This window comes from Ambystoma mexicanum, chromosome 2p (assembly GCF_040938575.1).
Source record: "Ambystoma mexicanum isolate Mex_15411 chromosome 2p, UKY_AmexF1_1, whole genome shotgun sequence".
In the NCBI taxonomy this organism is placed as follows: domain Eukaryota; kingdom Metazoa; phylum Chordata; class Amphibia; order Caudata; family Ambystomatidae; genus Ambystoma; species Ambystoma mexicanum.
This window is the reverse complement of record NC_090923.1, coordinates 901,348,882-901,493,060: the sequence shown is the minus strand read 5'-3', so window position 1 is coordinate 901,493,060 and position 144,179 is coordinate 901,348,882. Positions and strand designations below refer to the sequence as shown.

The 144,179-nt window shown below is 47.0% G+C and overlaps 1 protein-coding gene across 2 annotated transcripts; it reads left to right on the top strand.

The window, feature by feature from the left end:
• The first annotated feature begins 36,498 nt into the window (after nt 1–36,498).
• On the top strand, nt 36,499–105,547 carry LOC138566885 (B-cell lymphoma/leukemia 11A-like). 2 transcript variants are annotated; one of them, XM_069644607.1, is made up of 3 exons: nt 36,499–36,983; nt 55,405–55,710; nt 103,423–105,547. In XM_069644607.1, exons 1-3 carry the CDS (start codon nt 36,932–36,934, stop codon nt 105,252–105,254), a joined length of 2,190 nt encoding a protein of 729 aa, XP_069500708.1. In that variant the 5' UTR covers nt 36,499–36,931; the 3' UTR covers nt 105,255–105,547. The 2 variants fall into 2 exon arrangements, with proteins under 2 accessions (XP_069500708.1, XP_069500709.1); XM_069644608.1 differs by lacking the exon at nt 36,499–36,983 and adding an exon at nt 37,008–37,070.
• The last annotated feature ends 38,632 nt before the right edge of the window (nt 105,548–144,179 follow it).

Sequence of the window (144,179 nt, the reverse complement as noted above, 5' to 3'; positions counted from 1 at the left end):
ACAGCCACTACACTAATGATCGACCACATCTTCTCTCACTTTTGGCCTCCCGCAAAGGATTGAGTCAGATCGGGGAATTCATTTTACCAGTGAGGTGATGGCGAAGATGTTGGAGATTCTAGAGGTAAAAGGAAAACTCCATATTGCCTACCGCCCATCCTCCAGCAGAGGCTAAAGAGATACAACAAGACAATTTTCAGCATCTTTAAGAAGTTTGTGGCAGAATCTGGACCAAGTTGGGACATCCGATTACCGCTTGTCCTGATGGCCATTAGGTCTACACTGTCTTCTGCAACAAAAATGCCTCAATTTCAGTTTATGACCGGACGGGAAATGGCGTTACCTTACCATCTGCTCTATAGAACTCAGGAGCAGCACTGATAAATGCATCCACTACTAATGAGTACATTGAAAATTTAAGGAAGCACCTTCAGCATGCTTTTGCTTAAATTGCACCACAATTTAGAAAAGTCGACTGAAGGGATGAAACCATATTATGATCTAAAGGCCACCAAGAAGTAGTATGAGGTAAGTGACAATTTTCAAAGGAGTCAGGCCAAGGAGTGGACCTTTTTTCCATCTTAGTGTAGTACCTTTGAAGTTGTACCCAAACTATCACCTGTTGCCTACAAGGACAGCATCCCAAAAGGGGAACAGACAGAAAAAAATGGGTCCACTTCCAATCAGTTGAAAATCTGTCATCCAAGACAAGCATAATGACTGATTGAGGAGCCAAATGAAAGCCGGGCAGAGGAATCATCCGAGGAGTGATAGGAAAGGGTGAAAATCATGAATGGAGATTTATAACAGGTGAGTAGTTTAATTAATATTCCTTGTTACCATTAAGAAAAAAGGTATTATGTTTATGTTCTGAAATGTTATATCTATTTCTCTGTCTAAGGTTTGTTTTCCTGAATGCTATGTCCTATCTTCTAGGGAAATACGGTGTGTAAAAAAGTACTGAATGTTTCTTTTGTTTCTTTTGCTATTTTACTAAGTTCCCAAGTGAAGGGAGTCTGCAGAGGATCCCAGGGACCCAGGAAAAAAGGAAGCAAGGCGATTCCATTCCACCCACCCCCAACCAACATGTAGAAGTGGAGGCCATAGTGCCCGCTCCCTATGCAAGGAAAAGGAGCCAGATGGGCCTCCAACAAAGGAACAAAAATGACAAAAGAAAAGGAAAGGAAAATGAAAAGAAAAGGACTATGGAAGAAAACCCCACTCTCCACTGCTCTTTCCCACAACTGAATCATGAAAGAAATGAGGGGGGGGCATGTGTGGTTTAATCAGAGCACGCCCACTGGAAGAATGACCTGGCAGCTTTCAAAAAATGTCCACACTGAAAATGGGTCTATAAATGCAGATTGTGTGTGTTTCGGCAAGTAACATGAGGAAGAGTTGTGAAAAAATGGAAATGCTATGTGAATGGCCAAGCATTAGGAATCGAAATGCCTATCTTTCATTAAAAAGGAAAAGGGTAGAACTGAAGAGCAGCCTTTAATTTGCATTTACAAGAGAAAATCAAAGGCCCCTTCTACATGAAATGCAGGGTTTTCAAATCGTGAGACTGAAATGGCCGTGCATGTGTGTTTTGCAGTTTTAAATCAAGACATGAGAAATATGTTCCCCAACTAATAAAGATATCAGGGAAAAGAATGGATGTGTGGGGGAAAGATGCAATGTATTAAAATATATAATATGCTTCACATGCAAAATACCAACAACTATTAAAAAGGCTACTTTGTTTCCATGGGTCATATGTAAATCTCATTTAGGCCAGAGACAGACCTGGTTGCTTGTTGTTGGGCAGATTTTTAAGGCCTGCCTGGCTCCTAATCTGGAAGGGAAATCATCTCTGTGAAGTTAATGTACACTCCAAGTATGTACCACAGGGCCAGATGAACACAGACCCAGCCCTGGTTGGGGAAAACTACTTAGAAATATAAGGTTTTGAGATCAAAATTGTGGTAATCTTCAGATACTTGGATAAAGTGCCAGATGTCCGCATGGCCTCAGGGTACCACAGGTGAACTGTCTGCTGCATGGTAAGTATCTCCTCAGCCCACCAAAGAACAAAGAGGATAATGGCTTTTACCCTGGCCTTAAACAAACATTCAGCCAAAAGGCTCTGGTCACATGCTTGCAAAGAAATGAAACTTACATGGAAAAATTAGAGTTAAGATTTGCATACATGTTGAAGAGTGCCCATTAGGTTAAATGGACTATCATATCTAGTGATTGATTTTCTCAGCAACGATAAGCCACACTGTGTCCATCCACATTTCATGTGAAAGCTAGTAACAAGCTGGATATTCTGATGTAAATTTGATCCACATGTGATTTTTGGAAATTACGTTATGACCTGAATTCTGGTTCTGGCTTCCCCAAAGAAGTCCTGAATTTAATAATTGGCAGGCTGATGGGTCATAAAATTTGGTATCTGGAGATTAGATTGCATGTTAATAACTATTATACTTTTTGTGAAAAGGGCAAATAATCATAGCACTCCTGTGCAATAAGGTGCCAAAATGAAAGTAAGCTTCACTGATCAGTCATGAAGAGAGGAATATTTATATATCATGGCATTCATTGGTAAATTACTACATTTTGCCATGTAGGTACTTTTTGGCTAAAATTGGACATGGGAAAAAAAATTTGAATCTCAAAGGGAATTTGCAATATATCTGTTTGACGCTCCTGTGCTAGGACATAAAGACTGCATATGGAAACTAAGGCGCAATAACCATATACTAAAATGACACATCAGACGCGAGGTTCGTTTTCCAAACAAGTCTGGTTTATTTCAAAGTGTTCTCAGTCGGCCGACAGGGTCTTACCACCTCACTACGTGTGTTCCCAAACACCGTGAAATGCGAGAGAGAGCAAACAGGACTCAAGCAGCAATATATATACATTATAAGAGAGCAAAAACATCTAAAAGTTGGTAGGCCTGTAACTTTAAAAAAAAGGCCTTAAAATAAAAATACATGAGCCCATGTGGGCAAAAACACATAACGATATGTTAAACTAAAGATTGTCATGATGGTTAACAGCAATAATATTTGTGCAGATTTCTGTACTACTTAATGATAGTAGTACGCCATTATTGTCAATAAACACGAGTAGCTTCTGACTCCTTTTGCTCTCTTATATGACACATCCTCTCGAGTCAGGTCCCCCTTAAACAAAAAAGAGGGTCCCCCATTGCCCCATCTATCTCATATATATATATATATATATATATATATATATATATATATATATATATATATATATATATATATATATATCTATCTATATATATATATATATATATATATATAGATATATATATATCTATATATATATATATACATTAGACATATCCTTTGCTAAGGCAATTCGACCCACCCTCATACATGTCATACAGGCTAGGTTTGAGTGATTGACAATTATGACACATTATGACAAGTCTTCATTCAGCCTAAACATAGTTATTTTAGAAAAGGCAGCAGAGACAGCTTTCTGTTATGAGGATCATGGAGCTCTGGCTCAGAAAGGATATTGTGTTCTTAGCACGGAAACATTCCTTACTACGTTATCGGTGTGTTTCGGCTCATGAGCTAAGGGTCAGATAGTTCTGAAGCAGAAAATACCACTCTCCGTGAAGGAGAACCGCTAGGAGAATATAATCCATTTTTAACTGGACCTTTTACAACAGCGCTTGCAAGACAACCCGGCACCTGGACTACTGATTAGATTCGGCTTCTGCGCGACTTCAAGGACTTAGTGAGAAAGAAAAACAATGTATTTCTGCACAGTTTGACATTCCTGTCTGTGTTAGTATTTCAGCGTTCAAGCTGTGGCCTCACACGGTGTGTGAGTTTAAAACATAGAATACATTTGCAAAGCGTTTTGACAGAAAAGAAAAAAGCAAATGGCTGACATTTCACAAAATGGACACCCTTTGGTTACATTGACGATTCTAGGATTGCGATGTTTGTCACATGATGCGATTGGCTTCTGGCCAACATATTGTAGCTTGGCCGCTCACTCTGTGTGTTGTGGAATCAGAAGGACTGCTGTTTTCACTAGTGTGCTTCCAAGGTCCCATATTATACTGCGTTGACTTCATTAACCAGCAGGCTTTGAGCTTTCTACAGACACGCCTCTCCGAAGGCGTGTATAAATCAACGAGGCTGTGCGCAGCAAGTACCCTCAAGTACCGCTTGGCCGCTTAGCTGCGTAGGTGCGGTGCTGCGGTCCACGGTACATAACCCTAATGAGCACAATCATTCATTCCACAGTTGTTATTTCACACAAGGTTTGAAGACTCTATTCGTAGGTGAAAACAAAATGCTTTTCTACACTCTCTAAGGTTGTTTGACTAAACATATGAATCCATTAATATTAGATTTTGTATAACTGAAGTGTTTGTTTGTGTGTTTTTCTTTTTAATTTCTTTGTATGTGCATTGGTTCTAATTGTTCTGTTAGGATTTTATTTGTTAAACGTTCACTCTTCTTTCTGATTTGAAACTGCGTGTTGCGTGCAAAACAAAACAAAAAACCTACGTAAAGAGGTTCTTAGGCAAACCCCTTATGCAAGTGTATAAACTCAAATCAAATATGCCAGAGCTAACAGCACTTGCATTGACCCCGGTAGCTAACCAAGCTAAATTATCAGCGAAAACTAAACAGGCGTCTTCACGTAAATCAATAACATTGACGCCTGTTTTACGCCCGCTGACCTCTACTATGGACATTAGGTCGTTTTGTGCCAAGCCGAATGCTAATGAAAATCTAGTCAAGGAATCTCAAAACATGGTTGACCCCGATCCGAACCCGACAAAGTGTAATGCAGAAATAAGCTCTCGAACAACAGAACTGTCGTCGAATTCTGTGGAAAATACATTAGACGTAGAAAAACGTGTCAGTGAGTTACAACCTTTGTCCCAATCAGTGGCTGAAATAAACCCGCAAAATCTAAACCAAGCCATATTGGACATCACCTTATTGCAATCAGTAAAATCAATGACAAAAATGCAACAGGCGCAGCTACCATGTTTGGAAGAAATTACAGAAAATGACGAAGTGTTCTCAAACGTTTCAATTCATGCCAGCACTAGAAACATTACGACTTCCTCTGTTACTATTTCTCCGGATTATAAAGCACGATGGTCTATGGATTCTAGTATTTCTATTGCCTCCTCTTATTTACAACCTACTCCAAGGCGAGGACGAGCTCCTATTGAGAATACCCCAGTACAATCCAGTGCTGGACTAATGGAAGTCACTCTCAATATGGTGAGCACAACAATCAAAAACCTATATAAGCTTTTCGAATCGCTTGAGGCAAAACTCAATGCGCAATCAACTCAAATTCAAAGACTAATTGATCGGATGGACAAAAACTCCGGTTCACCCAATTCTACTAACTCAGCTCCTCAACAAAGTGCTCCGCTAATCAAGAATACTCAGCTTCCACAAAACGCGGTACAGGGTGCACCGCAATCAGCTTTGCCAACCTTTGCACATATAATCCATCCAGGAGAATGTGGAGATGCTGCAGTTACCGTACTAGACTCTTCATGGATTAGTCTAGAGAAAGAACCAATTGTTATATCCTCACCATCGACCAAAGAAAATTATGACATTTTTCACCAACAGCCTCATACCAAGAGTCATCCAAGACATTTAATGTCAAAACCATATCAGAATATCCCAAAGGCAAAGAGAAATGTGAAGGGTAAAACACGAACATCAGCAATAGATCCTACACAACCAGCTCCAGCACTTAATCATTCTAATGCAACCCGAAATGTGACTGCGCCAGAAAATAACACCTTGCCAAGTTGCAAGAATAAACTTGTGCTCAAAAACCAATCTTCTAAATATATTGCCACCAGCACATCTATCATTGGATCAACTTGTGGAAATGGTAGAGAATGTAGCAGATGAATCACCTAATGCTCCAAAGATCAATGTTCTACCGCCACAGGCAACAAGTCTACAACTGACAATACCTGCCACTAATTCCCCAGCAGTACCACAAGCTCCAAAGATCAATGTTCTACCGCCCCAGGCAATAAGTCTACAACTGGAAATTCCTTCCACTAATGCCCCGGCAGTAGCACAAGCTCTACCAACAGTAGTGGTCATTTTAAAGCAGCAGTTGATGCCTATTTGCGACAATGATTAATGGAGGTACCACTGTCAATTAACTCCCATTGTACTTTTGCTGGAGAATTGCAATCAAGTGGCAGAGTGGATCACAGAAACCTTCCAACAAAGACTACACAAGAACAGAACCAATTAATCCACTCCACAAACCTTCAACAGTCACAGCAACAATCAAACTTGCTGGCGACTTGTACTTGTGGTCATATAAACAAAGTTGGTGATTCAAATAGATTGAACATAATGGTGCAACATATGCAGGACAATTCAAGATCAAATGACACTGCAAAGACTTCCAAGAATGAACACAAAGTAAGACATTTTGCAAATCATCACACGTTGATACTCAAATGTCATGAAGCTCCACATGCAAAGTATGATTTGTGCAGAAGCAGCATTCTGAATATTTTCAATGAAATACATCAATTAGAAGATATTTCTTCTGCTGACATCGATCAGGTTGAATTTCTCTGTGATGATAACCTATCAGTGGTACGTTTGTGGATCAAGTCAGGCTTAGTCATGAATACTATTTGGAAGTCCAAGATAATTTTGATCGAGATGGGTTTTTTATTAGCCCAAGATGTGGAACGATTAGTCCAACAGCCCAAGAATCCAACATCCAAGGGAAACCAAGTCCAACCAATACAGAAGCTCCAACAAAATTGCCATTGTGCCTTCTGTGATCACCCACAACAAACATAACCATTACCAGACGCACACAAGACAACTGTCTCCCTACTTAGTTGGAATTCTAGAGGGAGCTGTCACCTGCAATCAACTGTAAATAAATACCTTAATGAATTTGATATCATAGCCCTCCAGGAAACATGGATGACAAACTCTCCAATCTGGGATGACCATGCAATTTCCCTGGTACCAGCAATACCTGCAGTTAAGGTCCGACCCATGGCAGGATTGTTGGTTGCAGTTAAATCCAATGCGGGACTTGTGCTACAGCCTTGGATGTCACCAAATAAGTTTCTACAACTGATTAAAATCTCAAATGGCGATCAAGATCTGGCATTGATCCACCTATACTGAAATCCAGTGGCCGTTGCCAACAATGTCTTCTATAAAGACCTGTCTATTTTACTGGAAACCATAGCTAAAATAAACAACATCATGGCAACCATAGTAGTTGGTGATTTCTGCACACAAAAAAATGACTTTCAAGGTATCAAAAGATTGAAAGATTTCATGGAAGATGGATGTTTCTGAATGGGTAATGGCTCACTTCCAGGAGATATTCCAGCTCAACCAACCTTGGAGAGAGGAAATTCGAAAAGCATCATCGATTATATATTCCTCTCGGAAGATCTTTTCATGAAAGCAACAAAATTTGAAATCCTAAAACAGGTCACTAGTGACCTCCATATGCTAACTTTAACCTGGCCCTGGGGTGATGATTCCCTCACACATCGACATAAACGGATGCCAAGGAACCTAATTATCAAAAAAGAAAAAACTTGTTTTAGGTGGACATTTGACAAACTGGAATTGCTGAATACAGCCATACAAAATCACCAGGCTGAGATCAATTGTGAGTCTTATGTAGGCACTTTGGATCCATTCAGAACCAAGAAACCCATCCATTCACAAGATCTTCGTGCAAGGTGTCATTGTCACATTTATGATTCTTATCTTCAACATATGAAAGCAAACCATAGGAAGGCATTGAGAGCTGTCATCAAATTGCCGACTGAGGGAAGAAAAAAAGCCAGACAATCTATCAAATGCAAATATAGGAACTGGATTTGTGCGTACAATGGCAACTATGTTTCAAAAGGACAGCGAGACGTTTATGTCTTCAATTGCGGGAAAAAGTAGCTCACAAATATGGATGCTGCTAAATGAAGGAAAAGGCCAAAAACAAGGGGACTCGCAGCTGAATGGCGTTTCCGAAACTACCTGGGTAACGCATTTCTCCACACTATATCTGGATGAAAACTTTCAAACCTATAATTATACCATGCAATCCAACTCACCATGGAGGTTGGTCTGCTCGGAAGATATTATTGAAGATCTTATTAGCAAATCCTCAAGTTCACGGGCAGCAGGACAGGATGGCCTCACAAATTTCATGTTAAAATAACATCCAAAGCAATGGGCTATAATATTGAATAACATCTTTCAGCATATCCTGCAAACTCGAAAGATCCCAGATTCATGGCGAACATCCCGGATCATCCCCATCTTTAAAAAGGGCGATCGAGGATTGCCTATTAACTACCGCCTTATAGCCCTCCTCGATACGCCGAGTAAAATCTTTGCATGCCTTGTTTTGCGTGACTTCAATCAATGGCTGGACGAGTTCAAGCAACGAGACCCTAACCAAACAGGTTTCGTCGCAGGTATGGTGACGGCAATAAACCTTTTCACTCTAAATGCATTGAAAAAACAAGCACATAACTCAAAAGTTCCAAATTATTTTGCTTTCATCAACCTAAAAGCTGCTTTCAACTCTGTTTTGAGGGTTAAATTAATGAACAAACTCATTGGAGCTCATTGTCCATCAAGCTTGGTCGATATTATTTATCAACTGCATTCCTGCACATCGGTACAGATTAGACTTTCAATGGCTGGTCTCCTATCATCAGAAATATGCACTGGAAGAGGGCTGAAGCAAGGCTGCACACTTGCTTCGGACCTCTTCAACTTTTTCATCCACAATGTAAGATTCTCTTTTATGAATATTACCACTGATTCTCCTAAAATGATAATGTGTCAATACAAGCTCTTTGGTACGCTGACAATCTCGTCTTAATATCTAAGACTCCATTTGGGCTCCATAGACTAATTACTGCTCTTGCACAATATTTTGACAAAAATGAGCTTGTCATTAATATAGAGAAATCTCAGGTTTTTATGTATGCACCTAAATAGAATGGAATGGAAAGTTAAAAATATTAATCTTGCAACTGTGCCGAATTACATCCATTTGGGTCTGGCTTTTGATGGTCATGCTGGTGCTCAATCACAAATGACAATCCTTAAGAACAAGCTCACTTCTGCCATATCTCACACTAAACTAATTTTGTATAAGTTTGGGAAATTTTCCATTTGGCTAGCAGTTATCTTCTGGCATCAGAAAATTACTCCTACATTGCTACATGGGCTAGAAGCAACTGCCATTATGAAATGCAACATTCTGAACAAACTTGAAGCCAAATATTGGCGCTACATTTTAAATGTCCCTCAGTCTACTGCGGGACCATGGATGAGATACGAGTTAGGACTCACTTCTCTACAAGCTAAATATCAGTGGCAACTTTATGCCCTATTTCGCACATGTCAGACATTTCTCAAGTCTGACTCTTTACTAACAATACCTGCTAAGTACATGTTCACATCCAAGCATCACTTTGTGCAGGAGTGGTATAGAAATGATGCGGAAATAATGGCAACTGCTGATGTTACCTTGGAAATCTTGATCAATGACCCAGATAGAGCCAAAAAAAAATGTTCTTCAAGATTGGATTAATACACGAACCGCTTGTTTAACTTATAAACACTTTGATCTGCAACTTTTTGGTGAAAAGAAAATGGGGACCGTAGAACCATATTTGTGCAAGGCTCCTAATCCTCAGATATGTACTGCCATCCTAAGGTTACGCTTGAATTTATGGCATACCCGTGATGCTATGGCCCAACGGACACTGATTTTTGCTAATTCTCTGTTAATGTATTACACAAAGAAACACTGGAACATCTGGTCACAGATTGTATAGCGCTCTCTGATGTGAGAGATCAATACTTTGCTAAACATATGGGCACAATTGCAAGCACTCCCCCAGAATACAGGTGGGCTACGATAGTTGCAACAACTAATATGAGTATACGCATAGCAACAATTAATTTCCTCAATACTCTCGAGCTATCCGATGTGTACAAAATGCTGCCGATTTGTGAATAATCTTGAGCAATTAATGTCTGTAGTTTGTTTACTTTGTCATACATCTATGCAAGTTCTCAAAGTGTTTTGCTTCGTTTTACTTTTTTGTTGTTTTGTTGTTGCTTCTTAATCATGTTCTTAATTATGTTCTTAATTATGTTCGTAACTCTGTTCTAAATTATACTTGTAATAATGATTCTAATCATGAAATATGTTTTATATAAATTGTAAAGTTGAGAAATCAGCTAAATCAATAAAAGAAATAAAAGAATTATACGTATCATTCGACTATAGGGTTGCTTTTCTGGTCTAACAAACCCTCCTTTTGGCCTTAAGCCAATAGCATCATCCATACATCGGGTCTTCATCGGACCACGTGTCCAATTCCGAACTACCCATGTCGCTATAATCGTCATCAGAAATATGAATTGCCATAAATGATTTAATTATTTCATTTTTGTGTTGTAGCAGTTCCCAAAACCATGAACTTATATTCAGATTCCAACCACCTGTGGGAACATGAATTTCCGAACTTAGGACATGCAATTTCTTAATTGCATCAAATATCGTGGGGGAGGAGTCACTTAAGAATACACAGCACGCTGACCCCACCAATTTGCATACTCCTCCACAATCAGCCAAAATTATATCAAGCACCATTCTATTCTGAAGTGCAATTAATCTGATTGTTTTTTGTTCCAGTGTCATATTATAGAGTATATCTGTTGTCCCATTTATCATTTTTTCTAACACCTTGGACAGTTTTCTTATATTCCATGAGTTTATTGCTTGTCCCCAAAATGGTATAAATGATTTTGTTATATTGCCAACAATTTGTCCTACAGTATCATCTCGTCGTAGCCGAGATCTAGATAATTTTGCTTTTTCAGAGGTTTTGGAAAGAAATACACCAGGTAAAAGTATACCTAAATAACAGGTCCCTTCCCAAGATCTAGGTAAGCATGGATAGGCCTGCTCTCCACATATAAAATAGACAGAACCTCCTACATATAATGGTTTTTCTTCTTGGTCAAGCACAGCAATATACATGCATCTAGTGAATGTTCCGACTGGGTAGGAACCCTTTTTCCACAAGCAAAATGGAACAGAACATGGACTATGATTAATAGTATAGGAGGGAGGCACAACATCGTAGTTTCCTTACTGAGCCATTTTAAAAGTGATTAGGGACGGGTAGGCCTGGAGAGCCTATCTACTGGACTTGTTGTTACCGGTTTTATTTTGCTTCTGCTTGTAAATACGGAACAACCCAATGGTTCCAGTACCAATCTTTCAAATTCATTTATGTTTGTTCCATCAAACTGCCCAGTGACACTATCATTCCATTTTCCAAAAAATAGCGCTCTTAATGATGCATAACAGGCGGTATTAAGTGGCAAAGGATGTACATACAAACCCATTCCTCTTTCCCTGTGCTGGGGTAAATGGGAACAGACCCAATAATTGGACCTATTCAAGATAGCATGGGTCATATTCATAATCAGTACTAATGTATTATTATCATGCCCTTTTCTATGTTTAACTTATTGTGAAGGGAGAGTATAAGAGAGCACGTACTGGGCTGATCATGGTAGGAGCATTGGTAGCAGTCAGGAGAGAGTTTAAGGGATGCACAGTTTCTAGATACCAAAATATTGGGACCAGTGTAATCAAAATGCAAAGCGGTATCATAATCATTAGCATATTATTCTTTCCGAATCAAGTCTTTATTAGAGTAGGCTTAATCTCTATCTCTATATCATCAACAGCATCGGTGCAGGAGGGAGCAGGAGCGAATATAGGCATTGTCTGTAATGTTTATTTCAGGAAAAGTTTTTCCGTGTCCGTCGGGTAAAGTTCACCACAGCAACACATGATAGCAACAAAACGTTCAGGCCAGTCCAGGCTTGCCTGCTTATAGATGATAGCAAGCTGATGTTAATTTGCACAGAGCTCCAAAAAGGCAGGAGCAAGTATCAATTTTATAGTGTCGGTACCATTTGACCCACTTGTCCGTGCTAGGTTGCAACGGTCCTTAACTTTCAATGGTAGCACTGGGAAACTGCGTGTCAGAGCTTTCAACTTGATACAGCTCATACGCTCCTTTTCACTAGGCCTCCGTTCCCAGCTTCATCCATGAGCTAGGAACAAAGGCAAAACAAAAGCTGATCACTTCCGATTTTTTGAACGTAGATTGTACCTTACAGCTCCAGGTACAGTATGATCGATGAACAGTGCACTCTCATTCCCAGAAGCAGGATCAGTGCCAACTTGTGATGCACTGCGTGATGATGATGAGGCAGCAGTCAGACAAAGTTGAGGCAACTTTGGCCTTTCGATCTTCGTTGCAATCTCCCAAGGCCCTTTCTCGGGCTTAGGAAGTACTTCTGACAGGGAACTGGTGATGATATCTTTGTGATCAAGTGCGGCAGTCTTTCTTTCGACATCAGGATCATCAATCACTTTCTCATGTGGCAAGGAAAACGGAACTCTTTTCATGTGTGTTGCATGGATGCAGTGCTTGCGGCCATTCACTCAGACTGCAGTCTGCGTAGCAGCCAGTAGCACCTGGAAGGGTCCCGCCAGCGCGGTGCAAGTGAAGATTTTTTTCAACATTTTTCACCAAAGTCCAGTCTCCAGGCTACAGACAATGTCCTGGGCTGGTATATCTGACAGGAAGAGCCTCCTGCCCCTGCTGATGAATCAAACGCAAGTTTTGAGTCAACTGTTGGCAATAATCAATAAGTAATGGGTATTCAATATCCCTCAACCGTTTTGGTCGAGGCACATTCCAGACATTTGCTGTTCTCCCCATCATGATCTCGTAAGGGGAGATACCAGTCCTTGCCTGTACAGCTGTTCGCATGCAAAGTAAAGCTAGGGGTAGTGCATTGGGCCATTTCAAATTGCTCCCTGCGCAGAGTTTACTCAGCTTGTTTTTCAAGATACCGTTTTGGCGTTCTACCAAACCGGCACTCATCAGGTGCCTGGCCGAATGGAATTGTTTATCAATTTGGAGACCTGCGCAAATTTGCAATATCATGGCCGCAATAAAGTGCAGGCCATTGTCTGACCATATGACACGGGGTAGCCCGAATCGGGAAAATATTCTTTTAGCATGGTTTTAGCTGTGGGCATAGCTGTACAATCTTTCAGATGATAGGCCTCTACCCATTTGCTGAATGCGCAGACCACCACGAGGACATACTTATAGTTTTGGCACCTCTCCATTTCTATGAAATCAAAATGGATGACTTCAAATGGCATAGATGGTGGGCCAAAACTACCTACTGGTGTCACTGTTCCCTTTCCAATGTTATGTTGTAAACAAGTCATGCAATTCTGAACCAATCTTTCAGCAGTTTTTCTAATGTGTGGATTCTGCCATACAGAATCCAGGTGTTGAATCATTTTTTTAGCACATATGTGTGTCGGACTGTGGGCCATAGTGACCATGGCCATCACATAGGCATTTGGCAACATCCATCTGTTATGTTGCTTGTCCACCCAACAACCCTCAGAATTTAATTCTGCTGGACCCTCAGACCAGTTTTTTATTTCATCTACAGTAGCTTCTGCTTGCATTTCCTTAACAGTTGCAATTCCATTTTCTATCATGCAGGGTACTTCTATTTTTTCTACATACATTTTTTTGTGTAAATCAGTGGCAGTTTGTTTTGCAATTTTGTCTGCAAATGCGTTTCCCTTTCCAACATTACATGTTTCTTTTTTATGTGCTTCACATTTCATTATCGCTAATCGCTTAGGAAGCGCACGTGCTGACAACAGTCTCACTATCAAAGTGCCATGTTAGATTTTGGTTCTGTGTGATGTCAGGAAACCCCTTTCAGCCCATAATCGACTAAGGCATACTGACTGTCTGTATATATGTTTACATTGAGGTTTGCAGAAATTTCACATGCTCTTGTTAACGTTATTATTTCTGCAGTTTGTGCTGAGTTATATGGGATTTGTTTGCTTTCCATAATAGTTTTCAGTGTGGTGATGGCATACGCAACAGTTGATGTGCCATCTGGTAATTTAAAACAAGAACCGTCACAAAACAATTCTCCATCTGGCTCTTTCTGTGGGGTGTCAGTTAGGTCAATTCTTCCTTTTGTCTCTTGTCCAGTAACCATTAAGCAATCATGGGGGAATTGTTTTTCACCCCCTTTCTCATTTGGAGGAGGCATTAACTCGGCCGGATTTAAAGCACAACATCTCTTAATTTGGATATGCGGTGCAAATAGAACAATTTCATACCTTGTTTATCTGGCTGATGTGAGATGTTGCGTCTGCGTTCTATTTAAAAGAACGTCCACTGAATGAGGTACCATTATGGTTAAAGCGTGACATAAAACCATTCCCTCGGTTTGTTTTACCGACGCAGCAGCTACAGCAACAGCTCACAAACAACGCGGCAAAGCACATGCAACAGGATCCAATGTGGAACAGAAGTAGCCGCATGGTCTATTTCTCCCTCCATGTTCCTGAGTCAAAACAGCCAAATCACATCCATTGTTTTCATGCACAAATAACTTAAAACTCTTGTCGTAATGTGGCATACCCAAAACTGGAGTTGAACACAATGCAGCTTTGAGCAGGTCAAATGCTTCTTGACATTCTATGTTCAGTGGCAAAGGTAAGGTAACATCCTTACTTGTCAGTGCCACTATCGGTTTCACGATCATTGAAAAGTTAGCGATCCACTGCCTACAATATGAAGCCATGCCAATTAAAGCCCTGACTTATTTCTGCGTATTTGGAATAGGCATATCAGAGATACTTTCTATTCCTTCTGGTGTCAATCTTCTTCCCTCCTTCGAAAGGAGGTAGCCCAAGTAGACCACTTCCTTTCGTCAATGCTGGAATTTTTTTAGCGAAGCATTATGTCCATGCGCTGCTAAATGTGTCAATACTGCAACTGTGCTTTCTTTACATATTTCTTCTGTATCTGCTGCTATTAACAAATCATCTATGTATTGTAGTAATATGCAACCTGTTGGTAGTTCAAGCATATCTAGTTGTTCCTTGAAAGCTCTACTGTAAATACTTGGACTCTCAGTGTAGCCCGGTGGAATTCGTGTGAATGTAAATGAACGTCCTCCTAGTGTAAACGCAAACAAATATCTACTATCTGGATGCACTGGGATACTAAAAAATGCATTTTTCAAATCAATTACACAAAAATATGATTCAGAGGCTGGAATCATAGTCAGAATTGTAGTCACATCCATGACTAATGGAAATTGCGGATCAACCACTTTATTCACTCCGCGTAAATCAATTTTAAAACGGTACGGTATATCATTACCTTCTTTCTTGTAAACCGGACGAATCTGACTATTGCAAATACTACCAGAAGTTTCTTCAATTACGTTTCTTTTAATTAAATCTGATACAATGCATTTCAACACTTTTTCTCCCTTGGCCGAAATTTTATATTGCAGAATACTCTGCAATATATTTCCTTCTTTTAGAACAATTTTTACTGGCTCTACTTTCAAACAACCAACATCATTGTCGTTCACTGCCCATTTACAAGCATTTACTTTAGTCAATTCAGTCGGTAGTGGCTTAGATACAAATTGTGATACAGGAGTCTTTTGTGGCGAAATTGTCAAATACACTACATTAGGAGGAGAACAATAAATGACCGCATTCAATTTCTTCAACAAATTTAATCCCAACAAATTTTCACCGCAATTTTTTGTCAAAAGAAATGGTCAAGACTCTGTGAATGGACCTAGTGTTATAGGTACTGGTTGTGACACTGGACTAATTACTGGCGTACCTGAGAACCCTACTGAGACATTTTTATGCCCTGACAGTGGTATTTCTGGCACCCGCTGATGGTCAATTGAACATTTTTGTGCATCTGTGTCCACTAAAAAGATGTGCTCCCTATTCCCAACCTTCATTTATACGTAGGGCCCTTTCTGGTCTACGGGAATAGATACTGGTTCCAAACTCTGTCTCGGGCTGTCCTGGTAGAACAGTAGATAGTCAGATGTCAAGTCGCCAGAGTAATTGCATTGGACTGATTGTCAAAAACATTCCCATCATTTGTATTGTTTCGTTGTTGATTCTGATTACCCTGATTTTCCTGAAATTGTGGCGCCTTTTGGTTTCTATTCTGTCCTTGTACTCCCGGACGACCTCTATTCTGTCTTCTCAGAAAAGTCCCATTTCTATTCTGAATATGCGGGCACTGTGCTCGCCAATGGCCTTCTTGTCTACAATAGGCACATTGATTAATCCCTATTTGACCCCCTTGCATATTGGACGTTAAAGTTAACGTTAATGCAAATTGGTCTCTGGACGGTGCATTCCCACCACCTCTATTATTGTTTGCCACTTGCTGTAACAATACTCTTGTTTTCAAATTCCCTTTGTCCCTTAGTTCCTTATCCTTTTCTGAATTCACTCTGTTCTCATAATATTGAGCCATATGTAATACTTCACTTTGTGTTTTTGCTTGCCATGCACTTTCAGATGTCATTATTAAACTTTGGATTTTCGGTAACAACCCTTGCACACACTTATCAACAAACAATCTCTTCCCCGGTTCAGTACTCAGATCTTCACCACTAAAATCTGCAAATACTTATTCAAACCGATTAAAATAATCAGTGCTCCTTCCTCTTTGCCCTGTAAACGAGCAGTCAATTTATCCCAAACTATTCTCTTTTCGGGCACTAAAGTTTTCAATTTCACTACTATCCGCGATGGTAGAGCCAACATTACTTATGGTGGCTTTTCTCCAGCCTTTCTCTCACTATCTATTCTAATCAAATTCTCCCATGTTTCACCTAATATCGGCATGTTATTTATATTTCTAACCTGTTTCCATATGTCTACAGGAAGAATCACGGGAAACAGTAAATCAATGTCACTCAATGTAAACACAGATGAATTCAAAACAGATTCAATTTCCTTATAGAACCCTGCCGGATTTTTCCTAATATCAGGGATCGTCTGCTTTATAGTATTTACCTCTTGCCTAGAAAAAGGGATATGTACAAACTGTGCGATTTATTTATTTTAATTTTTGTAATGCGCTAACATGCCCATGGGCCTCAGGGCTCACACACAGACGAGACAAGGACAAACAGGCACATAAGGCAGAAGAGAAGGGCAACGTTAATGAGTTATTCCAGGTTGAAAAGGTGAGTTTTTTATTGCGCGTTTGAACACAGTATAGCTCTGGATTTGCCGTGTCCGGGCTTGTAGTGTATTCCAAAGAAGGGGACCCTGTGCATCGAGAGTAGTACCTCCAAATTTGGCTGTCTTGAATTTGGGTTTTTTAAGGACAACCGCAGTGGATGAGCGAAGATTCCTCTCATTAGGCTTGGTACTAATGCGGGCTGACATGTATGTAGGACTGCTGGGACCAAGGCATTTGTGGGTCGTAGGAAGCACCTTGTGTGTTATACGATGTTTGACCGGAAGCCAGTGACTTTTTTCCTAAAGGTGGAGATGTGTGTTTGGCGAGATTGGTTGAAGATATTACGCACAGCATTATTCTGAGCCACTTGTAGAGATTGAATGTTGGAGGCTGTGGTGCCAGCTAGGAGACTATTACAGTAGTCTAATCTAGAATTAATCAGTGCCGTGGATAAGAGGGCACAGTTCTCTTCCGAGATGAAAGGGCGAATGTATCCTATTCACTTGTTTATGAGACCGCAGCTAGACTTAATGCCGGAAACGTGGGCCTTCATGGATAGTTCTTCGTCCAGAACAACTCTTAGGCTCTTGACTTTCTTTTGGACGGTGATAATATTATCTGCAATAGGGAAGCTGGCATAGTTGGAGTCAAGTTTGGTCCGAATATTTTTAGATGACACAATAAGGAGTTTGTTTTGTTTGTCATTCAGAGCAAGGGAGTTGCAGGCCATCCAGTCCTGTATGGCTTTGTATATTTTGTTGATGGTTTCAATGTCACTGCTATAAGAGCCACTCAGCTGTATGACTACCTGTGTATCATCAGTGTAGTTTGTGTATTGCACTCCTAATTTTCTTAGGAGGTCGAGAAGGGGACGGATGTATAGATTAAAAAGCAAAGGCTACAGACAGGAGCCCTGTCGAACTCTGCATGTCTGAGAGATGGGGGAGGATTGATTGTAGCCTATGCAAACCATAACCATTCTGGGACCCAGAAAGGAAGCTATCCATCTAGATGCTGCTACGGAGCAGTTGGCGACCTCTCCAAGCCTTGACACCAGTAAGCTGTGATCAACTAGGTCAAAGGCTGCAGAGAGGTCCAATAGCATGAGCAATGCAGCTTGGTTTTTGTCAGCTATGCTAGCTAGGGTGGATTTAAGATCTAGCATAGCTGTCTCAGTCCCATGACGAGCTCTATAACCTGACTGACGGGTTCCCAGAATGTTATGTTTTTCAACATGGGCCTGTAACTGCAGGTAGGCAAGTTTATCTAGTATCTTGGGGATAAAGGGCACGTTTTTTACGGGCCTGTAGTTTTCATTGTTGGTTGGATCAAGATTTTCTTTTTTAATAAAGGTGTAATCCAGGCCGATTTTAACAGGTCCGGCACCAGACCCTCATCTAAGGAAAGATTTACCAGTTTGGTAATCCATGGAACCAAGGTTTCTGAGGACTCCTTAAGAATGCTTGTGGGACAGTCATCTGCAGGACAAGAAGTGGCTTTGAGGTCTTGTATGACTTTGGAGACTTCGTCTTCGGTGTAGTGCATAAATGAGAATTGAGGGATGGTGTTTTCAATTGTATTGGAAAGAATGGAGTCTGTGGAAGTTTGCTTCGGGGCTACATTGCCAAGGGCTTTCTTGATTTTATCTTTGTGAGAGTCGATATTGGATAGGAAGGCATCATGGATGCCCTGACACCACTTATCATCCTTAATGATGTTATTAGTGGGTGGAGGCTGATTTTGAAACTCTGCTAGGATTTTAAATAGCTCACCAGTGTTGGATTGTGCGTTCACTGTTCATTGTGCAATATAATGAGCTTCTATCATTCGAGCTGGAGCTCCTCCAATGGCAGCAAACTCTACTTTCGGAACAAACGTGGGAGGCACCTCCCTCAGGGGTAATTGCAAACTATGTGATTCTACACTCGTTCATCTATTAAGCAACAAAGCTAAATCAAGTGAAAAAGCAGTTATTCCAGTTTCAGGCGAAAAGGCTCTTTTATAAATTATCGTTAGATCAGCGGGACAACATATCTTATTCTTCATACATTCATCCTGTAGGTACTCTACCATAACCTGTAATACCTTTCTCTGCATTTCTGGTGTATACTGACTAAACGTATCATGTACTTCAATTGGGGAAATGGCGGCATCTGTAATCCATCTAAGCGCATCTCGCGTACAAATTCTCATCTCTTCACTAACAGGTTTCAATGGTGGTAAAAACTGTTGCTGAACAAACGACATATGCAGTTTATCTTTTTTCAATAATTCTTTATGCAATCAATCAAGTTCTCGCTTAAACACAAATATTCGGCCTACGTGTTCTCGTACTTTCTTCGCATTATCTCGCAAATTTAAAAGAACAACCAAATCATGCAACTCTTGCGGTACCACTGTATCAGTCAAATCACTCCATATTTTTACAAGATAATTCCCAATGCATTCTAACAATATCTGCTGTTCCCCAAGGCCTCTATGATCAGATATGGAACTTCGCACAGCCACTTCATTGTCATCATCAATATATGTTTCAGCCCATTCTTTCAGTTCTTCTTTCCTTCTTTTGCTAATCATGCTACGAGTCTGTCTAATGCTTCCTTAGGCAAGCCCCATCTCTGTAGAACTGCCTGCTAAAATGGCTAACTCATGCTGTGGAGGCGGTGGAGGAAATGATATCACAGGCACAGGGCGTAGACAAACTGCTTACTGCATGTGCAGATGGAATAACGGGAATGGGAGGTACATAAGGAGGAGGTGTAACTGGGTCAGTGTTTCGATCTTCATTTCTTCGCTCATTTAATATTTTGTTTATTAGTTTATCTGATGTAGGCAAATCTTGCTGGGGATATATTTTCTGTACATCTAATTAGAAAGCCCTGTCCATGTTTCTAATGGCTTCTGTCTGCTGATGCTGATCGTGCTCTAGCGCTTTCTCTACATTCATTTTATATATGCGCGCGTGTTTCTCCCTACTTCTCAAACAGAGATTAGCTTCCTTCCTCCAGTCTCTTACAACATCGAACGCTGCAGGTCGGGCCTTTTTGCGTAGCAATACTGATTCTAGGTGTTCTTTACGTGCTAATTCAAAACTCCCATTATTAGGCCACTGAAGGTCTGATACACGTCTGGTCTGCCTATGCCAAATCGCATTAAACACTATTGCCCCTATACCATACTTGATATACATTTCATGTGCCGGCGACCCTTTGGGTGGCGCGACCTGGCCAATTTCCAAAGATTGTCTATCGCAGTGAAAAAAACTCACTAAACAGGAAGACAATTTCCCAGGCATGGTTAATTTATTTATTTATTTTTACATTTATAAAGCGCTCACACAGCCCGCAGGCATCGAGGCGCTGTTACAGGAATTGTTTTTTTTTTTTTCTTAGTTGCGTAATTGTGTGTTTTTTTTTTCTTAGTTACGTATTTATAACGCGCTTAAACACCCAGAGGTTTCTAAGTGCGGACCCGGGGATCAAACCTGTTGTTGCTTCGTGTCGTCTTGCTTCCAAGACGCGCACGCTGCCGCTGATCTATCCTCCCTTACCCCTTTCTTACCCCGGGCATTTGAACTTGCAAGTGCCACTCTCTACCAATATCAGGACGTTTAAGAATCGGGGCACGACTCACCTGATCAACCAATTCGCCACTCAGGACGCAATTCGCCCGTATACAGACGCAACCAAGATTCGTTGTGACTGCGTTTCTGGCTCAATCTGCCTTGTTCCAGGACCCTCGCCTTGATGCTCTCTGGGTGCTGCTCGTCGATCAGGGATCGGTTGTATACGGATCTACTGAGGAGTCTCTCATCACTTCTACAGGGGTGCCCTGAACACCTTCCGATCCTGGTTCAACGGCTTCGTCCTTGATTCGTTTTTGCCTTCCTTCAACTTCAACGTATACAATGGAGCATTAGTGGGAGGGTCCCTATTTGGGCGCCATATTTGCTAGGGCATAAAGACTGCATATGGAAACTGAGGCACTATAACCATATACTAAAATGACACGTCAGACACAAGGTTCATTTTCCAAACAAGTCTGGTTTATTTCAAAGTATTCTCAGTCGGCCGACTGGGTCTCACCACCTCACGACGTGTGTTCCCAAACACTGTGAGATGCGAGAGAGAGCGAGCAGCGCTCAAGCAGTAATATATATACATTAGACATATCCTTTGCTAAGGCAATTCGACCCTCACTCATACATGTCATACAGGCTAGGGTTCAGTGATTGACAATTATGACAAGTCTTCATTCAGCCTAAACATAGTTATTTTTGCAAAAACAGCAGAGACAGCTTTCTGTTATGAGGAACATGGAGCTCTGGCTCGGCAAGGATATTGTGTTCCTAGCAGGGAAACATTCCTTACTACGTTATCTGTGTGTTTTGGCTCATGAGCTAAGGGTGAGATAGTTCTGAAGCAGAAAATACCACTCTCCGCGAAGGAGAACCGCTAGTAGAAAATAATTCATGTTTAACTGCCTTTCACAACAGCGCTTGCAAGACAACCCGGCACCTGAACTACTGATAAAATGAGGCTTCTGCTCGACTTCAAGGACTTAGTGAGAGAGAAAAACAATGTATTTCTGCACAGTTTGACATTCCTGTCTGTGTTAGTATTTCAGCATTCAAGCTGTGGCATCGCACGGTGTGCGAGTTTAAAACATAGAATACATTTGCAAAGCTTGTCACATGATGCGATTGGCTTCTGGCCAACATATTATACGTATCATTCGACTAAAGGGTTGCTTTTCTGGTCTAACACCTGAACCATTCCTTAGCGAGGCGCTGGACTTGGGGGTTGGAGAAAAACGTAAATGTCCAATCTGGTTGTAAGATCATAAGTTAGCACCGCCTAATGTTAACTTTCCTTGTGAGGGGCTTAGAGAGTAAAAAGGTCTTGCACTATGGAAGTGGGTACAGCTGCAAAATGTCATCAAGGGAGATCTGCTGAAATTGCATTTGGTTGGAAATATTGGAAGAGGGCTGTAGATTTCTGTTGCTGGGGAGACTAGAAACCAGACGGTGTGAAACTTCCCTGGAGCCATAGAGGGAGGATTGCTGTGGAATCCCATTGACTGAAGTGCTGGCCAGAATCCTGTTTTTCCCTACAAGTGAAGCCCTGCTCAGTCTCCATGAGTGCCTAGCCCGGAGATTTACAAAGGTAAGTAGATTGTGCAACAAAATGTCAACATGGCGATCTATTTAATTAACTAATTCCCTTTCATTAGTGTTGTTCCCTTCCATTAGTGGGTTGGGGGGATTAACTAAAGGTGAGTCTGAAAAACAAAATTCATAATCATACCCATTTTACTGTCCAACTTCCCCAACATGGGCCTTCAAATAAAGACTGGTCTGAAAAATGAAAGCCCTGAACTGTCCCCACTCCCTTGACCTGGCCTTTGAACAGAAGGGTGCTGCATGTAATTGATGCTTGGGTTTTTGGGGTTTGGGGGAGAAGTGCTTTGCAAAAGCAAGACCTTGTGTATCTAACAATGAACGTGTGACATATGTCTTGTTTTGAAATCAACCCTGTGTTTATTTATAAATATTATTAAGTAATATTTGCCACAGGCATTTTTACAAATCTGTCATTTCAACTGCTAGCATTTTGAGTGTGCAGGGAACTTCATGTATCAACTCTTGAAGGTGAACAAGTTTCCACAAAATGAAAATTGTGCCTATGTTTTAACACCAAAACTCTCAGCCAGTAACTTTGAAGATTATGTTCTAGTATTGTGCCATATTATTATTATTGACATTTAACAAACAACATGGTTCACGGGAAAAGAGTTTTGACCATTTAGTTAGCCTGTGTTTCATGTGTGTGAGACAAAAGTCAATGCAGAAAAAGTGTGTTTAAAGGTAACATCCTACAGAAAAGTGTGTCTGGTAATTGAAACTGTGTGTTTTCTGGCACAAAGAAGGTGGTGTGTGTGATTAAATCAACCTGTTATTCATTGAGCTTAGAATTCAAATAACTATGTATTCTTTGTACATCACGGCCTTGTTCTTGGCTCACTGTGGGCGCAGGGGGTAGGGTGGAAATTTACATGTCTCTATATGAGTCTTCAATGGGGTCAGCGCTGAAAAACATAGGCAAAGAGTTGTGGGGCTTCTTATTGGGGGGGTCTCCCCAGGCTAAAGGTGGTCCCCAATATAATTCTACACTTTGGACTTCAAGATAAGAAATATTCAAGTAGAACTCTGTTAGGGATACAGTCTGCTTGAAAGTCCTCTGTCATAAAGGTGAAGACAGAAGGGTCCATGGAAGATGAAAGCTCTTCTCCCTACCCATGCCAAGGGCACATTTGTGGTCAATCTGCTTTGTGGACAATGCATCCTGAAACGGAGGCACAGGTACTTACGACACTGTCACTGTAGAGGACAGAGCTCCTGCAACGGCCTCTACAGACCTTCCTGATTGGGAAAGGGGGATGAAGGACTCATCTTGCTCCGACACCCTGGGCTGGATCTCTTAGCAACTAGAGAACCTGTGAAGCGTCCCTTGGCTCTGCCTGCATCTCCGAACTCCCTTGATGCTGGTTTGTGTACCATCGACATTGCCCAAGCTTCTCCAAGAGAAACAGTGGATTCATCTCCAACTTCGACTGCCTCCACATATCCGAGTTTCGCTCAACACGAATGATCTGTTGTCTCTGCATCTGAGACCTGCAGAGTCTTCTACCATCCCCAGTCATGCTCATAGTTTTTTTTAACCTACTATATTCGTTTTTAAAAGCAATCTGCATTAATCAAATGAAAAATAATTAAGGCTGAAAATGACATTTCACTGAATTTTATAACATACATTTTTTTTACCATTGAGCAATGAAAAGCTGACCCGATTCTGACAAGATTGGATCCAGTGACTGTCCAGCCGCTCATAATTGAACAACATATGAATTAACTAACTTGCCCCATTTTGCCAGATGAATAAATGACACTTATCATTTAATTTCTGAAAAGGTTATTAGTTTTAAAAACAGTTGTAAAAACCTTCCTAGAAGCTTTATTTTAAGCTTTGAACACTAGTGAATGCTTGGAATAGCTCAGTGAGGCAAGATCCTGCAGCATATATCTAGCTGTAAGTTTCACATAAATCACTGCAGCAGGCACATTAACCCATCAAGCAAACATTACAAAATAAGATCACGTGGCTAAAAGGTGAGAGTGAATCTATGACCATTTTAAAAAGCGCACACCAATAACAGAATGGGTTATTTGCAATTTTTAGAGGCATAGCCGGTTACACTGACTTGTGACTGTTTTCCCCACATTCCTCCTAATCTGTTGCAGACACTGGCCTGTTATTTAAAGGAGAGTTCCGGGACTTTTTTTTTATTGTCCCTACGGTTCGGCCATGTGTTTTTAAGCATAACTCGGTAGATCGTGGAAAACTTTCCTATGGACCTTACCCGACTTTTCGTCCATTAACGCACTCGAAATCAGCCGCCATTTTATGATAATCCTATCACTTGCCGCATCGCCCTGGCTCACCTGCTTTTGCGGCACTAAATCAAATCCCCCGCCCCCGAGGCTGACATCAGCAGACGCGTACCGCCCATTTCCCAACGCCAAAGCACGTTTCGTGTCAACAATCGCTGCGCCTCAGCTAATGAAGTGTCGCCATGGAAACGGCAGGACGCCTCTTTCCTCAATAAGTATAAACACACCGTTTCACAACACACAGCAGCAGATTTTCGATTCCATTACTCTCGCTGTGTTACTTTGAGTATTCTGTGACTCGTTTCTGTGCTCTGGTCAAATACCTTCGTTGATTGTAGCCCGTGTGAACAGATACCAGTACCACCGCTATAAATTATTTTACTTTCTTTACCACACAATGGCTACAATAATGCCGTATATGTACGAGCCCGAGTACACCGAGGAAGAACTACTGGAAAGGCAAGCACGCGAAAACGATGGGGATTCGGACGGCAGTTGGGAGGACCAGTCAACGGATGAAGAGCCTGGACCATGTCGCATGGACGGCGTCTCCACCTGGTGCACGTGCAATCGTTGCGAGCTAATGCCAACTGAGGAGGAGAACTGCTGCTGCCGTGAAAATTCCGGGTGCTTGGCCTACATTTCGGAAGGCGAGCCAAGTCCGCAATGCATCACCGAGCTGCCAGAGTTCAGGGAAGCCTGCCTCTCACGGACAGTGTTGAGGATGATGATGGTGCTTATGCACGAACTTTGCGGCACTGTTCGTCCGCGTAATCCGAGTAACGAGTAAGTATACTCTGGTTGTGATGTCAGTGATGCCACTACTATTTCATGGTCGTCTCCCACATATAAAACTACATCTACATATCATTGGAATGCATGTAAATTGGTTCCATGTTGTGCATTTTCTAGATAGAATTTTTTTCAAAGCAGAATGACATTTTTGTACCTGAATCGACAGTGATAAGAAAGTTGTCATTTTAATACAGTTTGCATCTTTCATTTTCACAGGTGGTACAGGCTGGTGGCCTATCGTTGCTTCACTTGGTGGCTTCACGGGAGGCTCGGACACCGCGTTCGGAGAGTAATACCTGCCTGTGCGGTACTTGCCATTAGACAACATTTCCCCAGCGACAGTGGACAATACCGCGGCTTTTCCCGGGATGTGCTGCAACCGCAACTTTACAATGTGTAATGTTTATTATTTATGTTCAATTGAAATTAAGATCTAAAATAAAACCCAACATATATTTTAACAATGGTTGTTTTGATTTTTTAAATGAATCTAGTGTGTCTCCATTGAATAGTCTTCCTGTGCCTTGTCTTGTCACACCACATGTCTCCGGCCAGCATCCTCCCTCACGCTGGCCGCCCACCTTCAATCCACATAACCGTTGAACCCATATGCAGCAGACATACATATGTTATTTTGCGGGTTGGCATCAAGCCTCCCGGCCTTGCCTCCTCCCCCAAAAATACTTACCACACCACTTTGTTCAGGGTCTCCAGGGTGAACTGCACCCATATATTCTCCTGGGAGGCTGAGGTATTTATAAACTCACCCCCCTGCCTTCCATGTACTAGATCCTGCAGCCTGCCTCTTACATGCAGTTAGATGGCCTCTCCTTGGTGAGGCCCTGCGGCAAACGAGTCTTGTCTGCACGACCACCGCCCCAATCCACCCCCCCGCCCTATCAAAGGCAGTTCGCACCGGGGTACTTGCGCTGGCAAGTGGAGCTGTCAGGGAGCGATAAAGGCCAAGAGGTGCCAAAGACCATGTACACTTCAAAGTGGTCTATAGAGCATGGGTTGTTGTTCCCATGTCTACCTCCAGACCCCGTGTCTCCTGCCAAGCATCCCCCCTCACGCTGGACGGCCCCCTGCAATCCACATAAGTGTGTCTCCATTCACGAGTCTTCCTGTGTCTTGTCTGCACGACCACTGCCCCAATCCACCCCCCCGCCCTATCAAAGGCAGTTCGCACCGGGGTACTTGCGCTGGCAAGTGGAGCTGTCAGGGAGCGATAAAGGCCAAGAGGTGCCAAAGACCATGTACACTTCAAAGTGGTCTATAGAGCATGGGTTGTTGTTCCCATGTCTACCTCCAGACCCCGTGTCTCCTGCCAAGCATCCCCCCTCACGCTGGACGGCCCCCTGCAATCCACATAAGTGTGTCTCCATTCACGAGTCTTCCTGTGTCTTGTCTGCACGACCACTGCCCCAATCCACCCCCCCGCCCTATCAAAGGCAGTTCTCACCGGGGTACTTGCGCTGGCAAGTGGAGCTGTCAGGGAGCGATAAAGGCCAAGAGGTGCCAAAGACCATGTACACTTCAAAGTGGTCTATAGAGCATGGGTTGTTGTTCCCATGTCTACCTCCAGACCCCGTGTCTCCTGCCAAGCATCCCCCCTCACGCTGGACGGCCCCATGCAAACCGCATAATGCCACGACATATACACGTCATTCATTCACAAACACACCCCTGTTTCGAATTCTTTATAACCCACTTCATATTTCTAATGAGAACTACTTTGCGCTTTGCTAGTCAACCCGTGAAGGTGCTGGTTATCTGCTCTTCGTCTCTGTGAACTTCCGTGACCACTTCGAGGAAACTCGTCAGTTTGCAACCTGTGAACTGCTCCCTGTTCTACGACAAGAAACTACTCTGATCCCTGCATCTAACTGTTTGTTCGTCAAGGTAAGGCCATGTACCATAATCATTTTGCGTGCAATTTCTTTTCGTTCAAGACAGTACATGCAAGTAACTAGTCACATGTTCTGAGTTTAGTCAAATTATTTTTCAATTTTTTTAAAGTTATTCAAATACTTATCCGCATGTGAATAACGTGTATAGTTCCAAGAACCAAAACGAACCTTGCGTTGAACCTTTTATGTGTCATTTAATTTTTTAACACATTGGTATTCATAGAGAATTGTTGATCTTTACTTTTCAGAACTTTCCACAATGCCTGCCTGTTCCATTGGCGGTTGCCCTTCGAAGACCCATAATAAATCTGAAGGTATTATAATGCATGTTTTCCCTAAGACAATAGATCAGATAAGAGAATGGGTCCGATATTGCGGATATCCACCATCTGAGCTTGAAAGTAGAGTCCTAGAAGTCTTTGCGGACAAGAGGGGTGATCGATACCGCATCTGCAGCAGGCACTTTAGCTCAGACATGTACTCCACATCATTGCTAATAAAGAAGAACACACCGCGAGGGAGGCGAAAATTGCTCTCAACCGCTATTCCCACTCTATTCGTCCACATCCCTCCACTGGTGAGTCAAGTTTATGTATTTATCTCTCGGCCTTGCGGTAGTGTGTAGCATTAGCTAACAATAATTTCCCCATTTATGTATCCACTCAATATGAAGGCGGAAGATTCTCCATCCGTGTCGTTATTGCAGTCATCAGCCACTTCAAGCGCCTATCGGGTAATCTTACTTGGCTATTCTGCCACTGACTTGTTTTAGGCATGTAAATCAATAGTTTTAATTTATCGTGTAATTATTTTACCTAATGGTACACCCTTGTACTCGTCCTCCAGTCTTTGTTTTCAGTTATAATTATTGTTATCCAAAATAATGCAAGTACTGTCTTTCAGGGAGATGCTGAGGAGTCCAACGTATTGACGACTACCGTTGATGTCACTCAGATGCTCGAGGTACGTTTCAGGACAGTTCCATCGATGGAGATCATCAGATCTTGCATTCTTGTAGCGTGATTGTTACACACAATGTTTCTTTCGTTTTTAGCCATTGATATGTCCTTCTGTCGTCGCCCTCCTATGTGTCTTCTTTTTTCAATATTGTGTTCATTACTAATGAAAGTCCTATGTTTCAGGGAGTCGATGGAGCATTAGTCCAAGAAGAAGGGGGAGCGTGCAGTTACGGGTCGGCGCAACAGCTTGCAGAAGTGTGCACCGCAGTTACATCGTCCCTTGATGTTCTTATGCATTTCGAGGTATGGATACTGACAGCTCGATCAAGCGAGATCATATGACGTGATTACATCCGCTATACTTCCTTCTTTATTAACGCAAGTACTATGTTTCAGGGAGATGACGGAGCTTCTTCTACAAGAACATCACCCCTAGTAGTTGATGCAGATTTCTGGGTGGTGACACTTCCAACGATCGAGCAAATCGAATCATATTTAGATATCCATTATTTATTTTAGACAACTGATCATTTGTGCAGGTCTATTTAGATGAGCCGTTCACGCCTGCACAAACTTTCTGTTCTTTTTATCAAAATAGAAAACCATACTAATGCAATTACTGTGTTTCAGGGAGTCACTGAAGCATCATCTTCAATAATATCATCAATGGAAGTCTATGAGGAGCCCGAGGTATGGATCTTGACAGTTCCATCTAACTAGATCAACAATGCGTGAATAATTGTCGTTTGAATGTTCTACACAAAGCGTTCATTCGTGTTTTGCTATTGAGATGTACGTGGGTATTGGTCCCCAAGTACATTTTGTGTTTTCGATATTATTATACATACTAATGAAAGTTCTATGTTTCAGGGAGTCCATGGAGCGTCAGTGCGTGATGGATGTGCTTATCAGGAAAACATAGTCGTTGCAGCGCAAGAGGAAGTGGAGACATGCACACACGAGTCGGAGCAACAGCGTCCTGATGTTGAAGTTCGAGGCAAGAAAGTTTCAAAGAAAAGAAAGCAAAAGAAGGTTAGTGTCCTGGTCACTATATTATGTTGTTTTTCACTGTTAATAGTTCAATACTGTAAGTTGTGTTTAAACTGAACACCCCTTTTCCAATCTGTCCTCTAGTTGCGAGTGGGTGTACGAACTAGATCTACACAGACAGTGAAGCGAACGAGAGATGTTGCTTGTCAAACCTTTTGGCAGGGACTTGAGACTGGAGAAGCATCGTGCCAATGGGAAGAATATGAAGTGATTGACAACGGAGCTATACCACCACCAGCCATTGATAGTGAATGTCCTCCTGGTAGTTCGGATGCAGTCGGAGATCAATTCACAGAATCCACACCCGCAAAAACTAAGACGGCGAGAAAGTTGAAGAAATTGTTTTATTCACCCATCGCCGGAGAAGGAACAGATGTTGCAATGGAAGAGAATGAAGTAGACGACAATGAAACACCATCAATATCACTGAACATAGCGGAAGACGATATCAGAGATTCTACCTTTCATGTGAGTGACATGTCCTCAACGTTACAGGCCGAACCAGCTGGGATGCAGAGTGACAGTATAAGGAAAGAGGCCAAATTCATTGTATTCGATAGTTGTTTGATTGATATTATTATTCGGATTAAATGTGGGCATTTGGTAGGTGGGGAAGTATGTGGGGAGCCATTGATTAATGTGACTCGTGCAATTCGAGGCACTAACCTTAAAATACATGCCACCTGTACAAAATATCATCCTTTCACATGGTCTGCACAACCTATGCTGGGACAACTGCCAGCAGGCAATCTACTTTGTGCAGCGGCTGCACTTTTTAGTGGTTCAAGTTTTAAAAAATTAGAGTCTTTCTTTCAGTTTGTGGGAATCCATTTCATTGCGAAAACTCAGTTCTACAAATACCAAACCGATTATCTATTTCCAGCCATTAGCGAAGCTTGGAGAATGGAAAAAATGTCTATTGATAGTACATTCGCGGGCAAACGGTTCAGGCTAGCCGGTGATGGACAGTGCGACAGCCCAGGATTTTCAGCCAAGTACTGCACCTACCACTTTCAGGACATGGAAAGTAAGAAAATTGTGAGTTCGGTGGTCGTGCAGGTGTCACAAAGTACATCCTCAGTGGCCATGGAGAAAGTTGGCTTTGTAGCATCATTGCAAGAACTACAATCGCGGGGAATGGTGATCGACCTGATAGCCACGGACAGACACGTTTCAATTGCCAAGACAATGAGAGAACAGTACAAAAATATAAATCACCAATTTGACGTTTGGCATCTTGCAAAATCAATCAATAAAAAATTGTCGGCTGCAGGTAAAAAAAAAGAATTGCAAGGTATTTCACAGTGGTCCAAGTCAATCAGCAACCATCTTTGGTGGAGCTCAAAAACATGTGGAGGGTCGTTGGAAATTCTACTGGAAAAATGGCGGTCAGTAATGCCACACTGTACAAATGTTCACCGATGGAACACGAACCAACATTTCCACAATTGTGAACATGGCCATTTGTCCACAGAGGAGGCACGGAAGAAGAAGTGGTTGATTCCTTCATCACCCACTCACAAAGCCATTGAAAAGATTGTATTTGATAAAACTATAACAAAAGCTTTGAGGGGACTCACGGAATTCTGCCACACAGGAGATTTGGAGGTGTTCCACAATATGTGCCTAAAGTACAGGCCAAAACGATTGCATTTTGGCATGGAGGGCATGATAAATCGGACTCTTTTAGCGGTCTTGGCACATAACCATAATGTTGGCCGTCAACAAAGTAGGACGACCGGAACTTTAGGGACGCTTCGCTACAATAAGGCCTTCACTAAAAGAAGTAAACAATGGGTGATCAAACCAGTGTTTGAGGATATGCAATATGAGTTTATTGAGAAACTTATTGTTGACGTCCTAGATAGGCACATAAATGGAGCTGTGAACGAACCTGTGCAGGGGACAACTGCATTGCCACCCAACATTGCATCTGTTCCATGTCCACCTAAAGAAGAACTCATTGAGAAATACACATCACGGTTTAAATGATTGTAATTTGATTGTCTGTTCTCTCAAGTCTCCTCATGTCGCAGGCCCATTGAATATGTGTATCTATGTATTGTGTAAATAAAAGTGATTGCTCAGTGTACATGCAATGTGTCTCTCCACCCTTGTTCATTTGCGCATTAAATTAAACCAAACTGTAATATAAATCATTTTTCAATAAATATAGAATCTCTCCGTATTTATGGTTCTGTGTGGCTGCAAAGCACGCAGACAAAATGCAAAGATGGAGTGTAAATTTCAAGTCCTGTGAGAATGCCTTACACTGAATGTAGCTAACTTGGAATGTGTGCTCGTTCGAAGTGAAGGTCAGCTGCTTTGATTTTTTCTCGGGTGCCAGAATGGCCCACGACTCAGAATAAGGTTCTATTGTATTTTGACCTTGACAGGCCTGGACCACGTAAGAAACGATAATGATTATAATTTCAGAAACGAAAGCCATTTCATGTTCGTTCATTAGAAGAAATAACGTCGGCATAGAAGGAGTGGTATTTCGGGGCTGCCCTACGCACCGACGCAATGGAAAATGCAAATATAATGTAAGTAACTCTTTAGATGAGTTTATACCGCAATTTAATTACTATACAGTTGCTTTAAAGACGGGTTAAGTTGTACTTGTTCGTTCTATGTGGCATGTTGTTTTGTACCGCGCACTATCTTGGGGAGAACCGTCTACTTGGCCCCCTTCCCGCCCCTACCTGCAAGGCTAAAAACCTCGGGGTCATCTTCGACTCCACACTCTCCTTCTCTCCTCATATATCTGACGTCTCTAAGAAGTCACACTACCAGCTGCACCTCCTCAGAGGTATTCTTCCCTTCCTCTCCTTCCCCCAGAAGCTCACTGTCTCCCGAGCCCTGGTTCTCTCTAGGCTGGACTACTGTAACAGCCTCTATCTTAATCTGCCTGCCTCCACTCTCTGCCCTCTGCAACTTATCCAGAACAGAACTGCGAGACTTGTCCTTGGCCTCAAGCGGGCCCTTTTTATTTATTATTTATTATTTATTATTTTATTACGCTACTTACCTTGTACTGCACTTCCCCCCCACCTCCTCTCCTTGCACTTTCTCCTTTTCCCCTTACCTCTGCACTTGCGCGATCTGAATGACACCTGGCCTAGTAGGATCGTTTGTCTGTCTTCCCCTTGTTCCCCTCCCTCCCTGCCTCGTCGCGCCTTGAAACACTTGTGTATAGGCGCGTTACAAATACCATATCATATCATATCATACTTTTACGGAAGCACCTCAAAACCTTTGCTTCTGCTTTCTCTCTCCCTCTCCCCTGCTACAACTGGTCCACTGTCTGCGATCTCGGTCCTGGGCCCTTCCACTCTCCACCTGCACTCCCTGTCAACCCCTGCACTGGGGGACTGTCTCAGTATCCTACAGCCCCCCTTGACGTTTAAAACCCAGTTGCACTGTCCTAGCTATGAAATAATTTCCAGACCTAATATATAAAATGAATAATTTTAATAAAGATCTGATGGTGAGACTAATTTCCTTTTTTTATGTTTTTCAAATAGATACATCGTCCATTATTGTCTGTGTCACCAGTACCAGACACCGGCGGATGGCTTCTATAATCGCCAGTTGCTTCTCCGCGTGAACAACGTTAGCACCCTGACCATTTTGTGGGACGATCGCCAAGTACAAGTATGCCCTTACGCGGTACTAATGGCTAGATGCAACATACAGACCGTTGTGGTGCCCTAGTGCCTCGTTGTTGGAATAGCCATGCGATTATCAGTGCGACCGAAGAGCTTATTTTATCGTAAACCAACACCATGTCTACTGCACACGAACATCGCTTGCCTCAAGACGCAATATTTTGGATCGAGAGCAAATAAAAATTCATTTATCTAAGACCCTGTGTACAGCAAAGGAACATCGTGTGCCTCGAAACGAACTTTTCGGAACGTGAACAAATAAAAATGCAAATCGCTGAATATTCTCAAAACATTTGATGTCCAATAAATGTACTTTGCCAAATGTACAATCTTGCCGTTTGCTTTTAAACCACTGTTTCATATTCCGAATTGTGGCGCTGTATTGTGAGATGATCTAAGACCCTGTGTACAGCAAAGGAACATCGTGTGCCTCGAAACGAACTTTTCGGAACGTGAACAAATAAAAATGCAAATCGCTGAATATTCTCAAAACATTTGATGTCAAATAAATTTACTTTACCAAATTTACAATCTTGCGGTTTAATTTAAAAGTACAGTTTCATATTCCCAATTGTGGCGCGCTGTGTTGTTTGAGCTCATCTGTGTTGATTTCCTGGTTCTGTGTGGAGTCGCGTATAAGACGCCTGGGCGCGTTTGCCTACGCAGCTCAGTCACGTCACGGATAGAGGCGGGGAATATGAATGTTTTGATCAAGTCTGTTTCAGGGGCGGGGGATTTGATTTAGTGCCGCAAAAGCAGGTGAGCCAGGGCGATGCGGCAAGTGATAGGATTATCATAAAAAGGCGGCTGATTTCGAGTGCGTTAATGGACGAAAAGTCGGGTAAGGTCCATAGGAAAGTTTTCCACGATCTACCGAGTTATGCTTAAAAACACATGGCCGAACCGTAGGGACAATAAAAAAAAAGTCCCGGAACTCTCCTTTAATATCCCCATTTGATCTTTGTTGTTGCACTTGTCAGGCATATCAAAGAGCAATATTATAGACATCTTATATAACAGTGAAGTTGAAGTTTCCCAATGAAATGGAGATCCACAAGTAGCAGGCTTGACGATTGATGTGGGCATAGAGCCCATGAATGCCGGTAAGATAGCTCAGTGGGTTGCGCACTCAGTGCTGCGATCTGTAGGTCATCGGTTTGAATCACTGCAAGGCGAAATGAGCCGTTAATGCTTTTGAGGTCAATAAATCAATACCAACTCCAGTTGGGTGATACTGTATGTAAATATGTTTTATATAAAGCCCTTTGGTGAAAGCGCTATATAAATAACCCATTTTGCAGATAGCAACTAATAAACCGGGAGTAATAATGGTCAAACTCTCACTTGAATTTGATTAGCTTCATAGATCTGTAGAGGGGAGACTACAGCCCACGAAAGCCTAAAGACTTGAGAAGTGGTCCCATAAAGCGGCCGACAACTCTCATCAAGCACTGGCTGTTCCATTCAAAAGCGGTTTGCATTCTGTAGTTAAACTTTTCTCAAATGTTTGTACCACACATGAAATGCACATTGGCATTGACTTAAAAGCAAACACTGACCACTTGGACAGCTATTTTCCCTCCACTGCCTCCTTACTCTATAAGGAGGATGTGAAGCAGAGATGTACATTAATAAACAGTGCTTGCTTGTTGCATTATTAAAAACAGACGTATAGCATATCGTCTTGCATATCTGTAAATAAAATGTGCAATTATGAAAAAAAAAGTATCCGTTGTTTTGCTTTCAAACAAACAAGCAGCTTTGTAGGTTTCTTTAAATATAAAGTGGACCTTTTCTTTCATAAATGAACCAGATATTTTGGGAGACTCCTTGTCTGGGCTTCCCTTTAAAATGCATATGGGCTATCAAAAATAACAGCCCCCAAGTTACCGCTTTGCATGAAGAGTTGGAGCGTTGCACATGAAAGGGTCACTTAAAGTGAACTTGCCCCACGACCCATTTTATATTCATTGCGGCCTACTGGGCGGCCCTTATCTGACAACAGAGCGGTAAATCACAGCTCCACGGAACACTGCAGGAAGCCCATTGAGCTCTAGCTGACACACCTTAAAACCCCAGCGCCTTCTATGGGCCACATTACACGGAATGCGTTAAGGGTTTACCGGTACCGGTAAGGGCACCGGTACCGGTAAACCCTTACCGCCTTACTACGAGGTCCCTTTGCGGGACCCGACCTCAACGGTTAGTTTTACCAGCCGTTAAGGAACGGGCCCGCAAAGGGACCTTGGTGCTAATTACGGTACCACAAGTTGCGGTACCGTAATTAGCTCCTTCCCCATTCCCATTGAGCCCTATGGGGGCAAAAATTGGAATGGGGAAGTGCCTTGGTGAATGGGGAATTACCGCCCCGCTCACCTTGGAGTAGGGCGGTAATTCCGCCATCCACCAAGGAGGACACGGTAAAATACCGGCGGCAACCATGGCCCTAATAACGCCATGGTTACCGCATACCGTGTAATGAGGCCCTATATCTTCAAACTCTGAATGCAGATAAAATTCGTATTTATTGTCTGTTAACCGGACCAATCTCTCAAAATATGGTCAGTCCGGACTAAATCCGGGCAGGTGGCAACCCTAGTACTAAGTGAACTGGACTCATTAATTGAGGCAGCGCGTATGTGGCGAAGGAGACCAAATTTCACTTAGTGGCGCGGATGGGCGAACAAGGCTCGAGGGAGATACCTCTCAACCCACACACTTTTGGCAGGTGTCAACCGCCAAACTCCCTACCCACCCATACAAGTCAATGGGCTTTCATGCCCCCGCTCCAGCAAAATGGTGTTCTCACCCATGGGGGCACACAATGTTGAGAGCTGTGGGCCTATGCATGCAAGGATGTGCGAAGAGACATTGAGCCCACAGAGCTGGAGAACAGCGGTCATCTTTCCTTATGCACTCTTGAACTCTTCATCCCATCCCTCTGCATACATATTTGATTGCTACATTTACAGCATGCAATAAACAATATGGCTTTATAAATACACAACATCCCTTTATATAATCCTCTTCTTCTTTGCAGTATTACGTTTCGGCATCACAGATACGAAATCAAGGTCTTTGACACACGAACTGTACATGGGAGGAAGGAACTTTCTTTACACACGTCCCCTTTGCCCTAACATGAACTCCTTCCTCTCGCCCATTCTGAGTAGGAGGCCCGAACGCGGAAGAGGGGCCCCGGCATTCAAGGGCACAAAACGCATGCGCACAGCAGGGACTGTAAACATTGCTACTATTTTATGGCGGCTAGGCATGGTGCCTCCACTCTAACAACGTTTTTTCACCATTGCTCTTCGTTTCAATGCGCCCTCCCGCTCCTTTAGACACCGCCCCTACACTGACGTTGCTACTATCTAGAAATAGGCCAACTGTCGGTCTTCAGGCCGTGGAACACGCTGTGTCCTTGAACCTGACGGTAGGCGCACCTTCCTCCCCCATTCCTCCAACAGTCCCCGCCCCTTCTCCCTTTACGTTCCGCCCCTCCATAATGCTATCTGGTCGGCGGTGGCAGGTCTTGCAGGCCAAGTCTTCTCCTGCTCCCCCGATGATGAAAGGAGTGGACAGAGCTTCTCCGCAGACTCCGCCTTTCCGCGGGGCTCTTCTAGCTCAGACCGCACCTCCTCGAGGCCACGCCTTCTCATGTATTGGCCCCGCCCATTTCATCTTCTGGGACCATCGGCTCGTGCAAGTCCCGCCCCTTAAGACGTAGTCCCCGCCCCACATCCCCGCCTACCCCGTTTCAGCCCCTCCCAGGTCCCGCCTCCTCCCCGGTGCTACCTTGAACCTGGCGCTCCTGGGCACACAGCTAGCGAAGACGGAGGAGGGACCCGGACAGGAACCCGGGGAGGAGCAGCATGTCCCGGAGGAAGCAAGGCAGCAAACCTCAGCACCGTAGCAGCCTCACTGGTCAGTACCGGGTGGAATAAGGGGGCTGGGGTTACCGGACACTGAGAGGTGGTGGGTCGAGAGGGGAAAATAACACCTGGGAGAACGGTGAGTGCGGGAGGGCGCCCAGTGCTTTTCTACGGAAATTGTATTTTTCTCTAAAGATCGGACATGTGTTCTTTATCTGCTGGGAGTCATCGCTATTGATACCAGACATATGTTCTGCATGCAGCCTCCCCCCCCCCCCCATCACTTCCAGGCGTGTTATCTGCGTGAGTGCTGTGTGTCAACACCTGACATGCGTTCGCAATAAGGCAGCGTACGGCTGCCATGTGTCCTTTCTGAAAAGTGTGCTGCATAAGTATTCTGGGAGTACAGAGATATCAGTGATAAAGTGGTTGATGCACAGTTGGGGATGGATCACGCGGTGTGTACTTCGAGGCTCGAGCGAGCTGTCACTTGTTTCTGGTTCGAATCGTGTTGTTCAAAGGCATTGTTTTGAGGTTTTTGTTTAATCAATCGAAGATCATGCACTTGCGCAGTTTGGTGGGCAGAGCCTTCCAAATGATAGTGGAAGGTGTACATAGAGGCCAAGTTGCCCTGTGTCATGAGACCGTCCTGGTTTTTCCCATTGCATGCTGGGACTTGTGCTTTCATATATTCCATTGTAAGTATGGGCTTAAACGCCCCTGCATGCAAAGTTAAAAGCCGGGACAGGCTCGTGGTGCCACACTTTACATTGGGCGACTTGGCCGCCGTGGATCAGGAGTACACGTGGACATGGTCTGGTGGGTTCTGGCGTTTTGAGATGGGGAATTGAGCGCCTTCTTAACTCCCATGATGGACACGATGCTTGCAATTTGTCAGCACGGCGTGCACCGGTATTGTGGTGTTTGGCGTAAAAAATGATGTGGGTAGTCAGCCTGCACTGACAATCAGCCCTCCGGTTGTAGAGAACATATGTTTGCGTAAATAACGTGGAGGGGGGCAAAGAGGTGAGGACGGGGGTCTTCGGACTCTGTAGATGTTTTGGACTACAACCACACGGTCCCTCGCCATTGGCTGTGCTCATGGCAGTTTCGGTATGAAACATTTGGAAAGCCAAAGGTTGCAGACTCCTGGGCTGGGACATGGCACCAAGAGCCCATTCCCAAGACGAAAAAGGCCTGGACAATTGACCGAAATCTGGTGTCCGCATAAGAGCCGCCGGTGGCTTATTTCAGGATCTGCCTGATGAGGTGGACTGGTTGGATCAGGGAAACGAGTACGAAGCTAAAAGTTCACCCTGCTTTGAAGGTTTCTCTCCCTCCACCAGGTGTGGATTGGGAGGTGTCACAATTCCGCGCGTTTTTCCCTCAGTCAGAGCTGGCAATGTGGACATGGGGACGCCCGTCCTCCACATATGACTCTGTGGAGATATTCAAAGGACGGGCCTGTGTTGCGCAGTTAATGGGTGACACTCTAAAAGTGAGACCCGCAAATGACTCCCCACTATGGCCCTCTCGCCCAACATAGACCCCGGATGCACGCTTCTTTTCACGAGTGATTGGCGGTAAACACGTGTGCGCAGTGCCTGCGCCTCTTCATAGTGTGGGCAAAGGGGTAGAAATAAGACTGAGCGCAGCGTGCACACCCTTGTCGCAACACCCTGTGTCCATGCCACAGTATGCATTCTCGCGGTGTCTTCACATGGTGCACGGGCGAGTGTAAACACATCGTGTCTGTACTTGTGGCTATGCTGTGTGTGCGCCCAGTGGTATTAAAAACTGCAGGTGCACGGCGCCACCAATTAATGTTTGTACGCGGAGATATGCAGACCAGTCTATACTGGGTGCATGAGGGGAGACAAACACCTTTTCTCCACACCCGGCTCACCGCATGGCATATTTTCTGTGGTGAAGCACAGCAGATGCCTCTGTCACGGTGTGGAGTGTGCAGTGATAGTGTGGAGTGTGCACAGTGATATCACACACATCTCCTTGTGGTCTACTACACGAAGTGCCGCCCACCGGTATCAGTCGCCGCGTGGTGTGATACAGCCGTATAATAACAGTGCCGTTCGCACCGTGGTTCCACCACGTTCCTTGTCTGTGTAGGGACACACACACACAATGTGCGGACACGTGTCTACGCCCGGCGTGAGAGCAGCACCTGTGTCGGCGCACGGGGGATTCGGGCAGCGGTGTAATCTGACGGTGTGCACAGGAGGCCGCCATGCCTTGCGCGTGCAGCCGCCCCGGGTGTTTCTTCCGGGGGAGGCCAGGCCAGTAGCAGGATGCCCAGGTTTGAAGCAGGAAACGTGTTCCTTATCTGTGATCGGGGCAGCCATGGGAGAGGGACCTTGACCATGTGTCAGTGCCTGAAGCGGGGCTGGGATGCAGGGGGAGGGACTGGCGAGAGCGAGGAGGGACTCGGAAGAAGTGGGAGGCGACAGGGGTGCAAGATGAGGCGGGAGGAGGGGTACATGAACGGCGGAGGAGGAGGGGTAGATGGGCAGGTTCAGACTGCTGTTCTGCGAGAGATCAGGGACAGAGAAACCGGAGGAGCGGGGGACATGCAGCCGGGCGGTGGGCGAGGAGGGGTCAGGGAAATAGTTAAAGGGAAGAGCGCAGATACACAGAATGAGCGATACACTGGCGGGGGAGGGGTGACACGGGGTCAGGGGAGACTGAAGAGAACATCGGAACTTTAAAAATGCCTCATGTAAGTGATGCGCTCCGGGTCCGATTGCCTTTCTGCTCGCTGCCTGTGTTATGCTAAATGCACACCTCTATGCGTCCCGGCAGTGCCAATAAACAACCCACGCGCGGCGCCTTCAGTTGGGCAGATCGAGCTCTCCGGGATGGCACAGAAGGCGGGGGGAGGGGGGGGGAAGGGACTTCGGAGGGTGTCAGTGGACTGAGGAAGTGGTGTCTGCGCGAGAAGGAATAGTGACAAGGGCGCGAGGAGCAGGAGAGGTGGCAGGGGGTCGGGGAGAGAGGGGCCGAGCAGGGTCCGGTTTGGATAATAAAGATTCTGACACAAAAACACATTCCACTTGGCCGAATGTGGTATGTGTGCCACTTTTCGCAACCTTTGGCTTGTAAATGTGTAATGCACATCGGGCTAGTGACGTGGGCCGTGACGACCAGCTGCACAGTGAACTAAGCCAACCAGGGGTGTACTCTGAAGCCAACATAGTTTGTGCTTTGTGCAGAAATATAAACACACTCTGAGGCTCTCAGAAAAGAGTGCCGTGGCGAGAGGCCCACCGGCAAATCGCCAGCCTTCCCTGTAGGCCAGTCCCCCCCTGTAGGCCAGTCCCCCAATGTAATTGGCCCGTAAAGCCCTTGTCAAGCCCGTAATTCTAGTATCACTTTTTGGGCCGGTCTAAGCCCGGGGCTGAGAACGTAGATGGCTTGAGGTTTCTAGGTAGAGAAAGTGCTGGGGCTGTGAAAATATTGAGACACACGGGTACTAGAGGAAAGGAGTACCCCATGCTGGCACCTGCCGTTATGATCATGGTTGTCCCCCAAGTGTTTTAGTGGCTATGCTTTTGTGGGGACCCCGTGCAGTTGTTCATGACATGCAGTTGAACTGTACTTAGGACATCTGTGTTTTGTGCGAGGTATTACATGCATGTATCTTGTTAGTAGGACCTGTATTTTGGCCGGCAGTAAACGCAAGTATTCATTTGGTTGGATTCAGGGCAGTTGTTGGTCTAAACACAGGTATGTTGTTGGCATGCCTCAAGGTTGATGTATGTGGTATACACGGTTGTGTGGTCAGTGGTACCCAGGGCTGGTGCAGCTAACTTACACGGATGTTCTGCTGTACACAGGGTCCACTGTATGGCTCGTATGGGAGCACTTTGAACAAGTCTCGGTAGGATAGCTCAGGGGCAACGTGCTTGCCTTGGAAGCAAGAAGGCACACTGCAATACAGGTACGATCCGAGGGTCCGCGCTTAGAAACCTCTGGGTATTAAGTGCGTTATAAATAACATATCATATCAGTAGGCAGAGATAATAACATGCAGATACAAAAACCTTCTAGAAGCCACAGCTCCAGTCTGGAAGAAATATGGTACACCCTGGAATGTCACCAGGGGACAAAGTGAAAAATGCAGTGACAATACTGGCCGCTTAGATTATCTGAGGACAACAGAAGCAGAATGGTCTATGCCCCCTCCAGAAACCATCTAGGAATAGACATGGCATCAACACAGCAGCAGAGCTACCCTGCACCCCCCCTCCCATCTAAGCTAATCCACCCCCCTCTCTTTCATCTGCCACACTGCCTGGAAGCCATGCAAATGGCCAGGGTGGATGCTAGGAATCCCAGCAAGTTATCATTTACATATTTTGATTAAAGCATCTCACAACATGCACTCTAGCCAATACCAAAACCAGCATGGGCTTTGCGACCCTCTCCCCCGGGGGCGGTCGGCGTGCCAGTCCTATGCAGCCCCCGCATCAGTCGCCATGGATAGGTCAGTTCAAGTCATACCTCCTCTAGGGCCGAGGGTGTGACCTAGCCCGGCTTTGATCTCCAGCCAAGACCAAGTTGCATAGTAGAGGCCGACTTCGTCCTGCAGGCCCCAGGCGGTGGCACGCAGACTGTCCTGTCCCACATCTCTCCCCATCAGGGGAGCAAAGTGACCCAAACCTCTGGGGTGAGGGGCCGATCCATCAGAGACTCTGTGTGGGCCGGGCAAATCTACTTGCATGAGCCCCTATCCCAGATTCCCCCTGGAATGTTAGGGGGAACCAGTGTCAAATTAGTAGCACATGGTGCAATATATATATATATATATATATATATATCTCATGAACCAGTAACATTCCCAAACAGGGACATTGCCCTCATTGCATAACCTTATTTGTGCTTGATGCCCTCTAAGCTATGTTAGTCCTAATATTTACATAATGTCTATGGGTATTCCCATATAGTGCAAACGCTTATTGCATAACTTTGCATGTACCCAATGCACTGCTTAGCATGTCATGTTTACCAAGCATGCATGTACTGTGTGACATGGAATTGCTCGGAATTACCCAAATTGTTTGAACACAATTGTTCGAATTACCTAATTGACCGAAAGTCGAGGGTCCGAATTGACCTTTGCACAATTGACCATATATATATATATATATATATATATATTTATATGATGGGGTTGCGGGGGTTTCCCCCCGCATATATGTACCAATTGACCTTCACAATTCGGTCAATTGTGCAAAGGTCAATTGTAATTCGAACAATTGTATTTCGAACAATTCGTATACAACCGAATTGCGCAGCCCTGCATTGCAGTCAGTTTCTCTGGGGATGCATAGTTGTGAGTGCGCACGCGCTGCTCTCTGCACCTTTTTAGTGCCACATCCCCAAATTAGCTGGTTTAGCCCCATGCCAAATCCGGTTCCCATGCCAGCAATCACTTAGTCACTAACACAGCACATCCCACAGGACCCCACACCCCATGTATACAAGTGCAAATTACAACATTACTCTACCAGTGATCTGTGCCAGAAATGGACTTTTACCTACAATCGAAAATGTAATGGACCATTTATCAAGTAATATTAGCAACCTTGAAATGCAGTGCAACCCAATATACTGCCATATGAAATCACACAGCACCCTGCATCCAAAACATGCAGCTGCTCCAATATCGAGTTAATAATGTACTAGTTATCGCTGCTGACGTAGCCAATTTCCTGCAATCCTGAATGATTAAGCAATGCAGCGTACGGGATGTTATTTTATATATGTATAGCGCCTCCTGCTATGTGTGACGGCATCAAAGCGCTGTAGCAAGCTTGGCCCTCTGACAAATCACGTTCTATGTTCAGACCACAGTCTCCGGGACGCTCAGGCAACCCCAGGCTTTGTGCGTTGCTAGTTAATGGTGCATGTCCAGCTGCATCCCATGGAAGTGGCTGAGGTTCAGGGGCGCAGCCAGAAGCGGGGACCCAAGCAATTAACAGCACTTGACATATCACGAGGTAACCTAACATCACAGGCTAGAGACAGAATTATTTGTATGGAAATGCGACCACTTTGATATTTCCAAAGTCATATTGTTCACAGCAATCAATAACCGCCTCTGAAATCATTCTACCGCTCTGCCCAATGGCCAACATTTCTTGACAATATAGGCTGAAACACGTGCATGGGGTTGCTGTTGGTACTCTTGTTCAGAAGGGAATTGCCATACCATTTTGGTGCTGGACTGCCCATGTAAGCGGGACAAAGACTGATATGCAAATGGATATTTCCCATCTGTGAAAGGTACAGTGAGCAAAAAGCGATGGCTGCGAACTCTCAAAGTGGGAAAAAACCACAGAACAGGTTCTCATGCCATGTTCTGCTACCTTTTTCTTAAAAGGTTTGCGCAATGAAGCATACTTCACCCTAAGACCAAGACACATGTCCACTCAGAGTTTCCCTGAGTACCGCACTAAGACACCACAGATCCACCAACACAATGCTTTGCACCCTCCTTAAACACCCAATTCTGCCGGAAACCATACATCACCACAGGCATCATTTCAATGACCAACTTGGGCCACACGCTAACCACTGCTCCAGACAACTCACACAATATGTAAATCTTACACACCACGCACGGCCCAATCTTTTCCGATCTTCACGCGTCAGCATTGCAACAAGGCAGACTTGCCCTGCTCCCTGCGTCGCATCCCTGTCCTTGGCAGACCCGAAAGTGCCAGGAGGATATGGAAATGGCCGAAGCTGTGCTGTACAAGGCCCAGCGACACAGCACAGCACTCTGTTGCAGAGTGTTTTACTCAGCCTTCCCCAAGCAGCTGCAGTGACTGGGAAGAGCATGGCAGGGAATGGACATGGGTTCCGCTGCAGCCAGTCCACTGGACTGGAATCTCTGCTGCCCTAACTGGCTATTGGCAATATATAGTCTCCTGTAAAACGAAGCCATATGGAATCGAGGCAGGGCCAATGCTACAGTAATCTAATGCTAAGAGAGGCTTTTTTTGCAGAGTAGCCTAAACTGATTCACTTCTAGTGACTCCCAATTTTTTAAGATTATGCAGTGAGATTAATTTATTTCTGAAGGATGTCACAGTTAAGCAGTGATGTTGCGATCTTTTAACCACTGTAATTTAGCAATACCTACATTTCGAGCTCTAGCTGGCACTAATATTTCAGTTTTGGTTATTAAGAACTACAAAAATGCTATCATGCAGAGTTTACTTGCACAGTAAATAAATCACACAGCAACCTAACAATATATACATCCATATAGAAACATGTTAAGCCAAGTGCAACATTGTAACTTCAGTTTCCACATCCCGAATGGAAGACTGGAAGTCCCATAATGCTGAGTAAAATATCTTCTGTTTTGCACCACTTTCACACAAAAGAAGCGATTTGAGTGATATGGTCACCTGCCTATAATCAATTCTTACCACAAACTTCCTGCTTGTTGATATGTGTGATGTTAAGATCATTTTAATATCCACCCTTTTTCTCGTGTCAAACTTACAGGAATCATGGCTGTAAACTAATCTTTAAAAAGGATTTTTATTTTGGGATTCACTTTAATGTTCATGGGAGAAGGCATAGATTTCGCAGGTAGCAGGGGCTTTGTGCGAATGTTCTGCTGTACATGTCCCATTGCAGTTCAATCACAGATATGAAAAGGTACTGCCCATAAGGTCTATTTGTTAATAAAGAAATTGCCAGCCATTATTAAGTTGTGGGCCTCAAACACAACACTCGTCTGTCCCCATCAAGAAAGCAAGGTCCCATTTGGCATTAGCAGAGGCCTAGACAGGGTAGGGCCTGAGCGGGCAAGGCCCACCCAAAATCTGTAAATGCCCCCTCATCAGCCCTGTGTGGGCATTTACTGATGTTAATGTCAGTGCGGTGGGCCCAACTACATTAGCTTAAGGCCACACTTGTTAGACAATCATGGCTACGCCTCTGCCAATTAGCTCATTTTGTCTGTCTCCTCAACATGGCCAGCCCCAAAGACTTAGGGCCTAATTCACAGAATCGCTTTATGATGGCAAACACCCATTGGAAAACGCGCTGTGAATTAGGCCCTTAATGCCATCCCGAGGCTGAACCTATCCACACGGGCAGCCAGGCCAACTTCTCTGGCAGCGATGGACTGGGAACCAAAAGAGGCCCTGGGAAAAATGTTCATAGTGGCCCCATATTACACATTTTAGCAAGCCCAACCCTTTTCCTATGAGAAAATATGGAACGAATATAGGTTTCCACACAAGAGGCCCAGGGTGCAGAGTCCCCCAATCACCCGGGAATCTCCAGAGTTCCCTATAGGCCAGTCCAGCCCTGTTCTCTAGCAGCAACATGGGGCGGTACCTCTGACTCCATGACCTAGGTCTGCTGTAAGCATTAGGCCCTTGCATTATCTGTTCACATTTGGTTTATTTACGCGGATCCGGGATTCGAACCTCTGTTGCTCCGCGTGCGCGTTGCCCCTGTGCTATCTCCTTAACTTGATATCTGGAATGTTGAATGCATCGTCCCTGAAAACACAACATGCCCAACCACTGCTGTATCTAATGGCTCTTTAATTCCTCAAAGTAGCCCACTCGCTCCCAGCACCACTCACCCCGTAAAGCGGTTGGTCCCCTCCCCCGCCCCCCGCCTGCTCCGTGGGCTGAGCCGCAGCTGGGCAGGACTCCAAGGCGCCGTGACAGATGATCCCTGGAGAGCCCGTGGGCCTCTGGCACGAGCACGGGCTTTTCCAGAGCCGTCTGTTTACGACTCCAGGTACTGGGCCCAGTCCCCTTGCCCGCGCTGGCGAGGGTCCAGCAGGCCCGATCAGCAACACCTGCTTTCCGCCCAGGCTGGTCTCTCGGTGGCGTGCCCGAGCACACCTTTGGCAGGCCCCACTGTCTGACGGTTGAGGACTTGACGGGCCGAGTCTGTAAGGTGTGTCCCTCCCTGCCCATGGACACAAACAAGTCCAATGTGGGAATCTTCCCCCGCTCTATCGCAGGCACGTGATTTTTCCACCACGCCCAGGCAGGTGTGCGGGGAAGGGGTGTCTGCCCGCTCTGGAGCCTGTGTTTTTCTTGTCTCGTGGCCAGCGCCTGCCACTGTTCTTCACGTTTAACTTTTTACTGATGCTGTAAAACTCGAGCGCCCAGGTTTAGATGATGGTGTTTCTGATGCGTTGCACTAGCTGATTAAATACCCTTGGAAGGTGGGAGATGCACATACCCCTCCCCCCTTCACCCCCAACCTCTCTAAATACAGCCCTCTGTGTTTCTAGCACTCCAAACGGCACCAGCCAAGGGCGGGTGAGCTTCCTTCCTTCCTTCCTTCCTTCCTTCCTTCCTTCCTTCCTTCCTTCCTTCCTTCCTTCCTTCCTTCCTTCCTTCCTTCCTTCCTTCCTTCCTTCCTTCCTTCCTTCCTTCCTTCCTTCCTTCCTTCCTTCCTTCCTTCCTTCCTTCCTTCCTTCCTTCCTTCCTTCCTTCCTTCCTTCCTTCCTTCCTTCCTTCCTTCCTTCCTTCCTTCCTTCCTTCCTTCCTTCCTTCCTTCCTTCCTTCCTTCCTTCCTTCCTTCCTTCCTTCCCTCCTTCCCTCCCTCCCTGGGTAATGGCATGCATCCAGGTTTTGCACAGGCCCCAACAGGGTGTCAGGAGAGGTTTGTCGAGGTAGGCGACATACAGCAGATAGAACTTTCTTCTTTGACCAATGACTCTTTCTGCTTTGCCAGTGATCTTGGCTCTATTAGCCAACCTGCCTTGACATGCGCCGACTCGTCCATATGCAATGTTTGGAATGATGCGGCGTGAAGTCAGTGGTCACTCAAACAGGAGGCTTTGTGTCTGTAATAAAAGGGATAGGGTATGGGAGAACATGGAAGCATGGCATTGCGAGGCATGAGTGGTCGATTCCGGGCCCTCCACTGGCGGTGACATGTGTTGGGGTGGTCGATAAAGGTCTCAATGGGAAAGAAGGGTTCACGTTGCACGTGTCATATTCTTGACTGGGGCACTTGGTGAACAAAGAATCTGTGCTGTTAAGAAAACAGAGTCGTTAACGAAACAGGTATTTCTCCTAAACGCAGAGACTTCTGACTCCAGCCAAGGAACTGTAGTTCATAGGTGCTCTCTTCTTGATACACCTAGCCAGGGTCCTCCTTCTCTTGGACATGATCTAGACCATTATATGGGAAGTGGCAGGACTGTGCATCTGTGCGGCAGCTCCAGAAAGGCAGTGGCTCAGAGTACAGGGGCTGGTGATGACATATCTTTGTAACACCCTGAGCTCACTTCCACTTCCGGCCCACCTTTCGCCTCTCCATCATCACTGGGCACCAGCACCAACGGACTACAGGGTCTTGGTACCACTGACACCAGCACGCAAGCAGAAGCTCCAGTGGTGCATGCCTCTTGCCAATCTGCCAATGGGATCTGTCCCAGGATCGACCACATAGATCCTGATGACAGATACCAGTCATTACGGGTAAGGGCTTTTCTGGAAGACTCAACTGCCCAGGGCTTGTGGTCTCCCTTCGAAGCCCTGAAGACCTCTGATTTGAAGGACCTGAGAAGCAGTCCGAAAGGCTCTATTTTCTCTTCAGATGACAGGCCATCAGCTACTGTTCAGGACAGACGTTATGATCACCCTAACAAACAACACATTGGCATCATATGGGCTATGCTGGGGAGGGAGGCATTCTCTCTGGGGTGTTTGGTGGCGATAACCCTGTTTCCCATCACATCATCCCACATTAGCTGGTGGAGAACACCGTGGCTGACTCCTTAAGTTGGATTTATTCATCATCCTAGGAGCTCCATCGCAGCCTATCATGCAGCTCACTCATACTCTCAGGAGTATGGCTTTTGACCTCTTTGCATGCAGGGGCAATATGCAACTACTCCCCTTTATTTACAGGTTTCCAAACCCAACAGCATGGGTCATGTATCCCTTGACCTCTCCCTCCATTCCCTCTGATGCCAAGGGTCCTCTGAGTGCACGCCCTGAGTGGCCAACCCCCAACTGCATCAGGAGAACCTGGATTCCCCACCTTCGAGCTCTAGCGGGGGCCAGGCCATTCACCTTTCCCATGTAGAGAGTCCCTGCTCCTGCCAACAGATCAGCAACTGGCCATGGCTAGCATGGGCCTTCAGCTGGACGGACTTCTCTGACAAAGGCCCCCCAGAAGATGTCTCCTTCTATGTCCCTTCACCCAGCTGTCCTAAGCAAGCCACTGGGGAACCCCTTCATCCGGGTGCAGTAAAATGAGTCTACTCCCATTAAAGTGTGCTTAGCTGATAATCTCAGGTTCTTTCCCTAGTTCTTATATCGCTTCAGGTTCCCCGCCCCCATATGGACCTCTATACACACCAGACTTTCACTTCCTCATCACGAAGGCTGCTTTTTCGTGGCCATCACAATGACATGGAGGAACACTAGTAAACCAGGTGCTCTCCTGTCTTCTCTCTATTTCCAGGTGTTTCCACATTGCATTTTTCGGAGATGTGACCCCACGGTTTGACCTAAGGTGGTGTCCACCTTCCACGGCTATAGTGGCCTCAATAAAGGACTTCATCGGGGCTGCCATGTGATCAACCTTATAAACCATCATGCGCCACTGCAGGTTGTATCTCCAGGGCCAGGTGCACTCCGCCTTTGCCCAGTCAGTGGTACAAGTTGCACATCAGTAATCTAGTGCGATGTCCTAGAATATAGTTACCACACGGTGTGCAGCATCCCTCTGGTCCGACATTCCTTTTGGTGAAATGGGGTGGTTAGATCGATCAGAATATGTGGCATGCTTCAATTGGTGAGTACAGGGATGAGGCAAAGGGACATGGGGTAATGGCTGGATTACTTACTGGTAATCTTCTTTGCTCCTAGTCCTGCTCTTGCTCTGCAAATCACTCCTGTTCACTCCTAATTGCCTGGGGCATGGATTGCTCCGGCCACTTGTGTAGTGCACAGTATGAATAGTGCATGTATGTATGGGATTTATAACGCGCAAACCTACCTGGGAAGTAATGGAGTGTTGTGCGGGTGGCGGGTGGAGTTCACAGGAGTTACAAATGGGGTGCAACAGTGGTAGAACAACTGGGATGTGCAGGGGGAGCAGTGGGTGGGGTCTCCAGAGGCGAGGAAAGGTTGAGTGAAGGGATCAGTGATTGTCAAGATGTTCTTTGAAGAGTATAGTTTTCAGGTCTTTTCTGAAGTGTTGGGGGGACGGGCTGGTGCTATCTGGGAAGGTGGCGTGTTCCAGAGCTGTTTTTCTCCATTTGCAGTTCTTTGTTCCCTGCTTGGCAATATTGTCTTCTGGGGGTGCTCTGGCTCTCGGAGATGGCCAGGTAGAGTGGTGTTTCAGTTGGAACTGCTTTGTAGGTGATCCAGGCAGTCTTCAACGTGATGCATGCTTGAAGGGCTAGTCAGTGCTGCTCCCTGAGGATGGGGGTGATGTTGAATTTTCTTAGTATTGATGAGACCTGCTGCATCATGGCGGCATTTGGGACTCCTGCTAGTACAGCGATGCCACTTTCCATGCGGATGATGACCAGGGCCTGGGCAACCTTTTGAAAACTCTGGGCAGAGATGAAAGCTTGACTTTGTGGAGGAATACAAGCTGGTACCATGCTGCCTGGGTCTTCTTGGTGATGTGTGTTTGAAATGAATGTCACAGTCGATAGTAAAGGTAGGAGAGTTTGCACCGGGTGAGAGCTGAGGTGTGAATTCGTCAATCTTCATACTAAGCCAATTCTTCACGTGGGTGTGCTTGGTGAGGTTTCCTACGAGAATCCATTCAGCCTTTGAAGGGTTGAGTTTCGGGTAGATGGATGCTTGACATCCCGGATTGAAGGAGGGACAGACTGTGATTGAGTTGCTGAATGGCGTCAGTGGCATTGATCTTTAGGTACAGCTGTGTATCTTCTCCATATTTGTCTATTAAGATAGATGTGTTGGACAAGGAGTTCCCCCAGAGGTCTCATGCCGAGGTTGAATATGTCGGGGGACATGATGGAACCTTGTGGACCTCTGCAGATTGTTGGGTGGCGCTGGAATCTGTTTGGGCCCATCTAGACCAGTTTGTCTCGGTTGGAGAAGTTTGAGGTGAACAACTGCAGGACGAAGCCCATGCTCGTGGCGAGGATGTTGAGGACGGGCTCATGGTCAATGGTATCAAAGGCAGCAGAGCCGTTGGGTAGGATGAGTAAGCAGGGATCCCGTTTGTTCAGGATACATAGAACGTCATTGATAACTTGGATGGTGGCAGTCTATGTGCTGCATCGGGGGGTCGGAACTGAAGTGGTAGCCCTGTGGAGATTCTGCTTAGTGGAGGGCAGCAAAAACGGGGTGAATAATCGCAATGGCCTGCATTTATATCCAGATGCAGTAAGGGGTGGAGCCAAACGGTTTTGCGAAAAGAGATGCTGATCAGAAGGGAAAAGTCTTCATGTGGTGAGTGCTTGGAGTAGGACGAGGCACATTGGGGCTGGGGAGTCATGCCATTGGTTCATGCACTAGCTGAGTTCTGCTACCTGTGGCAGGTAGTTCCAGTCTCTCACTGGGTGCTAGCCTCCTTGTGTAGCGCACTTCACCTCCCACCCCACAGGCCCCTCCGGACATGATAGGGGGCCATCATCGTGACCCAGGCTGACAAGGTGTGGCTTTGTCTCGACCTTCGCGTGAGGCGCTTCACCTGAGCTCAGTCAGGTGGCTTCCCTCCAGTTCTTTGGCAGCGTGTGGCAGCTGGGCGCAGAGTGGGCGGTTCGACTTAGGCTGGACCATAACACCCTTTTGTCTGAGCGCTAGCAATGCAGCTGTGTGCTGCTGCCCTCCCTCCCAGGCCCTGAGACACTGGGTGTTTGTTTGGGACGCTTTATCATCTCGATCCATCTTGTTATGATGAGTACGTCGAACGCCTAAAGGCCATTCTGGTGGCCAGCTGCCAAGAATGTGTGAGCAGGTCCACACCTCGCCCCACCTGCGCCAGCTGCTCCCTTGTTCTCAGACTTGTGGGCTTCACTGCAGAAGTGGCGTGGCCGAGCTCCAAGCGGCCGTTGGTGATGGCGAGGTGTCGCCCTGCCATTCAGAGCCGGGACGCCGGCCTGGGGCGGAGCAGCCAGCCTCCGTTCCCACAGGTGTGCGGCACAGCTGCACCCTCTCGCTGCCTTGGCAGCCATGGGCCTGCACTGGTTCGGCTTTGAGGCCACATCGGACTGCCCCTTAATGCCACATATCGTAGGACTCTGTCCCAATGTGAGCTGTGGGTGAATCGCTCACTAGCATAAGTGGAGCAAAAGGGATTAGCTGTTCAGTGCATCCCACCAAAGTACCTTGAAGTGCGTGACAGAAGTGGGGTGACTTGGCCTCTCTAGCTCCCCATGGAAGGGTGCCCGCTCTGCTCATAACCACCACGAGAGCTGTTGAGTTGATCAGTGTAACTCATTCGCTGTTGTTGATGCCAAGGTCGGCCCCAATTTTGGCCTTTGTACTCGGATACCGATAAGAGTCTTCGGCAACCTAAGTCTCAGAAAAAGCCTAGTGGAGGAGGCACCGTCTCTGGCAGCACAGCAAGTGGGCGAAGCGGTCAGGGGGGGAAGTGGAGGTGGCAGCAGGCAGGCCCGTCTACACGGGATTCCCACCTGAGCAGCACACTTTCCACAGCGTCGGGCGCCATTTTGAGCTGGGCTCAGGTGCTGTGCAGCCACCAGGATGTAGGTAAACTGAAGAGCGAAGGCTGGGAGCTTTTGAATGAATCCTAGGCACCTCATTGCCCTGGCAGACTCTCCACAGCATCATCTGCCTTTCTAGTACCTGGAAGGGCATATGAAAACGCGGGCACAGTGCCACCCCAAAAGGGGCACTCGAGCGACAGCGGCCAGACTTCATGTGGCAAAAAGGGACAATACACTCGAGCCACAACTACCAGACTTCATATGGCAAAAAGGGACAATACTATTCCCTTTTGGGCACGGCCCATCTCCTGTCTGGCTATGATGCATAACGTGTTTGGGAACTGGTTCTGGGAAAGACTCGGTTGACTCTAACTAATGGTTCCTGGGCTGGCGACAGAGAGATAGTTTCCACTTCCTTCTCCCTACCAGAGATCCAGGCCAGAGCCTTTACACATAATTCCGAGTCTTGCAGCCTGTAGCCTGACAGCAGGAGAAACTTGGGGCACATGAACAGAGCGCTTGAGGTAACTCTGACAGAGAGAGAGATGCGCGTATGGACCGCCAGCGTGAGGAGTACAGGACACAGAGCATGTGTGATGAGATGTGGTCGCCCATAGGCAGACGGTATGCCTACAGCCTGTCACCTAATGGACTTCCTTAAGATCAAGCGCCTACTGATTCTTCGCTCCACAGTGTGCGCTTTATGTAGAGTCAGATCGGATTTGTACCTCATGCAACCTTGTATCCCAGTGGCTGCTCTGTCCTGCTGGGCCTCCACCAGCAGAGCTATGCAGAGTCTGTCTTTCTGCACCAGTAGGTGAGGGCGCTGCATTTAAAGAAACCTAGATGGTCAGACTGGATGGTCCCGGGCACCTGCTACGTGCTATTGGATTGCATCCATCATACTACTTTACTTACAGGGGGTCCATGAGAAAACGGATTTTGAGGAGAACATCTGGCTCCCCTAAACTGTTGATGACGTTTCCGCACGGTGAGTGTGTGGGTTGGCACTGGCCTTTTCAATAGCAGCAGCCAGGGGGAGCAGGTGCCAGGGGGTTCCGCTGCTCTTGGCAAGAGCTGCTGCCACTGTAGCTTGGGAGATAAAACATTGGCATGCCTGCAGTTGTTTAACCTTCGCTCTGAGGGGCATCCCTAGCCTGAATGCAATCGTGCTGGAAGCGTGCACACCTATGTCTTGATGGCGAGCATTAGTATCTCCCCACACTTGTGCGCTCCGTGCCTGACCGCACAAGTGTGGGGAGATATTTATGTTCTTCCTGTTTATTAGACTGTTCAGGTGTTACGGGCTTCTCCCCACCTGTTGCTGACACATGCCATCAATGCCAACACATAGTTGATATAATTGACAATAGGGTTGGCGCAGTGACACTTGGCAACTCCAACACACTTATTGGGCTATATCTTGATGCCTTCCGAATAGTACGGTTAGAAAGAGCAACATTGAGTCATTTCAAAGGCCTGCCTTTAGAGATCATTGGTCAGAAGAGAATCGGTTGTACAGACCACTCAACCCTCACCCCTCCCCCCACCCCCATTTTGTTTTATTTACAGAGTCAGAGACCAATTCTATTTTAGAAAGTATTGTTCTAGGAATTCGAGGGGAGGGGTTCTCCTCTAAAGAATATATTCTAATAGTGTGACCATTTTTACACTTTGAAGTATTTCTGACCCAATTTTCAGAATGAATGCAGACATGGCTTCATTTTTGCATGTGGAGGGGCAGTGTTGTTTGTGATTCTGCTGCAACATAATGTAAACATTGGAAAAAAGAATGTACATTTAAAGCAACACTGATAAATCTCTGGTCACAGAAAAATGGAGGAATTTCTTGTAAACATTGGGTGCTCTGGTAAGTGCACTCTGAATGTATTTTTGGGTTAGGCAATGACCATAACTAATCATGAAATTCCCCAAGATAGCCCCGGAATGGGCCCAGTTTAGCAGGAAATTGCTCCTGTGCCAGCAAATGGCCACGAGTTACCCAGTCCATGACATGAGAATGATTTGGATTTCCTAATTTCAATGAATTGTCCCAGTTTTTCCATGATTTGCCAGAGACCAGAAAATATGATCATACGGTACCAGAGAATGTCCCACAGCATACATGCCCACCGAGGCAACAGAATATTGTCCATCAGCGCCAATGTATCTTGGCAATCAGTGCCACTATGTATTGTCTACCAGTGCCACTGTGTACTTTGGATATGAGGCAATACACACGGTGAATTAGTGGCATCTAATATCATCCATTTGGGCCACATATTTGTCATCAATGCCACCCTACATTGTCAATTATTACCACAATTGGTATTCACATGTGCCATGGGCAGTTGTCCCTTGATGCCCTGGCATGTTGTCCCTCAGTGTCACTAAGATATATGACCAGTGTAACAAAAGGCTACCCATCAATGCTACTGAGTTCTTTTTTTCTGTCTATGCCACATGCTACATGCTCTTATCTGTTCGTGCCACCAGATAGTGTGTATTCATGCCACAGAATATTTCCTATAATTGCTGTGGATTTTTGTTAATCAGTTTCGCAGGCAATTGTCCACCGAGTCACACAGTATTGTCTATTAGTGACGCAGGTTCCAGTAAAGCATACAGTCCAACCATGTAACCTTATGTAGAAAAAGTGTGCCACAGAATGACGCTCACATGACTCCACAGTCCCGGCTGTTATTGTACATCAGTTCCCACAATATTACCAGTCAATTGTGCCAAATATTCATTATCGTTGAAAGATAACATCGTGCATAAAATTCCACTTTCAAGCATTGGCCTTAAATTGACATTCCCACCCGCAACTCCCCTTTTTTCTGACACCTCCCCCTTTACACACGTGTGCTTGAGTGATTGTCTACCCCAGCCATCTTGTCACTGCTGATAGTTGCTGTAAGTTACTCCTCGCCATGTAAAAACCAACCCTCCTACCATGCCTCATTCGTCACAAACATGCTACTAACAGGCGATAATGGTGTTCTTATACTCCAGTATAACAGAGACTAAAGATCTGGTCAGAAATGAAAAAGTGAAGACTGACCCAGTTTTGGAGGGCATGTGAACCATCCAAACTGTTAATCCAATTCTTAAAGGGGGGTTGCTCGACTCCTTGGTAGGTCAGTGGCCGGCAGAAAGCATTGTCGCCACAATTTCTTGTTTACTACAAGACCTTTTAAAGGAAGCACTGCAGAGGAACCAGCACCTTTGGTCTTCAGGCCTGGGTATGCCTGGGCAGAAGGGGAGTCTGGAGGCCTCCCTGGCAGGCCGGTGACTCTGGAAGTCTATGGGGAAAGGGCAGAGTGCATCTCATATTTGATCTCTGCGAAGGTCTTAGAGGAGGGTCTTCTGCCAGGAAGGTAGAGGGGCAGCAGCCTTTTCTCTCTATGGCGGTAGTTAGTGGGTCCTTTCTGAGCAGGGTGGATGGGTTTTAAATCTGGATCCCTGTGGGCGCAGCAATGTGAAGCCCCGCAGGGGGACTTTTGAGAGAACGCTTAGGTTTAGTGTGGATGCTGGGGCCTCTTCTTTTGTATACCCTACACGCTGGGGTCTGCAACCTTTGGCTTTCCAGATCATTTTGGACTACATCTCCCATCAGCTCTAGCAGGCATAGTCAATTAAGAGTGATCATGGGAATTGTAGTCCAAAACGGTTGCAGACCACTGCCCTACAGTTTGCTCCTTCCACGGGAAGTGTGTGTCTGTGTCTGTGTATGTGCATATCCTCACTTAAGAAGCTCTCTGAATGCGTCTCTTCCATTTTTTTGTTTCAGAAGAGGGAAGCGATATGGAAGCAGTGACGGCAGCCATGTGGGAGAAGCAGGGCACCTTCCCTGGGCACAGTGACCTCCTGACCTGCGGGCAGTGCCAGTGCACATTTCCCCTTCGCCACATCCTTTCTTTCATCGAGCACAAACGAATGCAGTGCAAACCCTCAAAGTGCTGCCGGGACCTCGGCCGCCGGGACCGCAGTCCCTCGACGGACAGTGTGATGACAGAGCTTTCTCCCCAGCTTTCTGATATCGACTCGAAGTCACAGGTGCAGAGACAACTGGTGAAGCGAGAGATTTCAGCACAAGGTGAGCGTCTGCATGGTGTAGGTTAATGCGTTGTTGGCTTGTGTGCAAACAGTACTAGTCTATGGGACTGGAGACCAAAGGCAGCCTCCAGTCTCCATTTGTCACTGCTGCTGATCTTGCGGATGAGACTGAAATAGCACAGCCTCCCCAGCAGAATACCATTGTGATGGTAGTCAGAGGGTTCCATGTGATAATGTCGCTGTGAAAAAGTCTCCAGGAGCCCCAAATATTCCAGGGGGGGTATAACTGTATATTATTACCTCCAAACCTAGAATATTTGGGGAAAGTGTTGGATTGTCTGGATGGTGCATTTTTAGGGAAATGTCGCCACCTGGCGGCCATTTTCACAGCAATATTATAACTGGATACCAGTGAGAGAAGACGGTGACCTCAGTCTTGGCCAGCCACCTCCTCTTCATCAGCATTCTCTCTCTCTCTCTCTCTCTCTCTCTCTCTCTCTCTCTCTTACTCTAAGTGGAGATACAAAATAGAGGACGTAACACTATAAAGACAATAAGCTTTACTTGTATAAAATAAGGTTGCAAACTTATTGGTTAAGAGGAACGACCGACCGACCGATCGTGAACAACCCCTTGAACAGATCACCTGATTCCACCCTATAACTATTCTTCCCCGCGCTGGCACTGCCCAGACCATTGCCTCTTTTCTGAGAGCATGTCCACAACAGGGCCAGATTAGTTGGTAGAACCGAGTGTCCAGGGGGAGCGCGAGGCTCTTCCAAAAGAGCATACAGTGACTGGTTTTTATAGAATGTATGAACAGAAATGGCATGGGGGGGCTACTAGCAGCAATATTGTTTCTCAAGGATGGGGCCTGGGTCCAATATTTGTACTCGAAGGAGGCTTGACATAAACACGTTTAAATAACACTGCCATAGAGTAATGGGGGGAGGCTCTGCCTCTCTCCCTCCCATACTCCTAGAAGAAGGGGTCTGCAAACTTGAGCTCTCCAGACGTTTTGGACTACAACTGCCATCGTTCCTAACCAGCATAGTCAAGGGTGAGGAACCATGGGAGTGCATATGGTTGTAAACGGAGGAAAAGGGGTAACGTGCTGGTCTTGGAAGCAAGACCACACAGAGCAATCGAGGTTTGAATCCCGGATCCGCATTTCGAAACCCAACTCGGGTATTAAGTGCGTTATAAAAAAACCAGTAAAATAAATAAAAATAAATAGAGCCTCTTGAAAATGAATCTCTAGAATTGCTTCTAAATTTTAATGAATCCCTTTTTCTGCAGTGCCTATAACATCATAGTTGTACGGTGCTCTATTCCATCATTTCATTACAATTGTGCCCCAATTTCTCTTGCCAATCTTCATAGTGTTGTTATGTTCTGTATCATAATTTCCTTACATTCTGTGTTGTTGTTTTATCACATGCTGCCCCATCGTTTCTTTATTTTCTGAGCCAGCATTTTTTTTTGTTTTGTGATCTCATTCGATTGCATTCTGCGAAGTGTAGGTGTGATGGTGTGGTGGAGGGGTCTCTTTGGAAAAGGCAAACCTCTCCAGCAAACAAGGCCCCAGCGGGCTGCGTGAGGCAGGGGTCTGGGGGTGGGGAGAGAATGAACTTACTGGGAAAGTAGGAGTTTTTAAATCTCTTGATGGGTGGTGTGCAGCCAGCAAAAAAAACCTTCATGTCACTTTGTCTGAGAAGCTATTCCTGGCCAGGTGCTGTTGTGGGGTCAGAGTCTCTTGTTTAGTTCTTTTTACACAAGTTCAGTTTTTCGGACTTTGCATTGTGTAGTCTTATGCAGTTGGACTCTCTATGCTCTCCACACTGGGTGACAATATTGGTATGACACACTGGCCAGCTACCAATGCCTTGACGCCAAATCTGGCAGTAACATACAACTACCTTGTTGGTTTCTTAAAAGGAGAACCCTCGAGAGTTCCATCTTAATCCCGCTTGTGGGTGGGTGGGAACATCTGAGTCGGATTCTCCCTGACTGCCCTTCCACATTCCTTGGTTCTACAGAGCGGCAGACTCCACTCGCGTCACAGCTATGGAGAAGGCCTCCCTGGTCCCCTGGATGACATTGGAAGACTGACCGTTCTGTCCTGGACATTCCGCTCCAGCCCCAAAATGGCATGAAAGGCAGGGTAACTTTTCTTTTAAGGGAGATGGGCAGTCTCCAACGATCTTCTGGTGGGATGTTCCTTCGATGCGTTTCAAGGTGGTCAAGCATGGCCTAAAAAGGGCAATTTAAGGTGTGTGATTCGTGATATTTCGTGCCTTTTGCTTGCCAACCTCATGTAACAGTTTCCAAGTGGGCACCCACGTTATTCAGCTAAGTGAGCAAAAAAGAGCTCTTGAGTTGGTCGCCCATCCCAAATCATGTTTCATGGTTAAATAAATTGCAAAATGCACAGTGTCATCCCTAACGGCAAAGGTCTGCGATGTCGGCAGGTCCATGCAGTGGTGGCCTATCATGCTGGGGAAGTGGTGCGTGTCGGGACAGATAGCAGCCACTCTCCTGTGTACTTGCCTGTAACTAAGCCTTCTGTCTGTAACAAGTGCCACGATGCCCCCTGCTGCTGCACGCTTTACAAATTCGAATAAATAAATAAATATCACTATACACATTCTCTTGCCAGAACACCTGGCAGGGTTTCCAGGCAGCACAAATACACACTCCAGGCTGAGGACAGGAATAGAGCGATGCATATATTCGTGGCTCGTTCTTTGGATTTACGTTCATTTGAAAACATCCAGTGCCAACTGTATTTTAGCTTGTGTCCCCCGTGTTTCGTACCATCTGAAAACCCTGACAAAATCCTGTTATGTTATACAGCATTTGTAATGCAACTTCACCACTAAAGTGGTCTTACTGCACCTGAACCTTGACCGAAAACATTGGGCGTATTGTGACCCCCATCGGGGTACAACCAGACCCCGGTCCCATGGTAGCGAAGAATGGAGCTAGAATAGGCCCGAACAGGAAGTAGGACAAACTGGCTGAGGATGAAATGGTAAAAGGGGGAGATAAAAAATACATTTTAAAACAGTGAACATGTTTTGAGTGGTAGACACTAGGAAAGGGGGATGAGGAATATGGTTGCTGCAGTGTGAGTGTGTAGGTGATAACCTTATGTAGTAAGGACCAAGTAGGCTTGGAGTTGCCTGTTGGCACCACCACCACTACTGTCTGCCTGCGTGCTGTGGTGCACTGCATCAGGCACACGGTCTTGTAGTCCTCACTGTTTCTGAGGCCGATTCTGGCAGGGCGTTACAATGGATATTCTGCTTTTTAACATTACCCTGACGCCCTCTATGGAAAAGATTTTCTGTGTTGGTGTACTAGGCATGCCATGTACTAGAGACAGGCACAATACATTGTAGCCTGACCAAGAAACAACTCTGGCCTCTTGTTACATACGCAGATCACTTTCGTTAAGCAGATTACTTTTAATTGTACTTTTGTTACATTCCTAAGGCTTGTGGGCTCAAAACGTAGAGAATCTAGCATATGGGATCAACACTGCGTGGAGCAGGTTTGCTCCTGCTTGTAGCCTAGAAGGGCCCGATTACCTTAAAACCGACCTCTTCTGGGAGCTGCTTTTGACACTCCGGGGCAATTCATGCCAAAGGAAGGTGTCTGTGTGGGGTGTGTGGCCTGTGGTGCATAAAGGAGAATTAAGGCACAACGGGAGGACATTTTAAGTAAAATGGGACATTTATAAATGATAACAAATTCTAGTTTGTATCATGTGCCCCTTTGTGTACGTGTGTGCCAACCACTTGAAAACGATCCGACATGTCTGGGGAGCTCTGTGATAAACAACAAACTGGTTAGAACTGGCACATTTGCAAGGATTTTGCAATAAGGGTCTAGAATTTGGTTTTTTTAACACATGTATTATGCATATCGTGTCTCGAGGATGACATCCAAATGCGCCTCGTATTCCTTGCTGATGAGAAATTGGCAAATGAACTTAACACACTGTTCTATCTGTGAGTAGGTTTATGTGTGAATGCAGAGGTAGTCGATGAGCTATGCTGAAATGAAGGGAACCGTGGGGTTCCATGAAAGACAGTTCAGGAACTTGGAGGCAGGAACCAGGATGAATGAAGATGCCCCACTCTCGCACTGTTAACCTCTTATACTGTAAACAACAAGAAATGACGCACCCTGTTCTTTTACACCTCGCTGGGTCGGTGTGGTTCCTGCTCCATGTTCAATTACCTGCCCCAGACACATCACACAGAGACAGTGGAAGAAGGAGAAGCTCTTCAAAGAGGTTTGAAGAGGTGGGAAAACTGGGACGACATGCATATCGGACACATAGAAAAATGTGCAGTTTACCACACCATACTAAATACACGCAACAGCCTGTGCTGTTATATCACTGAGGGAGATGGGTGCAATAGTGCCGAACCTGGATCATCAAAAAGCAAACCAATTCCTTACTACTTTGCACTCAGTCACAGCTCAGCCACCCCCCCCCCCCACGTTTGACAGCTATAAACCGCACTGAAGCTCAACATTTCACCCATGTCTGTGAGAGATCTGAACCTCTGCAGCCCCCTAATGGTCTAACCACCCCCACACTATTTTTTAGAGCGGTGCCTTTCCACGCCACTGTTTGAGCTCTCTAAGCCACCCCCAGCCTCTGTGACTTTCCATTTGAACATCTTTGAGACGCCCCTGCTTCCCACCAGCGTCCGAGAGCTTTAAGAGCCGGAGCTTTAAGAGCCGGACTTCAAGAGCTCTGAGTGACCTGCCCGCGAGACAATTGAGAGCCCCACCCACAGGCTTTAAGGGCTCTTGTACCCCAGTCTCTTAGGGCTCCAAGCTTCACTGATGCAAGAGAGCTTTAAGCCCCACACTACTGTCCATTGCTCTGAGCCCCCATAGTCTCTGATGGTCCTGAGCCCCCTCCCATCTGAGAGTTGTAAGGGTCCCCCTATCTGTTGAATACGTGAGGCCCCCCTCTTCCTCTTAACGTTCCTTACCGGCCGGCATCCTACATCTGAGGCCCCCTATTCAGGCCTGAAAGCGGCGAGTGGCCTTCCGCACATCCCTGAACCCCGGTATCCAGAGCTCTGATCCCTCGCAGATTCCCCGAGACCGATGTGGCCACCACTTCCTGAGTGCTCCCATCCCTGATTGGACCAGGACCTCCCATCCCTGATTGGACCAGGACCTCCCAATCCGTGATTGGACCAGGACCTCCCAATCCGTGATATCTGGACCTCCAAGTCCCTGAGAAGCACGAGTTCACCCTGGCCCTGGATTACGGAAGCTCCCCTCTGAAATCGGAGCTCCCAAGTGCCGGATCTTTGAGCCTCACACATTGAGGGGAGTCGCGGGGGTTCCAGCAAGGCTGTCCATCCACACAGAGCATGCACACACACCAAACTTTGGACACTGAAATAATTAGACTCAACGTGGCTTGGCGTTAAAATAAGCAGCAACCGGCTGAGACTAATGTTATAGGTTCAAATTAATGAGGGGCACCGCCCCCCCCCCCACCCCATTGATTAGCCTCTATTTCCATTTGCCTGCCAAGATGGTGGCCACCTGAAGTGAACCCCTCCACACATTCCTTCATGCCCTTCACCTCCCACAAACCTACCACCGGCCAGTCTTCATTACTTAATAAAATGGTTCATTTTGCTAGGCGCCCCATGTGTGACACACTAGGAGCTTACCGGCCTGCCTCGCGGGTAGGTGGCACAGTAGGAGCTGGGGGACCCCTAAATGCATTACTTGACCCCCCTTTTGGTCCCGGCCTGACGTCTTCTCCTTTGAGGATGCTTGCTGCTGCTGCAGACGTGTCTGGTGGTCGGGCTCACCTGCTCCTTCCCTCGAACGCCTTCCATTGCTGAGCTGGTGGTCTCCTACTGGCCTATGTGTTAGTACTCTACCCTGCCCTCGGAGCAGCGAGGTACTGCATGTTCACCCCTGCGCCTCATTTAAATATAGCAGGTGTGTTTCCTGCAGAGAAAACCGGTTTCCTTGCCACGTGTCGGCATGATAAATAACACAGCAGCAGAACAGGACATCTAGAAAATGCATTGCTTTCTCAAATTAAATATGGGTCGAAATTCCTGACATTGTCGTTACTTCTCTGTAAAAAAAAATGTCTTCCTCTGCGCTGTAATCGGCAAGACCTCGGCGACACGCAGCATTGCCTCGAGGTATCCCTGACAGGCGTGAGGCGATGATGTCATTGCGTCGGGCTTCCCACCCTACTTCGGCCCTGAGGAGGCAGGTCCAGGCACCTGGTTGTTTGGGGGCTTCCCTCCCTGGACAGACCCCCACCACCCCCAAGCCGAGAGACTTGCGCCAGGAGGGTGGGACCCAAAAGAGCAGTTTCTGATATCTGTGCACCCAACACGTACCCAGTGTCTGGGGTCTCGCTGCTACCCCCTCGCCCTGTCTCTGGGACCTCGTCACACACCTTTAAGATCTCTGTGCACACCAACCTCTGAACTACGTCGGCATCCCCCAGCCGCCAGGTTCAGACATCTCTGAGCCCCCCCCCCCCCGCCCCTCACCCTGCACACACAATGCTCTGAGAGGTGTACAGTTCGATCCTATTGTCTAAAAGGAGTGAGCCCCCCCACCCTTTTCACAAACTCCCCAGTCTCAGAGTTCTAAGGCCCCCTGTCTGAGAGCTCTGCTTCGCTCCCATCACTCATGTAGCTGTCCCCCCTACAGCTGAGACTTGAATCTTTAATCGTGTTCGTCATTATAAATTCTGCCCTGCCTTTCACGGCGGATCAAGGCTCTCGCTCTCTCTCGTGCGGCTGCCTAGGGCAAGCCTTCCCACAGGGGCTCCGCTAATCTGGGCCCGGCTCTGCAAGTCTTTTTTTTATCATTTGCTTCAGATCCCAGGTCCCTTATAATCATCGGCTGCATGAGTATTCCAGAGAACCAATGGCGGTTTCCTCCCCGGGGGTCCTGGATGCTCTGAGCTCAGCTTGGATCCGCCATTTTATCCTGCGATTTCAAGCTGTGGGTGGATCACAAAGTGCCCCAGAATGTCTAAGTGCGCAGCATCGGAATGAAAGAAGCTTCCAAAAGTCACGAGACGCTCAACATTCTACACCGTGGCGCCTGAATGAACCTACTGGCAGAGGGGGGCAGGGCTGACGGCAACTGGGTGATCTAATTCCCTACTTCAAGGGCCCAAACCCAGAACCGTTGAACAGACCCTGTGTACTCTCTGTAACCACAAAGTGGGCTGGCTGCAACGTTTTCAATGAATCTTAACCACTGGCAGTGGTCTGGGCAGATCCAGTTGCATTGTGGGCATGTGGCTGGCTCCACATTTCACCACAGGCAGGCCCCCTTTAAAGACCCCTCTTTGCTGCGCATGCTCCTTTCAACGGCTCTTCTTTCTCCTTGAGATAGCTTTCCTCCAAGGTGCCGGAGCATCCATGTGCGTCACGTGTATACACAGGAAAGCATAGCTGATGAATTTACACGCCACTCATTTGGTTTCAAACACGTAGAGTTTCATATACTTTACAGTGCCGTGAATGTATGTCCACTACAGCATCCACCCCTTTCACAGAAGGTGCTAGATATGTGTAAGGGCACACCTTACACCAGTACCACCAGCTAGGAGAGATGTTCTTGCAGGAGTATAGCAACCGTTTGGAGTAGCCAAGCAGCACAGCATTTTCATTTGTGAATGACCTATTCACTGGGGCAGGATACGATGCACCAGTTCATCAGGGCAGGGGGGTTAAATGGCCTACTTGGTGTCTGTCCAGTCTTGTCCAGGTGGTTTGTGGAATCTAGGCATCCTCTCCCAAACCAGGCCCCAAGATGAAAGGCTTGGTGATCTGGAAGTGAAGCTGGATCAAGTGGCTTGCATGTCCTCTAGTGATGATAAAGTGAAGGCAAGACCCTCGGCCGGGCTGAGCAGTCAACGCTTATTTCAATGACAGATGAACGCCGCTCCAGGATTGTCTTGTAAATGTGCACATCTTGTTCCATTACTCCCAAACTAGGTTTGTGCTATATAAAGCACAAATAGAAAGGCTGTGTTCTGGTTGTCCAACGCCAGGCCTCGAGGGCTGGATCCGCGCCAGGTTTTCAGCATAACCCCTGTTAATATTCATGAGATAAATTTGCATACAATGATTCTAAATGCATGCACATTTTTCCTTATGAATATTAATGAGGGAAATCCTGAAAACCCGTCAGGATTCTGGCCCTCGTAGGCCTGGAGTTGGACTACCCTTGAACTGTGCTTGCGTTATTGCCTCCATGAGGAAGAGCTCAGCCAGCTTGATTCTGGCAACACAGTCCGGAGCAGGTTGTTAAGATTCATGCCCTTGGGTGAAGTGGTCTTCACTGCTAGAATCAGCTGCGTTCCCTCGCGCCATGGGAACTTTCCTAGGGCGCTTTCATGTCACTGACTAGGCAAGTGTTTTGGAATATTGTCCTCGACACAGGCAGCAACTCATTGATGGGCCTTGCCTTGCCTGCCAGCACTGGGCGCTTGGACAGTGTGACTAGACTGCTTCCCATGGGGCATGTTGAGGCTCCTGTGGCATATAGCAGAGGTCTGAAACATGCCGTTCTACAGACGTGTTTGGGCTATGGCTCTCATGATCCCTCCTCCTTGTCACTGCTGGCTGGGGCTGATGGTAGTTGTAATCCAAAACATCTGGAGAGCCAAACATTGACGAGCCCATGTATATTGGGTGCTGGCACTGTGACTTCGCCTTCACCTGCTTGTGCCTGATTGCATGAAGGTATGTGTGTTATTCGATCCAAAACCTCGTAGGGTCCTTCCTGCTCTATGTAGCACCATGCCATGAAGGTGGAAGTCTATAGGAATAAACCTGTCATAGAGTGCTGGATCTGAAGGGGGCTGAGAGGCCAGTTCCTGCTCCATATAGTTTGCACCTTCCCTTGAGATCTTTTTGCTTGCCAATTAGCAAGTTTTCGTTTTGGTGGGAGTTCCAAATTCACATTGTGTCTGAAAATCAACCTGTCAAGCAACACTTTTTTCTGCCTTCATCCCATCACTGGACACACCTTGAAAAGGTGACACCATGGGAATATATCCGAAAGAAATGGGGTAGGACTTGCGGAGGAAGTTGAAAGAGCGTGAAGGCAAGATATGGAAAAGCCAAGCACTATGGGTAAGAGTCCATAGTATGCAGTAAAGCTAAATTGTGCATTTAGTACTTACTTCTGATATGAGGTTAGCAACACTTGCCAAATTCAAATCTCAGCAGGGCCGACTCAGCCCTTCACCCTTTCGAACTTGATTAATTCATTACTGGGCAGTTGGTTAATCGCAATAGCTATTATTGCAGTGCTTAGAAGCAGAAGTAACTGGCAAGACGTTGATATTGTTATTAATGAGGAAACACCCCCATGGGCTGGGCTGCTCAAAGCCATTTATTTTATTTATTTATTTATTTGGGCATTTATAAAAGTGATCCTAGCCCATGGGAATCCAGGCGCTGGTTACAATTGAACACAGAAAAAGAAGAAAACATAATGTAAGGCAGCAAAGTGTCAGTTGAAAAGGTGCTTTTTGAGCTTTTTCCTGAAACTGTTGTATGATGGTTCCACAGGTAGGTGAGTAGGGAGGTCATTCCAGAGAATGGAGGTGCAAACTGGGAAGCTGGACCCTCCCGCTCTCTGTGAGAGGGACAAGGGTCTGTGTGTCGTCAGTATAGTTCGTATAGGATATGCCTAATGAGTTGAGGAGGTCAAAGAGGGGTGTCTAGAATATCTGGCCGATGCTGTATTGTGGAATGAGGATGGAGTTTGTGTGGATGGACCTCTGATCACCTTAACTCAAAGTAAGCCCACCTCTTAAGAAGCAAGTGCATGTTTGTCCGTAAAGCAAGTTTATCGTACAAATGGCCGGGAGTAACTAGATGACAAAACAGAGTCAAACTAACCTGAGTCTCCTCGAACCACACAAGTTTACACATTTTATACATTTTGCACTTAAAACACTCCCACATATTTTATTGCAAATCATCCTCCCACACATGATTGGTCAAACCTATACAAATAAATCCAATCTCCTTTAATTCCCATGCTCTCGTAGGACACATTTAGCTACCATCCCCTTTCAACAAATCTTTGCATAAGCTCATATTTAAAGCACACCCCTTTTTGGGATATGTCTGTGATAGGTAATGACATCGTCCCATAGTTACACATTCACACAACAAACATAATTAATTACAAGTTCCAACTGTCTGGGGACCTTTAACCCTGAACGTGATGCACAAGGACACTTCAATAACATGAGGAGGTGAGTTCCCTTGGCCTGGCAATAAACATCTTATCCGCCCAGACTTGCTGGCATCCTTATTTCACACTAATCTATACGACTACCAATTCAGCAGGCATGGCCTCTGGGCACATCCTGAGAACCTGATCGAAACCCATAAACCATTTGTTTATTCTGCCCTTGAGCATCCCTTGCACCAAGTTTAGTACTCGTTCCCAAACTAACTCTACCAGATGGCCGGACTTCCCTGTACAATCAATAACAGGCTACCATGTACTTAAAAAGATTGCATCTCCTTGCCACAATAGTACCAAGTCGTAAAAACCTAAACCTTCCCAAATCTGACAATCAGGTCTTATTGCAGCTGCCCGATGCCTTTCCTCAACCTTCAACCATGCTAAACCAGTTTTTCCATACACACAGAGTTTATATCATAACTCCAAGCTTCTGAGCCTGCACAATCCCTAGCTATGAGAGGATTTGCGGCATACAGATTTGAGAATTCACTATGTGTCCCAATTGCATGTACCTAAAGACCCCCATGTATATATGTCTGTGCATATATGTTCAAGACTATCACATCCTCTCACAGTGGTTTCTCCATTACAAATCTCCTATCTCGCGTGCGCATGTGAAGCTCCTCGCTGACCAACTTTAGGCACCACGTGGCACATCACACAACTACATTGTTTATATTTGCATCATCAGATTTGACATTATCTTGCTGCGCACGTGTGAATCTAAAATGTATCAACTTAAACACAAAGTAACACTAAAAGTAACACTTATCCCTTCCTGATTAACTACACTAGATAAACATTGCGCCAACATTGCCGTCCTTCCCCAGTCACCAATATGGCGTGCGCAACGCAAACACTCTTTCTCATTGGGACCTTTATCGACCTCCCCAACAAGTTCCAGGACTACCCTCGCCTCTTGAGACACATGATTATGGTAGTGAAAAGCAAAGGCAGAGCTTTCCTTGTACTACACAAGGATTGCTCATGCCTTTGGGGCGCCCCCTCGATGAAGGAGCTAATCTTGATACTGGGGGGTGTGTTGGAGCCCACCAAGGACCTAAAGCATCAGCCCACGGAGACTGGAGCTAGAGAGCCCTGCTGGAGGGCTGAAGGCGGACGGCAGCCCTTAATGGGGTGCAAAGGGCACATTTAAGGTTGTTCTTGAGTTTGCCAAATGCTTATTGGAACCTGTGTGCTCTGAATAGTGTTTCGTTAGGGTTCACTGAACAGTGTCAGACAAAGGCTCCTCCTTTTCTGGGCTAAACTCGAAGTAGGCTATTCCTAGAGGATGTCACTGCTTTACGCAACATTCCGATGTAGATGCACATGGGGATGAGTCCATATTGTGTGGAGCAGCTTCTCTCATATCCAGGAGTTTGGCGTCTTAGTCTGTTCACCCTTAACCTCTTTGTTCCTGTCTTAAGTCACCTCTGGTACTGTCTATACCTCTTCTTCTGACCCCATGTTCCACCTTCCTCTTTCTTTGTCATGTTCTCTCATCCCGGCCTCTCCTGTTCTATATTCCCCTAGAGCCAGGCTCCCCAATCTGTCCTTTGTGCGCCCCCCCCGCTTCTGTTTGTGCCTTGCTCCCTCTCCCTTATGCCTGGAATCCATCCTCCCTCTTCCCCTCGTGCTTCCCTCTAACTTCTGTATCTCATACTATCCCTCCTCTTCAACCTTTTGCTCTCACTTCTTCTCTCTCAAGTCCTTGTTGCCTCTACCCACTGTTCTGTCTCATTCATTCACAGCCTTTCTCATTCTCTCCACATCTCCTGATATCCCTCCTCTTCTGTGTCCCATGTGTAATCCTTCCTGTCCCCTTTCCCATTCTCTCCACATCTCCTGCTATCCCTCCTGTCCCCTTTCCCATTCTCTCCACATCTCCTGCTATCCCTCCTCTTCTGTGCCCCATGTGTAATCCCTCCTGTCCCCTTTCCCATTCTCTCCACATCTCCTGCTATCCCTCCTCTTCTGTGCCCCGTGTGTTATCCCTCCTGTCCCCTTTCCCATTCTCTCCACATCTCCTGCTATCCCTCCTCTTCTGTGCCCCATGTGTTATCCCTCCTGTCCCCTTTCCCATTCTCTCCACATCTCCTGCTATCCCTCCTCTTCTGTGCCTCATGTGTTATCCCTCCTGTCCCCTTTCCCATTCTCTCCACATCTCCTGCTATCCCTCCTCTTCTGTGCCCCATGTGTTATCCCTCCTGTCCCCTTTCCCATTCTCTCCACATCTCCTGCTATCCCTCCTCTTCTGTGTCCCATGTGTAATCCCTCCTGTCCCCTTTCCCATTCTCTCCACATCTCCTGCTATCCCTCCAGTCCCCTTTCCCATTCTCTCCACATCTCCTGCTATCCCTCCTCTTCTGTGCCCCGTGTGTTATCCCTCCTGTCCCCTTTCCCATTCTCTCCACATCTCCTGCTATCCCTCCTCTTCTGTGCCCCATGTGTTATCCCTCCTGTCCCCTTTCCCATTCTCTCCACATCTCCTGCTATCCCTCCTCTTCTGTGTCCCATGTGTAATCCCTCCTGTCCCCTTTCCCATTCTCTCCACATCTCCTGCTATCCCTCCTCTTCTGTGCCCCATGTGTTATCCCTCCTGTCCCCTTTCCCATTCTCTCCACATCTCCTGCTATCCCTCCAGTCCCCTTTCCCATTCTCTCCACATCTCCTGCTATCCCTCCTCTTCTGTGCCCCGTGTGTTATCCCTCCTGTCCCCTTTCCCATTCTCTCCACATCTCCTGCTATCCCTCCTCTTCTGTGCCCCATGTGTTATCCCTCCTGTCCCCTTTCCCATTCTCTCCACATCTCCTGCTATCCCTCCTCTTCTGTGTCCCATGTGTAATCCCTCCTGTCCCCTTTCCCATTCTCTCCACATCTCCTGCTATCCCTCCTCTTCTGTGTCCCATGTGTAATCCCTCCTGTCCCCTTTCCCATTCTCTCCACATCACCTGCTATCCCTCCAGTCCCCTTTCCCATTCTCTCCACATCTCCTGTTATCCCTCCTCTTCTTTGCCCCATGTGTTATCCCTCCTGTCCTCTTTCCCATTCTCTCCACATCTCCTGTTATCCCTCCTCTTCTGTGCCCCATGTGTTATCCCTCCTGTCCTCTTTCCCATTCTCTCCACATATCCTGTTATCCCTCTGCCATGTCCCATGTCTCTATCATTCATGTCCCCCCTTCAGTCGCATACTTGTTAGTATACCTCTTTGATTTTATTATTCATCGTATTTATGGTGTTTGGCGCCTCGCCGCAGCTAGACAGAATTCACTTGTTCCATCAGAAAGAGGGAGGGGTAGGGTTCAGAGATGGGGAAATGCTGTGACTGAGGGTACGATAGGCGGGGGATGGGATAAAACGAATGACTACATGCAATGCATGACCCAAGAGGGGGGGTGGGTGAAATGTATGCAGCGTAGCAGAATCGGTGGATTACGCGTCCTGATTCTGGTCCCGCCATGCTTTCAAGTCCAACAGTTCTGTTTCACTTTAGGCTGGCTATGTGGGGGGATCTGGGCTGTGATTGGCTGGAACCTCGGTTCCTCTGGCCATTTGGGGCAGCCAGAATTTTCCAACACTTTAATAGCCAAAATGGCCAGCCTCTCAGATTGTGCAGAATTATACCAGATCTGAGAAGGCTAAAAACCTGAACTCCTCACTGGGGTGAAATGACGGTATTTTGCACCCAATCTGCCATTGTGAACTGCGGTACGGACGCACCGGCTTTTCACCCTCCCAGTACCCAACAGTTGCATTCCTGAGGCCAAAAGTAGGGCTTCTTCATGTTCTCCATTCTTCACGTCGGGTGCCTCACTTCCTTCTCACTGTCCCCCATGCTCACCCCTCTTCACAACAGTCCCTGCTTCCTCCCCACTGTCCCTCATGCTGTCCCCTCTCCTGCAAAACAAAAGGGATGATGGTTGGAATGTTGTCCAACTCCAGGCCCTGAATGCCAGATCCAGGCCAGGTTTTCAGGATACCTCTCATTAATATTCATGAGAGACATTTGAATACAATGATTCTAAATATATGGACATTTTTCCTTATGAATATTAATGAGGGATATCCTGAAAACCCATCAGGATATCGCCCCTCGAGGCTTGGAGTTGGACAGAGAACCCTGAGGACCATTCTTAACCTGCCAAGCCATTACAAAAGGGGAAGGACCAAATGAAAATTGGGCTTGACCCGCATCGAAAAGGGGCAGTCCAGCCCAAACGCCTTGCCTACACACCTTCGCCCCTCTTCTTCTCGACAGTCCCTCACTTCCTCCTCACTAGGGTCAGAGACGTAGACAGGGTAGGACCTGAGCGGGCAAGACCCACCCAAAATCTGTAAGTGTCCACTCACCAGCACTATTTGGGCATTTACAGATGTAAAGGTCACTGCGGTGGGCCCAACTACATCAGCTTCAGGCCCCACTTGTTAGACAGTTCTGGCTACGCCTCTGATTAGGGTGACCAGATTTTAAAAGTTAAAAACCGCGACAGAGGAACTAACATAAAAGTAGAACTAACTTTTGAAAGTGGCTGTCAAGGCAGTACAATTCAGTACCAGCTGAAGGAGAAGGAGGTTTAAGTGTTACTGGTGGCATAAACGCGTATTATAATTAATCACAAACTACCACTATCTTTATTCGTAAAATGCAGCATTTCTTCTGTGCGAGATTGTGCATCCCTGCCTGCCAGCCATGAAGACCTACTACCAAAAACCAGGACCACTGGTTTTTCCAATGGAAACATAATTTTGAGAAAGGGGGACAGAGCATCCAATTCCGGAACACTCCCGGCAAAACTAGGACGCCTGGTCACCCTACTCCTCACTGACCCTTCTGCTCTCCTCTCTTCTTCTCGGGATTCCCTCAATTCCCCCCATTGACCCTCATGCTACCCCCTCTTCTCCATATGCCCTCACTTCTTCCCCACTGCCCCTCCTTCCACTCACTCTTTCCCTCATGTGCTCTCCTTTCCTCTCGTAGAGATTCCAAGGGGTCGGTTTAACTTCTCTGGTAGCTTTCATCACTAATGCGCCTCTTGCATCATCAGTACAGTCTCGTGCTCTTTAATGCTGGCTCAAGGCATTCATGACACTTTTCATGCAACTTTGCATGGCGCAATAGCGACATTTAAAAAAGTGGTAGCAAATAAGGCAAAACACAAGCGTGCGGTGTTAAGCGTATTAAAAAGGTAGCAGCCCTTCTCGGTGAGATGTAGGGAACTGGTGCACGGTATCAATGTACGAAGGTGGCTGATGCTTCCTGAATGGTGCACAGTGGGTCAATTCATGCGCCATCTTTGAAGGGCTATGGCTGTGCGAGCATCCCTGTCAAAAAAAGAGACGGATCGGAGAGGAATTGGCGTCATAAAAACTGGTCAACTAGGGCTTCTTGCAAGACCAGCATGACAGGTGGCGAGTACCCACCCTCCTTCCCCCCACCCTCCAGCCCCTCTTTACCCTCACACGGCTCTAGTGAGGCTACTGCCCGCACAGACCTCTCCGGCTGCTTGCATGTTCAATGTTGACGGCTGGAAATGTCCTCCAGTTACCGGAGAGGTAAGGGGTGAGAGGGAGATGCTATATATAAGTCGCTGCTCCCCTTTAGCCCTCAGATGATCAGTTATCACCGTTCTGCAGTCCGAGGCTCCCCTAAACTTCTCTTGTCCCTCCTCCCCCCACTCCCACCCATCCTCGCCTTGGATGCCTGTCCCAGCCGCTGCCTGCCTGGGGCGCAACCTGCTGGGATCCAGGCCAGCCTTGGATCCGGACCAAAGTCAGCCCTTTCCAATGTCTCTTTTTCTGCGCCTCCTTGGCCCGGGGCTGCTTCTGTGCCTCACGGAGAGGCGCACGAGGCCCTCTCCGTGCAGCAGCTTGTCACTGCCTCAGCCACCGCGCGATGATGCATTTCCCGGGCAGACCCTGAGGGAGCGTGGAGGCCAGGCTAGGATAAGTGTGGGCGGGGGCCAAGGGGATAGGTGGTGGGGCGGGAGGGCGTGTGGGGGTCGCGGGCACGGCACGGGGCAGCGTATAGGGTGGGGAATGGTGTGGGTTGGCATAATAAAAGAGCACTGTGCTGTCGTGCCATAAGGATGAAGGGCAAGGAGTAACTAGCCAAAATGTTGGGAGGGGACATGACATCTAATGGAAAGGGGCCCGTGCCAAATGAGCCGGCCAAAATGGTGGTCCACGATCCCTCCCCGCCCCCCTCTAAAATAACACCCATGGAGGAACATGCAAGCAGCAGGAGAGGTCTGTGCGGGCAGTAGCTTCACAAGAGCGGTGTGGGGTAGACGGTAAAGGGGGGTTGGTGAGGTCAATCGTCACCTGTCATGGTGGTTTGGCTAGAAGCCCCAGTTGACCAGTTACTAAAATGGCTTCAGGTGGATGTAGTTGCTAGCATATGTTTTTTTTTTTTTTTTTAAATCTGTGTTGAGTAAAACCCACCTACTACCAGTCGAACTAGTTATTTTTGTATAATGTGTCTGTTGGCCTGGTGGCTTCAATGCATATATTTTTTTGAAAGCGGTAAGAATGTCCTCCTGTTTTCTGCTGGGCGATAGTGACCAAATACTGAAATGAAACTGCTAGATCCGGTAGAAACCAGTTGTCATCGGTAAACTGACATCCATTAGGGGGGCGGGAGGAGTAATCTGCAAGCAGTGTGGGAAAGCAGTGTGGGGAGTCCAGGGTGTCAGGCGAGGGACGGGGTAGTCAAGGTTCCAGCCGGGATGGAGCTGTGGAAAGCCGGTCGGAAGGGTGGTCGGTGCAGGAAAGAGTTTTAAAACGATCACCTTTTCAAAGCACGCTATCGGTGCTTTCAGCGTGTTTAGAAAAATAAAATGCCATCGGCGACAATTCTAGAGCTACAACCTACAACCCGCAGAACGCAAAGTACCGATGGTCAAAACACCAGGGATGTCTGCCCGGGCGCCTCGCTGCCTTTTACCTCGGGTTGCAAACTTTGGCAGTTTTACAAGCAATTTGGACTTTTGCAATCGTGCTTCTCTGCATTGTATCCCACGCTACTTGGGCCAAGATTGTGCGATGAGGCTTTTTCTGACCTACCTAGTCCAGTGTCGGAAACATTTTATTTAAAATGGCGTGACTTTCTCACAGCTCTACATTGAGAAGGCGACTAGTGCCTTAGGGGAGCTTCGTACCCTGAAGGGATGGGCGTGGACTTTCCCAGTACAGAGGGACAACAAGCACGGCCTGGTATAACCTCAAGCGCGGCAGGCGTCACCTAGGGGAGGATTCGCACGAAGTTGATTGGACAACTGTACGGGCGTGGTCACGCACCCTGGGTACTTCGTCAAGACTATTGGCAGGACATAGTATTGGCCTTCCCAGCATTTTCTTTTTAAGCAAGCACCTTTCGGGTATTCTCGCTAAGTGTTTTGAATGTATAAAGTGCAAAGATTACTCTCGAAGGCATCAAGGCGCTGTAAAAATGAGGTGAGGTTTAATAATAAAAAAAAGTGAAGAGACCATTGGGCACGAGGACTAATTAAGGATGCTGAAATAAAAAATCATATTGGGTGCAGCCCGTCTCAAGGACAGTGTTTGGTGACTACCAGGACTCCTCTGCGGCTAGCCCCAGCTCACTTTAAGCCCCCTGTTAGCTTCAAGAACCTTAGTCTCCCTGGGGGGCAAGAATTTAACTCAGTGTGACTGCTGTTTTTTGGATACTTATCCGGGAGGAAAACATAGCGACAGGATCCAGCAAGGGCAACCCAGCAAATAATTCCCAATACCAATCCGCTTTCTGGGTTTTTACATACAGATATTAGCCTTGAGAACGACCTAGCGTCGAAACACGTGTCGACTGAACATAAGATTAAAGCAATCACAAAACTTTGAATGTACTTTGCAAATACATTATCTGCTAATTATTAGCTACCAGTATTTCGGTACTGTTGGACTATATTGGCTGAGCGTGAATTGCTTCCCAGCAAGTCTTAACTCTGCACATTGTGGTGGTTGGGGGGGTTCTACCGCCCAGTGATGGCAACGCAGCCAGCCTAAGCAACAGATTTAAGGGCTCGAGCTCACCAACCCCATGTTTATACCCTTCCTCTCATCTTATATCACTGGGGTTATGCTTTAGTTTACAGCCACCTGCAATTTCATGTATGTCAGACAATCCCCTCACAATCCGAAGTGGGAGCTATATTTCCAACAAGTTTAATGAAATTGTTTGTATCGTCCGCGTAGTTTATGAAGCATTTTTCCTGATCAGATTGGCTTGAGGCTGTAACTAAATGTAAGAAGGAGGATCCAAGCCCCATGGCACTCTACACTGTCTCGGTGCAAAGGTGGAAATGTTTCCGGGCAAACCGGCGTGGACCTTTGGTGCTAGCCATTCAGTGGTGGAAATGGAAAACATTTGAAGGGGCATCCCACACAGGCCGGGTGGGGAGGAGTTTGGAGGAGGGGCGGAGTTCTAAGGAGGCGGGTTTCAAAGGGGGCTGAGCTGGAAGTTTAACTCCTTTGAAAGGATGCTCAAAATAGTTTAAAAATTGAGCAATTTCTTTCATGGCTTGAAAAGCACACAAACCATTGTAAGGTATGCACACAAATATATAAATATAAGGATTTATATATTTGATTGCGTATCTTACTATTTATGTATTTTTTGCTCGTTAGGCGCATATACAATAAGAGTATCCTGTTCAAAGCACCCAGACGGGTGCTTTCAAGCCACCTTCTCAAGACTACAAATACCAGAATCTGTTTGGGAAAGGCAATGATCACGAGCCCCCAGCTTTGCAGGCTCGATAATGTATTGCTCTGTGTGCACAGTGTGCTCGCACAGAGCAGTTCACATTACCGAGCCCGCGAAGCTGGGGGCTCGGTGATCATTGTGTTTTCCAAATTGATTCTATGTGTGCACAGTGTGCTTTCTGCCCTGTGACAGGGTCTTTGACCCTCTGTGAACCTGGGGGCTGTCCTCGGCAAGGGAGTATCCAGCAGTGCAAGAGTGGTGGGGTCTGGAGGGTGAGCCACGAAAAAAGTCCTGTTACTTTTCCCCCCAAATGCAGTGTGTGCAATTCCATACAGTCTCATTCGCACCTCCAAACCAGCCACGCCCGCCCAAATCTGCTTTGTTGGTGACATTAGTGGTGTCCCACAGCTGCTCCCGTGCCGTACTGGAGAGGTGTCCCACTGATAAATGTCCCACAGCTGCACAGCTCATGTATGGCAGGTGCCTGCGCTCGCCAGATGTTTTGGACTTCGACTTTCATGATCCCTGCATCCCTTCTCCGTGCCTGCAAGGTCTGGTAGAAGTTGTAGTCCAAAACCCCTGGCAAACCAAAGGTTGCAGACCCCTGTTGTATGGAATTGACTCATGGGGCTGACGTAATGCGGTGGTAGCGGTTAAGTGGGACGCTAACGTAGGCTTCAGAGGTCGCTCAAGTGCGCTGAACCCTACCTACTGTGCAGATCTCTGCAAGAAACATACTTAGATCTTACGGGAACTGGTGAACGGAGGATAGCACAGTGGCAACGCGCTGGTCTTGGCAGCAAGACCACGCAGAGCAACAGAGGTTCGAATCCAGGATCTGTGCTTAGAAACCGAACTCAGGTACGGTATTAGGCGCGTGAAAAAAACTTCTCCTCCGCCATATTTTTCATGCGTTCCACAATGACTAAACACAATTTTCAAGCTCCTTGTGCACACGCACACACACACACCACCTTGGTGAGGTTTGAGCTTTTTATAGATGACATGACGTGAAGAGATCTGATTGGCGGAGCATGTAAAGTAATTCCTGATGTAAGAGAGAATGGTCTGGAGGGGACACCAAAAGACTCGCAGACAGCTGGGAACAGAGACTACACAGGGGGACTGAGGCTTGCATGGAGGCCTATACATGCTGCTTTTATATATTGGGAGGATAGCTCACTGGCAATGTGCTCGCCTTGGAAACAAGACGACACGAAGCAGCACAGGTTAGATCCCCGGGTCTGCGCTTAGAAACCTCTGGGTATTAAATGCGTTATAAATACGCAACATATTCCCGTAACAGCACCTCGATGCCCCCGGGCTGTGTGAGCGCTATAAAAATGCAAATTAATTAAATAAATAAATGTTTAAAAAAAACGACTTCCCACAAACAGGAAACTCCAGTATACATTTTCTCTAATTTCCATGATATTCAGAACCTGTCCAATATTTTTGGAATTATTATTATTTTCAGGGTATTTATTGAGCACAAGCAACAGAGGGCTTTATAAATCATAGGGGGAACCAAGGGAAAATTCCCTTTTATGCATATTCGCTGAAATGATTTAAAATAAACTCATAACAACAGAGTTTTATTTGAACTCACAGAATCATGGGAAGCCACTGCTGCTGCTCCTGTTTTTGAGTTTCATGTGCACTGCCACTACACAGGCAGCACCTGTTGTGTGTGTGAGGAAAGCAGGTGACACCTCTGGGAGCCCATCCGTGATGGCATGGCGGCGACGTGTCAGTGCCCAGACCGGTTTTTTGAGGATGCGTTCCAGATTTCACCACAAAGGGGACTTCTGTGCAGTGGAGGGCGGTTACAAGGAAACCTGTGCCGGGAATGCCTTGTGATGGCGAGCAGTACTGGGAAAGGAAATAGGTTCTCAGAAGAGACCAATCATGTGAGCACCAACAGCCTGGACTGGGGCACAGCCATGGGTGTCGCGGGCTCCATGTGTATGTACGGGGCAGGAGCAATCATAAAGAGGGAACCCATTCATATGTCATTATCCTCTTAATCACCAGAATCATCAAAATCGCATATTTTGTAACACACAAGTGTCACCACAAAGAACAACAAACCATTTTTGGATAAGACTCAATCAAAAGACTTCTCTCTAAAACTATCACTGTCCAGGGAGCTCTCCCTGGGGACCCAAAATCACCCTAGGCAGCGGTGCTGCGCCACCTAACAGGGGTAAGGGGAGAAATGTCCCCCCACTAAACTCAGACTTGTTGTTTTAGCCGTGGTCCAACTAAGTAGAGGCTTCTTGGTGCATCTACACCCTCGATTTCTAATCCCACTTAAAGCACTAGATGTACGTACTGCCCTATAGGCATGGCTGTAGGGGAATCGCTGTCAGGGGTGGACTGGGAACCAATAAAGGCCATACAAATAATGTTCAAATTGGACCCATTTTACACATTTTCAGCAAGCACAACCTTTTTCCTATAAGAAAATGTGGAAATAAAATAGGTTACCACACAAAAGAGGTCCAGGGTGCAGAGGCCTACTGGGAAATCTCCAGAACTCCCTATAGGCCAGTCCACCCCTGGTCGCTGTATGTATGGGGCTAGAGGCAGGGCTCTAGGGGAATCGGTGTGTGTGTGTACTGGCTTTCAGCCAGATGTGTCTGGGAATTGCTGTATGTACTGGCCTATGGTTGTCGGGAGTCTAGAGATGGGGTTCCAGGGCAATCGCTGTACGTGTTGGTCTTCTGCCATGGCTATAGGGAAATTATTGTATTTAGTGGTTTATAGCAGGGAATCACTGCATGTAATGGTCGAAAGCCAGGGCTACAGGAGGATATTTGTGCTGGCCTATAACCAAATATTTAGGGAAATTGCTATATGTATTGTTTTATAACCATGGCCTTCAGAGAATCACTGTTTGTATTGGCTTATTGGCAGGTCAATAGAGGATGCTGTATGCAAACTGGAGTCAGCAGCAACTGTTTTGAGTGCGTTATACTCTTCCGCAGGTGCCTCCCTCTGGAATGGCCTCCCTGTCCCTCGCAGACTTGAGCCGGATCTCCTTCAGTCACGAAAGCTTCTCAAGACCCTCCTTTTCTCTTCCTCTTTCCCTCTGCTAATGTCCCCTTCTGCCTCTGAACTGGCTACCTTGTTACTTCAGATTCTTACATGACACCAGGCCCTCCTCGACCAGTCTACCCCTGCACTTGGTCTCCCCTGACCTCTCCCCACCCCCTCAACCTGCACATGACCTTATGGGCTCCCTCTCCCCTGCACTTGCCTCTTGCCTGGCTGGGCCTGCACACCGTGTAGCCCTTCCAGTCCCATTCCTCGCACTTAGCAGGTGGACCTTCTTCCCCTGCACTCTCTGCCTTCCCCAGGCTCTGTCCACCTGTCCTCTCCTGGAACTCCCTTAACCCACAGGCCCTTGCACCCGGACTGGCACTTCCCCCATCCACCCTCCCCTGCACTTCTTGTTACTGCACTTGCACGATTTGAATGTCATAAGGCTGTCACAAGACCTAGTATGATGATATGATATATGAGGAGTCATTTATAACGCGCCTGTCACAAGTGTTTCTAGGCGCGACAAGACAAGGGAGGGAGACATATGATGGACGAAACAACGATCTTACTAGGCCTTGTGTCATTCATATCGTGCAAGTGCATGGGGGAGGGAGCAAGGGAAGTGCAAAAAATGATGGGTGGGGGGCTGTAGGGGTTACAGAAACAGCCCCTAAGCGCGCAGAGGCACAGAGGCAGTGAAGGTGCTTGCATCTCATGGAGGAGCCTGGTGCCAGTTGAGTTAAGAGGGTAGCCAGGCGACCAGCTAGCACGGCAGACAGGTGGTCAGCAAGGGAGGGCAAGAGAGAAAGCAGAAACGAAAAGGAAGGTCTTGAGCTACTAGGAACCTGAGGTGGTCCTGCTCGAGTTTGAGAGGGGCAGGAAGGGCATTCCAGAGGGAGGCCCCTGTAGAGGAGAGAGATCTGCCTCAAACTCTCTGCCTGGAGAAGAGTCTGACCGTCAGAGAGTTTGAGGTAGCTAAGCGAAGGGCTCGAGAAGTAAGATGTTTAGGAGGAGAGAGTTGGATGTAGCGCGGTCCCCAGACAGCCTTGTTGACAATGCAGAGGGTCTTGAACTTGATCCTTGTAGCCACCGGGAGCCAGTGGAGAGATTTCAGGGCTGGAGAGATGCGATCCCTGGGCTTGAGGCCAGGGACAAGTCTTGCAGTCCTGTTCTGAAATTGTTGCCAAGGGCGGAGAGTAGAGGAAGACAAGTTGAGAAAGAGGCTGTTGCAGTAGTCCAGCCTAGAGAGAACCAGGGCTTTGGAGACTTTGAGCTTCTGCTGGAAAGTTAGAAAAGGAAGAATACCTCTGATGGGGTGCAGCTGATAGTGGGACTTCTTTGAGAGGTTCGTGATGCGAGGGGAGAAGGAGAGAGTGGAGTCAAAGATGACCCGAAGGTTTTTTGAACTCACACGAAGGCACAGGGAGAAGGCCCAATGGGCCGGTGGGGGGGCAGAGTGAGAGAGACAAAGCGGGAGCAGCAATCCCAATGAGGAGGATCTCTTGTCTTGCTGGCATTGAGGCAGAGATTTGTTGCAGGCACACCATTCCTGAATCACGGATAGACAGTCAGGAATGAGCGAGAGAGGAGAGGAGGAAGAGGGGAGTATGAAGGAGAGCTCAGTGTCATCCGCATTACACTGAAAGTTAGAGGAGAAGGTAGAGATGAGGTGGGCCAAAGTGGCCACATAGAGGTTGAAAAGCCAGCGAGAAAGGTTGGAGCCATGGGAAACATTACACGTGGAGAGAGAGAAAGGACCTTAGTTGCACCTCAGAGGGATGGTCCAGGAGGAAGGACGTCAACCAGGTGAGGGCCTGATCCGTGATGCCCAGGATCTCACAGAGACGATTGATCAGGATGGCATGGTTGACCATGTCCAAAGCAGAGGAAAGATCACGGAGGATGAGGACAGAAGGAAGGCTAGAATCAAGATTAGTGAACAAATCTTCACAGGCTTTCAGGAGAGCAGTATCCATGCCTCTGGCTGCTCTGAAGCCAGACCGATGGTCCTGGAGACAACCAAAAGATTCCGTTTGGAGAGTGAGCTGGGAGATGGGCAGCTTTTCCAAGAGTTTGCTCAAGAAAGGAGTAATAGAGATTGGGCGGTAGTTTGCCGGACAGGAAGGATCGGCGGACGGTTTCTTCAGGAGGAGCTGCCAAGGGTGTGCTTAAGGGGGAGGGGAAAGTTCCAGTGGCAAAAGAATTATTGCAGAAATCGGCCAAGGCTGGAGCAAGGTTGTCAATGTGGTCCTTGATGCTTTTGTAGGAGCAACTGAGCACCTGCTTGGATGACACTTTTAGAGAGTGGACTTGTCTAGAAACGGCACCATGAGTGAACACAAAAAAAGAGAAGGGAGTCGGAGAGGCAGCCAAAAGAGGGAGGAGCAGGAGAGCTGGAGGGAGAGGAAAAGGAAAGAGAGAAGGAGAGAGAGGACAGGATGTCCTAGATTTTAGTAGAGAATTGATATGCCAGTGCTGTGCAGAGGGCCTGGGATGGAACAGGAGAGGTGGAGACTGCAGCTGGATTGGCCAGCGCCTTGCAGATTTTGAAGAGTTCGGCTGTGTTGTTAGAGGCCACAGAGACGCAGGCTTGGATGGGCATAGCAGTTTGGCAATTGCAGTGTATCCCCCATTTTAGCCTGAACAATAGGGGAGTCACCTTATTGACTGACGATGATGGGGTGGGGGGGGCACTTAATGGACCAGACTATAGACAGGTCTGTCTGTAATGGTGTCTCTTTCTGGGCAGAACTAAAGCCAGGGCTGTGGGGAATTGCTTGTAGTGGAGTGGCTACATGGTCTCAGGTACAATCCCCTGCCGCCTGGCTCCCTTGTGCCTCTTGGGGTCAGGAAAGGGTCATCAAGAGGATTCCTCTTAGGTGGCAGGTACATGAGGCACAAAGTCTGTGTTGGCTCTCCTGCTGCTATGCTGAACAACTGTGACCAGGCTGATGATGGGAAGGAGAAAGCCGAGTGCCCTCTAATGACTTAGACTTGCATTTGCCCCCTGGTGTACCCTTGCTTAAAACTAGATCTTTTCATCAGGAGAGAATTCATAACCTCCAGCCAGGCACCTCTTGCCCATATTCTCACCTTCCTGTTCCTTCAAAAATAAAGAGAGTGCACTGCCGCACTGCTCTGCCCTGTGCCCTCTAGCCCTGGTTACACTGTTGTTCATTCATGACCTTCGGCCCTGGTACCAGTATAGGTTTCACCTTATTTTCATAACTTGCGTTCGGGGCATATCTCTGCCTGTTCCACGTGCCTGTATTCCTTCAGAGTGGAGCTCATGTCACCTGGCCTGCCATATTGTGTCCTGGTTAGAAGCCCATGCAATACCCCAAGCATGGGCAGGCACCTCTTCGTCTGGTTCTTGTTCTTTCAGGCGAGTGAGAGTTTCTGGTCTCTGGTCCCGGCCTTGCGCCCCTTCCCCTAGTCCTGCTCCTCCAGTTGGGAGTTAAGAACTGCGCTGGTTGGCCTGGGTCTGATGCCCCTTCGGGCGAGCGTTCATGACGCTGAGCCCCCGCCTGGGCACCCTCCGGCCTGGTTCTCAAATGGTGCCCTGCTCGGTGCCCTGAGGACAGCGCTGCGCTTCTACCTGATGAAGGAAACTGAAAGGAGGAACTTGTCACTTCTCTTTTCTCCAGGTGACCAGCGCTGGTGAGGGGAAGTGCAGAGAAACCGTCTATTAAGAGGAACAGAATCGCCCACTGGAGCGGATCTGAGCATTGCCGGCACCAGCGTGCACACTGCAACGTTAGTCTTTCACCAGGCTGGACTAATGAGTGCACGCAGCTGGCATCGTGTAGTGGGGCGTGGAGTTCAGGAGGACACACGGAAGTTGGTGGAAGCCATTGGTGTTGAGAAGAGCAAAAGCACTCCCAGAACTCGTTTGGTGGCAGCACCCTTCACCCCCATGCCAGAGGTGAAGATCACGGACCCCTACTTCACTTCCTTGGGGCTTGCCCAAGAGAAGTAGACATGAGGATAGAGTCCCTGAAAATGCGGCCGCCCTACTCTTTCTCCTGATCAGCCCTAAAGAAAGGTTGTTTTTATGTTTATGTGCCCAGAAGGCATCCTGCGTGTTGCGAGCGCCTGCCCTGATGGTGCCCCATAATTGTGCATATGTAGACGGGTCAGCAGAGGCACATTCAAGTACCCACACAGGGGTCAAGTGATAAAAAGAAAAGTGGGGGGACTCACTAACATACGTGGTGTCAGCAGAAATTAGCATATCAAGATGCCCTCTCAAAAAAGGGTGGGGACCGCTGAAAAAAGTAGGGGGACTCCGTCCACCCGCGTGTGCCCTCGACTCGAGCTCTGCCCCTGGTACTGTAGGAGTGTCAAAGGCTAGGCCACACCATTTACAAAGTACCGCGCCAGAGAGCCAATTGGACTGGACATTCTGCGAGTTTTAGTAGAGTGCTGTAGGATCGCAGCGTCTGAAGACCAGCCATCCCGAGCAGTCCTAAATAGAATTGGGGCGACGGGAGTAATCCTAGTACAACACTTGGTGTCATTGAAGGGGAATTTCTTTTTCCAAAAGCTTTTATAACTGCAGTTCCCATGTAAAGGGATCCGCACCCCCCTGCCCACCAGGGTAGTGGGCTCAATGGTCGGCAATAGGTCCACACCGGGAGTGATTAACCCAAATTATAGTATAGTCCTGAACACTCTGAGGGACAGCCACCCACTCATAATGGCGCGGGTTTCACGTTTCGTGTGCCCTTTATTCCTGCAATCTGGCTCACTGGCAGCGGTAAATCGCCTAATGTTCACAGCTTGATGGCCCCAGTATGCTTCACCTGCTGTAACCCGAACCCATATCCAGGGTGGTGTACCTTATAATTTAGCCCAGGAGATGCCCAGAACGCCAGTCTCTGGCCAGATCACACGGCCCTTTTTTCTGAGCTGTTCTCTGGTGCGTGCTGTAATGTGTGCTGAGCTCTTGGTGCACAGTGAGAGAAGCTGTTGAAACTAGCATTCACGGCCAGTGCACGGGCTATGGGCCTTGTGAGAAAGCAGCAGTTGCTTTGAACGTTTATGCAATGCACAGTCCACCCCGAAAGCTATCAAAGTGCAAGGAGTGCAATGTCCAGTAGGGCGGCGACACAGCAGGGCAGAAGATGGTGTCTCTCGTGATGGGTTTTTCTCGTTTTGCTAAAACAGGACAGGTCTTTATTTTATTTTATTTATTTGTTTATATAGCGCCAGCAGCTCGCAAGCATCAGGGACAAAACACATAATGTGACAGGACAAGGTGTTCCGTAAGCAGGAGTAATCTTCCTCTGGTAGGCAGCATGGCAAGCTCACCTGATAGGTATTGTTTGAAGGCGGCACAGGAGACAGCAGTGTAATGACCTGGCACTGGTTGCCAATGTGTAAAGATAGCAGGGTGGCCATAGTCAGAAGGTTGTACTGCTGGACATTGAGAGGGGTCTGCATTGTTAATTAGTGTGAAAATCCCAAGCAGAGGGACATTTTGTAAAGCTGGCTTGTGGGCATTGCTAAGGAGCTTGCACGTGGACAGTGTCTTGAGATTGCACCAGTGGACTGTCTGAGGATCTGCCACTGGTGGGCCGTGTAAAGGTTTATACTGGTGATATTGTCAGGATCTCACACGGTTGGACACACTGAGTTGCTAGCACTGATGGGTAATAAGGGAAGCTGGCACTGGTGGGCAGCAAGTTGGTGGCACTGGTGGACAGCGTCAGCTGCTTGCACTGTTAGCTAGCGTGAACAACTCATACTGGTGGACAGTGTTAAGAGTTTCACACTTGCAGGGAGGGTGAGAGCGGCCTCAGAATTAGGTTTTCGCACTGATGGACCTTGTAAAAGCCTGGCCCTGGTCCTGCCTTTGCACTCTCAGCCCATCAAGTTTCACGTCACCGCGCCCTGCGATCCCAATGCGTAGATGACGTTCTGAGTTCAGTGTTCGCTTTGGTGTTCTGTGGCTGCTCTGCTGAGGTCTTTAGCCTAGTAGTTTTCTTGGATGTTCCAGGGACGTTGGAGTAGATATGATGGCCTTGCGTTATTTAACCGGCTTTGGGGGCTCATATGTGGTGCCTTTAATGGTAGAACAGACCACAGACAGTGAGCAGGGGACTGGACACCGTGCATGTAGTGCACATGAGGAGGCATACTGTGACGAGCAAGCGCAGGACTAGGAGTAATGAAGATTAATGGTAAATACCCTGACTCCAGGAAGAATGGTGAGAAAGATGGACGCTAACAAATGGTTTGCTGGTTTTAAAAAATACCTCTCACATTGAAGAAGATGCAGGTAATTTTACACGTGTCACCAACCAAACTGCATAAGGTGTGGACCTTCTCCAGAACACCCCCAAGGCAGTGCACATAGCACCCTCATATTTAGGGGGATCACCAGGCATTACTTTGGAGCTGGGGTTGCCATTTTGTTCACCATACCGTGGTCGGGAGATTGCGGTCTAGATGCTGCAGTAGCCAGGTGCTAGATTACAAACGTATTTTTGCCCCATACCGATATTTAATCCACATTAATTTGCATCATATAGGTTTGTTTGATCACGCGCTCATTTCATCCAGACTGTGTTTCGTTCAGGTTTCGTTTCTAGGACCTTATGATTTGCAAAATGAAACTACAGATCCCACAAGAGAGACCTGTGAAAATTAAGCCTGGGCAAAATAAGTATGGCCAAACCGAGCTTTAGTGTTTAAATTCCTGCCCACTACATGTTATGCACTGGCCAGAAATATGCATGGCATCTACCCTGCAGCATCTAGAAAGGTATGTATCTCCACCACGTGGCTGAACCTGACAAGCTTTGACAAAGCCAGTGAGCCGAGCTTTGCTATTGTGCATACACACATGCACTCACAGGTAAGATTGCAGGCACACACATACATACATACATACATGCATGCACAGACAAAATGTAGAGACCTGTATGAACGCCACACATCGAGGCATGTAAACACAGCCTACTTGAGATCTAGCCTGTGACGAATCAACTTTCGGGACACCAGTGGGCTAGGGCCAGGTCTTGTACACGGTCTAATTCTGAGTCTGCACCAATATCGGTTTCTAAACCATCAATCAGCCCCACACCTCTAGTACACCAGAAGGGATCGAACAGATTGGAAACACAAGCCAATTATAAACCTCCTTGTCCAATTTTGGTAACGTGGATGGAACGACAGGCTTATCTCCGAAAGGTCATGGATCGTTGGTTACTTGCAACACAGCGAAAATACAATTATTACCCAATGATAAAAATGACTGTCTAGTCAAGGTTGATACAACCCACCCTGTAAAGGAATGCAGAGGACAGTTTCAAAGAAGGAAAAGGGATGCACTCTGGATACTGACAGTAGGGTAGTCAGTATAGTAATTAATAGCAATAGTTGAAGGATACTTGGTTTCAACACAAAGGGAGCAATGGGTCATAAAATGTCACTAGGGGCCTTCAGATGAGGACAGAACCACAATGTACCTTGTGCTATAGGAGTTCTTGCTTCCCTACAGGGTGGAGTCTGTTTCAGGGCACTTTGCAGCTTCTGCAACAGAGTTCAAGATGGAAGACAGCTGCGGGTATCCGGCGGCAGGCAGTTCGGCAAGTGAAGCTGGACGGACGGCTGCAGGCTGGCCTACACCGAGGCCTGTGGTCGTGAATCGTTATCTCAGTGCTGGTCTGCAGTTCTGAAGCACTGATAGAGGCGTGTCAGACGGCTTTAGTGACTACGGCGTAACAACAGTCAGTGGTGCAGTCGGTTACAGCTCGAGGGGCTCGACTGGCTCAAAAGTTACCTTTAATGTGGACGTCTGTAGATGCTTGTCGATGCATTCCTCCTACCTTCTTCACTGGGCTTGTATCATCCTTTAAGATGGACGGCTCACATCTGAGCAGAGTGTTGCAGGCAGCAGCCTTGTCCTTGGTTTGGTTCAGAGACTCTCTGGCACTTTCCACCTAGGAAGCTTGCTGCAGGGCCTAGCAGGGCACGCTGTGTGCTGGCTGGGTACCAGTTCTGGAGCTGATGGAGGAGGCCCCTGGATTCGGTATCTCCCTCTGTTTCCTGGGAGATGTTTAGAGGAGGGATCTTGCTTCCTTCTTGGAGGTCCAGGCCTTCCTTCATTGGTGGAAGATGTCCAATGCTAAGTTCTTCTTGTTACTCCTTGCAAGTCTTCAGATGATATGCCAAAGGAGGGACTAGGCACACTTTTAAAGCCAAATGAACCACAGAGATTGGTGTAGGCTAAGCCTACCTTAATGAACCAATCCGGGGTCCCCGGCAACAATCTCCTGTATGTGTGAGGTCATAACCAGAGTACTTTGCAACAGAAAAGGTAAAGGGGTGAACAAATGTACTACAGACAGATCCATAACAGACAAATGTTGTCTGTTATGGATCAAAGGGTCTCTCTGGTTAATAGAGCTCCCTGTGGTTCCTTATTAAATTGGTAGGTTTCCCTTGAAGCTGCGGCGAGACCAGACTTTCTGGCGACGTCAAACCACATACTTGTACCTTCCATTGAGCCTTTGATAGCTAATTAGGCTGGCCACCATGGCAGGGGGAAGGTTTGGCCCTACCACTTATGGAGATGCATTGTGTACGCCACCTGTCAGATCCCAACTAAATATGACCGGGGGGACTGTGCTTGTAGGCTGTCTTCACCCAGAGTACACAGGTCTATGCGTATGTTGTGTGGTGAGCATAGGAATATGTGTGCGTATTAGCCCCACGCATTTTCCAGAGGTTGATTTACCATCATTCAATTTCATTTAAAATTTAAAAAATAAGTGGTTGAACAAGAAGCTTCTGAGTTTGGGATGCTCTGCCAACAGGAATTCTTAATGAGCTGCACAGAAGTGCTCACAAGTATTCCACAATGTGACTTGTCCGGTACGTTTAATGACGCGGGTGAGACAAGGGGAGGAAGACTGGTCAGGTGCTGGCAGCCAGACTCCCTCAAACCGAGTCCCCAGCAACAGGATTGCTAGAGTCAAGCATATACTGCGTATTGAAGAGCAAGCAGTTACAGCGGTGCCTGGCCCCAACATGGCCGCAGTGAGGACTTGGCCAACTGTCACATGCGCAACCAATCATATCACCAGATACTGCTTGAAACTAGAAAATAACCGGCAGTTACCCACGATCGGAATGTCCTTGGTCCCGGGAGGATAGCTCAGCGGCAACGTGTTCGCCTTGGAAGCAAGACGACATGAAGCAACACAGGTTCGATCTCCGGGTCCGCGCTTAGAAACCTCTGGGTGTTTAAGCATGTTATAAATACGTAACTAAGACTAAAAAAAACAATTACGCAACTTAAAAAAAACAATTCCTATAACAGCGCCTGGATGCCCGCGGGCTGTGTGAGTGCTTTAAAAAATGCAAATAAATATAAATATCTGCAGAACTTTTCTCTACTACTGGAGTACTCGTTTCTGGCTTTCAAAAAAATTCCACAGGGAGGTCCTAAGGAAAGAGTGACTCCAGAAAAACAACTCATAGGATGTAACCTTTAAGTAGTCATGGAAAGGGGCCCGAGATCCGAAAAAACCCATAACACTTCGTGGTGGAGTGAATACATCCTCTCAATAGTTTAACTTCCGCAGCATTTATGCTGCACAGCGCCTGCCACTTGCACGGGCGCTCAGAGGTGCCGAATACGGCCCTGTGCTGTTACATGCAGGCTGTGTACAGTCCTGTGTCGGTTGTGTGACTCCTGCGGGAGTGCACCGCACACCCATTAGAGGGTGGAACACGGTTGGACAGGAGCTGCCTGCGTATGTCTCTGCATATGTCATGAGCAGACCTAGGTTAAGATCCTGCGCTGAAATGGAGGGCAACGTTGATCGTAAGTGAGATCATATGTTTGTTAGGTTCCTGTATGCATGCATAATGCCCTGAACCCCAGGGGACATCATTATGCATTTTCAAACAGCTGGCAGTGCCAAGAGGTAATCGCAATTCACAAGACAACCGCGCACTCCTGGCGATGTTTTCTTGCTTAACACATCGCCGCGATGATGTTCCCTGACACAACAAAAGCCACTGGGAATGTCTTTGTGTGCAATCTCTCATGTGTGCGGCGCAACACATAAGCAATGTGAGCCCCCCGGACCTAGCATACCCCGCCTGCGGTGATTATGACTGTAACATGTCACATCTCTGAGTTCCTAGGCACAAAAGACTGGCACTGTGAGGTTTACTGGCACAATATATATCCCTTGTGAACTTCTGACAACATGTCACCACTCTGCGGCTCGCAAACTATCACCACTGCGGTGTTCCTGAGGATAACCTACCACAGCTGGGCGACACCCCCAGCATAAGTGTTCAGCACTGTGTGGTTTCTATCCAACATATAGAATCACTGTGATGCTCCAGAGCACAACATACTAGCACTGCGATGTTCGCTGGCAAATCATCTCACTGCTGTGCTGATCTTGGTTACAACACATGACCAAAGGAGGCTCATGTACAAAACACATCATCTCTGTGCAGTCCTCAGGTAGAGCATGTAACTGGTGTGCCACATATCACCACTGGGGGATTCTGGAGCACAACATACAACGTGTGTGCTGTTCCTGTGTGCAAGATATCACCACTGTGGGATGGGTTCGGGAGCACAGCACATAACTGGTGTGATGTTCCGGGGTGCAACCTTTCACCACTGTGGGATGGGTTCTAGAGCACAGCACATAACTGGTGTGATGTTCCTGGGTGAAACCTTTCACCACTGTGGGATGGGTTCTAGAGCGCAGCACATAACTGGTGTGATGTTCCTGGGTGCAACCTTTCACCACTGTGGGATGGGTTCTAGAGCAAAGCAAATAACTGGTGTAATGTTCCTAAGTGCAACATATCTCCACAGTGGGATTCTGGAGCACAGCAAATAACTGGTGTGATATTCCTGGGTGCAACATATCACCATTGTTGGATAGGTTCTAGAGCACAGCAAATAACTGGTGTAATGTTCCTAGGTGCAACATATCACCACAGTGGGATTCTGGAGCACAGCAAATAACTGGTGTGATGTTCCTGGGTGCAACATATCACCATTGTTGGATAGGTTCTAGAGCACAGCAAATAACTGGTGTAATGTTCCTAGGTGCAACATATCACCACAGTGGGATTCTGGAGCACAGCAAATAACTGGTGTGATGTTCCTGGGTGCAACATATCACCATTGTGGGATTCTGGAGCACTGCAGATAACTGGTGTGATGTTCTTGGGTGCAACATATCACCACAGTGGGATTCTGGAGCACAACATTTAACTGGTGTGGTGTTCCTGGATGTCACATATCACCATAGTGGGATTCTGGAGAATAGCACACAACTGATGTGATGTTCCTGGGTGCAACATATCACCACGGCGGGGTGGGTTCTGGAGCACAGCAAATACTGGTGTGATGTTGCTGGGTGCAACATATCGCCACAGTGGGATTCTGAAGAACAGCATATAAGTGGTATGGGTTCTGGAGCACGGCATGTAACTGGTGTGATGTTCCTGGGTGCAACCTATCACTATTGTGGGATTCTGGAGCACTGCAGATAACTGGTGTGATGTTCCTGGGTGCAACATATCACCACTGTGGGATTCTGGAGCACAGCATATAATTGGTGTGATGTCCCAGGGTGCAATATATCATCACGGTCGAATTCTGAAGCACAGCAAATAATTGGCGTGATGTTCCTGGGTGCAACATATCAACACGGTGGGATTCTGGAGCCCAACATTTAACTGGTGTGGTGTTCCTGGATGTCACATATCACCATAGTGGGATTTTGGAGCATAGCACACACTGGTGTAACGTTCCTGGGTGCAACATATCACCACTGTGGGATTCTGGACCACCGATATCGCCAGCGTGGGATTCTGGAGCAAAGCATATAAGTGGGATGGGTTCTCGAGCAGAGGGTAGCATCACGGGCAAGTTCCCCTCTGCTGCATATTGGCTATGATAGGTTCCTGCGTGCAATGTATCTAGCCCGCCTGCAATGGACACAACGCCCCACTGCACTGCACTGAAGCTCATGGCCACACCCTATCCCCACTAAGACGCTCGCAGGCCGCTCCTTCATTGTGATGTCACCGAGACCACGCTAAATAAAGAAGCCACGTCATCCTCTCCTACAAGCATTACCCTTAACATTTTGAATAAATAAATTAATTTAGCTGTAAAGCTTTCAATGAATACAGTCTTACCCGGATGATAGCACTCACTCTCTCAGTTCTGCAGGCTGCTCGTGCTCGCCTCACAACAGCCTTCTATTGAAATATTACAAAGTAAATGTTTTTCTGGTATCAAGAGGCATCAAACACACATTTAAAAGGGTATATATTGTGCCTAGAAGAGATTACTGTATACTTGTTTAATGTCTTACATTCTCTCTAGCTCGCTTACATGCGCGTGTGTGTACATGTGTCTCTCTATGAATAATTACATTACAGTGAGAAAATTCCGCCCTGCACAGTCTACATGGTGGTGTTGGTGTCACGTGGCCACCTTTTCGGGGTGGAAGCTGGCAATGTCCGTTATGTCGGGGACTTTGCTGCTGGGGGGGTGAGGGGGATCAGAGGGGGCTATATTAGGATGGGGAGAGTTGGTACCTCGACTGATTACTCAGCTCATGGCTGAAAGCCCCCTACGCGTCCAGGAATGCTTGCACGCGTCCGGGGGTTTCACCGGGCAGCCTGCGTGGCGAGGCTGGAGACTCCCCCGAGGGGGCTAGCACGTGACTGCATACTGCCGTTTGTCAATTGCTTCTTTTCATAAAATGTATGTGTGTCACCAGGGCATGGCGGGGTTATACGGCCCACTTATACGGCTGGCAGCAAGAAATAACCCTGGCAGCCTTTCATAAGGGCACAGATTTCCTTTACGGCTTTACTTATAGTGAAGGAGTGTCCTGCAGGTGCAGTGTTAGCCCATTGACCCACTGAGCTTTCCTTTCACGCTGCAAACAAGGCACATCTACTATTGGTGTGCTGCTGTTTGTCGTTGCTTAATACACAGATGTTGTGTTCCCCAAGCAGACCGCAGAGGTCCTTTAACGAATAAGTGACCCGGGAATGCCGCGGCTTTCCAGAACTGGGATGTGTTCACGGTTTGCTGCTGCTGTTGGTGCAGGGCCACGTGCATATTGTACAGCCATTGCACGAAGATGTGCTTTGGCCGCCGGCTCTATGAATCGGCGTGACCGTAGCTCGCTGTGGAATAGTATATGCAATAACCTCTACGAAGGCCAAGCTCGCGCCACGTGACAGGACTGCGCGCGCAGGCAACGCGCGCGCAGGGAACGCCATGGGCGCTAGCTGTGCGCGGTGAGACGTCACGTTCAAAGCTTTGCCTTGGAACCTGGAGGTCTTGCGTTGGCGCTCTAGCCGCTACCTCCCCCACTATTTTTTATGAGGAAACCCATAGAAATGGCATGCACATAACGCCGCTAAGTTACAATGTGCGCAGTTTCTTCATTTCATTTTGGCGTTTGCGGAATGCTGATGCGGAGCAGAGTGTCACGTGATTTATAACGGCGCATTGCCTAAAGTTCAAAATCAGCTATATGTTCTAAATGTTAAGGTTGGGGGGGGGGTGTTTAGGGGGTAAAGTTGTCTGACCGTGCCTTCGCCGGTGAGGGGGACAGTGCTGCCACCGGCTGCACAGCTGTCACGTGCACTGTGCACACAGCCACTCTTCTACATACACAGTACACCTTTGGGACTGTACATGTTCTCACGCATGGTTGTTTACTCCAGAGCATAGCGTAAAGGGGAGGCCAACTGGAAAACATACATAGAGCGGCACACTTTTATCCTGTCATCTGGCTGTGCCGCCCATGGCCACCGCCATCAGCAAAAGGACAAAGCTGCCAAGTCCAGGATGCCTTGCACCCTCAACAAATCCACGGTGGGACTTGTGACCCACTTGCCCCCGAGGAAGGGTGGTAGTGCTCGTGGGCCACCTATCGCTGGCGGTGGCCTATACGGGCCGACCTCGGAACCCTTACAAGCAAGAGGCAGCGTGGCACCAGGGAGGAAGGGCCGCACCCCCCCAAACCCCCCCCATCAGTTGGCACCACTCTCATCCTGCGCGGCTCATGAATATTCTGAGCTCCTTATAATCTGCCTCCCCTGGTAAACCCCGCCGGGTTGCAGCCTGGGGACACAGCGATGGAAATGTGCATTTTTAATAAGTCGCGCGCCTGTCTTCTCTGCATTCATTATTCACCATTGCAGCAGCCGAGGCCTGCCCCTCGCCCAAGCTCGGAAGCACCTTCTTGGAATTGCAAATCCTTTTATTTGTTATGTTCGTATCTTTTTTTGTTTGTGTGTGTCGCTTCTTTGTAGATTTTCTTTGGATATTTTATGATGCTGTCTTTTGTCCTCTTTATGTGGAGACACCCTCATTTGAGGTCAAGTAAGGGGTGGTTGAGGTTCCACAAAGGCACACACACACAAGTGAAGCGCAGCCTAAACTGCATTCTGGGCCCTCCTCTCTGCAGACCGCCAATCCCCAGTCTCAGCATTCTGCCAATCCTTGCCCACCCTGCTCCACCAGACAGCACGAGGAGAGGTTCTGCCTTCTACCTCTCTGAACCCAGCAGAAATTACTGCACTCAAGAAAGACACCCCTCTGCCTGAGACCACCCAAACCACCCGCAGCAATGCACCTTGACCCTGTCCCGCAGCACCCCCTTTTACAGCACCGGACATAGCTATAACGGGGCCAACACAACACCAGGAAAGCACCATTTGGGGAGTCGGTGCTCTAGGTTCACGGGTGGACAGTTTGAGTAAATAAAGTAGTTGCAAATTCGGGTGCTTTTCCTGACGTCGTGGGTTCCTATGTGTCGAAATCACCCCTTTGTGATTATATCTCTGCTTATGTGCGTCTAGAAAATATCACATTGGAAAGGCTTTCAATTAAAATATTAATTGTGGTCCCTCTCTTTGAGGGCCTAGTGGGGGGATCCCCTGCAGTCCAGATAGGCGGGGACCTTCACAGCTGGGCTTCAAATGCACTCAGGCGAGGAGCTGTAACCGGCCACCTGGTGTGGTATTTTTATATGCATGCGGAGACCAGAAGTGAAACGGACCAGGCTCCGGCAGTTCCTTTCCACTCCACCACGCACCCACCTCGCACACCGCAACACGCCACCCCCCAATATAGTGACCTAAACCGTGACCCGGTCGCCTCGCCGTGGAGCCTCCTCTGATCTCCCAGTGCTGGGCTATGACTGCCTGGTAGTCACCCCTTTAGGGTGCCCTGGCTGTGCTGCTGAGGCGCAACATCATACCTGGTTGTTCGCAAACGTAGGCAGGGCGAATGCCTCTTTGCAGTGCCAATAGCTTACCTGTAGGTATTGCAGGCCGAGCTCAAGGCTTAACTCTACCAGAGGAGCTGTGGAATTAGAGCATAAAACAATCACAGAATCAAAACGAAAGTGTTTGGAAAATAGTGAAATGTATTACCATTTTCCATAAAGAACATCATTGATGAAAATGTAAACAATCCAACTAAAATAGTCATAATAGTCATTTAAAAAGTGGACACAAATCAAGGACATAAGAAAAGCCCCCTTTGGATAACCGATCCTAACAGTTGTTTTAGGAGAAAGCTATACAAGTATTGGAAAAGCCAAACGTTTTGGAATGTGCAGTATTTTATATTTATAGGCTTGAATTCAGTAAATACTTCTTGGCCTTATTAACCAGTAATTACTTCAAAAGATCCCCTTAATGTCTGCAAGTTAATGTTTGAAGATGCAACATTAGTTATAGACATATTAAAACAAGTCTTCTGTTCATGGGTTGGGGGGGAGGGCAATAGAATAACTTTACTATGTGTCCACTGATATTGGCTTTGGTATTGCTTGCTCTTAAGGTCTGCCTATAAAGTAGCTGCACCTGGCACTGTACAGGTCGATTGCTCTGAAGGGAGTTAGAGTGAGATAGGAAGTCTGCGCAAGGGTGCGAAAGAGTTAGGATGCAAGGGAGAAGGAGAACCAGGGTGCAAGGGAAGTGATGGGTGTGTGTAAGGGTACATGTTGGAGAGCATGGGTGCTAGAGTGGATGAGGATGCATGCATGTGAATTGCTAGGAGGGTGAAAATAAGCCTAATGTGGGTCACACCATGCAAATAAGCTTGAGTGGATAGGCAAGAACGGTGCAGGAGTCAGAGGGGGCACGTGTGAGAGAAGGATGGGTGAGAGGAAGGGCAATGGGGACAGGGAGGGAGAGAGAGAGAGAAAGAACTCTAGGTAGATGGAGAAAGAGTAAAGCACGGGAATAAAGAGACACTGATGCGGTCAAGGCCGAGTAATGTGGCCGTTTCCCTGCAGTTGCCACATCTTATACTCTACTTGGTCTTCAGCTCTGTCTATGATCTTATGGTAAGAATGCTGTGACTATAAATAAGTCAGCCATGATGACTTGACACCAGTATAGGCAAGACCAATGCTCTTAATATGATGTATATGGAAGTGATGTATATAGTGTAAACCTAGCTAGAAAGTAATGAAGTGTAGTACCATTAAGGTGAGTAGAACAGAGGGTGGGGAGTGTCATTTTATCGGTGACATATTCCTTGAGGAGCAGGGTCTTCGGATTCAGATCTTTCCTGAATTGGAGAAGGGTGGTAGCTCACCTAATGTTAGCAGGAAGGTTGTTCTAGCGTGCTGGAGTACAGCATAGGAATGATTGTGTTCAGGTCTTCTCCTTCTTGAGTTTGTTGCATTACGTCTGGCTCCTGGTGTTGCGTTGGCCTCCTGAAATGGTGATCATTCCAGCTAAGAAAGATGGCGTCTTGGACAGTAGAGTTTTATTGGTGATGAAAGCTGTCTTGAAGGTGGAGCAAGCTTAATCGTATAGATTATTCAGTGGGGGAAATGTGATCGGTGGTCGAATTTCTTTTGGCATTGGATGTGTGCTAGACCTCTTTCAGAGAGGCCAGAATGAAGGTCATTGCCACCATCCAGGTGAGAGAGCACCAGGGTCTGGGAGACAGATCTGAAGTATGAGGCAGTGATGATGTGTTTGATTTCTTGCAAGACCAAGAGCTGCTACCATGCTGTTCTGGTCTTCTTGGCAATGTGTGGCTTAAAGGGGAGGTAGCAATCAATGGTGAGACTTAGACACTTTGCACTAGGTTTAGTTTGGGGGAGAAGCCAGTAAATTGGCAGCATTTGGCGCCACCAAGGAGAATTAACTCTGTCTTGGTATGGTTGAGTTTCAAGTTGGCTTTTGAAATCCAGGTTTGAATGGTGGAGAGGCAGGGTTTCAATTGGTGAATTTTGACGGGGAAGTTGACCTTCAGACATAGCATTGTCTCATCAGCATGCTGGTAGATTTTGATTGTGAATGTGGCCAACGGGGGCCCCAGTGGCTTGATATAGAAGTTGCAGATGACAGAGGAGAGGATGGAGCCATGTACGACTCTGCAGGTCACTGTGTGTGGTTGTACTGTTTCTCATACACATCTACTTTATATAACCCCCCATTGTGTCCGTCTGTGAAGCTTCCACCTGGAGTGTTCCTCAAAGGTTGTCATCACTGACTCTCTGACATTGCCCAACCCACTCCATTACCTGCCCCTGAGTTCATTAAGTGGGTTGCGAATTCGAGAGGGGGTTTCACTAAGCACCTGTACATAAATCAGACTCTTCTGTTTTGATAATTTATATGTAAATATGCACAAGCTTAATTTTTCCGCACTGGAATGGTCACTTCCAAGATGGCCGCCCAAGCATCTGTGCACCCATACTCTATGGGACTCAGTGTATACATAAATATAAACAAAGTTTGTTTTTGTGCACTTAACCCGCTGCCAACACTCATCGTGATGCCCCACGGATTTCTGCAGCTGTGGGGTAGGGAAAGTCTGCAACTGTGATGTGCTTGCAATAGAGCAGCTGGGGGCCCAGACTGGGCTGAGTAGGAACAATGGAAGGACTACGCTGCAGTAAAACGAAATGAAATCACGCGATTTCAAAGGCAACTCTGGATTGGCCCAATTAATGTAAACCCCCTGCGCATTGGTTTAAATGGCAGCTGGTCACGTAAATTAACAAATTGCACCTTTTCCGTTTCATGCCACCAGCATTGCCAGTTGCCATGCCAACCAGATATTCTGGTTTACAACACCCCTCCCTCTTGCTCCCTGTGTAGCAAAGCTTGTGCCACATATGTCGGCGATTTGCACCACCAAAATGCGCAAAGAATCAAAAAAGCATGTAACTAATTGAAAACAGTCTTTTACAAGTTTAAGTTTTAACCAGGGAGTCTCAGTGGCCAGGTTTTAAGTAGTTTGAGCACAGTGGTGCCTTAGCCCAGTTCCCACTGTATTTGGAACATAGTGCATGACTTCTAAGACTCATTTAGGTGCAGAGAAATTTTGCTGCGGGCCTTGCCCACAGGTCCCCCAGGAAGCCCATCTGATTCGAATTTTCCTGTCACCTTTCCTCTAGGGACTGGGCATAACAATTCTGGGATCAACTTCACCGAGCTTCTAGGCACGTTTGGCTCAAACAGGAACGCAAAGGCATGTGTCGGAATAGGTTTGAGAATGCGTCCTGATCCCTGGAGTCATTCAGGAGATTGCCTTCCAGAACTGGGAATACCTTATGTAACTAAGCAGGGCACAATAAGCATTGAGACAGAGGAATCTCTATAGGTAACCTTACCCCAGATGTGTTAAAGAGTTGTGTTCCCCCGGGCCATTTCATGTGATTGATGAAATGCTGACCCTCCCCCAGTAACCCATATTGTATGGCCCTTGCTCTGTTGACCACATGCCGGCTTTTGAGCAGAATGGTCCCAGTAACTTGAGTGAGCTGCCTAATGGTGGTGATTCAAAGCTCAAAATACATTTTGTCTCAGATGTAAATGGCCACAGGAAGGCTTCGAGCAACATCCCACTGCCAGTCCAGCCTTCTGATTTTCGGATCAGAAGCCCATGCCCCAGGAGTGTCCTATTCCCACTGGTGCCGGTTGACCCAATGACCCACCTTTACCCTCTGCTAGAACAGCGGCAATCCCTTCTCCTGACACTAGAGATTTAGCGACCACTCCCTGGTGCATGACAAATGGATGGGTCTTTGGGATTTTCCAAAGAACTGTGGTAGTTTCCATGCGGCATGTGCACAGGAGGGTACAGTTAAGGGTTCTGTTTATACTTTGTTCGTGAATTTTTTATTTAAATAAAATATAAAAATATCCAATGCATGCAGTCCTCGCTGGTGCATCAGGTTTGGTTTCAGTCTGAGTTGCTGCCACCATGTATTATATTTTCCAAGATAGTAGTCGAGCAGCATGTGGGGGTGGACCTCCGATCTCCTTACCCAAATAATGGCCCTTCTCTTAAAAAGCGAATACACATTTGTCTGTAAAGCAAATTTATTGTACACATGGCTGGGAGGGGCTAGACAACTCTTTAGAGACCATACTAACCAGTTTCTCTTTGAACCACACAAAAGTTTCACATGATATACATTTTGCAACAGTTGGCAGACTCCCACATATTTTTTTACAAAGTCATCCCCCCAAACATGAGTGGTCAACTCTATACAAGGAAATCTAAATCCTCAGCTCCCACGCTCTCATTGGATGCATTCATTTAACCACATCCCCTTTTGACATACATTTGCATCATCTCATATTTAGAGCACACCCATTTTTGGGATCCTTCCGTAGCAGGTCATGACATCTTGCGAGAAATCTGAGGGTGTTCTACCCCCTGTTCCCTGTAGATTCTCTGCGCAGGTTGCCAGGGAAAGGCCATCGCTTTGGATCCCAACCCTGGGGGTGGACAAGCAAGGGAGGATCACCTGGTTTGAGGGTCTATGGGAACAGGAAGTGAGATGCCCTTGAGAGATACGGTACCCACTTCCCCTAATATCGACCAAGCCAACCCAGCTCCTGTCTTTATTAGGTATTACAAAACAACTCCCCTGAATTATTCACTCATTACCACAAAAGGTACTGAGACGAGGAAGAGGCAACCGAGAGCAGTGAAGACTAGCTGCTTTCACCACTTAGTTGCTGGGACAAAGAAGAGGCCTACTGAGAGAAGTGGAGGTCAGTTATGTCCCTTTAATTAGGTCAGGCAGGGATAATTGAGAACTCACACCTCCATCCTGTTACAGGGCTACAGGTGTATAAAAAGCCCCACCAATTGAGTGTAGAAAGGAGAATGGTGACATGAGCAGTGCCAGTGAATGTTCAGCAGCAAAGAGGCCACGAAGAACAGTGAGGTGCTTTCCATGTGCAGCATGCTTGTGGTTCAGGGAAGAGTGTTCCGAGAGCAGGGGCTCTGTGGAACCGAAGGAAGCGTGAAAGGGGAGCCATGCAGGAAGGCTGCTCCTTGTTTTCTTGCTCAAGCTGCTCTTTCGCCTGGGGCCAAAAGTCGACCCAGGAGTGCTTGTGGGGCAGGAGGTGGAGCCCTGAAGCAAAGACAAGAAGGCCAGAAGATCTGCGCTGCAGGAGCACGCATTAAAGCAACCAGTACGTTTCTAGACAAACAGAAACCCGGTATGTGAGTTGATGCTGCGCATAAGGATACTTTATTACGGAGTGGCCACGTGGATTGAAGGGCACATTGCTGAAGGTCTCTGATTAGAATCCTTACGAACCAGCAAACATTGAAGACTTGTTAACTCTTGAAAACCAAATTAATACATAGTGGTCGTATGCTAATAGAAGCGTATTGTCGAAAATCTCAGAATGCTGAGAACATTTAAAGGCAAATGAGAGTCACAGTACTTAAAGAGTTGAATGAAGATAACAAAGTTACTTTCCTTAAAACCTTTACACTTTACAGAGTAAAGCAGCACTGAATATTCAAATCATAAAACCTGCACTATTTTGAATACCACATGGAAGGAAACCTTTTCTTATGAAGAAACCCAGAGAAGGGAAGCTTTCTCAATATGATTAAATACATCGGATGATAATTCCTCAAGTGAAGGAACTTTACATTAAAAGCAACTTTCAAATATATCATTTCAAAACCTTTTCTGATAAAAAAAGACCAGCAATATACAGAGGGCTCCAGTGTGTCACAGAGCATTAAAGGAATTGGGAAACACCCTCAAATGAATACATCACTGAAATTGAGTCTTGGGGAAGGATCCCTGAGGCTGGGATTGTTAATTTGTCTTAAAGACGGAGCCTTTGTGAACAGTGTTTTAGAATTTAGGGAAGGCATTGCTCAAACTTCTATTACTTTGAAACTCAAGCTAATCTTAAGACTCTTTATAAGAGCTGCTTTATACTTAGGGAAGGGAGTTGAAAGAAAGCTATAAACTGAACCTAGCTTCAAACTGAACACTATTGCGTTGATTACTGACATCTCTACACATTGTATAAGATTATTTGTATGGGCAAGTATAGGTTGTGGACACAGACAGATTCCTAAATTGAATTGATTGATTCTGACTTTCTTTAGTTTTGGTTTGGTAGGGAAATCCTGAACATAGTATAGGTCAAGACAGTCATTTTTCCATCCTGACATTTAGGTTAATAAAAGTGTTTTGAACTTTGAATCTGTTGTCTGTGTCTTACTCCAAGATGCCCTCACAATCATCACATGGCTACAGATTCACACACAGCCATCCTAATTTATTACAGGTTCCATCTGGTGGTGGACATCTTCCCCGCTCGTGATGCACATGGCTTTATCAAGGATACTTCAACAAGATGAGGGAGAGAAACAAACCAGTTCCCTTTTGAACTAGCGATACACATCTTATCTGGCCAGACTTGATGGCATCCTCATTTCACACAAATCTCTAATGACTACCATTTCAGGACGCATGGCCATTGGCCACATCCTGGTCATTCCTGAGAACCTGATCGAAACCCATAAACCATTTGTCCACTCTGCCCTTAAGCACCTCTTGCACCAGGTTTATTACTGGGCCTCAAATCAACCCTACCAGGTGGCCGGACTTCCCTGAACACTGAATACCAAACTCCCATATACTTAAAAAGAGGACATCTCCTCTCCATAATAGCACCAAGTCGTAAAACCCTTGCCTGGCCGCAACTGACCATTTGATGTTATCACAGCTGCCCAAATTAAGCGAGCTGCCTCCCCACAACCTTCAACCTTGATCAACCAGCTTCCGAGATCGCACACCCAGGTTTCTGCAGCCTATGCAGACCCCAGCTATGAAGGATCCGCGTTATACAGATTCATGTATTTGCCATGTACGCCTTGTTCCCCCAACTGTCCCAAACACATTTTCCTGCAAACCCCTGTGTATGTATGTCTGTGCATGTACGTTCAAGACTACCGGGTCCCCGCACAGTGGCCTCTCCATACGCAAATCTCCTCCCTCGCATGTGCATATGAAGCTCCTCATCTGTAGAACAACGTGGCACGCCATGCGACTACATTGTGTTCATATTGTATCAGCAGACTTGACATTATGTTGCTGCATGCGTGCAACTCCAAAGTGTATCCACTATACACAAAGTAACACAAATAGTAATACTCATCCTATTCTCATTAACTACACTAGATACATGCTAAATTGCAACATCGCGCCAACATCCTAGTCACCAATATGGTGAGCGCAACACAAACCCTTCTTTCCTATTAAGACCATTATCTATCACCCCAAAAAGCAGCAGAGAGGACTTTGGGCGTGTGCACAGTTTTGATGCTGAGGTGGGTGGTTACTGTAGCAGACATGTTGTTTAGGGTAAAATGATTTCTGTAGCCCTTGCCCTGTCTTATTTGGGTAAAGTTGTGGAGGGGCAGTACTGGTGCCTTCGGCCTTTTTGAAATTCCTCGATTATGAGGGCAACGTTGTGGTGGGGCAGTACAGGTGCCTTTGGCCTTTTTGAAATTCCTCGATTATGAGGGCAATGTTGTGGTGGAGCAGTACAGGTGCCTTCGGCCTTTTTGAAATTCCTCGAGCATGCCCACTTAGCAGGTTCCTTTTAATATCCTGCAGCATTGCCCTGGGGAGAGATGGCTATTGCACGTCTGTAATAGAGACTGCTGCTTGTGATTTTCACAAGGCAGTCTGCATGTGCTCGGCAGTGTGAGGGAAGTGCTCAGACAATGTAGGCCAATCCTCGTTGGAGCACTGTGAGTTACTATGTACATGAGTTTGGGGACAAAATCACAGTGTACCAAGCCCTCATTTGTGGAAAAATAAGGACTGCAGTCAAGGGGGTGCCCTAGAAAAAGTCTACTCAAGTGACCAGGATGACACCTGGCATAATAGTTGCCCGTTGTTTCACAGCGCCAAGAAGCCATGGCATTGGTGAAACGTACGCTTTACAAATGCTACGTAGCATAAGGTAATCGTCCTATGTAGACCTTTATGGTCCAGGTGGAATGGCAGAGGGGGGATGCCTTACAAACGCTCCTGGCAACAGCTTATAAAGACCACGATTAGGCAATTGTGTCTCCTCAGAAACGCAAACTCCACTGGCAGTTAAATCTTGATGCTGTGGCTGGGTGGGCTTCAAGAACAGTGGTGTTGCTGATATACTGAAGTTCTCCTTTACAACTGATGGGAAAATAATTTAGTGACATTGCAAAACCCACTACCCGTACGGAGAGCAAAGATCCGAAGTGTGCATTATGTAGTGATTGTGTTGTCAGTATAGGCTTCATGAAGTTAGAGAACATGGTCCAGTGTCTGGCATTAAAATAAGGCATAGGGCAGCCTATATGTGTTGGTACAGATACCTGCCAGAGACCATGAACACATTGGGGTTGTCAGTGATTTTGCTGTCAATTAAATGGCTGGCCTATATAATTGTAATAGTCTAAACCAGAGGGCAACAACCTTTGGACCTCGAGATGTTTGGACTACAACTCCCATGAACACTAGTCATTGTAGTCAATGGTGAGTGATCATGGGAGTTGTAGTTCAAAACATCTGGGAAGCCGTAGGTTGGAGACCCTTGGTCTAAAAAGATTCTTCTTTTGACCTATGTATGTGTACAACCACCAGATGAAGGCCTCTGTTGGTTTGTGCAAGTCCTGTAAATGCGCAGTCTGGTCTCCTTCGTTACTCTCCCTCCATTCTCTTGCTTTGGTTGCCCTTTGTCAGTGCAATGCATTTTTATGGTGGGTGCGTTTCTGTGCATTGCTCTGTGCCAGGAAGTTTTATTCTCCAAATGGTATTATGTCCATCATAAACATCCCTCTCCGCCGTTCACATCCTTAAGCGAAACTGGCTCCGACTATGCACCAATTATTAAGCTCTTCTTCCTTCTGTGCACTGTCACCACGAGAGTCTTCTGAAGTTCTGAAGGCACCTATCCATGTCTGGGTGTCAGGGTGTATTGTGCCCGCGCCACGGGATCACACGACCCTAGTCTTCTGGAGTAAAATGAAACTGGGGAACTCCGGGAGTGGACTGTGCAATAGTGCAGGTGACCACCACGGGTCCCACATGCGATTGTGGGTGATGTGGACTCCAATCTGTGTGGCCTTCCTTTCTTTTAGGTATGCCTACTCCTGTGGGTGCCAGCATTGCCCCGCCCCCCCATCCCACGAAGGTGCCAGGCTGCCCTGACCAATGCTGCGAGTCACATGCATCCACACTTGGGCAGTCCATCCTCAACTTTGCGGGATCCTGGAATAACTTCGTTTCGCCCAGGATTTTGAGATTAGTAAACAGAGAAGGAAAGCACGAAACAGCTTAGACACTTGGACGCTTTATGGGACCAATGCAGAAAGTATTGGGTTGACGCTGGCAAGCCTTTCCCAAAAGCAACTCTAGAAATATGTACTTTCCATCCAAAACGCTTGCCTACTATGGAATCATACATGGTCAAATTTTCATCGGCCAGATATAGAACTCTGTTTCTAAGATTGTGACTCAATTTGTGGCCAGCTAGAGATATCTTAGCAAACCGTGGAAAAATCTTGAAGCATGAACATATATGTAGATTTTGCTGAGATAATGATCAGCCGGAGAACCTTAGACATTTGTAGCTGTCCTGAGCTATTACTGAAGCGGAAAATGTTTTTCCCAAAATATTTAAAAAACGATCTGATTGTTTCATATGAATCGCTGTGGAATAGATTATTTAACTGTGAGCGGACATCTGTTAAAATTGCAATTATAAACATTGTTATATCTCTTAACTTAGATTTATGTTATGCTATAAATCAGGCAAATAAGAATGCCTCACTGTCTGAGATTTAAGAAGATTAACGTAATGTGATAGACAATTGTTTTCTTGATTTAATATCTGTTTTCTGATTGCACCGTGTTTTTGTTCATGCTTGGTTTTAATGATGAATTATAAATAGTGTATATAATTCCTGTTTTATTCTTTGTAAACTATTGAAAGGTTGATTTGTTTTCAATTATATAAATAAACTAACATTTATTTGTGATCTAAGTTAATGGGCATTGCCAGGGAACGCAGGCTGCAGTGGCATTTGAAAGTAGTTTCCCCCCTGCATTGCTGTATTTGAGGATTGTTGTCAGGTGACAGGTCCCTAATGTGTAGAGCGAGCATGCAGGACGAATCCATGCCACTCCATTCTTGCAGTCCTCCTGTCACATTATCGGCTGCTTTGCTTCTGGTCCCTAAGTGTGGGACTACGAGAGAACACTTGCCAGGCTCTTGAGAAACTGATACGAATGCTGAATGAAGCTTGAAACGACTGTTCTTTTTGGTTCTAATGTTGCCTGTTTCTTTTTTGCAGATGACTCCGAGCCCTCGTGCTACATATGCACCACCTGCAATGCCGAGTTCACTAGCGCCTGGTTCTTGCTCCATCACGCTCAGAACACCCACCACCTGCAGATCTACCTGAGCGCAGAGGAAAACGGAGGCCCCCTCATGAAGCAGATCGACGACTGTGCATATCGGAGTGCCGGCTTTCTGCCCCAGCCCTGCGACTTGTCCGATCGCCGGAGATCCAGCACCAACCACAAACCCACGGAAGACCCACAGACCCCGAGGTCTCCGTTTGAGGACAGGAGCCACTCTCGTTTAATGCCAGCTTTCAGTTTTCCAAACAAAGAGCTCTTAGAAACTGCCCAGCGTTTGCATTTTGATACTGACCAGATTGCCGCACGCCGCGGCAGCCCGGACAGGACTTTTTTGCCATTCCAGGTTACCTCTGTCCAGGAAGAGGCCTTAAACTTTTCTACCAAGCTTCGGGAATTGGCAGGGAATTCATTTGCACACAGCCCGGGACTAGCCTTCCAAGCACCTTCACCCTTCTTCCAATCACCACCAGGTGTTCTGACCGAGGACAGTCCTATGGAAGTCAAGAGAAGGTCCTGTGAGTTTTGTGGAAAGACCTTCAAATCCTTGAGCAATCTGGTTGTACACCGTCGTAGCCACACGGGTGAGAAACCCTACCAATGCAGGTTCTGCGACCATGCCTGCACCCAGTCCAGCAAGCTGAAGCGCCACATGAAAGTTCACAGACTCAAGGACAGCATGGGTGGCGCTGAAGACGAGAGCGTGGACACTGATCCAGAGAGGCTCGAGAACGGTCTTCAAGATGACGAGGAAGCATATGGGGAGCTGGAGGACTTGAGAAAGTCTGATGAGGACAGCCCGGCGCATGACACAGAAGAGCTGGAAGATCAGGACAATAAGGAGAGCCTGCAGGACCCCCCCATGTGCATCAGCTTCATCCTCAGTGAAAAGTACTCTAGAAGCAAGAAACCAGCTGATGATACAGAAGCTGGGGCGGGACCTGGGGCCCTCTATGAGCAGGGTAAGGGGCCTGAGGAAGCACAAAGACGCGTGCTCTTCACCACATCACCGGGAATTTATCATCCTAAGGAGGGTTCATCAGAGCGTAAAGTTCACAGCGAAGATATATTCCCTGGAAGCATCAGAGCTCCTGAGTTCAGCCTTCCCAAGAGATCCCCTACCTCTCCTGAGAACCTTCTCTGTTATCTCAAGAAGCGGGTGAAGCTTGAGAATGAATCAGAGCCGCTTCTCCCACTGCTGCCACCATCACTCCATACCTTTTACTCTCAATGGCTTGCAAACTGCTCAGACTCTCAGAACTTCATGAAAGACCTCTTCCCGAGCTTCAGAGAGGTGCGCCCACCCCTCTTTGCCAACTCTTCCGAACGTTCCTTCGACCCAGCCATCTCCCAGCCCGCCCCGGGAGACGACAGTTCTGAGGAAGCCCTGTCCTCCGAGAGTGGCATCGCCAGCGGAAACTGCACTCCGAAACAGAATGGCCTAGACCGAGGGGGCTCCAAACGTAGTGACACATGCGAGTTCTGTGGCAAGGTCTTCCGCAACAGCAGCAACCTGACCGTGCATCGCCGAAGCCACACTGGGGAGCGGCCGTACCGCTGCCAGCTCTGCAACTACGCCTGCGCGCAGAGCAGCAAACTTACGCGGCACATGAAGACCCACCTGCAAGATGGCAAGCCGGCCTTTCAGTGCGAGAAGTGTAACGTCCCCTTCAGCGTGTTCAGCACCCTGGAGAAGCACATGAAGAAGTATCATGGCGCCACACTGTCTGCCGCTGAACTGCACAGAGCCGGCGACATGGACTAGATAGCCAAGCACTTCCGGTCTGCAGAACCTCCTGCAGAGCGTTCTTTTTATAAATATAAATATATATATATATACTTGCACTGTTTTTACAACCGAACACTTTGCCTTGTTTTTATGAACCGTTTACTACGTGGTGTAAAATACTCTGGGACTAAAGCAGCTCTTATCCTCTCCCCTGTAGCAACTGGAATCCATGACAGTGGCTGATATGGAGGCCAATAGTTGGCACTTCTTGGTTCTGTACTGAAATGTAAACTAGTGTGAAAATTCATTACAAACTGTTTTTCTTTAAACTGACTTCCTTTTCATTTATTACGAGAAGGCCAAAAACAAAGATTGGCAAATCCTGTAGTGAACAACCAAGACCTACTAAATGGGGAGAGGGCGGAGGGGGGGGGGGGGTCCGTTGAAATCGATTACATGACCACCTGGAAAAATACATCCAGGTGCCAGCTTATCCGCCACCTTTGCCCTTGACTTTTGTTTGCCACCACTCACTGGGGTTAAAGCCGGAGGCAATAAAGCACCTGGCAGGAAAGACTGTAGACTGCTTGGGCTTGCTGGTCCTGACATCGGCATTCAGTTTGCAATGTTTGTGTCTGCCCTACGTCTAGTCCCCGTTTGCTATCACATACCCCATAGCTGACCTGTCTGCAGAGAAATGTCTGCTCTGCTACCCAGACCCCGCCTTGCTTGTTCATTCGCTGTTCCAGTATCACTACTGGGGAAAAAACATTGAAGAGTTGGGCCTTCCAAGACAGAGGCATAGGAGCCGGATGTCACAGTAAGTCTTTTACTTGTCACAGGACACACATCAGGAATAAGCAGGATTCTCAGGTAGGTACTTTATAATAGGAAACCTCCACCAGCCCCCATCTCTGTCCCGTCACTCTCTCAACTGCCACTGGCAGAATCTCTAGCACACAGCACTCTAACCCCCCAGCCATACAGGGGACTGGGAACCAGGGAGCACACTAGCAAACCAAGTTACAACACACCTGTTTGTAACCTTCAATTAACGCGTGTCCTGTCCCCTCTGTCCTTCATGGTCTTTTACCGCTGAATTCGTTGTCGTGTCTGGTTTCCACAGGAAGCCATTATCAACTAAAATAATTTGAAATGCCGTATCCTTCTACTGTGATGTCATAGAAGGGGATTATGGAATTTATAACCACTGTGATGTAGTGGCAGGGACGCCGAGAAAAGCATTGTCTCTGCGCCCAAAGTCGCCATCGACCATAGGGTTACCGAGCAGGCCCAGTGTCCTGCCAGCATGAAAGGACGGCTCCCCGACCCTTGGGGAGCCCCATGCCTGACCGTTTCAGCGAGCTGCATCACCCGTGCTGACAAAGGCGAAGGGGGAAAAGGATGCGGTGTGTGGGGGAGCCAAACGCGACACGAGTAGCACTGCTCCCACAAGGAACCCCTCCTCGTAGTCCTCTGCCCATCCATAATTCTACTTATTGAAAGTCCTATGATGCGGAGTGCTGCAGGCATGTAGGTAGAGGGCACAGACTTTACGAGGAGTGCAGTGGTTAGGTGGACACTGGCGGGGTGAACACACTGGCGCTTGGGGGTAGGGGGAAGCAGACAGGCAAGGGAGGTGAGAAAGAAACCACCAATGGGACTGAGCAGGCCAAAACTGGCCCTTTGTCCATGCCGTTCAGCATTCTGCCCCCAGGATAATTTTGCCCAATAAATACAGGGGGTCAGGAGTACAAAGGCAGAAGCACAACGGTTGCGCTTTGCACGGAACACTGCCCTCCATGGTCTGGCCTAAAATAATCCTTTGTAATCCTTGACTGATCGGACGTGGATTATTCTTGAAGCAACTTTGTGTTGGATCCAGGTGAAGCCCCTAGATCCACATGGATAGATGGCCAAGAAAGGGGGGCAGGGGTCACGCTGATGGTGCACGTGAGCTCCTGCCCCATAAATGAAATGTGGTAGTCCGGTACTGGTGTCTGCGTGAGACGGCTGGGGTTTCCGACGCTCATCCCCTTTATTACATCACGTCCCGCTGTTGCACAGTGATGTGACACGTACATAACATTTCTCTCCTTGTCACAAAACAAAATAAACATTCACAATTGTCGCCTAATTCATTATGTGGTCAACTCTGAGTCTATTTCAGCATACACAGTCCTTCAGTTTACCTGGGGCCTTGGGGCCACCCTCAGGTCGTATCAGCTGTGTTGCTGGAGTGATCCGGCACCTTGGCTCCCCTCTGCTTTCCGGTCCGCGACGGATCTGGTCGACACACTTGCCTCTCATCCGTAGTCCTCGGGATCGGGTCCATTCTCAGTCTCTTCCATCATGCTTGTCTCCTGTTGGTTATCTCATTGTCATCCTATTCCTGTCGCTTGTCCAGGCTTTCCCTCCACATGGTGTCGGGGATGCCTTTGAACCAGGACGCGTTCCTTCCAATAGTCTCGTGGCATCGGCTGGCTACTACGAGTGTCCCCTTCCTCCGGATCACTGTCCATTGGGTGGGGTCATACTGGCTCTCAAGCTTCCACTTTGAGGCATTTTGCAGAACAAACACTTGATCTCCTACCTTGTGTCGAGCCTCTTTTGCCCGGCATTTAGTGCTCATGTGCTCGTTCGCTGCCGCTCTCCTGGAGTGGGTTTGCCGCCAGTTCATGTGGTTCACCCGCTTGCTTGGGTGGTGAGACATTGAGGAATTCAGGAGGGTTGAATACATCAGGTCAGCTGGGGGCGTGTCAGTTTATGTGTGCGGGGTCATCATCCAGTAGTTACCCAGGAATCGATAGAGCTTGACTTTCAATGGACTGTTTTGAGTCTTTGCTATGTGCATCACTTTATTGATTGTCCTCAGGAAGCGTTCAGCATCGCCATTGGCTTGTGACCATCTAGGGGTGATGTGGTGATGGTGGATATGCAGGTCGTCCTTATAAGGTGTAACTCCTTATGTATTTTGGAAGCCCATGTGTGGCGAATATTTTTTCAACGGCGGAATCACCGCCTCCGCCGCAGTAGATTGTATGACCTCCACTTCAGAGTACCGTGAGTAGTCATCCACAGTTAGAAGGAGGTATATGCCCTCCTGCACAGTGCAAAAGTCAACGCTTATTGCCTCCCAGCCTGTTGCGCCCCCTCTGGGTGGATCGGATTGATTCGGGCCTCAGGGGTGCACTGGTCATTTGGCATGGGTGGCATGATGATATCATGCTCTTGACCTATGCGTCTATTTGAGGAAACCGCACCCTGTGTCGTATGCAGGCTTTGATCCTGACAATGCCTTGGTGCCCTTTGTGTGTTAGGGTGATGATTCTCTCCTGTAGGCTGGCAGGGATGAGGATTCGTTTGCCTCTCAGTATCAGTCAGTCATTGGTGATGGATAGCTCCTGACGGACCGGGAATACCCCTGTCAGAAAGTCTTTGGCAGCTGCCGTGTGGTTGTTGCAGAGAAACGAGTTCCGCTCGCCTGAAAGTATCGCATTTTTCACCAGGTCACAGCATGGGTCGGCGCTGGTCGCTTCTATGATGTCGGCAATGCTGACTGCTCTGGGCTTCATAGTGTGCACGATTTGGCAGAGGTGCTCTTCCGTCTCCGTGGACTCTTGGACTTTTGCTGCTGTTGCTGCTCTCGGGTGTCTGGACAAAACATCTGCGGGGTTGTCTGCTCCCACCTTGCAGAGCAGGTCGAATTCATACTGCTGGAGGTGCAGCAACCATTTTTTAATCGATGCTAGGGGGTGTGGGGCTGAACATGTAAAAATCGGTAGCAGAGGTTTGTGATCTGTGTAGGCCTTGAACTTCCAACCGTAGAGGTTGAGGTGCAAATACCTGCTAGTGTGTGAGTATCGTTGCTCTGTTGGTGTCAGCGCCCATGATGCGTATGCAACCGGCTTTGTCTCCCCAGTTGGGGATATCTGTACTAGGATTGTTCCCAGGCCGACTATGCTTGCATCTACGTACAGTTGCGTCTGTAGTGTGGCGTCATAGTAAGCAATGGTCGTGTCTGACCACAGTGAGTCTTTGACTTGTTGAAAGGCCTCTTGGCAGCAAGGGCTCCAGTCCCATTTGGTGTTGGACTTGGTCAGCTCCCTCAGTGGTTCCAAGATTGTGGCTAATTTGAGTATGAATCTGCCACAGTACACTGCCATTCCCAGGAAACGACGTACTTCCGTGTGTGTTGTCGCTTCTTTCATGTCTGCGACCTTAAAGGGGTCCGCCAACACCCCTTTGCTATTGAAGACGTAGCCAAAGAAAGTCAGTTCTTCTTTCAAAAATGTGCATTTCTCCTTATGGACCGTCAGCCCAGTCTTCTCTAGCCTGTCAAGGACAGCTTCCAGTCGGTGTAGGTGTTCTTCTCTGTGCCTCGTGTGTACCAGGATCTCATTGCTGACATTAAATACCCCTGGAAGGCCTTGAAGGCCCGATTGGATTGTTTGTTGGAATACATCAGCTGCAGATGATATTTCGAAGTTCAATCTTTTATATCTCCTTAGGCTCAAGTGCGTAGAGAAGATTGTAATGTACTGTGAGTCTTTATGTAGCTTTAACTGGTGGTATCCAGCGTTCAGGTCCACTTTGGAGAAAAATCGTGACCCAGTTAGGTCTGTTACAATCTTGTCCAAGGTCAGGGTGATGTACCTTTGCTGGATGATGGCTGTGTTTTGTAGGCGCATGTCGATGCATATGCATGCCTTCCCTGGTTGTTTTGGTTTTTTCACGACGACCATGGATGAGATCCACTGTGTTGGTCCTGACATCGTCTCTATTATGTCCGCCTTCTCAAGTGCCCGCAACTCCTTTGCAACCAGGTCTTGCATGTGGAACAGCGTCCTCCTGTGCCACACAGCTTTGGGCTGTACTGTCGTGTTAATGTGAAGCTTGATTGTTTTCCCTTTTAGGCATCCTATGCCCTGGAGGAGGCCTGGGTGCATGGCCAGTAGTTTGTGGATGTCGTCAGAGTCTGTGACGTGACGTCACAGATGAACTTTACTAGCCCCAAATTCTCTGCGGGTTCCCAACTGCGTAAGCATACAATGCCAGCGTCAACAACGTAGATCGTCTATTGAATTTCCTTGTTCCCTCGGCTGAGCTTTGTTCGGAAATGTCCTGTTACCAGCAACGGTGTCTTGAAGCCAAAGGCGTAAATGAGTGTGTCCATGTCTTTCAGCTGTGGCTGGGGTTGCAACAGTTTGAACACGCATACCGGCATGACGTTTACTGAGGACCCTGTGTCAATCGTCATTACAGTTTCCTGTCTTTGCACGTGTATGAGGCATTTGGGCCTCGTCTTTCTCTTCAGCATCTTTACCTCCCTCTTGAGGGCTGAAATATGGTGGACCTTTCCCCTCCTTTTTGTATGTCTTATTCCGACCGCAGCTGCTACTCTGTCTTGTTCGTCTTCCGATTCATCCGTGGAGGAGTTGTTTTCTGCCTCGACAAGGTGAGTTTTTGCTTGTTTCTTCTTTTTTGGGGTGTGGTCCTCGGGTTTGGGCTTGGCTCTGTGTCAGCGGGCCTGATGATCGGCACACCCTTTCGTAGTGGTCCCGGCGGCCGCATGCGCTGCACGTGGTCCCTTGACCCGGGCAGTTCTGTCTTCCATGTCATTGTCCTCCACACCAGCCCCATTTGTTTGGTCCTGGCATTCTTGGCCACCATCCCAGTATGGTGTGCGCCTCCATGTTCTGCTCCTTGGGTAGTGGGCGATCAGTGATCTGCGCGATAGTGACTGTAGGGGTGAGTTGCAGCTTCTGCAGGGTGGTGCTTGTGTGAGCCCTGGAGTTTGATAATTCCCTCTGGTGGCCATTTTCGAGTATCCTTGCTAGGGAGATGCCTTTCTCACTCAGGCCGATCCGCTGCAACTTCTCCAACTTCATGCAATTGATAATCTGACATCAGATCTCTTTGTCGACGTCGTCGAAGTCGCATGACGGGGCTAGCCATCTGAGTCTGGTGTGAGAGGTGTCGAGGGTTTCCTCCTCAGTTTGGACTCTGGTGCAGAAATTAAACATCTCGTAGTCCAGGTTCAACTGTGGCATGAAATGTTCAGTGAGAGCGTCTTTGGCCGACATGTAGACATTGGTTCCATCTTCTGTGGCGAGAGAAGATGTGTAGTACGTCATCCCCCCCACACTCAGTAGCAGGTGGGACCTCATCTTTCTGACCGTGATGATGTGTTTGCAGTCCATCGCCATTTCGAATTTTTGTAGCCATACAGTCCAGCGTTGCCCTACTGACGATGGGTCTATGTAGGGGTCGAGGGGGCTAGTACTGCATTCAGCCCGCTTTGGCCTCAATGAGGCGCGGTGAGTGGCGCTGCCATTCTGGATGGGGTGCCGGCTCTGGGCATGGAGGTACTTTCTGCCATGGCCTTCCTGGTGCCAGGCTCCTGCGGCGCAGGCTGGGGTGGTTAACCCTGCCTCTGGACACAGCTGATGTCTGCTGTTTTTGGTTGGTGGAGGACTCCCTCACAGTGTCCTTTGCTACTGGGGGCGTTGGTGTTTGATCTTGGCGCTTGTCCCTGTTGCTAGGCGTGGGCGTGCTGTGCTGCATGTGCCATGCTGTTTAATCAGGCAGGCGGCAACTATTTTCATCAAGTGCCAGCGTGGGCTGTTTTGCCCGCTCGTCACCAGTGTTGGCTCCAGGTGAGGTCCCTGAATCCACATGGATAGATGGCCAAGGAGGGGCGATTCGCACTGAGGGTGCACGCGAGTCCCTGCCCCGTAAATAAAATGCGGCAGTCGGGTACTGGTGCCTGCGCGGGACTGCTGGGGTTTCTGACACCCTTCGCCTTAATTACATCACATCCCGCTGTTGCACGGTGAGGTCCCATGTACATAACACTGCACAGAGGTTGAAGTGCACTGAAGGCCTGCACGGGAGAGCCACAGTCAGTCCGATACAGACCATGTGTGTCAATTCTACTCCTGAGCTGCGACCTGGGGATCAAAGTAGGAACACGCTGGCATGGTCTGGTTTTGGTACATGGAGAGCAGTGCAGCATTTCCTCCAGCAGAATCTAAATGAGTTTGCGCATTTTTCACAGGTAGCAGCCACAAAATCAGGAGACTGCCATGCTGAATGCTCAATGTTTCAGGGCTGGTTGCAGACACTGTGAAGAGCCAGGGCAGATCGCAAAGTGGTGAAGGCCGGTCGCATCAGCGAAGAGAAGTGCGGCCCACAGCGGGAGTCCCTACGAAGGCAGGTACTCTGAGTCATGGCCACCCGGGGAGAAAAAGAGAGCCAGCTTTTGGCATGGGCAGCAGCAGCCGAACAGAAGCCTGGGTGGGACTGGGTTTAGAAGAGGCTATGCCAGGATCCACATGTGCCAGACGGAAACCAATCCCCTAGTCTTTTAGTGGAAAGCATCAATGAAGATTCAAGTGACTCCGACGTCGTTGAGACCCCGTCAAACAAGAAGCCGAGGCAAGAGGAAGTAACCACTGTGTCGCCCCTGCGGTAGCAGCAAATGGTGCCACGGGGAGGAAGTGCAAAGAAAAAAGAAATGACACAGGTACTGAAGGGGGATCTAGAAAAAACTATTGGAAACTTTTTCTGTGCTCATAAAGTAGAACATGACAAGAAGATTATGAAAAATATAGATAGTATGTTTAATAAACTAAGGAAACAAAAAATAGGGGAAAAGGGCTGATACATCCAGCTCAGATGAAGCAGGACAAGTCTGATGGGGGGGGGGGTCATTTAAAGGCATGGGTAAAAAAGAAAGACATAGCTACAAAGACCACTGAAAAAAACAAATGCAAAGAGGTTCAGGGAGCATTTAAAACAAAGTTTGGGAGGAACACACTGGGGAAAAATATACAGAGGAAAACTAAAAGAACAGTGGCGTGGCACATCGAAAGAAAAGTTACAAGAAAAATCGGGAGGAAGGAATTTATTGAGATTTTTCTTTACTAGAAATTGTGTGGATGGGCCACTAATCACCTTAACCCAAACAGGCCCACCACTTGAGAAGTGAGTACACGGTTGTACATAAAGCAAGTTTATTGTACAATAATCCCATGAGCAGTTAGATAGTGTTGCAGGACCAAACTAACCCAAGTCCCAACTAACCACATCAGTTCACATCTTGAATACATTTTTGCAACAATTAAAACACTCCCAGATACTTCATTACAATCCACCCACCACAAATGATTGGACAAAAACCTCTTCAAAGAAACCCCATCTTTTACCAATTCTTACGTTTTCATTGGCCTGTTTTATCTTGTCATCTTCAGATCATATGTAGAACACACCTCTTAGTACTCGTCCGTAGTGGATCATGACATCAGCACATGGTAAAACATTGGTATTGTAACATAATTGATTACTAGCAATAACTGGCCTAAGCTCTTTAGCCGTAACTTTTAATTTCTACATGGTTCATGTAAATATTTCAAGTGATATGAGGAATGCTAGGTAAATAATTTCTCTTTGAATTAGTGATCTCATTCCCGAGATCACCGTTCCATTGAAACTTTCCACTGTACAAAACTGCCCCTTTAGGGCACAATTGAAACTCATGGGTAGCTTTGGCCACTGGCTTAACCCATGTTTTACTGCTGACCGAAATAAATAACTAAACTCCTTCTGTCATGCTCTCAGGCATCAGGAGATTACATCTACTAACTAGGATACTTATCAGACCATAACAACTCATGGCTATTTTCTACAGCTGTGCTGACTGCAAAGGTTTGTGAAGTTACTTACTCACCTATCTCCTGGATCTTAATACCTCACAGAACCAGTTTCAAAGTTCACTTTGCAAAACAGCCCTCTACTATCGTGTTTTGATTCATTTATGAAAAGCACACTATATTGAGATTCATGAATTTTCCATTTATTTGTATTAATGTGCAGTATGTTTTTACATTTGGTGGGTTTGACATTTCATCTTTCTACGCGCGTGCAAACTAATATGTATCAATTTCTAGACAAACAGTAACGCTTAAGTAACATATCCCATCCATAGTTAACTACACTTTGATACATATGAAATTGCAACATCAACCCAGTTTTCTACCACCCCCAGTTATTAATATGGCATGCACAACATGAACCCCTTGTAATCATGGGGACCTTTCCTGACCACCCCAACATTCACCCCTTTAGTTAATACCCTCAATCTGCCCGCTGCTCCAAACAAGCATGCCAATTTAGTTTAGGACACAAAACAACTTCATTTTCAGTAACCATATGGGATGAAGCATTAGTGGCCCTAGCCTTGAACAGGCTTACAGCCATCATGGCAGCAGCTTGTGGTACCTGGGCAGACAACACCCTAAGAGCATTCAACAGGAACATACAAGAATGAGAAAAAAGACAGAAATAGGTAACAGTATATTTGCAGCGAGGCTCAATCAAGAAGGTACCCAGGAGAACAGGGAGTTGATCCATTATTTGTTGGTGATCCCAGCCTCAGTCTCCATGATCACTTTCAGTTTATGCAAGTCAGCAATAGTTTGCGTGAAGGTACTGTTCTCGGTATCATTAGGAGGCACAAACGTGCAACAGGTGCTCCGGATTTTCCAGCATACTCTGCCCTTCATTGCTGTCAGGATGTGGAATATATACCAGTTTTGCAAAGTCATAAACCTGAGTGCCCTCAGCTTGGTCTAATCGCACTGAATGCTGACTTAGAAGTGTTCATGAAAAGTAATCATTCATATCTGGTCACTTGGAGCTATTTGCCCTTGGCTTCTACTTGGACGCCAGGTGCCAGGAGGGAGGTAAAAAGGTTTTGGTGTGGCTGAACAGCTGGTATCGATCGTGAATGTCTGCTAGAGCCTATTATGATTCTGCTGAGAGGTAGTTAGATCTTCTCCTACGTTGCTCATGATTTTCGCAGTCAAGTATAGTCTTTGATTTGTACATATTAGGTGATGAAAGGGACAAAGGGGGCACATATGTAACTTTGGTCTTTCAATGGGCCAAAACCAGGTGCTCCTCTGGGATTAAGAAAACGGGCAGATGAAGGGTAAGAGATTACACACACCTCGCCAGGCTAGAGGCAACTGCCTATACGTGTACAGTCCTCAGGTTCAAAAATCACCAAGAGCCGCAGTACTTCCAGCCAGATCTGTGATGCGAAGCTTGCTGCTGCACTTCCCATTTGTGCCAACAGGCACTGTGCCATCGCCCTTAAAACACAGAGATAAATGGGTAGGTGTCTGTATCATAACAGGTTTTTCTGGCTCCTTGAGCTACGTCAGATACTACAAATGATTTCTCCATAATGTCCCACACTCTTGATTTATTTGTGCCAATCCTTCTTCTGAGAATCCCCTCATTCCTCCAACTCTGCAACTCTTCACCCTTTGGTCCCATTGATTGTTTGAAAAAATAGCACCTTCCAAGGTCAATTGGGATCTTTAAACACATCTAATATTTTTGTGCCCTGTACGCTCAGCAATAGAACAATCCTCATCAGTTGGTATGATTGATGCCGCAATTGGCTGCCCTCTGAACTCTGCACACGGCCAGGTGCACTACACATAGCGCATCTGCTAGTTCTACCTCACTAGGGATAAATAGTCTCTCAACATTTGGACTGAATCAAACACCGTTTTCATAACTTCTTCAAACACCATTCTCATGTAGGCTTCCCTCTTTCGAGCTCAGGCCTGTTTCATTCAGAAAAGATTATCACAGTTCAATTCCTTTAGGCTTCCCTCAACCGGGCTCGAGTCTAAACACAGTCAACAGAGTCTTTCCAATGGGCATACTTTTGTTTTCCGCCAGACCACTCTGTTACTTTATGTTACAGTTCAATTTCACTACATTTCAAAAAGAACTTCAAGTCCCATAATGCCTCTTTATTTCCTGCTTTCCTTCTCAAATTCAATGCTCCGGTTCCCGCTCCAGACACACACACGCTCACCAGGATTTCCTCTCTCTTGCCATGAGAATCACCCGGTTAGCGCGGCTCTGGCGAGCAACTTCTCTGGAGCTTTCTGGGTTGAGCTCCGGGTCTTCCGACCTGCCCCTCAGGTACCTGGGCTTACCTTCATGTGCCCAGGGAAAACGAGCACTTCGGTGGACAGTCAGCAGGATATGATCTGCCCTCTCTGGCTGTTGGAAGGCACAGCTCCTCAACCCTGCTGCAGCCCTTCAAAAACACAGGATCAGCGTCTTGGCCCTCAGTTCCCTTCCAGACTCTCCAGTGTCCTTTTCACACTCTCCTCTGCTCTCCAGCTCCTCTGATCCACACTGCATCCCCCGCTCGCTCAAGGTGTGTCTCAGTGCTCCACCTTTTATACTGACAGGGAGTGTTAATTGGAGTCATGTGTTAGTGGTTGAAAAGGGAGGTCTGACTCTGCCTGTCCTAGTTAATGGGAAAAGATTGAGACTGCCCGAGTGATGACGGAAGTCTCTACTTATGGAGTACAGATCCTTTGCTAGACTATGGAAAAAGGTTAGACTACTGTTTGTAGCACATCACATTCTTCCTGCATTTGTGTATACAACGCATTCCCAGGACACCTTCCCAATTCGTCTTGGCCCTGAGGACATGCAGGAATTTGTTTGCAGTGACACCATAAAAATGGATTTGTTACACATCACGCATAGATAAACCATTGAAAAAATAACAACAAAAATAAAAATTAAAGTGGTAGGAAAAAATAAGAAAAAGGTTGAAAACGGTAAACACGGCAGTGAAGTTCGGGTCTTTGTTCCTTTCATTTGGTCCTTCGAGGTCAAGTCGCTGAACAGTCTCTCCCCCATCCACTCCACTGCGAGAGAGGATGAAGACGAAAAAGAAAAAACAGAACAAGATGTTGTTATCCTTGTTTCTGCTCTTCTCGACCTGTCCTATGTTGAAAGCATGAAGAACTGTGTCTTTGTTTTCTTGCTTTGCCCCCGGCTGGGGCTGATGAAAAGGATTATTTTGGAACGCCCCCTTCTAAGGCTCTTCTTAGCAGTGGATGTCCATAGTTGCTCCTTAGTTGTGATGCAATAGCCCTTAGGAGTCAGTTTAATTGGGGAGTTTTTGATGGATCATTAAGAAAGGTGGGGATGTCGACATTAATGGGTCTGCCCACTAGTCCCGGGTAGTTTTCGATGAGATGGAAGAAAACTCGAAAAGCGTAGCGACTGTCTGCAGGTGTTAATGACATTTGTTCAGGGTCTTTGGCTCTGAAGTCACAGGCCTTTCTTTCAGTGCGATCAGTACTTCCCCTTTGATCTGTCTCTCGTCCAATAGTCTCACTGAAATCTCCTCAGCATTTCTCGCTGGAAATTGGACAGCCCCACTTGGAGCATGATGCCTTGGAGGAGTGCGCCCATGTGTGGGATGTTGGCCGGATTCCTAAGAAAGGTGATGACGTCCACATCTGCAGGTCTCCCCACCATTTCCGGATAGTCTGTGACTAATCGAAGCAAAACGTTGTGTGCTAGCCGTGTATCTTCAGGTGATAGGGGCATTTGCCTCATTCGCTGGGTCCTGATCACAGTCCCTTCTTTGGATGCGAACAAGTTTTGCACTTTCCTGCTGCGTGAGTTGCAACCACATGGTTCAACTTGTACCACACTTGGTTGAGGAAGTAATTGTTTTCTGGATCTCTGATGAAGTATAGGGTGTCAGTGGTTCTTCCAACGAGTCCTGGATACTCTTCTATGATCCGGAAGAACAACGTATAGGTGATCTCGTCAATGATAACCTGTGGTGGAAGCATCTGTGTCTCTTCTACTGTGTTCGGGCAGTGTGATTAAAGTTTTTGTTATGACTGTCAGTAGTTGTCGGATTATATTCTTATTCGCAGGGTCTTGAATGAATTCAGTAACGCTGGCTTCTCTGCCTATAAATGACGGATAGGACAATACAACTAGTTGAAAATAGGTGAGCACATCCCACTTGAGGCTTCTGCTGGGACGAACCATATGATCGTGAACAAAGTCTTTATGCTGGGTCCTACAGGACAACAGTTTCAGTTCTCAGGAATGTCTGGTTCTGTTGCTTACCAGAGTCTTAGGCTTATGAATGCTTGGTGCGGTTTTAAATGTTCATGAGATTAACGCTTTTGCCGATATGAATGCATGATTTTCTTCATTTACCCTGCACTTTTGGCTGCAGAGAGTGTTTGCTTGCTTATTATTGTTTCTTTCGTGCATAACAAAGTTCAATCGTGACACAGTTTTCACAACATTCTTTGTAGGCTATATTGATTGTTTGTGCTTGTTCTTTTGACACTTTTCACTTGGCTTGAGGAAATGTCTTGTTTTACAAGTTTCACTTTTCTTGCTTTCTCATTACTTGTCTGCTCATGGGTCCTTCTTCCTCGCCATAGATCTTGTCTGTACGCACTGCGGTTTGTCTTCTTTGTCTGTAGGTTCTTCTTCGTTGAGTGCAGCAGGAAGGCTTTCCCCTACAAAGGGTTTGACATCGTTCAGAAAGATCCAGGCCCTTCTTCCCACAAGCTTGACAGCGGACGGGGTGCAGTCCTCTACGATGAAGGGGCCGTTAAACCTTGGTTCATCCCATTTCTTTCTCGTAAAGTTCTTCACTAGAACTCTGTGCCCCGGGAAGACAGGGGGTACGTTAAGGCTGAGAGTTGTGTCTTCATCAGCACTATCTGTTGTGATTCGTGCTGTGTTATCCCCTTTCCGCCGTCGCTGCAGCTGGCCTGAAATGATAGAGGTGCTGGCTATGAGACAGTCAAGGTACGCCTTCATTTCTGCTCCCAGAACCTCCCTAGTAGATTGGGCATCACATCAGGCTCTATCTCGGGGGTTAAGAGGGGTTCTCATTCTCCTCCCATTGACCACTTCGTGTGGCGTAAGATGATGGTCGGAGCCTGGTTGGTTCTGAAGAGCATACAATGCCAGTGGTAGGCAGTGCATCCATCCCTTTCTTAATGTGAGTTTCAACTTGGCTATCCTTTCCTTAAGCAAGCCGTTGATTCGTTCACACATCCCATTTCCCTCTGGATGATAAGCCGACGGGAACTTGTGCTTTATACCAAGCAACAAGCTAATCTGTTTGAACACTGTGTTCACGAAATGAGGCCCATTGTCTGATCTCATAACCTCACACACCCCCCATCTAGGGAAGACCTCCCTCACCAGGAATTTAGCAGCACAGGCAGCATCGGGGTGTGTACAGGGACCTGCTTCTACCCACCTGGAGAAGGGACACACCACCACAAGTAAATACCAGTACCCATTACACACCTGGATCATATCGACATAATCGATGTGCAGGTGCTGGAAAGGTCCATTTGGTCTAGGGATGACTCCTCTCACAACCTTTAATGTGTTCCCAGAGGTGAATTGTTGGCAGATAATGCAATTTACCATAAAGAATGCCACATGCTCTGCTAAATTCGGTATAAACCAGTCTTCGTCGAGAGTTGCAGCAAGATTTTCTCTCGACAGGTGTAAAGGGTAGTGGAGTTGTTCTAGAGCTACCTTTAGAAGGGTGACAGGCATTACTGGTTTACCAGTGCTGTCTTGCCTCCACAATCCGTCTGAGGGGTTTAAAGAACACCCTCCTCGCATCCATACATTTTTCTCCTCCTGAGGTGCCACCCCCTGGAGCTCCATTAACTGTGACTGCCCCATATTGCTATAAGCTTCTGGTGTGGCTTGTGCTACCATCATTCTTTCATGGGTACGTGCCACCTCCACGTCCATGATTGTTTCAGTTTTGGATGCCATACGTTTGGCTTCCGTGTCTGCTTCTTGATTTCCATGTGACACGAAATCTGTCCCCTTGGTATGAGTGGCGCATTTAACGACCGCTATGCCCACTGGGAGCTGTAGTGCTTTGATCAGCCTGTCCAATAAGGCTGCGTGTTGCACTGGCGTGCCGTCTGCTCGGGGGTAGCCCCTCCTTTTCCAGCGTGCTAATCCTGCTTGTACTGTCGACGTCACATAGGCGGAGTCGCTGTACACTGTTACTTCCTGGTCTGCATGGTTCTCAATGGCGAGTATCAGTGCCAATAGCTCTGCAGCCTGCGCTGAATAATGAGATGGTATTCGTGCACTGACAAGTACTCAGAACTCTCCATTTGCCATGTGTTTGATTACGGCCACGCCTGTATATCTTTGTCCATCTTCTTGGACGATTCTCGAAGACCCGTCAACAAAGACGATCTCTCCACCTGCCAGGGCATTTTCCTTTACCCTGGGGATCTCATCATAGAATTCCTCATAGTTCGCACAGTCATGCACAGGTTCTCCCTCTGTGACTGGCTCAGCTATGAACATAGCTGGGTTCACCATTTTACATTGCACTATTTTGATCGATGGGTTAGAGACGATCACCTCGTAGGCTGATGCTCTCTGAGAAGTCAGCGTGCCCTTTGGCTTTTCCAGTATGGCGAATAACGAGTGCTCAACATATAGTGTCATGGAGCATCCCATCACAATGGATGACGCCTTCTCAATGGCAAATGCGGCGGCAGCTAGATTTTGTTCGTATGGGAAGTGGCCCTTCATGACCGGGTCCAGACTCCCACTGTAATATGCTAGGGGTTTATACCCCAGTGAGGTTCGCTGCGTGAGCACTGCCGTCATAAAATTGCCATCGGTATGAGAAAACAGATAGAATTCCTCAGCATAATTAGGAATCCCGAGAACAGGGGCCTCACAAATTGCCCCCTTAAGTTCTGTGAACCCTTTCTCCATTCCTTCATTCCATTCAATCTCTTCTCGCATCGCCTGGGCCTTATTAAGGGCCTGCAACAAAGGCTTGGTATATGAGCTGTAGTCAAAGATCCACGCTCTGACATAGTTGCACAGGCCTAAGAAGCTTTGCATTTGTTTTATCGTGCGCGTCTTGGCCGTGTTCATGATAGCCTCGGCCCTTTCTGGGGTTACCCTTTTCCCCTCATGTGAGATTAGCTGCCCTATGTACAACACCTCCTGTTGGCAGTACTGCAGCTTGTCTTTTTCCACTTTGGGCCTCATTACGACCTCAGCGGTAGCCATGCCAATATGGTCAATAGCTGGACAGAGTCGCGCCTGCATTGCTTTCAGAGGTGCTGCAGATCAGAATGTCATCTACGTACTGAAACACAATCCACTGCAATATTGCTTAGGTCCATTTGCAGGACTCTGTTGAAAATAGATGGAGACTCGCAATACCCCTGTGGCAACCTCATGCTTTTCAGGCGCATTTGCCTGAAAGTAAACAATGTCAGGTCTTGTGAATCACGGTGCAATGGAACCGAGAAGAATGCATTTTTCAAATCGATCACTGTGAAGTATTTCACCTCAGTGGGTATGATGCACAGGATTGTGGATGGATTCGGGACTAGAGGGAATTTGGCTTCGACTATGTCGTTTAGGGCTTGTAAATCCAAGATTAAACGCCAAGACCCTCCCTTTGATTTCTTGACAGGATAAATCACTGTGTTGCAAGGTGATTCTGACGTCACCAGGATGCCCTGCTCCATCATGGTGGAAATTGTTTTGGCAATCCCTTCATCCGCTTCTCTGGACATAGGATATTGTCGAGCCCGTGGCAGAATTGCTCCTGGTTTCAACTTAATTTCTACTTCGCCAGCTCCTTTCATTAGACCTACGTCATAGGGTCCTGTAGTCCACACTTCGGTTGGCACTTGGGCCATGTCGCCATCGAAGTATTCTGGATATACTAAAGCTAGCATCATTCTCTGTGGTACTTCCCGCCTGATCATTTTGACCCAATATATTAGACTCACTTCCACCTGCGTCTCTTCCAGGTTGGGGTGTTCTTCAAACAGATCGTCATCGGTGATGTCAGTCACTCGATACCCTTCTTCGATGACGACTATCGCACACCATGGTCTGCCCTCATCGTTGCATCCCTCAACCAATACCACTTTTCCTCGCACTGCGGCAGAGTGTATCATTAAGGGAAATACTTGTCCCTCCTCTTCGTGCATGGGTATTCTTGGTCTGAATAGAAACTCATCCGGAGTTCTCATACTTTTTTCTGCAAGGCCTGGTAACCCCGCCATGAGTACTCGTATCCCATATGCAAATACTTCTGGCTCCAGCGGTACAGCTCTCATAGCTGCATGTCCAGAATATGCTCTGATCATTTCGCACACATTTGAATAATGCATTTCTGGTGTTGAGCACACTATGCCATCTTCAGTAAACGAGATGGTCATATTCAACTTTGTCATCAAGTCCCGACCCATGATATTTACAGGGGACTGACGTGAATACAATAACGGTACATTCATTTTGCGCTCCCCCACAGAGACTGGGAGTGCATCAGTAAAGGGAACTCTGCTATGAGCTCCAGTAAAACTCTGGGTGTCTATTGCCTCGCCGGACAAGGAAAACCTGCCTTCCCGTATGCACGAGCGCATTGCACCCGTGTCAACTAAGAAGGAATATTCTTTCCCCCCTATGGTGACATTTACCCTAGGTTCCCTGTGAGGGTCTGGTGTCACTGATAGGATAGAACACATCAGAGTCCCCTTTGAGCCATCCTATCTCATGTATAGGTTTGGTCCATTGTATACCTGTGGGTTTCCTCCATCTGAATTAGTGCCCGGAGCCACTTGCGGCAGGGCCTGCTGGGGTTGTCCCTGCGGCACAATCCCCATGTTCTGTGGCTGGACTACTTGCTGCGCACCTTGCTGTGAACTAGGTGTCTGCTGCTGCACAGCATAGTTTTGCGCATTGCCCTGTTGTGGGGTAATAGGTTGAATCACCATGCCTGCCCCCATCCCTTGGTGGTTCTGCCACATTCCTTGGCTTCTGCACATGCGCACAAATGTCCTGTCATTCCACATAGCGGTGGTCGAGTCATGTGTCCATCTGCATACTTGGACAGCCCATCTGTGCATTCTGAACACCTCTTTGGTTACTTCGAAACCCTCCCTGATTACTCTGCCATCCTCTTCCTCCAAAACCTCTCCCTCTTGGGTAAAATCCCACGTTACCTTGATTGGTCTGCGGCGGTTCAGTTGCATGTTGTGCACTCGAATCAACTGGGCCTGTCAACATGGCTCCCTCGAGAGCGTATTTTGAGAGCTTCCTTGGCACTAGCTTCGCCTCCTCTCCCTTACATGTTGCCTCTTTCTTCCGATTCTTTTCTTGCAACAATCTACAATAATGTGCAATCGTCAACTGGATTTCGGCCCATGGTTTAGCTTCTACTCCTACCAATTTTTTTAGCTGTTTTTGCACCAGTTCTGGTATCCCTTGGCACAATATATGGTGGAACACAGGGATAGATTTCGTCCAAGATTCATGCGTTTGGTGTACCCAGGCGTCCTGAAAATTTTGGATATAAAGCAATGGATCCTCTGACTCTTTCATTTTACGAGTCATTATAGCTCCCATATCTGATGTGTCCGGATATAATATGCGCAGCGCTTTCCACACTGCTGCCCTATAGTTATTAAATGGCGCTCCGTCATGAGTGGTATTAGTTATGGTCACCCCAGGGTAGCCTGCCCTTTTCCACACATCATCTGCTATTTCGCCAAGTATAGCAATTAGGAGTCCCTTAATGTCCCCTATGGCTAGAGTGACACCCCCTGTCATTTTCTCTAACTCATGTATCCACTTCCCAGCCCGCGACGTCAGCATGGGAAGTTTATTTTTAAGATTCTCGCGGTCCATGTGCGGCCAAGGAATATACTGCGGTCTTACTCCCCATTGCTCTAATAGCCGGAATTGGAATGCGCAGTCCTCTCTATCTTTGTGGTCTTTTGCCAGGGTGGCATTTCCGCCTTGCCGCCTGCCTGGTAATGCTCTTAGCCTGTCCGCATAGGCAGGGGCTGATGCCCCCCTCTGACCGTGGGGTGTCTCTTTATGTCGGCTGGACTGTCCAGCAGACTTCGGTGTCCTACTTGTGGACCCGCTAGCATCTGACCATCGTACCTCCCAGTTTCCTGGGTGCTGCTTTTCGCACCGTCTCCCTTCGTCATACACTGTTTCTTCCGTTTCCCCTTCGGAGTCAGACTCTGAATACTCCCAGTTCACACAGATTCTTGTATCATCTTTGTTCTGCTTGACTTCGAGTCTATCTAGGGACAGTCCCCTACTCCCACTACTTTGGGTGACATCCTCAGTGTCATATAGCTGGGTGCTCTCCAAGAGATCATCTTCCCTTCCCTCTTGGGAGATTCGTTCCAGGCCCATCTCATATATTTTATCAATCGCTTCCCCGATGCTTCTGGTGTCAAAGTCATCATCAATACCTGTCCCGCTTGTACCTGGTACCACATCGTTTGCAGGAAAGAATTCCTCTATGTCTTCCCAGCCTACTACAGGATTGGGTTTTTCCACTTCCAGTTGCAAATATTCTAAATCTCGCGCCCTTTGCCTGCGTTTACGCTCCTTCTTCTTCATCCATTTCTCTTCGCTTTTTCGCTTCCTCTCTAGCCTTGTCTACTTTCCTCTTAATCGTTCATGTCTACGTTCCTTTGCCCTTCTATCTTCCTCATCTTCTCACTTTTTTACCTTTCTTTCGTGCATTCTCTTCTCTTCCTCTAACTTTAGCATGTTCTGCCTGTACTTTTCATAGGCAGCGCATTGTGTGGGACTGAGCGGTATTCCTTGCTCTTCGCAATATATGTGTTCCCGCCTTAACCTTTCCTTCCTTCGTGCCTTTTCGTCCTTCATTTCCACTATTTTCTCCCTTTCCTTTCTTTTCACCTCATCAGACCGTTCACTCGGCCTTGAATCATCGCTTCCTTTTCCATCTAATTTCAATAATATCTGCCCTCCCATCCATTCGTCCTTTGCAAATGTTAACTCATTGCTTCCTTTCTGTTTCTTTCTCTCTCTCTCTCTCTCTCTATTGAGGGGTGCACACGTTTGTGCCTGATCCTTCCTTTCCTCACCTCGCCTATCTTTGTCCCACGGGATCGTGGAGGCCGTGTCAATTTCCTGTTCCTTCTCTTTCGTCTCGTCACTGCTACACGCAGGTGACTCATATGCAGGGTTGCTACACCCTGTGGCCGCCTTCAGTTCTCTTAGTGGGTACAGACCCTCTGACTTACTTTCTTCAGTAACTGGTTCCGGTGAGGCAGGTGGCGGGGTAGGTGTCTCACCCACCTCTGTACATACGTTTAATATCCAATCTGCGGGGGGCTCTTCTTCCTTCACTTGTTCAAACATTTTCCATAACTCAAGAACAGCAAGGCGTTTCTCAAGCTTCTTCCCGCTATATGTGGCATGCAAGAAGGTAGTCATATGCTGTGAAACAGTCTTCGACAATGACCCATTTTGGGGCCACGGCATAAACATTTTATTTGTGGTGCCCTTAACCCATTCTTGACTATATTTCTTCAGTTTTGTGGCGTGCTTTGGCAACTGCTTGCACAAATGTGCGAGTGGGGTAATTTCTTCCATTCTCACCTTCGTCACCAACAATAATCGCACAGTGTTTCAATGTTACGCTATTATGAGCGAGCACCACATACGCAAGCTCCAATCCAATATTTCTGCAATTTTATACCAACAATTCTACTCAAAACGCATCAATTCAGTGGCGATTCCCTCTCATTTACAGAATCGCGTAAAGCAAATGCATTGCCATTAATTTGATAACACAATTATTTCACATTCAGCATACACAGGACATATATGACAGACGCTTGACAGACTAGACAGACACCAGCTGGTCATACATATACCTGCCTTCTAATTAATACCCCGACATGGGATTTGAACTACCCCTTTATGACGTCTTCAAACGTCATCGTAGCCTAGCGTCCCCCCTCTCTGTGGGCTCTGGGTTCAAGTTCCTTCTGACCACTCTTTAAAGTGCAGGAACAAGGCGAATTTTACAGTTTTTCTCTTAGGTGCCCTCCCGGTATCCCTTACAGTTTTTGTCTCAGGTGCCCTCCCGGTATCCCTTACCGTTTTTGTCTCGGGTGCCCTCCCGGTATCCCTTACCGTTTTTCTCTAGGGTGCCCCCCTGGTATTCTTTACAGTTTTGATATCAAGAGCCTAGGTCTTTACCCCCTATATATTTGTACAGTCCTTCCTACTTCTATCTATATTATTGTTCTCCGCCACCCACCGTTACCTTTCCCCTTCTTACTCTAAGGCCTATAAGACTTTTGTCAACATACGAGTTTTCGTCGTTTCACTCACCGATCGTCACTTTTCCTCTCTGGAATTTCAGGATCACCGCCCCTTCCTCTTCCAGTTCTTATGGTTTTCATCCAATCCTCTGCCCGTGGGAATGAGAAGGGTTATGCTTGTAAAAGCAGGTTCCTTCAGACCCACTGCAGATTTTTGGGAATAATTACACTACCATTGTCCACGGGGAGCTTCTCAGCTTACTCAGCCGGAATGGCGAAAGGACTCGTGATGTAACCGAAGGCCCAGAGTTACTTCGTGCCATCGGTTTAAAAGGTGTTTTATAACTATATCTATCGATTATCACTAATCGATGGCCGAAACCATCCTCTGCTACCAAGTGTTGACGAGGAGAGGAAATTACTGACGGGCCCATTGGTCAGTACTCACCCTCGAAAACTAGTAATACAAGATAGCTGCACCATGCGAGGACAGAGTGTGGGATTCACATACTCCAGCAAGGTTATAATCAGGACTCAGTAAATTGGCAAAGCGAAGTCCGTTTAATGATACATAAATCAGCATATGGAGATCAGCAGCTTCACAAACACCTGCCTCACCCCGACTTCCCCGAACTTCAGTACAACAGCTTCTTTTATGGGCAAACTTCGTCATCATTGATGTCTACTTTCATAAAAAATCATCATGCAGCATAATTGGTTAGGAAAGGTAACTTAAGTATAGGTGTTATATCTGTATATGGAAATAAAGCAATTGGATTGGATAACTCTTATTGGGTGGGCGTTTATGGCCATCCCTCTACAACACACGTGATTGACGTCACTACAAGTACGATGTCTCATTGGTTACAGTGTCTATAGGACCCTAAATTACATGGGCCCTCATTACGACCTTGGCGGAGGACCATGGTGCTACTAGCACCATGGTCCATGGCGCTAAGGGTGCAATTCCGCCATGGTGGTTGGCGGACTTACCGCCCCATTACGACCTTGGCGGGGCGGTAAGTCCCCAATCCCCATTTTACCCTTCCCCATTCCCATTTTTGCCCCATAGGGCATAATGGGAGTGGGGAAGGCGTTAATTACGCCACCGTAAATTACGGTGGCGTAATTAACAACAAGGTCCCTTAGCGCCATGGATTTTAACACCTGCTAAAAGCAGGTGTTAAATCCGCCATGGCGCTAAGGGAACTCGTACTCAGGCGGTAAGGGTCGGCGATGTTTACGCCGGCGTAAACCCCTTACCGCCTGGGTCGTAATGAGGGCCATGGTCTATAATAATCGGGCAAGTTACACCCCTAAACATAAATCTCCACTTTAATGAGCATCATGCAGAATAGACACCCAGGTGCCTAGTGTCCCAAGATTCACCCTTCCTCCTTTCCATCAATCAGTGTTTAAGGGCTATGTGTCAATTAGTTGGCTGGGTATGGCCTCGGATCTGTAGTCTCTTATCAGGAAAAGTTATGGCATCCTCGGGTTCTGGATGACATCAAGCGGTGGTACATCTTCGCACCTGGCTGGTCACGTGCTAGTTCACCGTGAATCTGCTTTAGTTTTCCATCTTTTCGTGTATTTAATTCTGTGTTCGCTTGGCCACCTGCATGGGCCTCTCTTATCTTGACCTTCACGGGCGGGCTGGCATGCTCTGAAGCTGGAGTCTCGTGAGCTCATGCTCACCTCCCTTCTCTGGTTGACCTCGATTTCCCCGGCATGAGCCTCTCTTTGCTAAGTTTCGATCCTGCTTCTTCCCTGGCCTCTGTTAGGTTTCGAAACTCGGCCTGTTAGGCCTCTGGCCGCCTGGGTACACTTCTGCTTTCACAAAATGGAGTCGCACGTGTACATTTTGCTGTATTGAGGTAGATATATGGTTGGCGCTTGCCGCTCTATTCTTCTACTAAGCATTGCAGGCAGTATCGATTTCTGAGCATCTTGCGTTTCAAGCTTATTTACACACATTCGATAGGGCGGTTGCTTCCATCTTGTCTCATGGCAACATTTCCTTACATTTTAACTTTATCTCTCCTCTCTGTCCATTACATTTATTCTAGCAGTCACTGGTACGGGCATGCTAGCTTTCAGTAGCCACCTCTGGTTCTATTTCCATTGGCCTTCCATTAAGGCCTTCGGGGTTTCCTCGTGGACAGTCTGTAAATACTCGTTGTTTCGTACCAATGGCAGGTACGGTTGTCTTACTGGGTACCGTGCAGCCCAGAGCTGTCTGGTTATGGGCACTTGAACAGGTACTGATCTTCTAACGTACACAGGGCAGAGGCCCACTGCAGCCCTCTGTTGGATCACCTGCTCCTCGTACGTCACATATCTTTGCGAGTACTTTGCTGGCATCTCGAAATGTGGAGCAGGGGTGCAGGCCATGTCTGGGACCTCCTCTACAACGGCCTCACATAACTAGATTGATCAAAGATCCATGAAGTACAAAGGTTACAGAGCACCAAAAACTGCTGCATCTGTTTCACCGTTACTGGCTAAGGCGTACTCTTAACTGCAGTGGCTTTCTCCTGCCCTACCTTCCTTCCTGCAGGCAATAGTACATGCCTCAGATATGCTACCACTGTCTTGCAATACTGCAGTTTTTCTTTTTCCACTTTTTACCATTTCTCCGCGAGCAGGCTGAGGAGTGTAACAGAGTCTCATCAACACTGCTCCTCTGAAGTGCTGCAGACTATTAGATCGTCCAAGTAATGAATTACAGTACTGCACACATGTAAATTCCCCAAGTCCATCTGAACCACCCTGTTCAAAACACTCCAATATTCGCAGTACCCCTGGGGCAACCGTGTGTGCTTGAATGTCTGACCACAGTACGTAAACACTGTGAGGTACTGAGACTTGGGTCGTAAGGTAACAGAGAACTTTTTTGATTTTTATTAATTACCATGAAGTGGGTCGACCCAGTAGGGATGTTACAAAGAATGGTGGCAGGATTCGGTACTACTGGAAATTCCGCCTCAACAATATTATTGAGGGGGCGCAAATCCTGGACCATCCTCAAACTGGACCCCTTTGCTTTCTTCACTGAATAGATATTCATATTGCATGGGGACACAGAAGGTTGTATTATACCTTGCTTCAACAGTGCCATAATGGTCTAATAAATTCCTTTGTCCACCTCCCTAAGCCATGGGGTACTGCTTTGCCAGTGGTAAAGCAGTACCCCCTGGGGCAACTGCGTGTGCTTGAATGTGTGACCACAGTACGTAAACACTGTGAGGTACTGAGACTCGGGTCATAAGGTAACAGAGAACTTTTTTGATTTTTTATTAATTACCATGAAGTGGGTCGACCCAGTATGGATGTTACAAAGAATGGTGGCAGGATTCGGTACTACTGGAAATTCCACCTCAACAATATTATTGAGGGGGCGCAAATCCTGGACCATCCTCAAACTGGACCCCTTTGCTTTCTTCACTGGATAGATAGTCATATTGCCTGGGGACACAGAAGGTTGTATTATACCTTGCTTCAACAGTGCCATAATGGTCTCATAAATTCCTTTGTCCACCTCCATAAGCCATGGGGTACTGCTTTACCAGTGGTAATATCACATCAGGTTTCAATTTTATCCTCACTGCTCCAACACTCTTTAGCAGCCCCACATCATGAGGATTGCTGGTCCACAAATGGACTGTTTTCTAATCCTCTTTTTTTTCAAAATGGCGATGCATTTGTAATGACGAGCATGGTCGTTTATACATCCCTTTGCTCTATCGCTATCTGTCAAGGCACGCCAATTTTAAAGATAATCTCTCTGGTGTCTTCTGTGTCTTCTAACAATTGCTTGTCGGACATGTCCCTCAGTGACAAGGTCGGATCGATTCACAGAACTGTGGGCCATTCTCGGCGTTCCTCATCTGTGCCTGAGAGAACGACACTGTTCTTTTTGACCACTATGGCCTCTAAGAGAATCGTAACAGTAGTGCCTGGCGTTACTTCCTGCAGCATATCAGGCTGAAATAACTGAAATGGTACCCAACAGGCCCGATTTCTAATCCCTGTGACCCAACTGAACAAAATCATCACCCCATAAAGAAACAAAGCTGCATGCACAGGAACCCCCCAAATCACGCCGTCACTACAATAGGTCTGAAAACGCATTGCTTCTCTTACCCGATACAACCCTGGGGTCCAGAATACAATACCTTCCTCCATGAAGGCAATCGACACCTGCAACTTGCTCAGGATGTCCCTTCCCAAAAGATTTGCTGGGGTGTCCCTACAATACAGCAAAGGGGCTGATACATTTTGATTACCCACCTTGATACAAAGATTGTCAATATAAGGAACTGATAGGATAGCCCCAGAGAATCCCTGTGTGTTCATTGTTTTGCCTGACAGGGCAAAACAGACCTTTCATAATGGAAGATTTTGGAGCCCCTGTGTCAACAACGAATGATAACACTTGGTCACATACCTGCACACCTATCTGGGATTCCTCTTCCGGATCGGTGGTAATTGACAGGACTGAACACATCAGAGACCCCTGTGGGCTCTCCAAATCCTGATACATAATAGCACCATGGAGAAGAAAAGGGTTTCCCCAAAAACACTTGCTCCAGTGTACTGTGTAACTGCTCCTTGGGGATGTCCCATGTTTGTACTGGCATGGTCAGTGGGATCCCAAAGGTCTGTGCAGCTCCAGTCACTGGGTTATGTTCAACCCGTGCCTGCTGCGATTGCATAGATCCCGTGACATATGGCAGGTTTGGAGCCTGCATCTGTTGAGCTCCCATGTTGGAGTTATGTGGCTGCTCACAACAATCCTGTAGCATGTGTCCCAACCTTCCACACGACCAACACTGAATCCCATAGAACCTTCCATATCTGTTTCGCATTGGCCCACTGAACCAAAGACCCATTCCTCTGAGCCTGCCAAATGACCTGCTCCCTCGCGGAAATCCTCGCCTGCCCTTTTGAGACACCCTCATTGGCCTTGGACCAGGAACATACCTGTCCATCCACCCATGCATCATACCCAGGGGACTGTTGTCCCCATTGCCCCCGCTATCCCTCCACAGAATTTGTAATTACTGCCTTGTCTAGACAAATCTTCACCAATTTCTTTTGAGCAAGCTTAGCCTCTGCTTTTTGTGCTTGCTCCACACTTTCACTCTCTTTTTCTTGTCTTCCTTTGCAGAAATGTTCAATATGTGCTTGAATCTCCATCCACCATTGGCCTCCATCCCTACTACTTTATCTAAATCATGCTGCACTTCTTTGGGAAGTTCCTTATTCAGCATATGGTAAATAATGGACACATTCTTGTCCCATGCTTTTCCTGTTTCCGCCCTCCATATCTCCTGAATTAACTGGAGTTGTTCCGCAGAATCATCATCCAATTTCATTGTTTTAGCTAAAATTGAATTGCTATCAATCGTATCGGGATACATATCTGCAAGGCTCCCCCATACCTGCGCTCTAAGATTATTAAAAGCTGCTTCATCATGGGTATTCGTATCCAACTGAACTCCCGGATTATCCGATCTCTTCCAAAGCTCGCCTGACCACTCCCCCCATTAGGGTCATGAATAAGCTCTTCATGTCCCCTATGACCAACATGACACTGGCAGTGTGTTTCTCTAATGCATAAATCAACATCCCAGCCCTGCAGTGAGCGAAGGGAGTGTCTTCATCATGTTGCCCAGGTTCATGTGTGACCACAGGACATAATGCACCCTTCCCAAACCCTTCTGGAGCCATGGAAACTGAGTTATAACTGTTTTTACTGGAGATTTCCCCATCTCTCCCTTACTACTTACTATGGCCATGCAAGTACCATGGCGTGTCCTATGATTCCCTGGTGTATTACCTATAGCTGCTACTGGAGCGGGAGGTAGGGTGACTACACCCTGCTTTCCTTGCTCGACATCCCACTCCTCGTCCCCTTCCTCATCTACTTAAACTCCTGAACCTTACACAGGCACAGAAGCATACTTAACACGACCATAGGGTTCCATACCCCGCCCTACCTGCTCAGTCCCTGGCCCTGTGGCAGTGTCCTCATCCTGCATGTCCACCTCGACCTTTCTGATGACTGATTTATCGAGCCCCACGAGAACCTGCCCATGTCTCCCTCTTCTATATCCCTTTTCTGTCTTTCCCGCTCTTCATTTCTTTCTTGCCATAGCAACACTATCTCTTCCTCTGCTAGCCTCAGTGCTTCTTTAATTTGTTGCCGCTACTGCATCTTCTTTACTTCCTATCCTGTATATTAGTAGTAGAAAGGCCTGACCTCCTCCTTCTCCCTCATTCTGAATCCTCTATCCATGCTTCTAGCTGCCAGTCTCACTCTCTCTTGCACTTCCATTTTTAATCTATCTGCTAATCTATCAGTCAAGGGAGTGGCTCCCTTCCTGCTCTCCATTCGTAACCTCTCTGCAGCCCTAACCATTTAAGGAGTCACCTATTCACTTCTTTTGAGATCCCAATTTCTAGGAGTCACAACCAATGGAGGCGCTACCTGTGTCTGTCTTGTAGCCACTGGGAGAATGGAGGTACAAACTCAGGGTCTGTATACCCCTCTGTGGGCGATAAAGGATAGCACTCATATGGGGGGCGGTGCAGAAGGGACTCCCGCACCCTCCTTTTTTGGCCCCTCTTCCATGATTTTAACACTATGGCCCTTCCCGCCTTTTTCATACATGTGCCAGAGCTCTAAAACATTTATCCCCTTCTTTAATTTTGAGCCCTTATGCTCCGTACTCAAGAAGGTATACATATTCTCCAGTATCTCTGTGTCATAGGTTCCCTCAACATGACAAGAAATGATAATCTCTTCCTTACTTTCCCGTTACCACTCTCTATGATACTTTAAAATTAGGCAGGCAACACCTGGCACAAATGGCTCAAGAGAGTGTGCGACCCCCAACCCATGTTTATCACAAACAAAAATTTGTTTCACAAAAACCCAATACTGAGCTGAACCTGCAGCACAAAAAATGTTCACCCAAAGAACTCCCTTTTTACCCTTACCCAATTACGTAGTCGAGCTTCACACTCACTCATGGTACGTGTCCATACCACAATCGCCTCACTTAACAATTTACTTAAATTCTATTTTTCATTCATACACAAAAGACAGCATCTCATCAAAACCACTTGCCGGCCAATATTTCCAAGATATCCCCACCACTCGAGCATAGGAGGGGAACAATGCTTTCCACTACAGCACCGCTGCTCTCGCTCTCTTTGTCACTAATACTGCCTTATTTACAACAAAACCATCTTTTCCCGGCTACAGGACGTTTCCCCTTTACTACTTCAACTAACCAAGAAAATCGATGTGAGGGGCTCCGCCCGAACGGCTAATACAAAAGAATGTCATGGTCTACTTCAGAAAGGTATCTACAGTTGGACTTACCCTAAAATATGAACCCAACTTCAGTTGAGAGCTCCAGCCAAGCAAACTAAAGGCTATCAGGACAAAACCTCACACTGGGCATGCGGGGTAAGATACCCTGTCGCACCTCTAAAATAACAAACTAGGTAAAAAATATATACAAAGGATTTACAACAAAATAAATTCAATCACTGTGTCAAAAACATCAACTTTTCCAATCCCTGCAACCTCAACTAATTTCACAACCACACTCCAAGTCTACCCTTACCAAAACCCTTAAATCAAAGAAACAACCCCTTTTTACCCATATTTCCCACTGGCTTTGCACCCTAAATATGCTCTCATGGGAACTGGATGCGCTCCGATGTGGTGCTCCGTCAAGTCGACCTGCACAGCTGGGCCACAGCACCGGATCTCTGGTGAGCAGACGGACCTTTAACCAATATGGCATCCGCAAGACCTCTTTTTCACTGTGCATGGAAGTCTGGTCCCCGCAGTGAGGTTCTGCAGCTCAGTGATATGGACAGGAGACCCCCAACATCTCGGAAAGCTTGGGGCCCACCCAGGGACATAAATGTGCTGATGGACCTTTTATCACCTTATCCCAAACAGACCCACCACTTAAGAAGTGAGTACACATTTGTACATAAAACAAGTTTATTGTACAATTATCTGCAGAGCAGTTAGATGGTGTTGCAGGACCAAACCTACCCAAGTCTCAACATACCACATCAGTTCACATCTTATATACATTTTTACAACAGTTAAAACACTCCCAGATACTTTATTGCAATCCAACCCCCACATATGATTGGACAAAAACCTCTTCAAAGAAACCCATCTTTTCCCAATTCCTACAGTTTCATTGGTCAGTTTTATCTTAATTGTCATCTTCAGCTCATACATAGAACACACCTCTTCTTGGGATTTGTCCATAGTAGTTCATGACGTCAGCACATGGTTAAACATTGGTATTGAAACATTAGCCTTAACTTTTAATTTGCACATGGTTCCTAGAAATATTTCAAGCAGTGTGAGGAAGGCTAGGTAAATAATTTCTCTTTGAGTTAGTGATACTATCTCATTCCCCAGGTCACTATTCCATTTAAGCTTTCCAATCTACAAAGCTGCCACTTTATCGCACAATTGAAGTTCCTGGGTAGTCTTGGCCACTGGATTACCCCGCGTTTTACTGCTGACCAAAATAAATAACGAAACTCCTTCTGTCACGCTCTCAGGCATCAGGAGATTACATCTACTATCTATGATAGTTATCAGACCATAAAAACTCATGGCTATTTTCTAAAGCTGTGCTGACTGCAAAGGTTTGTGAAGTTATTTATTTGCCTATCCCCTGGCCCCTTAAACCTCAAAGAACCAGTTTTAAAGTTCACTTTGCAAAACAGCCCTCGACTACCGTGTTTTGATTCATTTGTTAAAAGCCCACTATGTTGATATTCATGAATTCTCTATGTATTTGTGTGCATGTGCATGCATGTTTTTACATTTGGTGAGTTTGACATTTTATCTTTCTACGTGCTTGCAAGATGATATGTATCAATTTCTAGACAAACAGTAACACTAAACTAACATATCCCATTCATAATTAACTACACTTTGATACATATGAAATTGCCACATTGTGCCTAGTTTGCCACCACCCTCAATTATTAATACGTCATGTGCAACATGAACCCTACGTAATGACGGCCCCTTTCCTGGCCACCCCAACACATTTCAGAAGAGAGGTTTTGACATTAATAAAGAGGATAAAAAAAGAGGTTGATAAAATGCAACAAAGAAGGCACAAGTGGAACATAACTTCCAAAACTGGTTGTCAGCGTTTCATATTCTAGCGATGATAATACTGGAGAAATTTACAGAAGAGGGCTCAGCTTTAATTGCATACCAAACACAGTTCTTGAGGTTTACAAGTCATCTGGGGGTGATGCTTGGGCTCAGTTATGACAGGGAAATTTGGATGTCAATGGACAGTTACCCTGACTTAGTATGTGAAGAAGACAAGGCAAACCTGTATATATCCAATGTATTAAAGGCAAAGATAAACCAGGGACCCATCTACACACTAGGGCAACACGTGTGGAATCCATATTACCACAAAACCCATACATCCAATGACAACTACTATCCACAGAATAAGGGGTGGCAGCCTTTTTGGCAGGAGACAATCCTGCGGGTCAAAAACATACATTCGCAACACACCACAATTTCCCCCCACATTCAAAGAAGCCACACAGAATGGGAACTCAACAATATGTTGGAATTTTGATAAAGGTAGCTGCAACTGGGGAAAGGAGTGCAGATGCACGCATCAGTGTAGCAAAAGCAGCACCAAATGCCAAAGATCACACCAAGAGTGGTTGAAGTCAAGCACCCCTGTTCCGACCTGGGCCCGGGTAGAACACCAATTAAGTTGCAGACAATGTTAAATTGTCTGCAGGCTTTCCCCGACAAAGAGAGCAGCATCTTCATTACAGAAGTGTTCCATCATTTCATCCCAAGGCTCACAGGAAATCCTAAATAATCTCATATCATCAAGAGAACCTGAACTAGTGAGAAAGAAAATACAGAAGGAAATTAATCTAAGCAGGGTGTGTGGCCCGTGGGAAAAAAATACCATTCACCGAATACACCTGTTCCCCTCTAGGGCTGGTCCCCAAAAAAGGAAAAGGGGAATAGAGACTCATACATCATTTATCCTACTCATCTAGCAGATCAGTGAGCAATGGCATTTCAGCGACAGAAGCAGCAGTATCATACAATAGTTTAAAGGATGCGGCTGAAATAGTGAATAAAGCAGGCACAAAGGCCTTATTAGCAAAAGCAGACATACAGGGCCTCATTATGACTTTTGCGTAATGGGTTAACGGGCTCCGCTAATGGAGGCGGACCCGTTAAACCCATTACGCAAAATTACGAGGTCCCCTCGCGGGACCCGGTAAGGACGCCTGGTAAAACCAGGCCTCCTTACCAGGGCCCCCGAGTGGACCAGGGAGCTAACAACGGGCCGGTCGTAATGGGCCCGTTGTTAGCTCCCTCTCCCATTCCCATTAAGCCCTATGGGGGCTCAGATGGGAATGGGGAAGGTCCGGGCCCGGGTTCCCAGAGGGAGGAATTACCGGGCCCTCCAAACTCGGAATGGCCCGGTAATTCACCATTCTGGAAACCCGGACCCAGACCCGGTTTTGGTGGCATGTTTTCATTTTGACAATTTATTTTGATGATATTTACCAATGGGTAGCGCCATTTCATGCACCTTTTTTAAAAAACGCAGCTATTTTCTACAATGGGTTTTCCAAACTTCCCTTATTTGGATGATTTCTTGTTCACAGGCCGATAGGGGTCTGATTAATGCCCCTGATCAATGCGTCCAGGCACTGTCCAAATTTAAGGAAATCACAGAGGAATGGAGTGTCCCTGTTAACACATGAGAAAACAGCTGGCCCTGCCCACATAATGCCATTCCTGGGAATAGAAATTGACTCTGGAAAAAGGGGAATGCTGCATCCCTGGGGAAAAATTGAAATAGCTACACTAGCAAAACCTGAAAAGGCTACAGTCACTAGCAGGAAAGCTCAACTTCGCATCCAATATAGTGCCAGCAGGCTGCATCTTTTCTAGAAGTATTGAGTTAAAGACGAGAGGGGCCACAAAGAGGCACTACCACATAGGGTTAGGAAAGAATGCCAAAAGAGGCTTAGCAATGTGGGAAGAATTCTTGCTGAAATTCAATGGTTCGGTCATATATCACACGCCATTGAATGAAAAAGATAGGAGAGTTTTACTTAAAGACGTGGCAGACAGTGAAGGCTATGGAGCAATTTGGGGGGAAAGTGGAGTGCAGGGCCCTGGCCACAAGTATGGCAGGACAACGGTTGGCGCAGAAACATCACATTGCTGGAAATCTTTACCATTTGAATTGCCATTTTTTTGTGGTGCAAAGAGCTAAAACACAAGGAGCTTGCAGTTTGGTCAGACAACATGGCGGCGATACAGGTAATTAACAAAGGGGCAACATCATGCCAACTAGTACTGGAGGTTCTAAGGGCAGTAACAGCAACTGTGCTGAACAACAACATTGCAATGAAAGCAAAGCATATTGTGGCAAGGAAAATTATGTTGATGATACTTTCTCTCGCTTTCAGTTGGAAACTTTCAGGTGGCTCAGACCGGATGCAGAGCAGGATATGACAGCAGTACCAAAGGAGATATGGAGAATCTTGGAAGAATACGAAAGGAAAAGGAAGACCACCACACTGCACCACACACCAACATAACACACCAATAACAGGCGCCAGGCACCAATAACAGGCACCAGGCATGGTGGTTCCAATTATGAAACATCTGAATGATCCAATGGTGTATTATTGGAGTTGGCAAGCAACGCCCTAGCCCCTAAAGCGGCGAGGCAGTACAGTAAGTGCCTCCCTAAATTTTAAGGAAATAATACAAATTGAAGGGAACAAAAACATAAAAAATTATGTGAAACAGAGGTGAGAACCCAACACAGAGTGCATTGGTCAAATACGCCCTTAAAGGTTGGGCCAGGTTGGAGGGATACAAGAAAGATATGAGACACCCTTTGAATTTAAGCAAACTATTGGTATTGCTACACACACTGTATGACATATTCACAACTACATATGAGGTAGCGTTATTTATAAGCACTTTTGCATTGGCTTACTTTGGGGCATTCAGTGTGAGCGAACGTATTGCCAGAGGCACAACAGCGGAGGATGGCTTCGCCATGAAGGATGTGCACATGGGTAAAACAAGCATGGCGATAATGTTGAGTAAGTCAAAGACAGATCAGCAAGGGAAAGTGAGACTGATCAACTTGGTATCCCTACAAAATATCCCCACCAAACATATCGCCATACATATGGCCGTTTGTCTCGCCATAGGCGATATTTTTGGGAGGATATTTTGTGGGAGCGGGGGTTTCGGGTGTGTCCCCTTTACATTTTTAAATAATGTGGGGGTTGTGGGGGTGTCCCCCGCAAGGTCCATGGGTCAATATAGCCGCAAAAATATGGCGATATTTTTGTATCGCGCTCTTTTTGCGGGGATATTAACACATGGAACCATCAACTTGTATTGCAAAGATGACAGCAACCACTGCCCCATAGGCACCACGCAGGTTTTTCTCAGTGTCCGCCCCTTACTGGACAGGCACATTTTGATTCATAAAGATGGCAGAGTCCTCAGCAGGTTTCAATTTCAACCTGTGAAGAAAAAGTCAATTGCAGTGGCAGGGTGGGACCCGGCAGAATATGGCACCCATTCCTTACCTCATAGGGGCAGCAACATCAGCCACGAGGGGCGGTATTGGCCTCCAGAAGGTAAAACAAGTGAGGGCTGGACTTCTGAGTGTTATAAAAAAATGCGTAAGGGAAGACTTGATCTAACATAAAATGTTCTTTTGACAGGTGATGCCCCTTTTAGGTCTGTTGGATCGTAGGGCCCTCCTTTGTGACACGAACAGGAAGGTGGCTCGAGGACACGCATCAAGGCCTACATTTAAAAAAAAACTATCACCGCCTGGTGGGACACTCCGGGCATGATATGGGAGGATATACATGAGAAACTTGCAGACTTGGTAGGTTTCAGGGAACCTCCTGAATATATAGTAATCCACTTAGGGGGTTATGAGCTGGTCAAATTCAGGAGAAAACAACGTATGACATGTACACATAAATAACAGGCATATCTCACTGTTGGAGGGACACAGAAATATTCATGTCTGATATACTTCCCAGAAGGCAATGGAGAGGAGGCAACTCCAACAAAGCAATAGATATAGCCAGATGGAAGCTGAACAAAGCAATAGCAGGGTTTTGCAAGAGCAGCCGGCTAGACTTCATCAGACACGGCAGGATAACCCAGAGTAACCTGGATCTATTTCACATTTTTTGGTCAAAGGAATGGAGAGATTTTCAACAAGCATCCTCAATGCATTAACGGAAAAGGATGCAAGCGAGGGTACTTTTGGAGGGAACCTAGGCAGCCATAGACCCACTCAGGCCACACTCAACCCAGAAGATAAGGCACTAGCCAGAATTTTTATCGGCCCCACTTTCACTGACCTGGGACTTGATGATTGAAATCAGGAAGAGGGGCATCTCTAATCCTGACCCTGAAGTGCCCAAAAGTACACATCTGGAGTTTTAGTTCATAATTGTTATTGTAAATAATAAAAGCCTATGGCCTATCATTTTTCCATACTTCCGTCTCAGTGTAATGATTTCAGGCTTTATCAACTACCTCATGCTCCTACTCATCCTAACCACCCTCGTACATAATGTGGGAGCTTCCCCAGCAGGCCCGGCCCTTCCAGCCTCTTGTGAGCAATGGTACACAATTCCTGCATAGGCCATTCGGCCTCTGTTAGCCTCTCAACTCCCACTGCACCTGGCCAGCCTTAACCCCTCCTCCCACCTCTCCCTACAGGGCTCTTGCAGCTCTTGCAGCTCTTGCAGCTCACTGGGGAGGACCAAATGTGTCCTTAATCAGTGCTTAATTTGTGGGGGTGTTTGGCAGGGCTCAGCACCAGCACTTATTTCTGAGCCCTTCCACTTATTGTCTCAGGGCCTCATTACGACCCGGGCGCTAATGGGTTAACGGCGCCGTAAAAGGCTGCGGCGCCGTTAACCTATTAGCGCCTAATTACGAGGTCCCTTTGCGGGAACCGACCTTAACGGCTGGTGTAGACCAGCCGTTAAAGTAGAGACCCGCAAAGGGACCTTGGTGCTAATTACGATGCCGCAATTTGCGGCACCGTACTTAGCGCCTTCCTCATTCCCATTGAACCCTATGGGGCAAAAATGGGAATGGGGAAGGGCCATGGAGGAAGGGGGAATTACCGCCTCGCCAACCTTGTAATGGGGTGGTAATTCCCCCTTTCTCCATGGCGGAGTCGGTAACTTACCGGCATGGACCATGGTGCTAGTAGCACCATGGTCTTCCGCCAGGGTCGTAATGAGGCCCTCAGACTCCAATTGATTATGACTTAATGATAGCCAGAGCATCCATGAACCCCAATGAGCAGCTGCAAGCTGTAGTTTAACCCCAAATGTGTTTGACACTGGGGAGCAGCTGTGGGTGGTGGCAGCAACGGTGGGGAACAGCCCGTCCGCAGTGTCACAAGCGTGCTAGAAAATATTTAAACCCCTGCAGGTGTCAGGCCGGCTTAATATACATTTCTGTATTTGTGTCCCACACGCATGTGGGGCTCTGGGATCCTGTACCTAAGGCCGTAGGCACAGAACCGCGGTAGAACAGGTGCCTCAGTGTTGACTTGCCAAGGGCACACCCATACACACACCACCTGCTGGAGCCAGCAGGGTGGGACTGGGACATCAAACGGACCCCTGTCAGGTTGCTCCCTCCCAGGCATCACCTACCCACATCGTTATGTGAGTGGACCACCGTTGCGGTCCTCTGCCCGAAGCAGGGAAGGGACGTTGGACTAGGGAGGGGGGTGAGGGGTTTCCAGCAGTCTCCTGCTGTGTTTAAATAAAGCAGGTTGCAACGCACCCTGGCTCCCGCGTATTGTCCTTATAACGGTTAGGAGGTCTGGGCAAAACCTCACACTTGGCGACGAGGGGTATTCGACACCCACCCGTGCCGGCATGAGGCCCGCGGTCGAGCGGCTTTGGCGCGTTGGCACACCCCGACACTCAGAGGCACCCCATGCGCATACGAGGCCCGCGGTCGAGCGGCTTGTTGCGTCGGCGCACCTCCACCCAGCAATTAAAGGTGAGCGGCCCCCAGCCTGGCCCCCGGAGAACTCATGCTGCACACATCAGGCCATCAGGTGGCAGCCCTGCCCCATATGCAACCCGAAAGATAACGGCTCCACGGCGGCTTGGGAAGGCCCCAACACATGCGCATGCACCACGCTGGCCCGCAAAGGTGGCCACCATACCTCCCACCACGGGCAGTGAAGGACCAGGGAGGTAACACAGCACAACACACAAGGGCCCGCAGGCTACGTGTAACAACCTTGCCCACCGAGACAAAACACCCTGCAGGCAGCAGACACAAGCTGCCGAAGTGTCATACACAAACCCCTAGGAAGGGTAGCAGCAGCATCATATCCTGGTACAACAACCCCAGGAGACGCACAGGACCACCACACGCCAGAGAGTCCTGAGGTACGCATTACAGACCCACGAGCACGGCGCCATGTCCAACCCATCCAGCCCCGTGGCGTCCCCGTCCAGTGGTGTGGGAATCACGGTAGAAGACTCACAACAGGCACAGGGTACAGGAAGCTCATCGCAGGAACATGCCCATGCCAGGCCCTTTTGACCTCAGAGACACTTCGAACCTAGGACCCAGGTGGGTCATATAGCTACGTTACTTCAAGTTTTATGCAGGAGCCATAGGCCTCACAGACGACGCAAGACACAAAAACGCTATTCATGGCAGTTAGCCCGGCTGTTAGAGACATTGCAGGTGAACTGCTAAACGTAGACATAGTGACATACGGAGAACTCCATGGCAAACTGTCGGAATACTTTGCCCCCCACACCAACATTGACTATGAGCGTCACATATTCCACACCACCAGGCAAGAAAAAGGGGAGTCCATGGACAACTTTGTGATGCGCCTCTGCATCAAAATTAAAATACTGCGAATTTCACAAATACTCCAATGAAGAGGCGATAAGGTCTCAAGTAATCGCCGGCTGCATATCACAGCCTGTCAGAAAACAGTTGCTCCAAAAGCAAAGATCACTAGAGGAAATACTTGCATTAGCCAGGATGGAGGCAGCAGTAGAATCGCAACTAGACAGCCTGGGAAAAGTTGCCATACAACAGCTGACATCAAACACGGACATGATCAACAAACTATACACCGCCCCTACACAAGGCAGAAAACGTGCGGATGCCACATGCTACCGCTGCGGATATGAGTATCCCCACATGGGAGAATGCCCCGCGGTCGGACAGCAATGCGCTGCTTGCGGCGGAATGGACCACTACAAAGCTGTCTGCAAGAACGCGCCAGGGCCCGTACACAGCAGGCAGAGACATCAGGAAAAACGGAGAAGCTCACGCCTCAGCCTGCCGGCCAGCAGAGGAGACGGAGAACAGGTGACACCAAGACGGGAGGACAGAGCCCGAAGGAGCTCGTACACACGTGAAGACAAGAGGCCATCAGACGGCTCCAGACAGTCCCAGAGGAGGATATTCATCAGATAAATCGAGATGTGGTCCCCATCCCGTAGTGAAACTAAATCATCAGAAGAGGACCAGAGGGAGAAGGGGTATGTGTGGGCTCTCAACAACGCCACGGCCACCCAGCACAGCCCCACGCTCACGCTACAAGTCAACAATACCCCCCTAGAATTCCTCATTGACATGGGGGCAACAGTCAACATAATAATCGAACAAGCGTACAACTCACTCACCAGTCCACCGAAAATCCACAAAGCAACGGTAGACATTTACCCGTACGGAGCGACAACCACACTACCCTGCAAAGGCACGATCTCAGCATGGTGCGTACATAAAACTCACGCTGCAAAGATCCCCCTACACATATTAAAGACGGGGGCCAACAGCGGATGTATTTTAAGCTTCAGGACTGCAGTGGAGATGGGCCTAGTCCACATACTATATCAACTAATGGCCCACAAATACTTCGCCAAGCCTGATGCCATAGAACAGGCGTTCCCAAACCTCTTTAAAGGCCTAGGGAAGCTGAAACACAGGAAAGTACAGCTCCACATCAACTCTGATGTCACACCGGTCACCCAACACTATCGCGACATACCCGTGGACATCCAACAGCAGGTGGAGGAAGAGTTAGACAAGCTCATCAAACTCAATGTCATCGAACCTGTCTCCAGACCTACGCCATGGGTGTCACCCATAGTCCAGGTCCCCAAGAAATCCCCGGACAGATCAATACGCCTGTGCATAGACATGAGAAGGGTTAATGTAGCGATCGAAAGGGAAAGACATCAAGCACCCAGGATCATAGACATGATCCATCTTCTTCACGGAGCACAAGTCTTCTCAAAACTGGACCTAACAAAAGGGTATCATCAAATTGAGATAGCCCCTGAGTCGAGATACATAACAACATTCGTAACCCATCTAGGGCTGTTCCAGTACAAGAGACTCAGTTTTGGCATTTCATCCGCCGCTGAGATTTTCCAAGAAGAAATCCATTGAGTCATCAGGCACGTACCAAACTGTCTAAATTATTCAGATGACGTCCTAGTTTTCGGCAAAACTAAGGAGGAACATGACATGGCACTACACAGGGTGTGTGCGGCCTTGGGTGCAGCAGGACTTACACTCAACAAAGCCAAATGTGAATTTGGCAAAGGCTCACTACGATTTTTCGGACACATATTTTCTAACAAAGGCATGCGGCCGAACCCAGACAAGGTAGCAGCCCTCAATACGGCCTCGCCCCCCAAAACTGCGACAGAACTGCGGTCATTTCTTGGCTTAGCCAGTTATTGCTCGAGATATCTAAAGGACTATGCCACGGTCAGCAACCCACTGCGCCTGCTAACGCGCAAAGATCAACTGTACATTTGGGCC

Coding starts and splice junctions, on each gene's coding strand:
- LOC138566885 (XM_069644607.1), top strand. CDS start 36,932: ATGTCCCGGAGGAAGCAAGGCAGCAAACCTCAGCACCGTAGCAGCCTC. Junction 36,984..55,404: donor GCACCGTAGCAGCCTCACTG/GTCAGTACCGGG, acceptor TTTTTGTTTCAG/AAGAGGGAAGCGATATGGAA. Junction 55,711..103,422: donor GCGAGAGATTTCAGCACAAG/GTGAGCGTCTGC, acceptor TCTTTTTTGCAG/ATGACTCCGAGCCCTCGTGC.